Source organism: Abrus precatorius, unplaced genomic scaffold, assembly GCF_003935025.1.
Source record: "Abrus precatorius isolate BTA unplaced genomic scaffold, Abrus_2018 Scaffold9, whole genome shotgun sequence".
In the NCBI taxonomy this organism is placed as follows: Eukaryota; Viridiplantae; Streptophyta; class Magnoliopsida; order Fabales; family Fabaceae; genus Abrus; species Abrus precatorius.
Window position 1 is genome coordinate 24,871,150 of NW_020874439.1, and position 122,406 is coordinate 24,993,555.

The 122,406-nt window shown below is 30.5% G+C and overlaps 18 protein-coding genes across 33 annotated transcripts; 7 read left to right on the forward strand and 11 right to left on the reverse strand.

The window, feature by feature from the left end:
- Positions 1-9,155: 9,155 nt before the first annotated feature.
- LOC113849718 (mediator of RNA polymerase II transcription subunit 19a-like) lies at positions 9,156-18,445 on the reverse strand. 5 transcript variants are annotated; one of them, XM_027479822.1, is made up of 9 exons: positions 18,189-18,317; positions 17,860-17,989; positions 17,384-17,498; positions 15,479-15,545; positions 14,348-14,637; positions 13,958-14,191; positions 13,344-13,403; positions 13,050-13,200; positions 11,964-12,350 (listed from the first exon to the last, which is right to left on the reverse strand). In XM_027479822.1, exons 4-8 carry the CDS (start codon positions 15,507-15,509, stop codon positions 13,150-13,152), a joined length of 666 nt encoding a protein of 221 aa, XP_027335623.1. In that variant the 5' UTR covers positions 15,510-15,545; positions 17,384-17,498; positions 17,860-17,989; positions 18,189-18,317; the 3' UTR covers positions 11,964-12,350; positions 13,050-13,149. The 5 variants fall into 5 exon arrangements, with proteins under 5 accessions (XP_027335622.1, XP_027335623.1, XP_027335624.1 ...); XM_027479821.1 differs by lacking the exon at positions 17,384-17,498 and having other exon boundaries at positions 9,156-12,351; XM_027479820.1 differs by lacking the exon at positions 17,384-17,498 and having other exon boundaries at positions 11,966-12,186; positions 12,285-12,350; positions 17,860-18,445.
- Positions 18,446-23,405: 4,960 nt separating this feature from the next.
- On the forward strand, positions 23,406-33,297 carry LOC113850109 (proline-, glutamic acid- and leucine-rich protein 1). 2 transcript variants are annotated; one of them, XM_027480477.1, is made up of 13 exons: positions 23,406-23,769; positions 24,078-24,194; positions 24,905-24,969; positions 25,459-25,564; positions 26,141-26,212; positions 27,052-27,111; positions 28,149-28,278; positions 28,356-28,549; positions 28,656-28,840; positions 29,176-29,303; positions 30,849-31,135; positions 31,336-31,579; positions 32,274-33,297. In XM_027480477.1, the coding sequence occupies exons 1-13, from the start codon at positions 23,503-23,505 to the stop codon at positions 33,077-33,079; spliced, it is 2,661 nt and encodes an 886-aa protein (XP_027336278.1). In that variant the 5' UTR covers positions 23,406-23,502; the 3' UTR covers positions 33,080-33,297. The 2 variants fall into 2 exon arrangements, with proteins under 2 accessions (XP_027336278.1, XP_027336279.1); XM_027480478.1 differs by lacking the exons at positions 23,406-23,769; positions 24,905-24,969 and having other exon boundaries at positions 24,108-24,194; positions 32,274-33,079.
- A 3,269-nt stretch (positions 33,298-36,566) lies between these two features.
- LOC113849619 (serine acetyltransferase 5) lies at positions 36,567-38,561 on the forward strand. Its single transcript, XM_027479644.1, has 2 exons — positions 36,567-37,008; positions 37,308-38,561. Exons 1-2 carry the CDS (start codon positions 36,616-36,618, stop codon positions 37,797-37,799), a joined length of 885 nt encoding a protein of 294 aa, XP_027335445.1. The 5' UTR covers positions 36,567-36,615; the 3' UTR covers positions 37,800-38,561.
- A 1,629-nt stretch (positions 38,562-40,190) lies between these two features.
- LOC113851089 (metal transporter Nramp2-like) lies at positions 40,191-43,468 on the forward strand. Its single transcript, XM_027481574.1, has 4 exons — positions 40,191-40,831; positions 41,705-41,841; positions 42,055-42,707; positions 43,244-43,468. The coding sequence occupies exons 1-4, from the start codon at positions 40,191-40,193 to the stop codon at positions 43,466-43,468; spliced, it is 1,656 nt and encodes a 551-aa protein (XP_027337375.1).
- A 5,297-nt stretch (positions 43,469-48,765) lies between these two features.
- LOC113851345 (tyrosine decarboxylase 1-like) lies at positions 48,766-50,420 on the forward strand. The gene has a single exon (XM_027481808.1). It carries the CDS (start codon positions 48,779-48,781, stop codon positions 50,336-50,338), a length of 1,560 nt encoding a protein of 519 aa, XP_027337609.1. The 5' UTR covers positions 48,766-48,778; the 3' UTR covers positions 50,339-50,420.
- A 3,444-nt stretch (positions 50,421-53,864) lies between these two features.
- LOC113851090 (cytochrome b561 and DOMON domain-containing protein At3g07570) lies at positions 53,865-56,511 on the reverse strand. Its single transcript, XM_027481575.1, has 4 exons — positions 56,332-56,511; positions 55,302-55,704; positions 54,250-54,530; positions 53,865-54,158 (listed from the first exon to the last, which is right to left on the reverse strand). Exons 1-4 carry the CDS (start codon positions 56,509-56,511, stop codon positions 53,865-53,867), a joined length of 1,158 nt encoding a protein of 385 aa, XP_027337376.1.
- A 1,987-nt stretch (positions 56,512-58,498) lies between these two features.
- On the reverse strand, positions 58,499-65,887 carry LOC113849756 (cytochrome b561 and DOMON domain-containing protein At3g07570-like). Its single transcript, XM_027479896.1, has 6 exons — positions 65,642-65,887; positions 65,143-65,548; positions 63,006-63,172; positions 62,245-62,650; positions 59,807-60,090; positions 58,499-58,786 (listed from the first exon to the last, which is right to left on the reverse strand). The coding sequence occupies exons 1-6, from the start codon at positions 65,813-65,815 to the stop codon at positions 58,556-58,558; spliced, it is 1,668 nt and encodes a 555-aa protein (XP_027335697.1). The 5' UTR covers positions 65,816-65,887; the 3' UTR covers positions 58,499-58,555.
- A 299-nt stretch (positions 65,888-66,186) lies between these two features.
- LOC113849757 (ribonuclease 2) lies at positions 66,187-73,090 on the reverse strand. Of its 2 annotated transcripts, XR_003502138.1 has the most exons (10): positions 72,661-73,020; positions 72,344-72,372; positions 71,734-71,807; positions 71,260-71,361; positions 71,144-71,147; positions 70,765-70,856; positions 70,062-70,223; positions 69,189-69,288; positions 67,997-68,805; positions 66,187-66,540 (listed from the first exon to the last, which is right to left on the reverse strand). XR_003502138.1 is itself a non-coding variant. In XM_027479897.1 (9 exons), the coding sequence occupies exons 1-9, from the start codon at positions 72,885-72,887 to the stop codon at positions 66,494-66,496; spliced, it is 837 nt and encodes a 278-aa protein (XP_027335698.1). In that variant the 5' UTR covers positions 72,888-73,090; the 3' UTR covers positions 66,187-66,493. The 2 variants fall into 2 exon arrangements, 1 of the variants encoding a protein (XP_027335698.1); XM_027479897.1 differs by lacking the exon at positions 67,997-68,805 and having other exon boundaries at positions 72,661-73,090.
- Positions 73,091-74,031: 941 nt separating this feature from the next.
- LOC113849420 lies at positions 74,032-76,633 on the forward strand. 2 transcript variants are annotated; one of them, XM_027479324.1, is made up of 2 exons: positions 74,032-74,285; positions 76,506-76,633. In XM_027479324.1, exons 1-2 carry the CDS (start codon positions 74,076-74,078, stop codon positions 76,509-76,511), a joined length of 216 nt encoding a protein of 71 aa, XP_027335125.1. In that variant the 5' UTR covers positions 74,032-74,075; the 3' UTR covers positions 76,512-76,633. The 2 variants fall into 2 exon arrangements, with proteins under 2 accessions (XP_027335125.1, XP_027335124.1); XM_027479323.1 differs by lacking the exon at positions 76,506-76,633 and adding an exon at positions 75,341-75,541.
- On the reverse strand, positions 76,265-78,388 carry LOC113849419. Of its 2 annotated transcripts, none has more exons than XM_027479321.1 (5): positions 78,037-78,388; positions 77,745-77,823; positions 77,271-77,461; positions 76,748-76,820; positions 76,265-76,643 (listed from the first exon to the last, which is right to left on the reverse strand). In XM_027479321.1, the coding sequence occupies exons 1-5, from the start codon at positions 78,202-78,204 to the stop codon at positions 76,489-76,491; spliced, it is 666 nt and encodes a 221-aa protein (XP_027335122.1). In that variant the 5' UTR covers positions 78,205-78,388; the 3' UTR covers positions 76,265-76,488. The 2 variants fall into 2 exon arrangements, with proteins under 2 accessions (XP_027335122.1, XP_027335123.1); XM_027479322.1 differs by having other exon boundaries at positions 76,552-76,672; positions 78,037-78,369.
- A 1,350-nt stretch (positions 78,389-79,738) lies between these two features.
- Positions 79,739-83,601, reverse strand: LOC113850507 (adenine DNA glycosylase). The gene is made up of 7 exons (XM_027481069.1): positions 83,183-83,601; positions 82,439-82,498; positions 81,796-81,915; positions 81,628-81,725; positions 80,569-81,110; positions 80,363-80,469; positions 79,739-79,852 (listed from the first exon to the last, which is right to left on the reverse strand). The coding sequence occupies exons 1-7, from the start codon at positions 83,585-83,587 to the stop codon at positions 79,760-79,762; spliced, it is 1,425 nt and encodes a 474-aa protein (XP_027336870.1). The 5' UTR covers positions 83,588-83,601; the 3' UTR covers positions 79,739-79,759.
- Positions 83,602-84,945: 1,344 nt separating this feature from the next.
- On the forward strand, positions 84,946-89,073 carry LOC113849657 (glyoxylate/succinic semialdehyde reductase 1-like). Of its 2 annotated transcripts, none has more exons than XM_027479712.1 (8): positions 84,946-85,150; positions 85,699-85,809; positions 85,888-85,986; positions 86,491-86,592; positions 87,334-87,449; positions 87,673-87,751; positions 87,837-88,007; positions 88,665-89,073. In XM_027479712.1, exons 1-8 carry the CDS (start codon positions 85,046-85,048, stop codon positions 88,752-88,754), a joined length of 873 nt encoding a protein of 290 aa, XP_027335513.1. In that variant the 5' UTR covers positions 84,946-85,045; the 3' UTR covers positions 88,755-89,073. The 2 variants fall into 2 exon arrangements, with proteins under 2 accessions (XP_027335513.1, XP_027335515.1); XM_027479714.1 differs by having other exon boundaries at positions 85,046-85,150; positions 85,918-85,986; positions 88,665-88,798.
- LOC113849655 (60S ribosomal protein L5-like) lies at positions 89,073-92,877 on the reverse strand. Of its 3 annotated transcripts, none has more exons than XM_027479709.1 (9): positions 92,829-92,850; positions 92,387-92,456; positions 92,228-92,310; positions 91,943-92,069; positions 91,751-91,830; positions 91,552-91,668; positions 91,335-91,469; positions 91,063-91,232; positions 89,073-90,801 (listed from the first exon to the last, which is right to left on the reverse strand). In XM_027479709.1, the coding sequence occupies exons 1-9, from the start codon at positions 92,829-92,831 to the stop codon at positions 90,687-90,689; spliced, it is 900 nt and encodes a 299-aa protein (XP_027335510.1). In that variant the 5' UTR covers positions 92,832-92,850; the 3' UTR covers positions 89,073-90,686. The 3 variants fall into 3 exon arrangements, with proteins under 3 accessions (XP_027335510.1, XP_027335508.1, XP_027335509.1); XM_027479708.1 differs by having other exon boundaries at positions 90,358-90,801; positions 92,219-92,310; positions 92,829-92,877; XM_027479707.1 differs by having other exon boundaries at positions 91,063-91,469; positions 92,219-92,310; positions 92,829-92,871.
- LOC113849656 (60S ribosomal protein L5) lies at positions 90,403-105,931 on the reverse strand. Of its 3 annotated transcripts, XR_003502130.1 has the most exons (10): positions 105,852-105,931; positions 105,367-105,436; positions 105,178-105,269; positions 104,846-104,972; positions 104,658-104,737; positions 104,462-104,578; positions 104,239-104,373; positions 103,955-104,124; positions 103,536-103,759; positions 90,403-90,581 (listed from the first exon to the last, which is right to left on the reverse strand). XR_003502130.1 is itself a non-coding variant. In XM_027479710.1 (9 exons), the coding sequence occupies exons 1-9, from the start codon at positions 105,852-105,854 to the stop codon at positions 103,645-103,647; spliced, it is 909 nt and encodes a 302-aa protein (XP_027335511.1). In that variant the 5' UTR covers positions 105,855-105,931; the 3' UTR covers positions 103,173-103,644. The 3 variants fall into 3 exon arrangements, 2 of the variants coding, with proteins under 2 accessions (XP_027335511.1, XP_027335512.1); XM_027479710.1 differs by lacking the exon at positions 90,403-90,581 and having other exon boundaries at positions 103,173-103,759; XM_027479711.1 differs by lacking the exon at positions 90,403-90,581 and having other exon boundaries at positions 103,300-103,759; positions 105,187-105,269.
- LOC113849653 (F-box/LRR-repeat protein 12) lies at positions 93,765-96,354 on the reverse strand. 2 transcript variants are annotated; one of them, XM_027479703.1, is made up of 2 exons: positions 96,107-96,354; positions 93,765-95,454 (listed from the first exon to the last, which is right to left on the reverse strand). In XM_027479703.1, the coding sequence occupies exon 2, from the start codon at positions 95,099-95,101 to the stop codon at positions 93,941-93,943; it is 1,161 nt and encodes a 386-aa protein (XP_027335504.1). In that variant the 5' UTR covers positions 95,102-95,454; positions 96,107-96,354; the 3' UTR covers positions 93,765-93,940. The 2 variants fall into 2 exon arrangements, with proteins under 2 accessions (XP_027335504.1, XP_027335505.1); XM_027479704.1 differs by lacking the exon at positions 96,107-96,354 and having other exon boundaries at positions 93,928-94,859; positions 94,932-95,101.
- LOC113851091 (uncharacterized protein At4g08330, chloroplastic-like) lies at positions 95,112-96,132 on the reverse strand. The gene is made up of 2 exons (XM_027481576.1): positions 96,107-96,132; positions 95,112-95,454 (listed from the first exon to the last, which is right to left on the reverse strand). Exons 1-2 carry the CDS (start codon positions 96,130-96,132, stop codon positions 95,112-95,114), a joined length of 369 nt encoding a protein of 122 aa, XP_027337377.1.
- LOC113849654 (4-hydroxy-tetrahydrodipicolinate reductase 2, chloroplastic-like) lies at positions 97,878-101,675 on the forward strand. The gene is made up of 8 exons (XM_027479706.1): positions 97,878-98,205; positions 99,128-99,365; positions 99,804-99,937; positions 100,034-100,108; positions 100,469-100,570; positions 100,988-101,097; positions 101,176-101,263; positions 101,397-101,675. The coding sequence occupies exons 1-8, from the start codon at positions 97,984-97,986 to the stop codon at positions 101,463-101,465; spliced, it is 1,038 nt and encodes a 345-aa protein (XP_027335507.1). The 5' UTR covers positions 97,878-97,983; the 3' UTR covers positions 101,466-101,675.
- A 1,328-nt stretch (positions 105,932-107,259) lies between the features above and the next one.
- Positions 107,260-112,490, reverse strand: LOC113849652 (common plant regulatory factor 1-like). Of its 2 annotated transcripts, none has more exons than XM_027479702.1 (13): positions 112,213-112,490; positions 110,957-111,075; positions 110,801-110,863; positions 110,206-110,301; positions 109,998-110,078; positions 109,710-109,751; positions 109,460-109,620; positions 109,268-109,316; positions 109,097-109,145; positions 108,452-108,687; positions 108,221-108,298; positions 107,927-108,052; positions 107,260-107,842 (listed from the first exon to the last, which is right to left on the reverse strand). In XM_027479702.1, the coding sequence occupies exons 2-13, from the start codon at positions 111,017-111,019 to the stop codon at positions 107,603-107,605; spliced, it is 1,284 nt and encodes a 427-aa protein (XP_027335503.1). In that variant the 5' UTR covers positions 111,020-111,075; positions 112,213-112,490; the 3' UTR covers positions 107,260-107,602. The 2 variants fall into 2 exon arrangements, with proteins under 2 accessions (XP_027335503.1, XP_027335502.1); XM_027479701.1 differs by having other exon boundaries at positions 107,300-107,842; positions 108,452-108,690; positions 112,213-112,396.
- Between the last annotated feature and the right edge of the window lie 9,916 nt (positions 112,491-122,406).

The window sequence follows — 122,406 nt, forward strand, 5'->3', positions numbered from 1 at the left end:
ATGGGAAAAGGGAAACAAACTAATTAGCTAGTCTTTGAAGTTTGAAAATGCATTTACCGGTGTTTATTTATTCCAAAATGTAGAGAAAGATTTAGAAAATGGAAAATATAGAAGTTGAAAGGGGTTGAAGAGTGGAAATAGCAAAAGAATCGAGTTTTGATTTGAAGAGACAGAGAGAAGTGATTGGATAATAGAGGGTACAGGGGACCCTATATGCGGATGTCGGTCACCGAAATCCACGTCACTGCACTTGTTCCCATACATTACACCGTCTTCTATGCTTTTACCACCACCCTATACATCGTGCTCCTGCTACTATTCCTTTTCCATGTGTTGCACTTGTATTAATATCTATGCCTTTTATTACTAGTTCAATCTTTTTCTGTTACTTTTATTATTATTATTATTATAATATGTATAGAGTCTATAAATAATTATTTTAATTAAATGTTTGGATCTTTTGTATTTATTTTTTTAGTAAAAATCAAGCGAGGATTCTATTTTTTTTTATAATGTTGGAGTCGATCCTCATAAAAAGAAAAGATTGCCTTTGTAACTTTCCGATGGTTTGAATCTTTAACTCTTGTTCTCTTTATTTATCACCCCTTTTAGTTATGTTTTATGATATCTTTAAAGGGAAGAGAGTTTCCAATTTAAACTTATGTAAATTGATTTATGCAATCTCAGTTCATGAGCTCTGTGTTTATTTCTAATTGATTACTTGCCTGGATTTTTAATGCCCCTGGCTATGATTTAATCACTTGTGGAGCAAATTTAAAATTATTATATTGAAAAGTTTGTGAATAGTTCAAATTTTAAATAAAGGAACATGATTATTGATTTTTTAGGGGTAAGATTTGGATTGATTCATTTAAGGAATTAAAACCCAAATTAAGAATGATATTATGCACTATCACTTACTCGACGAGCCAAAGTAGTAATTGAAATTATAATTTTTAGAAGATGATAAATTAGTTGCTTTGTATTATTTATCGTGTTTCAGTGCATCTCTCAGATACATACAAATCAAATCCATACGTATGTTTAAAGTTAATACAAGTATGAATTTTTTTCATGGTCATTATTATTATTATTATTGAACAAGACAGCTATTTAGTTTGAAAATTATTTCACATGTTCTATACGAAAATATACATTGCACTAAAAAAAATGAAAATGAAGTCACACAGAACACTCAAAAGAAGAAGAAAAAAATGAAAGACAATTTATTTTTATACATTGACTTGAGATTGAAATGCGAATAGTCCAAATAAAAAAAGAAAAGAAAAACTTTATAACAATGAATTAACTCCCTGAACTTTATCAACGTTAAGCTAACGGTTAAAATTACCGTTTTAGTTCACAGTGTCTATCTTTTAAAAAAGAAATAATACCCTTTTTGGAGCATAAAAAAGAAAGAAAAAGTACGGTGATATGAACGCATGTGCCTGAAATAATACCCTTTTTTTTTATTTTTTTTTAAATATTACGTACACTACTTCTTCTCTAAGTGTATGGTCAACAATTCTTCAGCATAAGAATTTCATCTTTTTGTATTTTTCTTAGGGTACAAAATATTTTCATCTCAAAACCCAAAAATAACACACGTGAAGACAATGCTATGTTGAACGAGATTTTCAAAGGCTAGAGCCTCGGATTCAGATTTTTTTGCAGAGTGAGGTACAACTGTACAAGTTAGGCATACGCGCTATTGTATCACATGAGAAACAAGTTATAAAAATAGTAACGATAAAATAAAAATTTTGTAAATATTTTTTAATATCTTAATATAATTTTAAAAAAATTAATATCTTGGAATGCTGTAACAGTATTTAAAATAAATATAAATTCAAATGTGTCTTAACATAAAACTAAACATGTTATTACTATGAAAATTTAACTTAAAATTTGCTATGTTACTTTTAACTTCACCATATTAGTTAAGCTATTGCTCTCATAAAAGATTATAAAACAAAAAATATTATTGGTTACAGAAAGCTCAATTTATAAGATTATGAAATGGGGTCCATAAATTTAACCAAAAATCCAAACCAAAAGCATACACACACAAGACTCTCACAGCTTAAGTCGCCAGACATATTCCAAAGTTCAAAAGTTGTGAAACACATTTCCATTCCATATCATCCCCAAATTCAGCTTCGTTGCCACTTTAATTGAATGGGCTATGTGCTGAACACGAATGGGAAAAGTATTTTTTAAAATATATTTTTATTTATTACTTAAAATTTATTAGAAGTTGTAAAGATACAAATATAATTTATTAAATTATAAATATTTTTTAATAAATTTGAATTAATGTTAAAAAAATATGCATAACATAATCAAAATGTGTGTCACTGATATTTTTTGTTTTAAGTTGGAAGATGCATATTGGCTTGAAGGGTGATATTTACGATAAAGACAAGCATACATTTAAAAGAATTTATGGGACTTATAAAAATAGCGTATCATTTTTACAATTTTTGTAATTTATTTTAATAAAATTTTAATATAAATTGTTACAATATTTCAAAAGAATACATCTTAATAATTTTTATAATTAAATTTATCACTCAAATTTATCTTCCATACAACAAACAAAATGTATTTTAATTTAGTATACTTTGATCCGACTTTTTCGTTTGAAAAAGTAGCTTCTCAATTATAAAAATTGTGATAAAAATGTGACTTTGAATTAAAACGGAACATATTATCTATGAAAATTGAATTGTTATTTACCTTTTATTCTTTGCGACACAAGGTTTCCACATGTATGAAAAAATGTTAGTAATATATTATTTTAATATATTTGTTGTGATTGATTTAAATTTAAAAAATGTAAATCATTTTAAAAAATCAAGATATAAATATATATATTTAATTTTTAAAAAATAAATCAATTAAAAATATTTTAAAAAGTGTATTACTAGAGGGTCATATTCCACCATAAGAGGCAAAGACAGGTAGTGTTCACTGTTTTGTTTGGTGAGGGAGGGTCACAAGTACTATCAGGTGACCTACACAGATGCAAAATCAATTATGAATGTCAAAATGATTAAAATATAATATTGTAAGCTCTCTCTTTAGTTTACAATACATTATCTGAGTTTATAAATATATATGTAGCAACCTTATATAAACTCACGTAATTAATATAGTGTTTGGAGTTTCCCTATGATTATAATGGTATGAACTATAATGGAAATATGATTATATAAAGAAGCAAAGGTAAAAAAATAGTAGAACGAGTATCGACGAAGGAAAATGATAACATCCATTATTGAGAAATTGTGGAAAATATAGGCTAATTATTGAAAATGATTACAAGAACAACGGTCTTCTCTTGTCATTATGATGCCATATTGAAAGTTACTAAGCTGTAATCTAAGATTTCATTGTGGCGGTTGGAACATCATATCTTTGTTACGTGAAATCATTACTACTAAATTAATTATAGATTTTAGAAAACTTGCTTTTGCAGGCATGCTCTTCTGTGCCCTAATGATTTTATCGTTTTATTTATTGCTGACGTTTTAACGTACACTTCATGCACTTTAATATTATTTACGTTGATTTTATGATTATTTTTTTAATTTAAATAATTGCTTTTTCCTTGCTCATTTTAATTTATAAGTTCTTATTCTATATTTGCAAAAATTATTGTATGAACGCTATTAAAAGTTTCTTTTTCACATGGGGAGAAGATCAACTAGCTAGGCCTCGTTATGCAAAAAGAAAAAGGAAAAAAAAAAAAACACCTGTTTTCAATAAATGTTGTGCTGATTTTGTCATTCTTTGAATAGTAAGAGTTGGAGTACATGGCATGCTTCCTATAATGGAGACAATTCTCCGTTAAAAAACATTAATATATTGCAAGGTTGATGAAGGATCAATATATTTTGTTTTGTAATTTAATTTAGATATATGTTGCTTCTGGTAAATCATATGAGAAATGGACAAGTTGCATACTTAGGGGTTAGAAGTAGATGAAGAGATTAACATGAATACAATGAACGAAAAATTTATAGAGAATTAATATTTGTTAGTCAATAATGTATTCAAAATCAGGTCATCTACAAGTTATTATTTTGATAATCCACTTTATTCTCAGATTGAGAGATTTATTTGAGAAAAAATGCATATATTATAGCGCGATACATATAATTAAAAAGCTAGAATTAAAACAGTGATTGTTCCTATTCAAACATAGATGTTCATCCACCACCAAACTCTTATACATTAATTTGTTGTTTAAACTAAACCTTTCTTCTTGGAGTTTCTAGATTTTGACTCAGAATATTTCTTTACCTTAGAATGTTAGAGTCAAGGGGGTACGTTGAATCCCTCCCAAATATAATTATATATAATGTTTGAGTTTATGGTGTATTATTGTTAGTTATTGTCACTAAACTGATGTCACTATCGAACACATCTTTTTTCAGACATGGCGTAATTAATGGGATGTGCTAAATTCTCAATTGAGATATCACTATATTTTCAAGTGATGTTAAAATACCTCATGCTGAGCCTTGTCAAATATCGCAAGTCTATGTTACACTACAACCTCCTCCTGATTCGCACCAACACACTATATCTATCATACGTAATATATATATATAGCTTAGTCGTTTATGATCATCGATATGAATCTAATACCCGTACTAATCATCACTCACACTAATCATCACTCATAAGTCAATTGATTATCTACCCTTTTTAGTTTATGGCATATTTTTGTGATATTTTAGTTTTTAAAATTTAATGTTGTTTGTTTTTAATATTAATATGATTAACTAGGAAGTTATTATACGTCAATTTTTATGCCATATAATGATAATTTGTCAAGTTACGTCATTAATAAAAATTTAAAAATGAAATATTGTAGAGATATAACTGAATCGATGATAAAATAAACAAGAATGAAACATTTCTTATTGATAGCATGGACGACCAAATTCTAAAATTGCAGATGCTTTGGCACTTTGAGTTATGGAAATAGGGAATCTATATTTAGCTTTCACTTTGCTCCTGAAAGAAGAAACTTTCTTGAGAAAACTACAAGTTGGTCCAATGTGTCTCGTCCAAAAGTGAACTTAAAATTCCAATAAATTTAATGATTCAGCAGTTCATAATTAGGATTACATGATTATATTTTTACGTAGTTTTATTTTATTTCTCGAGAAAATAATGTTTCTTGCACAACAAAGTATTACACCAATATGCTACTCTGTTTTGCCTTAAGGAGCAATAGAATCGATTTTGGTTGTGACATGGAAGAACTGTGTTTCATTTTGGACTCGTTCCTCAAATAACTTGACACACCACCTAGCAAGTATATGAGTATTTCTAACAAGCTAGTAACTTCAACCTTTTGGTCCACTACTCATTATTTAGTAAAGACACAAGGATATACATAAAGTTTTGTGAGATAGGTGAATTAAACTATGTAGGACAAAAAGAATATTAACTAACTTATCATTATCTAACAAATAAATCTACAATCAAAATTATATATAAAAAAAAAAGTAATTTAAGGAGCTACTTAGTAACTTATAGCTTATTTATGAGTTTATAATTTTTTTTAATAAATTAGTAAAACTGTTTGATAAGCAAAATATAAAGGGTTCATATTTTTAAAAAACTAACTTATAAAATGTATTTTAAGACCCAATTTTAATAAATTTTGGACGATACATACTTATAAAAATAAAAAAAATAGGTAATAAAATGAATCAAATTTTTTATGTTAAAATTATTTTGTATATTTCTCTATTTTTAGAAAATTTTCTTCTTTAAAACTTAAATAATATAAATTATTTTTAACTTGTCAAGTGAATTTTTATTTATTTTTATATTATTTTTATATATGTAAATTATCCAGAAACAAATTAAAATTTAGCTTTAAGTAACATTTAACTTATTGGAAGTCAGTCTTCTTAACATGAATGTTCTTGCACATTATACAATAAGTAAGTAGTAACTAATAAATTACTTGCCTGTTTTGCCGTCAGGAGCAAAAGAGTCGATTTTAGGTTGCCAAGTCAACGGTCAAAACTAAAAAAAAATGATTTATAGAATATGTTAAGTGGTACATTTTTTTATTATGGACCTTAACTAATCAAACAATTTCATAACTTATTTAAAAACTTATAGTTTTTTTTCAATAAACTAATAAACCTGTTTCATAAAAAAAAAATAGAGTTTGTACTTTAAAAAACTAACTTATAAAAATATATTTTAAGTAGCATTTAATTTAATAAAAGTTAGTTTTTAATAATTCTTTACTTTTATTTTTAAAATATTTTATACTCACGCAAAATAATTGTATAATTACTTTTATCAAATGACTCTAATATAACCAATTACTTATATATTATAAGATCTCAACTAAAATATAAATTATAAACTTTTACAAAGTCTTGCTCATTAATTTGAACACTCAATGTCCACCATTATCAACCAACAAAAACAGTTGATCATTTTTTCCTGTGGTACCACTGGCTTTGAGGAGATAATGGTCTCTTCCCTTCTAAAATTTCATTATTTTATTATTTTGTATGATGATATATACTTGACCTTTGCCCTAAAAGAAAATACACCTTTCTTAACAGCTGGCCATTATATCTTTATAATATGTCCAATTGTCCTATATATACTTCTATACCCTTCTTTGAAGAAAATATCACATGCAAAGAGATGACCAACAATGCCTAATTATTTTGCATATGCTGCAAAAGACAATTATTTCCCAGGATTTAATACACATTGTTTTGTCATTACTGGTCTACTTCCTATGAACGAAGTAAAGTATACGTCGCAATAATATAGTTAAAACGTTTTTAAAAATATTAAAAGAGTAGTTATCAAAATTTATTTTAAGAAAATCTTAAAAAAAACTTTAAAATAATATAATTTTTGAAACTAAAAATAAGTTCAGGAGTTATTTGGTATTAATACTCTCTAACGTCTGTTTAAAAAAAATAGTTACTTTAAATTAATTGTACAAATTTATTTTAATTTTTAAAAATATTTATTTAACTCCTAAATAATAATAATAATAATTTTTTATTTTCAAAAAATAAATTATTTATTAAAATGTTGGTGGATAACTTAAAAAAATATTTAAAAATTATTTTGATTTGACGAATCTGGTTCCTGCTCTTACATGTCCTTAGGTGCAATAGAACTCAAAACTAGGTAGTTCTATTTAAAAATTACAAAGTTGGTTGATTAAAATTGAATTTAGTAAGAGAAAATTTATTTTGAAATTAAAATTATTTTTGTATAGTTATAGTATTTTGGATACAAGATAATACGGTTATACATGTACCTTACGAGAAATAATACAGAAAGTAAAGAAAGATCACACAATTATATTGCAAATCATTAAAATAAATAAATAAACAAATAAAAAAATTATTCATAAATAAAGTATTTAAATTTAAATTTTGATTATGATTAATGTTGAAAGAAAATTTAAGATAGCGTAAGCTATACTTAATCTCTTATAACTTTTAAACGATTGAAGGTAATGTAAATCACACATCGATATTGCAAAAATTTATATAATATAATAAAAATGGAGAAATGATTGGTTATTTAATTTACTAAAATTTGAATTAAAATATAGAATTAATAAATTTAATAAAAAAAAAATATTTTAATAAAGAATTTATTATTGTTTAATAAAAAGATTAAATTTCTTTTGATAGATTTACATTACATAGAACCTAAGGTAATGTTGGTACACAAATGTTTTATTAATTTATAACACATAGCAATAGAGTAGCTACACGTTAATATTATAAATTGATACAATTATATTATCATTCATTCATTAATTATATAAAAATTATAATGTGAAAAACAAATTATAAATATTAAATCACTATCTATACTCTACAAATATACTACAATAACAACAACAATAATAATAATTCTAAGTGGTAAATGACTAACATAATAATTAGAGCGTAAACAATAAGATAATATAAAAAGTTAGAGAAAATTTGTTGCCAATGAAATAAATTTTATAAATAACAACACAATTTAAATATAATAAATAAATGAATAAAAATATTATGTTTGAATAATTTATTATTATTATTACTGTTGCTTAGAAAATAAATAAATATACAAAATTAAAAAGACCAAATTAAGAAATAAAAGATATTTTATTAAAAATAAATACAATATAAAAATAATAAAAATAGATAATGAATAAATAAATTATAAAGCTAAAATAATTTTAAAAAAGGGGAACAAACAAAAAAAAATAGTTAAATTTAATCGGTCAAAAACAGAAAAAAAAAAAGAGAAAAAAAATATGTTAATAGAAAAAGAAGAAAAAATAATAATATTAATATGAAAGAGTTTATGTGCAAGGACTGCAAAACTCTCGAGCCACAGATTTTGTAATGGTCAAATCAATTCACATCTAATAATTATATTAAAAAAAAAAACGAGAAATGATTTCAACGTAACCAATATCTTCCAACAATCCAACTTCACGGATCCTCAAATCAAATTGAATAAATTAATAAAATAACAGTGAATCACAATAACTCTATATATGACAAAACAGTAAAATAAAAGTGATTCAAAAACTCAGTCTTAACTTTCATTCATCAGTGGAAGTTTAGAAAGATAACAGAAGAAAAAAAATAACATAGCTTACCAACAGAGTAATTCCACCACTGATCGACGGTATAGTATTTTTTACTTTTTGCTTTCTTTTACACTTGTCTTTCTTTGATGTTGTGCACACTTCCCTTCTTTAGTCAAAGTCCTTCCTCCTATAAATTTTGCTCTTCTTTTTTGTTTGTTCTTTTCTAAAATTTTCTTTAAAAAAATTGTTTTTCTTTTTTCAGATCTCTCAAACTTTTTCTTTTAAAAAATTTTGTTGCTTCCTAATCTCTTTCCTCCAAAAAGCTTCCCTCTCAAATCCCTTACTTATGTATTTATATGGATTGTTTAGAATTTTCTTGCAAAGAGTAAAAAATTATGAATATTTTCATTTCCATGCTTAAAACTCAATTTTTGATGTTGAAGTATAAGTCCACATAATGCAGGATTTTTGTTTCCGGAACCAAACTCTTTTCTAAAAATTTTTCTATTTTTTGTAAATTTTTTTTTTTTTTTAAATTTAGAGACAATTGGGGAGGAGGCAAAAATTAATATTCACAGTATAAAGCTAATTTTTAAAAAAAATGACAAAAGCAGCTAAAAGTTCAAACTAATTTATATTCTGCTTTATATCTAACTAATGCTTATGCATGATTATCATGTGAAGAACTTATAAGGTTTGAGAAATAGGTTTGGAAGGTTGTAACTATATTCAATTTAGCATAAACGTTTAAATATAATATATATTATTTGTGTACAATTTGTTTTACCATTGTCATTAAATTAGAAAATTCCATATCAATGTAGTAAGAAAGAGTAAAATTAAAATCTACACAACTGATCAAATTATCTTATTTTAAAACCGAAATACATTAAACCAGTGGAAATGACCCTTACAACAGGTAAAATGACATGGGGCAGAAAATTTATTCAATGTTATCAAAACTTTTTGGTAAAGGAGAAGAAAAGCGAAGGTTGTAGTGTAGAGGCCTCAAACATCCAAAAGCACATAATCAACCGAATATTCTATAACCCAAAATACTCTAGTGGCCACATGCAAAGGCAAGTGCCAATACCACTCAAAAGGGTAGCTTTAACAATATGAGTGTGGGCAATCTCAATTAAGAAAGGTTGGATTTGGAGTGAATTTACAAGAATGTAAGTTGGTGACAAAAGGATCTCAATATAATTTGTATTAAAATTAATAATACACTATTAAATGCACAAAAAAGCATGTACTTTTTAAAAAAGAGTGCCCTCTAGATTTGTATAAAATCGCAAGCACTTTTGATACTTATTTGAATTATTCAAACTCATCATAAGTTCACAACAACCAATTCTTTTACATATGGTGCAAAATCTTCACCACGTTACTTGCTAAGCAATTCACTATTAAAGTCGTTTGGATTATGATGAACGTTGCTAACCTGTGAAATTATTATGCCTAATGTAAGACCCCTACCCCAACCCCACCCCTATAAAATTATGATGCCTAGTGCTAATATCACGAGCAATGTTTTTGTAGCTTTGGGAATTCCCCAACCAAGCCTTTTGGACTTGGCAAACCGAATGTAATTACATTTCAAAGCCAATTCTCCCGTTGTGACCTTCACATTTCTAAAACCAATAAAGTATGTTTGGTAAACCTATAAGTCAAATATTTTGACAAAATACAGCATGAAGCTTTGGGTCTCGTATTTTGAATTTCAAGTTGGTTTATTAAGTGCATGTTTAGATTCATGTCAGAATATCCATGGACCCTTATTCAATATCCACGGATTTTTAATGTGCTTTTAAACATACACTAAGTAGCATGATAGAAGTTACAAAAAGAGTACAACAGTAACAACGTATAAGCTTTTGATTAATACATTTATAATCATAGGTTTAAAAGCAACCAAGTTTTAAGAACAATCCATAATCATTAGTTAGTCTTTGACATTATGGAAAAAAAATAATCTTTAAAATTAGACAACTATACTCTAATTCTTGATATTATGAAAATTTTATTTACTTCTTTAATTTCAGTCAATTAATGTATTCTCTATCAACCAATTTATTTTCTGATGTTAAAGATTAAATTAACTGATTCGACGGGGTTAAAGACTAAGTAGACATACTGTGTCAATTTTAAAGATTAAATTGATTGATAATAATTAAAATTAAGAACTAAATGAGCTTTTTTTGTAATATCAGAAAATAAATTAACCAAAGATGCGAATTTCGTGGACTATGCCTTGTGAAGAGTGCCAGGAATACGCGAGAGGAATTCTCAGTTATTTGGGTTAGTTTGCGGGCCACTGAGGTTGAATTCAATAGGTAATCCAATTGATGTTCCCAAAGGCTCAAGAAAGATGGTTTTGTAGGACCTTTTAACGTGTGCTTTAAAATAATCAATAAATAATAATTTAGTAAAAAATTATTATATATAAATTCTTATTACGTATCGTTGAGCAAATAATAGAAAAATGGTAATATACACTGACTCGGGCCTGTACTCCCTGTGTAGGCTTCGATATAGTTGGGCTTCCCTCGCTAGCCTCTTGATCTTTGGGTTCTTAGCACCAACGAAACTTTGTTTTGAAATAACGCTATGGTGCAGTTCTATTTATACTTTAGAAATTAACTAAATGTAGATACGCCATCACGAGACTGATATATGCACCGCTCTCAATCCTAATACTCAATATTCGTTTGTTTATATATATATATACACCCCTTTGTTTTTCAAGCTCACTTTGGCATTAACCTTGGCAAAACTGGTTCCTAATTGAAAAATAGTTTGGAAATAAGCTCATAAGAGTACATTTTAACATGGAAAATGTTTGGACCACTAACATGGGAGGGCTTCGTAGGTATTTGGAGTGTATTTTTAGAATGCGTGTATGTAGAATAGATGAAAATAATGATATGCAATATCCATAACAGAACCATTTAAAGAAAAAAAATTAATTTTGATACGTTATCAGTGTAAACAAATTTACACTACTAATATAACAATCTATGATTGGATGACAGTATAAAAGTATATTTAAATCAATTTCTTAAAAAATACCCGAGAGGTTATAAAAAATGATCAACGATCAGCTAAAAACATCACTGAATTCACAACCTGTGATGAGTACATAATCTCTTGTAGTACTAAAATGTTACTTTGGCACAAGACACTAACATGAATCTAGAGACACACTCTAAGAAACCATAGATAATAAGAAGTTAACACTAGCAACTTGTTAGAGGCAACTTCCAATATATTCAAAAAGGTAATTCATGACCCTTGTACAGTGATTATCAAGTATAACTGTACTGATCAACATAAACAATATTGGATTTGCTCGAGGTTAAGACATACATTCAATACGCGGGCCTTCAACTGTTAGATACATGACATAGGGGAATGCAATCAATATTCATAACCCCCTATAGTTAATTCAGTTATCCTAAACAAGAAGCCATTAGCTCTAGTTTAAACTATTCATTAATTTATAACACTACAAAATATTTTTTTTTTTTTAAATCAAAGAAATGCATACATGTTGAGATATCCAGAGCGCCAAAAAACTGGGAAAAGGAAGATCAAAGTTTTGCAAATTACTGTCTACTATATAAGATAATTGTTATTATACAAAAGGAAAAAGTTTGTCTCCAGCAAATTTTACCTGCATACTTTTCCTTCATCAGGTGAATTCACCGTCATGATAATATCTAGTCAGACCACTAGCTACCCTGCAAGAAAACGGAAGACATTATGCATATTATGCCATAAAAATGCTTAGTTTTCCTACCATGAAACAGAGATAGATGAGCCTTTCTAACTATGAAAAAAAAAAAAATTGTACAGATAGGCATGAAAGGGTCATGAAATTAACAGAAATGAGAAGCTTCCCAGTCATTCCGTAATGCAGTTACTAAAATTTTATGGAAAAAAACATATAAATCATATAAGACTTAAGTTTTTAGCGCAGCACATTACTACACAAATTATGGTACATCTGAGGTGTCGAAAATAGTCGTAAATTTAGTAACTAAAAGACAATGAAAGGCATTGTGGTCCTGGCTATCCAAGAACACCACTACATATCATGTCTGATGATCAAACTATAAAATCACACTAGCCAAGGTTAGATTTGTTTTAGAATTCTTTACAAACAATAGAAAAAGACTCCCTGTCATCCCAACTACATTTGAATTGACAATAGAGATTTGCTGCTCAATTAGGGAATTATTTTTTTTTAACTAGTGGATGATGGCTAGCTGACACAACTAGGAATCAAATGGATAACTGAAGAATTCAGCAAATAAAAGGAATTAAAGGCGCATCATTGATTATTTATCATATAAAAGAAACTCCAGAACAGAATGAAGCATGTATACAGCAGAAGATAATTAAAGATTGTGGAAAGTATAATGAAGTAATGAAGTACCTCAAGAACTCTGATAATGTCAAGTGAAAAACTCCTCCAAACTTTGACAAATGACAATAACCAATTGAGGAAAAGAAGTGAACTAAACTATGAAATCATTTTAGCCTGCAACCTTAATTGCTCCCAATTCATCAATTTTTGAGCTCTTATGCTGCAATTAAATTAAGATATTGAACAAAGAAGTTCGTTAAAAAATGGGCATACCACAGAAAATGTAGACAATAGAATGTATAGCAGAGAGAGAGAGAGATATGGTAGAAAATTATTTCAAGACAAAGCTTCTTCCTTTATTACCTTACTCTTTTTGTGTTTGTGCATATCATTAACATCGTCATCTCCGTCATGCTTCCTTTTCTGAAATATATTTAGTAAAACAGAAGATTAAGAAACATAACTATATGTCTGTAAAATGTTTAAATGATATATAGAAGCAAAGCCCCTATAAAATGATAGCATCAAATGAACAGATGTCTGTCGTTGGATCATAAATTGCAACCATCAACACAACTGCTATGAACCCATGAAGAGAAACGGGAATGAAAAGAATGATCCTATTGAAATGAATGGAAAGAACAGAAAATAAGAGAGGGACCTCTCCTCCATGGGTCTCCCCTTCACAAAAAATTTCTCCTTTCACAAAGAGCTAAAGCTAAATTTACAAATGATAACAAATCTGAATGTCTTTCCCTTACATCTACATCCTATTATTTACATCACAAACCCTCTCTAACTAACTAATCCCTTCCACTAACTAACCACAATAACTACCTCAACCATCTTTCTCTTCCCTCTCTCCTAACTCCAAACACCACAAATGAAAATTTCATAAAGCCATGATATTGAATTAACACTTTTTTACCCTCCATGTGAATAATGAATGTAGATGCAGTAATCTAAAACTCCTCAACCTTTTCATGATGTTTCTTTGAGTGATCAGCACTGGAATCTCGATGCCCGCTTTTATCTTTCTTTTTGTCCTTGTCCTTGTCTTTGTCTTTGCTTCGGTCTTTATGACGATGCTTGTGCTTCTTGTGCTCCTTGTCCTTGTCCTTATCCCTATCTTTGTGCTTTTTATGCTTCTTTTCCTTGTCTTTATACTCACCTTTTGATTTCCCCGCAATAGTTGGAATCCCTTTCTCTGCCTGTTAAGGGAAAAAAAAGGAGTAATCACATATATAAGGGGTGAAAAAGCATGGGAAACTATATTTTTAAGGAGAAAAAAATTAAGATAGCATGTCAATTAATTTCAGCAAGAACAGCAAATTAAGATAGATGAAAATCATTGTAAGTTTTCTTACAGCTGGTAAATCAATGGGAGCTGTTTCTCTTAATTGAAAAGCCTCCTTAAGAACATCTAGGTCAAAAGGCTGTATACGGGCACTTGTATCTCTGGAGAAAGATGTATTCTGAATAAGTTGATCCAATTGCATTCCGTCTCCTTTTCTTATTTCTGTGTCTCCAACAACATTGTGAAGATAGTGTGTGTCTGCAATTGAAACGGGAAGAGGCCTCTTGCAGAAAAACTCATAGTGGGGTAGTAATTTGAAATGACTTATAAGATCCACAGCACCTGTCAACTCCCTTGGTCCTAAGGGTTCAAATAACACAGTATGAATATTAACTGAAAATAAAATAAAACAAAAACTTTTTGTAAAATTTTGATAGGGGTGGTTGAACAGTAATTTTTCATGTACCAAGAAAGAATTATATTTTAAGAACTTTATAAAAAAATAAATACAAAACTATGAGATCCTGGAAACATAAGTTACATAACAAGTTTTGCCATGTCGGTTCACATACCAAGCTTAAAAATGTTGAGTAAAATACATGGTTTGAGATCATCCTTGTATAAAAATATATAATCAACATATGTTGATATCAATATTCAGGTCAGAAGAGCCAGGCTTATAGCATATCTAAATTCATGCCAATAGTATAAAACCAAAAAGCAAAAGGAAACACCAATGTCACAAATTAAAGCTGAAAAAAAAAAATCATCTTTGTGCTTTCAGATGACCAACAAGTCTGTCATCTCAGCAACCTAGTCCTAAAGATTAGTATTGCAACTATAAGGTTAGTATGTTATAACTTATAACATAATAATTCAGAGTCTCATGACTCTCATCACTTAAATATTCTGTTTTTTCTTTTCCATTCAATTCCAAAAATTTCACCAGGAACTAATCGACATAGTTTAAATTCATCGATATAGTTTAAATTCTGCCAAAGGGACAAATAAAGATATCATTCAGGTCAAAATACTAACTGATTGAAAATTTAATGAAGTATTGTTAATTGATAACAGGTGCAGCCAGTGCCATGCAGATAGGAAATCAAGACCAGCATATATGATAATACAATAATTAGACAATAAACAGATTTGTAGAAAATACTGTACAGTGTACACAATGTAGAGCATTAACTTTTACCTCCTCCAAACTTTTTGCCTTCAGGATCCATGAATCAATCTTTCATGAGTGGTTGAACCATTACCAACTGCAATATATAATATAATGATGTATCAAATCCATGAATGTCAAATCTGGCTTCAATTGCAAGATTTCAATATGAATGGAGGTTCAGCATGCACGAGCTAAGATTTTTTTTGAAAATAAAAAAGAAACTATATTAAAGCAAAAATAAATTACAATGACAGTGAGCTAAGGTATCCACAAAAGCATTTTAAGAACACACTAAAAGAAATGAAGAACACAACAAAGCTACCCCATCTCTCTGCAGTCAAGGTAAACACTGCAGTTTTACATTTGTAACAGGAAGTGGTCAAGCGGCCTCTTGCAGAAAAAATCTTAGTTAGGTTATAATTTGAAATGACTTGTAATATTCACAGCACCTATTAAAAATTCAGTTATTGGACTTGCTCTTTTTTCTAATATCATGTTCAAAGTTATTTTTCATAGCCAAAAAATAATCTATTAACACTCCATCTATCCCTTCAGGCAGTCCCAAAACAAATTACATCTCCTCTAGAGCCTATTTCTGTTGCTTTTGTGTATAGCCTATGGAGGCGAACACAACCATGAACCTAGCTAGTTTCCACTTACTATCACAACACTCTAAAGCAGAGATCAGCATTATAAGTATTACAACTTGTCATGAAGTAAAACTAAAATATCCGTCAAAAACTCATTAGGGCACAGAATGAAGCAGGCAATGCCACGTCTCATCAGTCACCATTCATTACATGCAAACCTATTAGATTTATATAAATCAACTTTTTTCAAAATATCCTCTGTGAAATTACCGTGAAGGATGCTTCAAAGACATTTAAGAAACCTTAGTATTCAAACAACATTTACTTGTGTCACAAACTCTAAAACTTAAATAAGGCTAGCTGACCAGAAACATTTCCAGCAAATGTTTAACAGGAAAGATTAGTCTCTATGCCCACAACCATTAATGTGTGACCAAAAAACTTTGAAAGAGGCTAGTGAGATATTTAGGAAGCCCTAGCATTCTGACAAAACATCATTTAGCCTGAGTCACAAACCCTAAACAAGAGCATAAGACCAATTGACAAAGCATCCATAGTCCAACAGGAAATGTTAATCTATTCCAACGTCCAATAATCTGCAACTAGAAAATGCACCCACAGAATTCGTTCTCTTCATTTTATTTTTCCCATGAGAGCGAGCCCAAGCACAGCGGTAAGGTTGCTACTTAGCAAACTGAATGTCATGTGTTCAAATCCTGGCAACAGTCTCTCCACTTCCTAGAGTAAGACTGCATACATCTACCCTCCCCACCAAAGTTCCAAAAATGATTCTAGAAAATCACATACCATGCATGAAATCATTGTCCAAATGATACGGTTGATATATTAAACTTAAACAGGGTGATAGACAAAGAATGCAAATGCATGGAAACACACAAGCATAACTATAAAAGATATGGCTTGTGTGATCATAGGTAGACTAAAAAACAAAATTTACATGACCCAAATTAACTAATATTAAGAGAAGCATTGATTTGGATAATATGGCTTATTTAGTTGATTTTATATAATTCAATTCTGAAAGGGAGGAAAAATAAAGTATTAACAACTAAAGCTTAGGAGTTATCCAGAAGGCCATACTTAAGTTGCCAAATGAGGAGCCGATATTTTCAAAGATGATTTGTAGATATCCTTTCACTCATTTCATGGAAATAAATAAAAAGTTATACAATTTGATTTGTTACAAGTTACAACTTTCGTTTTGCTTATACAAAGTATCTCAATTTCATTTTTCCCCTCTTAAATTCGACAGGAAACAGGAACGGACATGGTTGCGAATTTTAACCCTAGCCACCTCTGACCTCAGATTAACTTCACCTACAATTTCAAGAATTCAAATCATGCAGTTTCCACTCTGGTGAAGGCTTTACCTAACCACCACCCCGAGCTCGAAGGCTAGGTTCATAAGTTCATAATTATAGCAGCAAGATACCAAACTACAATTCAACAAAAGAAAAATAGGGGGAAAATAAAGAAAGAAAGCAACTTACACAAACCCATATAAATCTTGAAACACTATTTTCACACAGTTTTCCGACAATTTGCATGGTTTCAGCTAAAATTTGTTCCTTGATTCCCATTAGTCTAAGTTTTCAGCTTCAAGATCATTAAATATTCAAACTTAACGTTAAAAAAAAAAAAAAAAAAAAAAAACTCAATAGCTTCTCAAAAAGTGCCGTAGAGCATAATACTCAAACTCTACACCAAACACACCCCAAAAGACAGAAAAATCTTCTTTAAATTGGATTTTAAATTAATACAACATCTTCAAGAATCGAAACAGTGAAGAAAACCCACCTGAAGTGTGACAAATTCTGTGTTTCCAAGCAAACAACAACAAACCCTTTCAGAATTTACATGAACCAAAGTCCGGTCAATCTAGAAACTTCTCAACCTTTAACCACCCAACAATTTTTTTCCACAAAAGCTTAACAAAATTGAAATTGTTTCACCAAAGAAAGCCAAAATCCACGTAAGGGTACTCGAGATTGTGAAGAAAAGAGGAAGCTTTATCGTGCAGGAAAGGCTGCTAGAAAATCGTTTTTGACTGACAGAGCTTCTGTGCACGATAATGAAAAGTGCAGATCCAAACACTGGGGTAAGAATAACAAGAATTGGGTCCTCACAGAAGCATATAAAGAGAAGATCTCTGCAGCGAGGGGTTCAGTTCTCGAACAAAGTATTTTCTTTCCTTAGCAGCTGGTGTTGTGTCTGTGTTCCTCTGTTCTTCTCTTCTCTCTCTCTCTCTCTCTGAGTGTTAAACAAAACAGCATAACCCAAAATTCTCTTTCTTATTGCCGAGTTTTCCCGATGCTAGTTGCCTCCTCTAATTTTATATTGAGCCCTAATTTCCAGTTAATTATCTGTTTTACCCCTTTCTAATGGTATTGCTATTGGATCAGGTGTCAATTTAGGGCAATACCCAAGCGTGGACTATTTCAGACAGAAGTAGAATTCATAAGAGGTTTTTTTTTTTTTCCTTTTTTTAAGAGGAGACAGGTGAAAATTGGGGCATTCTCACATCCAATTTTGAATGAAGTTTAAAGTACAATATACAACCCATCTTGTTAAGGCAGAGATCATTTCACACAAAAGTACATGACCAAACAAGATAGAATTATGACATGTCAAAAATATAAGAATGAGACAATCTTGCTACTAACCCAAAAGAAATAGTCCATCTGTGTTTTGATCTTTTTTATATTACAATAGAATTATGAAAATTTGAATGGTTTAATATGGATAGGGAATAAATAAACCAATAATAATAAATAATTTTTATTTTTGTTAAAAATTAAATTAAACTAATCAATCCATATATGTTGATTCTATTTAGATCATTAGCTTTGTCATTTGTTTATATCCTGCTCACACAAATTAAATTAAACTAAACAAGTGCTGTCATTACCATTTAGTGGTGCTAAATATCAATGTTCAAGTAATGAAAAAATAACATCATAGTGTATTATTGTTGCTTTTGAAAGACTCATTATTATTGATATAATTATCATTAATATTAAATATTGTATTATTGTATAAATTATGGGTATATGTAGAATTAAATATATGTTTTTGGATTAAAAGTTATAGTTACTAGTAAGATGTAATTTTATTTCTTTTAAAATCTTAAAACCACGTATAACTCAAGAGTTGCACCACTACTAACATATCCTAGATTAAAAATTTGAAACGTTAACTCTGTCAATTTGTCAAATCATAAAAGTTACGTTAATTAAATAAAACCGAAAAATTGGGATGAGGACAAAAAAAATTATGAGCAAACAAAGCAAATTAAAATTCTAAAGTATTTAATGTGAGATAATATGAGAGTATAATAAAGAGTCCAGTTACAAAATGAATCAAACATTCACTTCTAGCATAAAATATAATAAGACAAAAAAAAAATGACATTTAAAATAAAAGACTGAACTTGCGACTCTCAAATCAAAATAGAAAATAATATAAAGACTTGCTTTATTCTTTTAACCATCAAAACATTGATGTCTAAAACTGATAATTAAAAAAAAAGATTTAGGTCAACAAAAAAATATTTAATCAGATTAAAATTAATCATAATTAGGTTGAACTGTTTAGTTTAATTCATCATTTTTAAAGTCATATAAAATTTTCAACCTAATAAATATCATAACTTTAAACATATTTTAAAAGTATTTTTTATTAAATTTTTTAACATGTATACAAGATAATATATTATACATCATAAATTTTTATTAAAAATTATAATGTTTAATATTTTTAATGTATTAAATTATATTAATTTATGTAGTTTTTAATGAAATTTTACTAAATATAATTTATTGTCTTGTGCAAATCATATATGTTAGAAAAATTTGTTATTTAATTTAATTTTAGAAAAATAGCTTATTTTATTAATATTTTAAATATGTAAATTATAATATATATTTCTATAATTTTTAAATAATAACAAGTTTAAGAGAATGTGTATTTGTATGATAGAGTTATATGTATAATAAAAATATATAAAAAGAAAAAATACATGACAAGATTATTTATGTAAAATAAAGTGTTATAAAAGATATTATAAAAAAAATGATGCAGATAATTTGATTGCTAGACTAAAATATTTTTTCTAAAATTAAACTCTAGTTGTAATAATAATTATAAAGTGTAGATTTATTTGAATTAAGGATGTTGATATGATTATAATTTCAAATAAATTTTTTCGATAATAATAAATATGAAAAAAATGAAATAAAAGATATTACATAATTTTAGAATTGACATAGAAAGCAAAAAATATAAAACAATAAAAAAAAGTGAAGAAAATATTGAAATTTTGAAAAAGAATTTTGTCTAAACTCTAGTCAAGTGTTTTGTTTTCATAATTCTTAAAAATTATATAAAATAAATATATAATTTGTATACATTAAAATTTTATGCCAAAAATTATGTTTCTTCAAAATTTATTATTATAAAAATAAAAAATTACATAACTTTTTACGTTAGTCTAAATAACTGTAAAAAGTATTTTTTATATCAATTAATTTTTAAATCAATATTAAAAATACAATTATAAAGATACAAAATTACATAACTTTGTTATTAGTTATTTTTTGAATTGATGTAAAAAATATTTCATACGTTAATTATTTTTAAAATTAATATAAAATCAATTTAAAATTTTTATATTTTAGAGACATACACCAATAAAATAACATAAATTATAAATGATGAATACAATTTTTTACTTACATATTGCAATTGAAGTAACAACGACGACTGCATAAATGAAAAAAAAATATAGCAAATGGTTGCAATTAGCTTAAGAAAAAGCTAATAACATATCATTTTAATTTAGAATTCCAAAATATTTTTTTATGTATATTTTCAAAATTTAAAAATATTTTTTTTTCTCTTTATACCTAATAAAACATGTAAGAAAAATTACATAACAATGATACAAAAGATACAATATTTTATTTTTATTATTTAACACTGATAAAGAACTGAAAAAAATAAAGAGTAAATAAAAAAATGATTCTCTAAATTTTTGTATGGTTTATCTCAATATTAATTTTTTTTTTGTATAAAGAAATATGAAAAAAAAATCATGAAGAGTAACTGAATTATTATTTTTTTACTTTTTAAGGATTATCACAATGATATATTATTAATTAGTAAAAAACGATGAACAAAAAAAGAATTTGATTTTTTTAGGATTTAAAAAGATTAGATCTTGAAGATTTAGCAAGGTTAGAATTTTATTTAGTAAAAAACAATAAATAAAAGGAACTTCGATTTTTAAGGTCTAACGTATTATATTTGTAAGGTTTATAAATATTAAATTTTTATTTAGTAAAAAGAAATTTAATTTTTTAGGATTTATTATTTCATTTAAAAAAATATATAAATAAAATAAAATAAATAAAATAAAATAATATTAACTATATGATCAAAAGTATAAAAAGCATAAAAAGACAAAGAAAACTTACTTGATGTGCTTTTGTTAGGATTTTTTATTCACTTTTAAACTTTTATAAAGAATATGTACTTCATTAATGATGAATTTTCTCAAGAGTATTTTTAAAACTTTCTTCCTCTTTTCTAAAGATATTTGCCTCCTATTCATAGCGCGTGTTCTTGCTCTTTAAACCTATTTAATATATATATATATATAAAGGCTCTATTATTTTTATTGTTCTTTATTTATTTTTTCAACTTTTTTAAAAATTTACATACTACTTTGACCATTTTAAATTATTTTTTAAATTATATTTTATTCACTAATTCACTATCTATTAAAAAAAATTAAAAATTTAATTTTTAAAATTTTAAATTATTTTTATATATTATCTTAACCTACTACAAAATTTAATAATAATTTTTTAAAAATTTGATTTTTTTTTATTTTAAAAAGAGACCTAAATAAAATTGGTTATTCACATTATATTTTCAAATTTTTGTTAGAATTTTTACCTTAAACATAAATTTTTATTTATATTATTAAACTTTTATTAACCTCGTTACATACGTTATTATTGAGCACAAACTCTAATTTAATATAGAAATAATTTTATATTACTTTATTTTGTGTTTTCTTTTGTATTAATCAATTGATATATAACATTGATAAATATTACGTATTTTCTTTTTACAGACTTAAAAAATATTAAATCTCAAGTCAATGTTAATAAATATTACATATTTTTTATTTAAGACCTAACGAATATTAAATCTAAAAATATTAATAAATATTGATAACAAATATTAATGCAATTGACAATAATGAATATTGATATAATTAAAAATTATTTATTAAATAATAAAAATATTAACATAATTAACGATTATTAAAAAAATAACACTTTTAATATTGGTTAAAGAATTAATATAAAATAAATATATTTTTTTATATCAATTGATTAATTGATATAAAATAATTTTTAGTTACTACATTACTTAAATCTACGTCAATTTCACTAACTAATGTAAACAAAATTATTTTTAACTCATATAAATGTTTTTTTTACTAAGAAAGCAACAATAATAATCAAAGAGATAACTTGATTTTTTTAAGTATATAAATCGTGAAAATTTAAATTCTCACTACAAATTAACTCTCTATTTTAATTTTGTTGGTAACATCCTTTAAGCCTTGCCCTACCTCAAGAATCAAATTGTTTTATAAGTTTGTTTTTCCTTTTTTTTTTAAAATATTTGCTACCATCTTAAAAAAATAATATTGAACAAACATCATAGTAAATTTCTAATAAAACAATAGCTTTTCAATCCACTTATTGTCATTTGTTTAATCATCGCTATTACAATCATTAAATATCTATTTTTCTTATTATTGTTTTCCATAGCAGAGAAATAAGTTGAATTTGAAAAATTAACAAGTAAGAAAATTCATTACCCAAATAATACAAAACATTTATCCATAACTATATGTTTTTAGATGTTGATTAAATTGGCGTATCCTTTACTCTTCTTAATTAAAAATTTGAATTTAAATTTTATAAATAAAATATCATTAAAAAAATTCGTCCTATCATGTTTAAATGTTTCTGACTTAAACAAAATTATTTCATATAATTTTTTTTTATATTTTAATACTTTTTTTCACACAAAATAAATTATAATTAATCTTAAACCATTCACGTAAATTTCCTTGTCACGACATTATTTTTACCTTATGAAACATAATTATTAGTCCTTTGAATTTGGTCAAGGCATAACATAACTTCTTTTTTCATTAAAATAACAAACATTGGGTTTAATTTTGAGAAAAAAACAAAGATGATGTATAAAAAATATTTTAAATTCAATTTCAATTTACATCCTTTACTTCCCCCAAACCCACCACGGCACAAACAGAACATTGTCCCTCTTCGCCGCACCCTCCTCCTCTTCTACTTCTTCTCTCTGCAAGTGTGTGGCATTGATAGGTTCGCTTCAATGGCAGCCTTTGATCACTTCAGGAACATGTACGATGTTGCACTCAAACCTCGCTTGCTTCATTCCCTTATCAGAGACCACCTTCCCAATGAAAAGCACCCCTTTTCAAACCCTTCGGAACTGTCCAAGGTTGTCTCTTTGGTCAAAACGCACTCTCTTCTCTCTGAGTCTTTTACAGAATCCATGGACCCCAAGCTTATTCAAGCATGGAAATCTGAAGTTACTTCCTGGGTCAACCACATTCTGTCCCTCCTTTCTACTACTATGGTAAATTTCATTACTTTGCACTTGCATTTTTCTGGGTTTTCAACAGAACTCAAACAAAAAAAAAAAAACATTTTCGTACTAATTTTGATTTTAATGATTTTTACATTTATTTTAAATTTTTTTTCCCATGTGGGTTAAAACCAGTTTTGTGCCCAATTTATTTGTCACAAACAATTTTTTTTACGTACCAGTTGCTGCTGCTTGATACTGATTGCTTTCGCTTGAATATTGGAGCCTGAAGATTGTTTTGTTTTGTTTATTTTACTCTATTTTTCACAGAGTTAATTTAGTGCATTTTTCTTTTCTAGCCAGATAAATGCTGGGCGGGTATCTCTCTGTTGGGTGTTACTTGTGAAGAGTGTAGCTCTGATCGTTTCCTAGAATCTTACTCTCTGTGGTTCCAGAAATTGCTGTCTTTTCTACAGGTACCTAGTTGTTTTGCCATTCATGCAGATAATTCTTTTGTTAGCTTTTTAGAATTTTCCCATTTGGAGTATAAAATACTGTTCAATGCAGATTTGATTGTTGTTTCGGGTTGTAGATGAACTTAGGCCCGAGTAATATCACCTTTGTGCTCTAAAATTGATACTTTCTTGCCTATTATATTGCATATGTATTTCTGTGTGCCTTTAACAAACAACCAAGCTGGTACGCTAAAGAGAACTTTATGTAACAAACAGTGCTTGAAGAAACTTAATAATACCACTCAGTTTGTTGTTTATGAAAATCTATATATTCACCTTTACAGGTTTAAGGCATCCCTCCTGTAATTTGTAAATCAGCAATCTGTCTCTGGCTGATGCCTTTTAGAATTACTCATTGTGCTTGTTCTTCCTGTAAGTCATTCTAGAGTACACGAAGCTTCATTTCCTGTATAGGAGATGGACCCTATATTTTCTACATGTTATGTTATTGAATTGAATGATGTTAAACATTATTTATCTGATACAATGTCTTTGTCTCTCTTCTTGGACTCTGTGTTTGAATCTTCTAAAATACACATGCACTCATGTCTCAAAGTTAGATACCTAGGTTTTCATGCATCTTTGACGAATAATGTTCAAATCTCTGAAATGAATTTTTCACTTTTGTTATGCACTGTTGTGATGTGTTCTTTGATCTTTATTTAAAACAGTCACCATCAGATTCTCATTTAGTGAGGGTAGCTTCTTGCGCTTCCATATCTGATTTATTTGCAAGGTTAGATATTTCTTTTCCTACTAAAGAAATCCCTATCAATTTGTACAATTATTAATGTGTGATGTCAATTTACACACGTTTGATTTTTATGCTGCTTAATTGAATCCTTGCTAGATTTCTCTCTCTGCTTATCTGCAAGCTCGTGTGGTTGCCACATACATTGCTAGTAATTATACTCAATAGGATATGAGCATCTGTAAAAAAATATTAGATAAACTAGAAATGTGGATTTGTACTATTCTATTAAATATTACAAAAATGTTCCTTTCAAATTGATTAAATTTGACATTCCATCTGCTAATGCATTTAGTTTTAATGTTTAAATGAATCCAACATATATTTTGAGGAATATTTTTTGTCACTTGTTGGTGTTATTCTGAATCAAATTAGTATCTTTGAGCCATTGTCTTAGTCACGTTGCTGGCAATATCTGTCTTCATTAAAATAGCTGACAGCTATACCTTTCCTAACTCTCTGTTGTAAAAATAGGTTAAGTGGATTTCCTAAGATCAAGAGAGATTCGTCTTCCTGTGCTGTGAAAGTTGTTCAGCCTGTTTTGAAGATGTTACAAGATGACAACTCAGAGGCAATATGGGTGGGTGCTGAATAATAATTGAGGGACAAATTCTTGTATTGAAGTTGGTTTGTGAAGTTTTTCTTAGAATTGCATTTGATATGAACATATGTAAAGCATTATATATTTAAAGTATATGTTGAAATTTTTTTTTAATATCTACTCATTCGTTATTATTATCAGTTACTAATCCTAGTGATGGGATTTATATATATATATTGATAGTAATTGACAGAATCATTTAATTTATAACATATTGCATAAATGATGTAATAAGGAAGAATATACAAACTATTGTAAGTATGGAACAGTTCCCTCAGGACCTCTCTCGCATACCTGTGCATAGGGTATATGCTAAGAGATGATAATATCTTGTGTTAAACTTAGCAAATGTTGAAGTCACAAGTTTCATTATTTGGTCCATACTTGCAGTGAAATGCAGACACATCGCTAAAAATAAGATAGTTCACATTCTTTGCATGCTCTTGACAGTCTTTTATTTGTCGGTTCTCATATACATGCTATTTCTTTGGTCAGGAATTATTTGCTTTCTTTGCTTACACCTTTTTTTTATTGTTCAAATTGTGGTGAATGCAGGAATCCGCAGTTCATTTGTTATGCACCATAATTACTTCATTTCCATTTTCTATTCGTAATCATTATGATAGTGTAAGCTTCTCCTTCCCTTGTTGGAACATTTGTTACATTCTTAATTTCTGTGTGTGTGTATAATTGGAACTTTGTTTCTCAGATAAAGTCCACTACTTCCCTTAATACTTGTTTTACCTGAACAAGAACTTCAAACTTGAATAGTAATTTTGATAACAATGTCTATTTAGAAGCTAGATAAAACAAGAGATTGAACATTCCTATCCGGTTAGCTGGAAAATATCTATATAATTCATTTGACAGCTTGTGTATGTAAGGCATGTGTTCATAATTACTAAGGTAGCATTTGGTAGACATGATAGAATTGGGACAAAACAATGGTTTCTATTTTATGTTCGATGCATTTTAAATGAATAGAATAGAACAAAACATGGTAAAAAGTGATAAATTTTGGTTCACTACTAAAAAGGTGGAAACAAAGAGAAGAGAACAAAATGTTTTATTCTGTTTTGTCCATGTGCCAAATGCTACCTAAAAGCCACCTGGACATTCACCTAGATGCAAAGGTCCTCAATAGCCGCTTAATCAGGTTTTATTTCCCTAATTTATTTATTTATATTTACTTTAATAACCTAATAATTAATCACAAAAAATACAAAGGATGCACGTGGTTAGATTTGTATCATTGGTATATTGATGCTTTCGCAGTTTGTATCTGCATATGCACTTGTATCAACACTTACTTTCTTATTCTACTATTCTAGTCAATACTCTCTGGTGTGTCTCTATCTCTGCATGATTGGGTACTTGCTACTTTTATGAGGGAAATTTTAAAGGCAAATATTTGAGTTCCCTTGCTGCTGTATTCACATTTTGATGATTGTTTTGAATTTATACAGGTTGAATCTGTTATTGCCATAAAGCTTTTCTCTGGAGGGTGCAGTCTTAATATGTTGAAGGTAACATGTTTCATCAAATTTCAAATAGCTTCTTACTAGGGTATGTTTGGATTGTTGCTACATGAAGGGATGGAAGGGGACTGTTTGGGAGGGAATGGATTCCTACATTTGGAAATGAAATCAGCAAGCAAAGGCAGGGACTGAGCATTATTTGTTCTGCCTCTGCATACCTGCAGCAGCCACATTTTGCTGAAAATATAATTTCATTATTGTACTTTTATTTTGTCGTACAGATTTATTTGAAATCTTATAAATTTATAATTCTATCCTTTCCTTTCCATTTTTTATACAACTTCCAAACAAGGAAAGAAAAATTCATATCTCTTTCATTTGATTTCTTGTATTAAACCATTCCATTTCATTTTGCACTAAAATTCCAAACTTAGCCTTACACATTCTACTTGACAGTGTGAAAATAAATAGCTGTCACTGTCCAACTTACTGAAACACGTAATGCACATGTAATGTTATGAAGGTTGTTTATTGCCATTTCTACATTTTCAGTAAATGATTAGTTTTCATCCGGTTATTAATCAATAATCACTGGCCAAATTTGTCTACTTTTAGAGTGCCTTAGTTTTCAAAAGATGAACAAAAGGGTATTTCTCAGACTCAGAATCCAAAGAAAGATATATTAGTATAAAGATTTGAAAATGATTCATGCATTCATTTGGTTTGTAATTTGTTCTTTGCTAAATTTTTATTCCTAATTTTCATTCTTTTCTGTGATGTTTTCATATCAAAGACAGAAATAATCTACGGTTACTGAAAATTTCAAGAAAGATTAATGATAAAATCTACTAGGTCTAATATAGGGATAAAACCTACTGAAAATTGGAGAAAGGGGTACTCCTGACCTGCGGTTGCAGACCATCCCTAACCTTGTTTGTGAACCATGAGGGCATTATCATGTATTGATGATTTCTTTTATTCTTATCCTTAACTTTGAATTCTCAATTTTATATGGAATTTTTTTTCCACTCCCACTTGGTCTTAATCTGATGTTTTCTGTTGGCTGCTTGATATTGTACATCCAGAAACTTGCACATTGCCTTGCACTGCTACCAAAATCAAAAGGAGATGAAGAAAGCTGGTCTGTGATGATGCAGAAAATTTTGGTCTTAATAAACGATCAATTAAATTTGGCCTTTCAAGGTCTAGAAGAAGGTAGGTATTGGTTTTTTGTATTTCATAACAGCAACTATTAAAAGCTGTATGTGACCATCTTTTTCCACATATTGCAGAAACTATCCGTAACGAGGTTAATAGGTTGTTGGTTCTGTCTGGAAAACACCCTCCACCTACATTAAGAGGCTATATGTTGTCAGAAGAAGCTAGTAACAAAGCATCAAAGAGGTCTGAGCAATCATTAATGTCTAATGTCTCCACACTTATGTTTGGCTGTTGCTTGATGCTTACAAACTCATATCCTGTTAAGGTATTGTTTAGTGAATCCAATTTATGTTCCTACAATTGATTGTCAGTTCTGTATTTTCTTAGTTTGGGAGAACAATGACGTAAAGCAACATGACATTAATTGTTAGGTAAATGTGCCTGTTCGCCTGCTATTGGCCCTTGTTGAGAGAATTCTGATGGTTAATGGATCTTTGCCACAAATATCACTGCCATTCATGACTGCTAAGCAGCAAGAGAACATTTGTTCAGAGCTTCCGGTTTTGCACTTGAGCAGCCTGGAATTGCTTACAGCAATCATAAAGGCCATGGGCAGGTATGACTGCATATATCCTTACTCTCTCCCTCCAAAAGAAAAATAGGCTAAACAGGAAAAAAGGAAATGAGGAAGTGGGCTTTGTAAATTTAATGTTAAATTCTTGGAACCTTGACATTTTAGAAATAGAATAGTGTGTTTGCTCTTTTATTTTAATTCGGTTATGATTTATTGCTGTTATGTCTTCAATCATCTAAGAGCTTAGCTTGCATTGTTATGGTATTCTGATTCCTGTTTCAATGCATAACTTCCATGTATTTTCCTCTGATATATCTTGTGTATTTATTTCATGCATGGATGCTGATTTCTAGTTATTGCCAAAATTTGTATTGCAGTCAACTATTACCACATGCTGCATATATCGTACGTATCATTACAAAGTACTTCAAGACATGTCAGCTGCCAGAATTAAGGATTAAGGTCTATTCAGTCACAAGGACTTTGCTCATATCCATGGGTGTCGGTACATGATTTCTGATTTTAGTTGCTTTTCTGCTTACAGTTGTTATTATCTTGTCGCAAAGAAGTTTGAGAATCTGAATGTGTTTATATTATTTTTTTCATATTTGTAATTTTTTTTGTAAATATTCGGGGGAAGATTCTGCTCTTCTTGAGCCTTGGCACAATGGTAAAGGAATAGCCTTGTGGCTTAGGCTTTGTTTAGATTTTATGTGAGGTGAGGAAAGGGGAAGGAGGGAGTTATTGATCACTAATCCTTATTTAGAAGTTAATTAAATATGAGGGGAAGAGTCAGAGATTTTTTTTAACTCCCAAAACCCTTATAATTTTGTGTTTCTCCATTTTGGGAGTTTTAATGACTCATGTAGTGAAATTTATTATTTATATTTTGATTTGTTATATTAAATATTTAGTATTGTCTAGAGTTAAAATAACAAGAAAATAAAATATAAAAAAATATTTTTTAAAAAAAAAATTAGTTTTTAGAGTGAGAATTTTTTAAAAAATTATAAAAAATAAAAATAGAAATAGACAAATTTTTAGAGAGAGAAAAATATTTAATTTGTATTTTTTGAAAAAATAAAATAGACAAAAAAATATAAAAGGATAACAATATCATTTACATGTTAAACTTTTTATTACCCTTTCTTCTCAATATTAAGCATTCAAATGAAAGAGAGGTTTATTCTTCCTTCTCCTCTTTTGAGCCCTTAAAACCTTTTCTTTTCCTCTTCCTCCAAACTCTCAAACAAAGTTTTAAAAGTCACTCATTCAAACCCTGGAAACAGTCTCTTTACTTGTGTGGGCAAGTGTCAAGACTGTGTACATCTATCCTTTTCATACCCTACTAAGTGGGAGCCTCATGCATATATATGAGGCATTGCTTGGGCCAGTTTTTTTGGCCCTCTTCTTAAAAGGAGAAACTCCTCCAATTAGCTTTTGTAAAAAATATTTTTTTGCACCTTTTTCTTCATTAAAAGAAATCTACTTTTAAGATTTAGAGCTTTTTGGAAATTTGTTTGGTCTAACTCCTTTTAAGAAGTGAAGCCCAAAAAGAGTTGAGCCAAACACTACCTAACTTCTATTACAATCTTTCTTTTCAGATAAATTTTTTCAATCATAAATCATTGCACTTCAAACATAATTTTAAACAAAAGCAAGATATCAAAAATCAAGTTTGCAACACACATTAACTAGTTGAGTGGTTAATTTGTCCTCAAGTGGAAATGTTTTTTCCTAGAATTCCTTTGTGCAATTTTCCCATTTATTTTTATCAAATCCAAAACAAAAATGCAGATAGAGAAAAAGAGGTAAAGAGGGAAAAGGAAAGGAAGGAAATAGAAATGCACAAGGTTAATTGTATTTAATTTTAGTTCTGCATATTGTTTCTGCTGTCATCATCATCTGATTTCATTTAATAACTGCCTATTTTTTTTTTTTTCGTTAGATTATTTCAACAACTTTATATATATAGATTGCATGGGTGTTTCTTTCCTTTGCAAGCTTCTCTATGCCTGAATGGTTCTTACTAATTAGTCATCTTGAACAGGAATGGCTTTATGCCTTGCACAGGAAGTTATCAACAACGTGTTTGCTGATTTAAGTACTGTTGAGAATAAGAATGGTGGCACGTTGAATGGTTCAAATTCAAATGCCTCTGCTGGAGCACTCCTACCCCCAAGTCATAGAAAAAGGAAGCACAGCAGTACAACTGGTTCTCTCCAAGATCTTGAAAAAAGTGGTGATTTGAGAGTGGAAGTTCCAAAGAATCATTCATTGACTCCAATTTCTCTGAGGATAGCTGCACTTGAGGCGTTAGAAGCTCTTGTTACTGTGGTACGTATGTATCGTTAATGGTAAACGATATGTTTGTGACTTCGTTAAGCTCTTGTTACCTTCAATGGCTATTCTTATACATGTTGTAATTGAAATTGAAAGGGTTGAATGAAAAGGGAAAAAAATAATATATTTTAAGTGAGACGACTGAATAATTGTGATACAAAGATTGTGCCTGAAAATTTTATTATTTTTCCCAGGCTGGTGCTTTAAAATCTGAGCAATGGAGATCAAAAGTTGATAGCCTTTTGATAGTCATAGCAACGGAGTCTTTCAAGGAAGGATCAGTAAATGAAGAAACAAGTGCATTTCAGCAAAAAGAACCTACAGAAAATGGCACACATTTGCAGCTTGCTGCATTGCGTGCTCTATTGGCATCTTTTCTTTCATTTGCTCGGGTACGGCCACCATATTTAGTCCAGGGTCTCGAACTTTTCCGTAGAGGTACTTCTATTTATCAATTTGAACTTCTTTTGTTCTTTTACTTTTTTTGGTATCCCCGATGGTATTTTAGCGGTGGTAAAATACTGTGTTTTATGTGTCGAAGTAAGAGATTTTAACGATGCTTTTTGCAGGGAGTATTGATGGTTCTCTATTATATGAAATATGGTGATTATGGTTACAAAATGCTCAAGTATTTTCTAACTTGCACAGTTTGGTGCGGATTTTGCTGGAAAGCATCTCCTATGTGGGGGCTGTATATTTGCTGTTTTGGATTTGATTTGTATATATCAATGTATTTCCTGTTTTTCTAGACTTACAGAGGGAGAAAATTTTTCTGAATTGCTTTAGGAAATCCTTGGCACGGTTGAGTGTGTGTATACAAATTTTAATTTAAATAAAGTAGAAAAACAGGAAAATAGTTATATGCAAATCACATCCTAACTATTAACAGCAAGTAGACAGCCCTACAGTAGGAGACATGTTTTGTTTATAGTGTTTTGCAATGCATGTTTCAAATAGAACAATTTCCTGTCAATATAATTTTCACTTTCATTTCTTTTAATTTTATTATCCAATAGATAATTATCAAATATAAAACAGCATTTTAGGTTACTGTTTTGTTTCCACAGTTACATAAAATTTTATTTTATTCTTACTTCCTGTTTGTTGAACAACATGGAATCTTTATCTGTAGGGAAGCAACAAACAGGAACAAAACTTGCTGACTTCTGTGCCCATGCTCTGTTAACCTTGGAAGTGCTTATACATCCTAGGGCACTTCCATTAGCTGATTTCGCCTATGCAAATAACAATTCTTTTGAGGAAGCTCAGTGTAACTTCCGAGATGAATATGTCGGCCGGAACAACAGTACCGCATCATATGGTTTACCAAAAGCAGTTCCTCCTGACTATGATGACGATTTGTGCGCTAGATGGTTTGAAAATGGCAATGAAGCCGATGCGTCATTGGCTAAAACCACAAAATACACCCAAGAGCCTTCTGAAGCTTGTAGAGCTAATGACCCCAAAGTGCTTTCCATGCCTCTATCTCCTATCACCAATATACAAGAGAGGACTCAGAAGGTATCTGTGACTACCACTTGTGCAGATGTTGAAATGAGAACTGTTGTGGATGAAGTCATGATCAAGACAGATCAATCTGGAGAATCGGTGGCACAATTTCAGGAACCTGTCAGTTGCACCACGAACATCCCCGTGGCTGAAGCTCACGGCGATGTAGCAACTGATGTAGTGTCTGAGGGGATAGTTTCTGAAAGCACTATGCCTCATAATGAAGCCAGTGTTATGGAATCAGGACAAGGAAGCTTGGTTAATATCGACTTTGAATTAGCTTCCCAGAGCAACAGTTCAATGCAGAGAACATCAGATTCTAAAATGAGTCAAGAATTTGATTTTAAATTGGATTATGGCAATTCACTGGCTGATGAAGAAGCTTTTCCTGATATTGTGGATGCAGACCCAGATTCTGATTCTGATTAATGGGAAGATTTTGTAGCTTATTTATTCAATGAAACATACATATTCAATGTCATTCTCTTTTTCTATCAGTTTTCCAAAGGTAATGCCGCATGTAACTTTTGAATCACCAACAAGTATTTTATAGGTTTTTTTTTAAACTGTGTTGTGAAACAAGTATATGTAGTCTCTGGTACAATTAGATTATATTTTATAGTTTTTTTTTAATCAAAATGATTTTTGAAATATTTTTTAGTATTAATTAGATTATATCAGGTGAATTACAATTACGAAGAGAAACATTGTAAAATATTACTTTAAATGTAAAAGTTATGTTATCATAATTTTTTATAAGATCATAATTCACGAAGAAATATATAAATTATTATCTATATTCATGCATGTGCGTGTACATTCAATTCCAAGTAAATTAGATATTTAAATCTTAAGTTTATATAGCTTAAGTTTGACTTATTCAAATTGAGCTTATTTAGTTAAATAACATAATTTTTATATCTATATACATAATTTTTTTTATTGTATTATGACAGGATATTTTGTATGATAATAACTATTGAGTCTTAAAGGAAAAAATATGAAAAAATAGAAATAATAAAACGGTAATGCTATGATAGATATACAGTGACTAATAAGTTAAGAAATAATTGTATATGTAATAATATTATAGTATCACGTATATTAAAAAGATGATTAAAAATTATTTAGAATAATTTGATTATGTACAAAGAAAATTACTTGATTAAATTTAATAATATTATAAAATTTACTTAGTATTTCAACAAATGAGATAAAACTTGGTTGTTTAATATTATTATTATTGTTGATTTTTTTAAAAATGAGAATAAGTTACCGAGTGGATCAATGGATCCAGATTGTATCATGCTTAAAAAAATTGAACACTCTCAAATGTGTAAATCTTAACATTTATGCATTTAATTTTTTATTTAAAATAAATATATTATATTAATATAGCATATATTAAAGAGTTAGAATCTGGTAGAGTGGAGAGTGGAAGTCATCGTAGAGAATCGATTCCCTTCACACAATTCATTCCTTTATTATCTATTTTTAGTGACATCTATTTATGATCCCCTTTCACAGTTTCACTTCTCACCTTTCTCATCAAACCACATCTCTTTCACCACAGCCAACTGAAAAATTATTCCACCGGTTTCCCTGGTTAGAGCATAAAACAACATTAAAAAGTGGCTTTTTCATATTTTTATATGATGTTTAAAAATAATGTATATCAAAATATGAGATTTAGAAAAAAACTTACATAAAAATGAAATATAAAATAATTTTTTATGCAGGCGCATAAATTTAAAGATGAAACATTTTAAGATATCAGATGATTTTTCAAAAAAATTATTATCAATTTTTAAACTATAAAAAATTGTCAATAATATTTTTTAAAAATTATAAAAATTTTGAAGTACTAAACTTAGAAATTTTTTATATTCTTGTAATTTTTTTTCTAAAATCTCATTTTAGTATTTTTTCCATATAAAAAAAAAGCTTTAAAAAGTACAGAATAGTAGATGCGGTTGCGGTTTTCAAATTATAGCCCAAAAACGTTGGTCAATATGAATGAAAAATCCACCGGTAAATATAAAATAAGTTATCATTACAGTACCGCCCACAGTCTTTGTTAAATAATTACATATATCATTAATTTTAAATTATCTTAATCAATTAAATAAAATGAAAAAAGGACATTTTAATTAAAATATAATAAATTTGTATAATATTTTTAGAAAAGTTTTTATTAGTCTAAATATAAAATTATTTTTGTTAATGAGAATGTTTAAAGAGTATAATAAGAGCAGATTTTATAGTCTATTAAAAATAAAGATGAAAATTAATTTAAGAAAATTTTTGAGTTTATTAATATTTATAATAATATTCAAAGTATGATGATATTTTAGGTTTAAGTTTAGAATTTAAATATCAAATATTTCTTGTATTATTCTAATACTATAACGTAAGTCATAAATTTTATAATAAAAATTATTCTACCTTTTCACAAATATGTCAATTTCATTTGAAATAGAAAAAAAATATTTAAAAAAAATATTTACAAATCAATATCAGACACATAATAATAAATGTGCTTATTTTTATTTAAGTTGAGAGCTTTTTTAAACTGTGAGTTTAAAGATTAAGTTTTACATTTTATCATATTTAAACTTATGTTTTTAAAAATTTAATATTTAAAATTATAATTTTTTTTATTTTTTTTATTTCTTTGCTCTCTTTTATAAAAAAAAAATATTTACAAAATTATAAAAATATTTATTATTTTTTACATATTTATCTTTCATATTAATTTTTTAAAAACTTTAATGATAAAAAATGTTAGCTTAAGACTTGATTAAATTCATAAAAAATATGTATTTAATAAATTCATAAATATTAATTTAAATTTAAAAGATTTTAATTTAGACAACAAATTTTAAGTTTAAATATTTATATATTTTAATAACTTTTTTTTTAAAAGTAAGATTAATTGATATGCGTTTTGAATTATTTTATATTATTTTCATGATATTTATTAATTTTTATATAATTTAGATATTTATTTATATGTTATTAATATATTTAAAAATATAATATCTGTTAAAATAAAGTATGTAATAATGTTTTTATTAATTTTATAATATTAATATATTTAAATTAATAAGTAAATTAATTAATTTTACATTTTATAAAAATTATTAAGTTGTATAAGTGTTTACAATAATCTTGACTCTATTTATAAATGTCTAAATTATATAAAATTTAATATATATAATTATAAAAATAATATAAAATTATCTAATTATTATATTAATTAATTTTTATTTATAAATAATTATTAAATTTCACACATATATAAGTTAAAATGTATTGATTAATAAATCTTTTTAATATTTTTAACTCTTTAATCATCTTATATTATATTTATATAATATATATTATTATTTTATATTATTTTTACAATCAAATATGATATTAAATATTAAAAAAATTTATGTTTACATAACTTAACTTTTCTTATGAAATGCAAAATCAATTAATTTAATTATTTATTTAAAGATTTTTAAAATATAAATTAACTTTATAAATTTTTTATAAAAAAATTAATAAATACTTCATTATATTAATTTATTTTAACTTATATTTTTAAAATATAAATAAATATTTAATTTTAAACAACATACTTGTAAATATATAAATTATATAAAATCTAATATAGATAATCATAAAATTAATATAAAAAATACAAAAATAAATTAATCAATCCAAACGTTATATAAAAAATTATTAATCGTATAAATATATAAATATAATACACATTTTAATGAATCTCTATTGATTGTGTGGTCTTGAAAAAACCATTAGAATGGAGAGAGTATGAAGTAGTGAACCAGACAATTCACGTAAAATTAGCCATATATTAAAGAATATATTCAAATTGCTATAAAATAACTGAATTGAGTTGATTGTTCTTTGTGCATGAGTTTCTAATACACTCACTATCAACGATTGAGCCAACAATGCCGACGGGGGAACTCCGCTACGCGCCGCCGCAGCCACCGCCGGCGAACTCGACGGTCGGGTACGAAGACGAGGCGTGGGTGTGGGCGCAGATAAAGGCCGAGGCACGGCGCGACGCGGAGTCGGAACCGGCACTTGCCAGTTACCTGTACTCGACGATTCTCTCACACTCCTCTCTGGAACGTTCCCTGTCCTTTCACCTCGGCAACAAGCTCTGTTCCTCCACTCTCCTTTCCACCCTCCTCTACGACCTCTTCCTCAACGCCTTCTCCTCCGACTCCTCACTCCGCTCCGCTGCCGTCGCCGACCTCCGCGCCGCCCGTGAACGTGATCCTGCCTGTGTCTCCTACTCTCACTGCCTCCTCAATTACAAGGGATTCCTTGCCTGCCAGGTCATCTATCAAATTAATTCCCCAAATCCTAGGTTTTTTTCATTAATTAATTAATTAATCCTTCAATTCTTCAATTTCTAGGGGTTTTGGTCAATTAATCCCTCATTTTTTTAATTTCTAAGGGTTTTTTATTCATTAATTAACTAATCCTTCAATCGCTCACTTTCTAAGGGTGAATCTCTCAATTTCTCTTGTTTTTCTTTCATCAATTAACTAATCCTTCAATTTGCTCAATTCCTAGGGGTTTTAATCGTTTTTGGGTTTGAGGTTGATTTTGTGTGAGTGATTGCAATTTGCAGGCGCACCGTGTGGCGCACCTGTTGTGGCAGCAATCGCGGCGACCGTTGGCATTGGCACTGCACTCGCGCATCGCCGATGTCTTCGCGGTGGACATTCACCCGGCAGCGAGGATCGGAAAGGGGATTCTGTTCGACCATGCCACCGGGGTGGTGGTGGGGGAGACGGCAGTGATAGGAAACAACGTGTCAATCTTGCACCATGTCACACTTGGTGGAACCGGCAAAGTTGGTGGGGACCGCCACCCCAAGATTGGGGATGGGGTGCTCATTGGTGCTGGTGCTACCATTCTGGGGAATGTTAAGATTGGGGAAGGTGCAAAGATCGGTGCTGGATCGGTGGTTTTGATCGATGTGCCGCCACGGACTACTGCAGTTGGGAACCCGGCGAGATTGGTGGGTGGGAAGGAGAAGCCTTCTAAACATGAGGATGTGCCTGGGGAGTCTATGGATCATACCTCCTTCATATCTGAGTGGTCAGATTATATCATCTGAATTTTAAAGATGACTGAGTGGATATTTCAAATCAATCGCTTGCTGTTGGAGTTGCATGGATTTAGAAGCTAATTTGATTTGATATTTCACTCCTATGTTATTTGCTGTCAAAAGTTTTGTAATTATATGTTTGTATTCCCATTTTGCAGTGACTAGTCTCTGTTTAAAGCCACAGGGAAAGTTCTAGTTACTACTCACTACTATACTGTATTATGAGTGGAAATTGCGGCAGCATGCAGTGTAATAAGATATGGTGCAGATTACATAAGAAGATAAACTGGTTTCCAAATATTGCGTTGGCATGTCCATGTTGGATTTTGTTGTCGTCTTGGTATCCATAGCACTTTACCATCAGGAGTAAAATTAGAAGAGAAAAAGAAAGTGAAAATAAATAAAAAGAAAAGGAAAGGCTGATATCACAAATGAAAAGAAGACCTACTATCTTGATGTGATTCGGAAAGAGTCTGCAGAATTGTTTGCTTTTAACGTTCCAATCCAAGATTAGGAAGGATTGATGCAATCTACGGGGAAGTTGATGAAGTGATTTGATTTGAAATTTTATGGTGGTATTTGTGCAATATAGTTATTATTACTTGCTATTACTGTAGTTTCACCGCAGAGGATACTGTCACGAATTTCTCTAGACAAATGTCTTCACGGTTAACTTACACATGCTCTCTCTCTTTGCCTTTCTCTAGCTTGGACGTAAAGGCTGTTTTGGTTTGGTAATCAATAGAACAAGGTTGGTCTCTCAGTAATTTCACAAATCAATTCCATGTTCTTTGAAGGATTTAGATTTGACGCTGGTCTTACATGTATCTAGCTGTTGAGGGCAATTTGATGATCCAATTGCCTATCACCGTGAGTTTGGCATTAAAATTGATCTAAGGCTGTAATTATTAATAATTACCGGTTAAATAAGTTAAACTGTAAGAAATAAGAATTTGAAATTGAATAGATTTTTTCACACTAATTTAAAATGAAAAATAAGCACCACACACATAATTATTTAAAATTGAATTGGTTTTTTAAATTCATTTAAGTCCATTGGAATGCTTTCTCCTAGCTTCTATTCTCCTCAGTGTCTGCAACTGCTTCCTCTTCCTCCACTCCTCTGTCTCCGTTGGGACAGAGCAACTCCTCTTGAGCTGCATTACACATACCATGTTATCTTCACCATCTCTCGCCTCACAAACTCTACTATTGAAGATGTAGGCTTGTTCTTCTTTGCTCCACCCTAAATTTTTATTTTTATATTTATGAATGTTTTTCTTTTATTATACCGTGCCTCGAATTGATCTTTCTTCAATCAATTTTATTTTGGAAGCAAAAATGATTTTTGAAATATGTTTGCAAAACACATCATAGAATCAATAATTTGAAAGCAAACGTGATTTTTGTTAATAAACCAAACAAGCACTTGGTTTCATTTAAGTAGCAAGTCATGGTAATATTATGCGGTGAAATACTGGTTTATATTTAGTCTCCATATCTAGCGATCTGTTTTGTTTATTTTTATTAAAGATTTAATTATAACTTTGGTCCTGAAAATGTTATTCATTTAAGTCCTATACGAAAATAATTTATATTTTAATCTTTATATGAAAGTTATTCACAAATTAATTTCTGCTATTTATCAAAATTAGAGTAATGTCTCTATACTTAATAATATTATTTTTTATTTTAATCTCTATACTTGCATTTCATTTTAGTTTCTATACATAAAATCTTTACATTTTAGTTCTTACACATCACATATCGCATGAACATATTCATATGCAAACGAGGAAAGTCTTTAGTCAAGGTTTGGATTTTACTCTTTACAGGGGTTGAGAGGGAAGGTGGCAACATGATTCTCATTCATTACCGATAAAATTAACACGGAGCATCGCAAGCTACTGGTCAGCGTAGGTATGTTTAAAAACGTAATATTTTTACCAAAAATAAAGAGCAAGAATATATATACCCTAAACCCTAAACCCTAAACGTAATATTTAAAAACGTAATATTATATACTCAATGGGATGAGAAGTTATTGCTTAATTGTGCTAACTCAACTTGTAACAATATCTCATCATTTTTTGCCTTCATTCACCGATACGAGAATCCAAAACGGCCTCAAAATATCGAATCAAATTAGCTGAATTTACTATATCCAAAATATAGCATTTTTTGGCATAAAAATAGGTCCCCCCAAAAGAACACACTACAAATATAGCATGCGGTGTGCATGCACAAACACACACCCCTCAATTCTAGATATCATTGCACTAAATTTTCTCCATCTTCTTCTCCTACGTAACCCAAACAAGATCAAAGATAATAATATATCAACCCCAACAACAACATCACCATGACCAAGGCTATTATCATCCCATAACTGCATGCAACATGAGCACTCAGTCACAACAACAACAACCACCACAACAACAACATAACAAAAGAGAATTCAAAGAAGAAGAAAACCGGTTGCTACCATCAGAATGCGAGACAATACCATTGTCCTCAGCCTCTTCATCACCCTCAAAGTGGGAACTTGGAAACCAAGAAGAAGAAGAAGAAAATACGGTGTATGCAGCCAAGGACAAGGTGCAGATATTTGACTTAGAGTCCACAGGCGCGGCGGGATCCACGGCGGTGCCACCGTTTTCATGGAAGAAGCTGTGGTTGTTCACAGGGCCAGGGTTGTTGATGAGTGTGGCTTTTTTGGACCCAGGAAACCTTGAAGGTGATCTTCAAGCTGGTGCAATTGCTGGGTATTCTTTGCTTTGGTTGTTGATGTGGTCAACGATAATGGGTTTGGTGATTCAACTTCTGTCCGCAAGGCTTGGGGTGGCCACAGGGCGCCACCTGGCAGAGCTGTGTAGGGAGGAGTATTCCAATTGGGCCAGGTTGACTCTTTGGTTCTTGGCTGAGTTGGCTCTCATTGCTGCTGATATTCAAGAAGTTATTGGTAGTGCTATTGCTTTTAAGATTCTTAGCCATGGGCTTCTCCCCATTTGGGCAGGTGTGGTTATCACTGCCATGGATTGGTAAGTAAGTTTAACAAATTTAATTTATATATTATAAAACTTATTTGGTATCTCATCTCCGTTTAATCTCAACTTGATTCAGATTACACACTTAAATTACATACTTGAATGTGATAAATAAACTTATTATTAAATTTTTTTTATATATATAAGAATTTAAATATAAGATCTTGCTTAACCGATATTAAATTGCTTGTCACTCAAACTAATTTTTGGTAATAACTTAAAATAGTATTTATTTGATAAGTTTTTATTGTTAAAAATATTTATATAAGAAATTAGATCAAGAAATTTAATGACTTTGAAAAAGACCTAATTTGATAAGTTATATAAAGAAGTTTGTTAAAATAAGTTGGAAAAAAATTGTAAGCTTTTCTAAATGCATCTTAGTGCTAACTTCTCCGATCGTAAAATAATATAGGAATTTCTTTTTAAAGTTCCACGACAAATTTTGTATTGGAGGCTATTTTAAAGGGTGACGTAATACATGAGGCTTCCATTTAATAAGATATGGATAGGATAATTATATGCACTCTCACTTTCACATATGAAAAATTTGTTTTTGAGAGTTGAACTTGTAATCGTCATGTCACATGGCATAACATTACCATTGGGTTAAGGCTAGCTTTTCTTAATGGAGGTTATTTAATGTTGGAAAAAATTAACATATTATATTGTTTAGTTTGAGAATTTGATGATGAGAGTGTAAATAATTTAATCCGAATTTTGTCCTTATTTCTACATCAATTTGAGTTGGATATAAAAAAAAAAACAATTTACCATGTATTATTTTGATGATAAGTATGGTAAAATAAATAAATAGGTCTTCTGGTTCACCATTTTTAATCCTACTTTTTGTCTCTTGTTGAACAGTTTCTTCTTTCTATTTCTTGAGAATTATGGAGTGAGGAAGTTAGAAGGAGTTTTCGCAGTTTTCATTGGAACTATGGCCTTTTCCTTTGCGTGGATGTTCTTTGACACAAAGCCCAGTAAAGAAGAATTAATGATGGGTATAAATTTATCTAATTATCTACTTTGAAATATAAAAATATATTACTGTTTATTATTATTGTTATTATTATGATTATTTATCAGCAACAAAAATATACTAGTGTTTATTATTATCCATTCCCATATGTTCAGAGATAGTATATGTTATTAATATTATCACATTCCCTTCAATGTTGGTGCTTATAGTTAACAGAAGTTGATGCTTCTTCCAGGTCTTTTGATCCCAAGAGTTAGTTCAAAAACACTTCGGCAGGCAGTGGAAATTGTGGGTTGTGTTATAACGCCACATAATGTGTTCCTCCATTCTGCATTGGTGCAATCAAGGGACATTGATATCCGTAACAAAGGGCAGGTTCAAGAGGCTCTCAACTACTACTCAATTGAGTCCTCAGTTGCACTTTTAATCACCTTGGTGATCAATCTATCTGTGATAACTGTTTTTGCTAGGGTGTTCTATGGAACAGAACAAGCCAACGGCATAGGATTGGTAAATGCAGGACAATATCTTGAGGAGAGGTATGGGGGAGGGTTGTTTCCAATTCTTTATATATGGGGTATCGGTTTGTTAGCAGCTGGACAAAGTAGCACTATCACTGGCACATATGCTGGACAGTTTATCACTGAGGGTTTTCTTAAACTCAATATAAAGAAGTGGTTGAGAGCATTGATCACTAGAAGTTGTGCAATTGTTCCAACTATGGTTGTTGCAATTGTCTTTAATACATCAGAAGGTTCATTGGATACCTTGAATGAATGGCTTAATGTGCTCCAAGCTATACAGATTCCCTTTGCACTTATCCCCCTTCTTACTTTGGTGTCCAAAGAGGAGGTCATGGGGACCTTTAGAATAGGGCCTATAGTTCAGGTAAGCTTTCTATCTAACCTTTTAGCTAATTTTTTTCAATCCAAAAAAGTAAATTACACTCCACGAGGTTTGTCAAAATACTTAATAAGCAGATTATTACAATGATATGAAGTTAAACTTGAATTATAATTTATTTGAAAGAAATTATAGATTATTTATGGAAATAACTTATAATTTTTATAAATTTATTTTAATAGTTTTTTTATAACTTATCAAAATAAGTAGATTATCTTATTTTAATAAATTTCATGATTAAATTTATGCTATAAGTTATCTGTTAAAAAAGAATTTATTAAATAATTACTTAATTAAGTTGTGTATTCAAATATGTGTTTAAAAAATATTTTAATTTTACTTCAATGACGTGAAATTTAACATGAAGTATAGCTGTTTTTTTCCCCCTAATTTAATTAGGTTTTGAAATGCACATAGGTAAAACTAAAAGCTAACTTTCGTTACTATTGAAAAGTTATTAACATTTAAAGCAGACTAACACATCAATGTTTATCTATAACTTTGTCCATTTTATGATGTAGAGAGTGGCTTGGACTGTGGCTGTGCTGGTAATAATGGTTTATGGATATATGTTGTTAGATTTCTTCCTAGAGGAAGTGCATGGACTATTGTTTGGTTTTCTAGTCTTCCTTGGCGCTTCAGCATGGATTTCATTTATTATATATCTACTTCAGCATAGTGGTGCAATTCCTTTCTTGATGAGGTCCCCTAATTCTAGAGGATTTTTTTCTCTTGCTGGGAACTAAACTTGGAAATTCATGCATATCATTTTGGGGGGCCAAAATGAAAACACTGAATTATGTTGCTGCAATTTCCAAGTTGCCAATTTTGCAAGAGGGTCTTTGATACCGTTCCAAAAGGTAGCATTGTTTGAATAGAACCTCACTGAACTTGGAAAAGGAATGCAAACCCACATAGTTGAAACTTGAAAGCATACTTTAGCATTGTCTTCTTTTGCAACTGAAAACTTATTCTTCATGCACAAGATCATGAACGTCGTGGTGAAAAGATCGCTAGAGGAGCATCATTATGTCTAAATCATCTAAGAAACTTTTTTACTAATTAGCTGTTAGCTTTACGTTGAAACAGAAATAAACTACTTTTATACGTTGAAACAGCTTAGGATGTAATGTATAGTCCAATAGAATTATTTTGAGGTATCATTAATGGTCACTCTCGAGTTGTAACCTAAGAAATACTGTTCTGCTGTGCCATATACACTGCAAAATGGTTTTAATTTTGCAACTAAACTATTATCCCCTTATTGATTATTGTTGTTGGTTATTATTTATAAATATTTTTAATGTATATTTATCAAATGTTAAGAAGATAAAAATAAAATAAAAAATTAAATATTAAAACATTTATTCTCTCAAAATTATAAATAAAACATTCAATACTTACTCTAAATATATTTTAAACGTTCAATAAAATATATTGAATAATTCTTAACATGTATTTTTAATACACAATAAAAAAATTGATTAATTATTTATATCAAAGATTTAATACCATATATCTTTCTTTTTATATATTTTCATATATACTTTTGCGTTAATCGATAATAAAGTCATTTTGGATTATTTAAGGGCAGAAGTGCCTGAGTAGCATTACTTAATACAAGGAAGAAAATGCATAAACACTCCATTTGAGATTCAAGTAAAGGTCCAAAAACTTTCACAAACTTAAAAAAAGGCCTCTTGTTGACTTGTCTATGTGGATTAAAACACATGATAGTTCTATTTTTATATTGTTAGCATGATACTTTGATTTATTTTTATTTTCATAAAATTTGAAATCAATAATAATATAAAAGAAATCAAATGAAAAGAGATTTTTTTTAAAATTAATTGGAAATATTACGTGGGTGTGAACTATGCTAATTATTATACATATACTATCTAAAAATATTTGAGACCAAATTATATATACTATCGATCGTTAATTTATCCGAAATATATATATATATATATATATATATATATATATATATATTAAAACAATGCATAAAAAATAGCACATGGCACTAGTAGCATCAATACTTTTCAAAACCACTGGCGACATCTCTAACTGAAGAAATGCACAAATTAATGAAAAAAACACTAAAATAAATAAAATGCACAAATTATGATTACGCCTAAAAGAATGAATGTGCTTGTTTAATGTTGTTTATATAAATGATGATTTCTCTTTATTCAAGGATCTTTATAGTGTTTTTTTTTATATATATTTTTTAAGAAATAGGATAGATTATTCAAACCACATACTATTTTTCTTTGGTCCTTGAGTTTTGTTATATCTTTTTATATATTTTTAATAATTCTCTAATTATTTTTTAAAGTTAGTATTATTTAATAAAAATTATATATTTATTATTTTAAAAATCTAAAAAATATGTAATATTTTTATTCAATAATTAAGAAATTATAAACATAACTAATAGAAAAATTACAATTATTTCTTGATCTAACATAGAATTAAACATCATACATGTACATTGTTGAAAGTTGAAATCTTGTGTCCCCTATTCACACATATGCAAGCATGTTGTTCCCTTTTGCTTCAATGTCTCATCCCCAACTTGTAGAAGAACAAAGCAACTGCTATGAAAGTTAGTGCGGTCATCATGGAACCCTAATTTACAACACTCCAAAGGCCTATGGAGCATCCACATTTCATATAAAATAGGGGAATTAAGATAATGTAAAAGGGCTTAAAATTGTTGTCATTATTTTAGAAAGTAATTACCTAAAAATTTCTGAGTTTATTTTTGGAATATTATAAAAAATATCTAAAATTTATTTCCAATTCCATCTTCTATTATTTCAAATTTCTTTTTAACGAATCCTGATCATCAAAGTCTTGACCTACTATAACACCTTATTAATCTGTTTGCTTATTCGTTGATAAAATAAAATAAGTATTTACCGATTTAACATTAAATTAGCTTTCATTAATATATATTTTTTAAAATAAAAATTAAACTATCAATATAAACATTATAGGTTTATATTAATAGTAAGATATATTATATTAATAAAAAATTTATTTATCTAAATAATATTAATATATTTATCAATACATTAAATATTAGTATAAACATTATATGTTAGTCATAAACCTTTGACATTTGTAATAATAACATCGCAAGATTTAGCTTCAGACAAATTTTTGGTGTAGTGTAGCTTTTTAAATGTTTTCTTGTACTGTTTATTAACAAAAATTGAAATTTTACCTGTATAAAAATTTTGTATTTAATATTATTATAAATTATTAAAATATAATTTTAATTTTAAATAATAAAAAATAGTTAAAAAGTGCATCTAAATATTTTCTAACAGTCTTCCGACACAAATGTAGGTAGAATTAAATTCTTATTCACTAATAGTCTTCGGAAAGCAACAGTCGGCAACTGCCCAACTGCAAAATTAAAATTTATTATTTGCCAACAACTTCATGTTCATGTGTTAAGGTTACTTGTACCAATTTTTAATGGATTTCGTTGAATTTAAGTAATTATAAATATATATATATATTAAAGTTATAAAAATAAAATAAATATTTTAAATAAATTATTATTTATTTATTTTCTGTTTAAAATACATATTAAAAATTTTAAAAATTATTATTTCAAAATTATAAAAGTATTTTATACATTTTTTTGTGATAATTCAAATTACTTAATAAAATATATTTAATATATATCTTCAAGGACATATTAAAAAATCAGTATTTGTATCATTTAATAAGAGTTTTAATTTAATAAGTAACTTGGCTATGAGTTCATGAAAAATTTATGAAAATAACAGGTGTGCAAATACTATTTTCTTTAAACATTTAATTTTAGTAATGTAGATAGACTTTGCAAATGAGACAAATTTGGGTGTACACGTGACACCTTCTTTCACGTTTTAGCTGGCAATCATTAATTGGTGGGGAAAAAGATGTTTGAACAAACAATATATGATGTATATGTATAATTTTGAAAATGCTTTTATAGAAAATTATTATGGAGTTAAGAGTGCTATTTAATAATTCATTTGTATTTGTCTAGTTAATTCCTAATTTATAGTTTTCTTAATTAGAAGGAATTGTCTACATAAAATAAAACTATTATTCTTTAATTATGTTAACCATAATTGATTTCACATTTTGTTCATCATAATATGTAAATAGATAAGTGTGTATATATGTCATAAATTAAGCCTTAATTTTTGTAAATATCTAAGAAATTATTGAACGCCAGTTACACTTTTTAAAATTTTTGTGATACTAAAAATAATATATTTTTTAAAACTTTAAAAATACCAATTTGATATTGCGGTTTTTTTTATATAAAAATAATTTCAAGTTTCTGTTTATTATTTTTAAAAGGTTGAATTTACCTAACTTGTGGAATTAATATATAATAATAAAAACTATCAACCTAACTAATTTTACTGTTAAGAAATTTTAAATAATTAATATCATAAAAATAGAAAAAATAATTTCAAAAACATAAAAAATACTACAGGAGTAAAATATGAGCGCAAAATTGAATATAGATACAATCTTCATATTTAAAATATAATGTAAAAAAAATAAAAAGAAATAAAATAGATTAACTAAGAATGCTTAATTTGCCTATGAAAGAGGAATTTAGAGAACTTGGGAGTTATGAAATAAATTGACTCAAAGAGGAGAATTTATCGCACCACGTTTTGAGTATAAAACACAATTTAAGAATTTATCTGTGTTTAGAAAGAAGGAAGAGTGATGTCACCCTTTGTTCCTTTTATATTCATTCATGAATATATAATTAGTAAGTGTTTTGTATGTTATAAGGTATTTATAAATAGAGTTTGGTTAATTTTAACTCTTATATTATATTATGACGAGTAATTAATAATAATAAAATTTTATTAATTTTTTAGAGTTAAATTTTATTAACTCTTATTTTTTTTATTTTTCTAAACTTTCAAATAAAATTTAAGAAAATAAGTATTTATTATATTTTTTATAATTTTATTAAAATAAAATATGTATTATATAATATAATATAAATTTTACTCTCTTTAGTTTTTTTATAAATAAAATAAAATATTTTTTGTCTTATTATAAAAAAATAAATAATAAATTTAAGATGCATTAATTATTAAATTTTTTATATTTTTTTATTAGTATCATTAAATATACAAATTATTAATTATACTATTTAATATTATAAATATTTTTAAAATAAAATTTATATTTATAAAAAATATAACTGACTTAATTACTTTTTCTAATTTTAATGATTTAGTCTTTTGTTTTTTTATAAAAAAACTCGAGAAAGTATGTTTTAATGATGATAAAAATATAAATTAACAAGAATAAAGTTATTTTTAAAAAAAGTCTACCGTAGTGACAATTTCAAATCTTTTTTCAGTTTTGAAGTACTCTCTCATTTAAAGTTAACATCCGTGCTGATTTTAAAGTAAATTTTTTAAAAGGTAATTAAATTCAACATTCATCCTTAAAGGTTTAAAATAAAAAAAATTTAAAAAAATTTGCTGTCTTCTAGTCGCTCTCAGTCATCTCTAAAAACTCATCAGCCATATGTAATCCTTACATCTTTATGAAAGCCTTTTAGATATTTTATTTTATAAAATCTCATTATCAAATATATGAAACTATCAAGAATGAGCCATAATAACTTGTATTCATTTCATGATTATCAAACGATACTACTCTTTTACATTAGAGAAGAGCCAGTTTCCTTAATTCTAATTAATGTCTTTTTTTTAGGTTACTAACGAAGTGGGGTGGATTGTAGCGAATTGTTCCACTTTATCATTTTAAAACTAGTTATGAACAATTCTAAAAGTTTAGAAAATATATTTATATGAAAATATGTTAAGACAAATTACACTGGTGTTTAATAAAATTTTACTTAATATTTTTTTCAACAAAAAGTCTCTTTAAATTATGTAATAATATGACAATTTAACTTAAGCATGTCTTAAAAATTTATAACAGATGGCGGCTATAAATACCCTCCAAGTGATACTCCTTTTCCATGTTTCCAAAAAAGGGAAATGATGAATACAATGAATCAGAACCCTCAAAGTGACTCACCAAGTATCATAAACACTCTAGACCCCGAAGAATTCAAGAGGCAAGGCTACATGATGATTGATTTTCTAGCTGATTATATCAGAAATGTTAACAATTATCCAGTTTTAAGTAGAGTAGAACCTGGTTATCTTAGAAAAAAATTACCAGCTTCTGCTCCATCTAGTGCTGAACCAATTGAATCCATACTTAAAGATGTGCAAGAGCATATCATCCCTGGCATCACACATTGGCTAAGTCCTAATTATTATGGCTACTTCCCTAGTAGTGGTAGCATAGCAGGGTTCATAGGTGAGATGCTAAGCACTGGATTCAATGTGGTTGGATTCAATTGGTTGTCATCACCAGCTGCAACTGAGCTTGAAACTATTGTCATGGATTGGCTTGGACAAGTCTTAATGCTCCCCAAAACGTTTCTTTTCTCTAGTAGTGGTGGAGGGGTTATATTAGGGACTACTTGTGAGGCCATTTTGTGCACTTTAGTGGCTGCAAGAGAGAAAAAGCTTTGTCAAGTTGGGAGGGAAAACATTGGAAAACTTGTTGTGTATGGCTCTGATCAAACACACAGTGCACTTCAAAAAGCGGCTCAAATTGCTGGCATCCATCCAAGAAATTTCAGAGCCATCAAAACCAAGAGGTCAAATTGTTTTGCTCTGTCTCCTGATTCTCTTCTCTCCACCGTTCTTTTGGATGTGGAAAAAGGGTTGATTCCTTGTTTCCTATGTGCCACTGTTGGCACAACTGCAATAGCAGCCATTGATCCTATAGGGTCATTGTGTAATGTGGCAAAGGACTATGGAATTTGGGTCCATGTTGATGCTGCTTATGCTGGTTCAGTTTGTATTTGCCCTGAGTTTAGATATTGCATTAATGGGGTTGAAGAGGCAAACTCTTTTAGCCTCAATGCTCATAAATGGTTTTTGACTAATTTAGCATGTTGTTGCCTTTGGGTGAAAGATCACACTGCCCTTACAAAATCCTTGTCAGCAAATCCTCAATTTTTGAGGAACAAAGCTTCTGAATCAAAGCAAGTTATTGATTACAAGGATTGGCAGATACCCTTGAGTAGGAAATTTAATTCCCTTAAATTATGGCTTGTTCTTAGAAGCTATGGTGTTAACAACCTTAGGAACTTTTTGAGAAATCATGTGCAGATGGCCAAAACCTTTGAAAGGCTTGTGAGGTTGGATAAGAGGTTTGAGATTTTTGTGCCAAGAAAATTCTCTTTGGTTTGCTTTAGGATTTCACCATCAGCAATTGCTAATGGAGTGTCCAATGCTACTGAAGCTTGCTATAATGGGAAACTAATGAATGATCAACATTGGGTTAATGCTGTTAATCTTAAATTGCTTGATTCAATTAATAGTTCTGGCAAAGCATACATGACCCATGGTGAAGTTGAGGGGGCTTTTGTGATTAGATGTGCTATTGGTGCAACCTTAACAGAGGAACACCATGTGATTATGGCATGGAAGTTGGTGCAGGAGCATGCAAATTCCCTGTTTGGTAGCTTCTATAATTAATTGTACTTCCACATAGTTTATCTTATCTCCTATTACAAATTTAATTTAATTTAATAACACAGTGCTACTTGGCATGAAAGCACTTGGTAAACATTTTTGTTTCTTCTAGCATTGTTCCATGTAATTCTTTGATCTTTGATGACTTAACGAGCTTGACACATCCTATGCCACCAATTCACCTAATATCTTTGGCTTATGTGTTCTATGAGAACTCCACTAATATCATATGAATTTCATTTAGATAAAATTTAGGTATATATATATATATGGATCGGATCTTTTTATACCTAAGTCTAAAACTTTTATACATAATTTTAACTATTCATCTAACTTATATCTAACGGCTACATTTTATAACACCATTTGACTTATACTCAATTTTTCTCTCCTACTAACCTTATTCTGCTTCAAACAACACAAGTTAACACTTTTATAATAAATTTACACAAATAGTATAACTTATTAATTTATTGGTATTTTATTTTATAAAAAATATATAAATAATTTAATAATCAAAAAATAAAATTTTATATTCTATAAATAATTATATATAATAAAATTATTTAAATAATAATTTAAAAATAATTTAATATAGTTTTGTAATTACAAATAGTATATTTAAAATTTAAAACTTTTTCGTTTAAAATCATTCTTTGATATATAAATTTTTAATTGTTCTCTTAGATTAAAAACATACTATTTGTAATTACAAAACTATATTAAATTATTTTTAAATTATTATTTAAAATAATTTAATTATATATAATTATTTATAGAATATAAAATTTTATTTTTTGATTATTAAATGATTTGTGTATTTTTATAAAATAAAATACCAATAAATTAATAAGTCATTACTATTTGTGTAGGTTTATTACAAAGGTATTAGCTTGTGTTATTTAAAGCAAAATACTAGTAATAGAAAGAAATAAAGTGTCAGAAGAGAGAAATAAGAAGTGAGAGTAGTAAATTAATAAATTATAGCACATTAAATAAGGTTAGTGAGAGAGAGAAGTTGAGTATAAGTCAAATAGTGTTATAAAATGTAGTCATTAGATGTAAGTTAGATGAATGATTAAGATTAAATGTAAGAGTTTTGAATTTACACTACTAGTGTAAAAAGATCCTGTCTTATATACATATTTTAATTAATTAACAATATAAAAACTCTTACACTTAATTTGAGCATTTTATTTTACTTAAATCTAACAGCTAGTGAAGTAATAAATTATAACTAACTATTAGATTTAATTTAAATAAAAGACTTAAATTAAGTGTAAGAATTTTTAGACTTACACTTATGTAAAAAGATCATGCCCATATATATATTTTAATTAATTAACAGTATAAAAACTTTTATATTAAGAGTGCGTCAAAATTAAAGGCTTAAAAAAATTATAAACTTTTGTTGGATATATTTTTTCTGCTTAAATAAAGGTATAGCTAGATAACAACCTCTATTGGAATTGGTGACTGAATTACTTATTGAAAGAGATTTAGCACATTCGAAGCCAAAACATTTTCTAACCAAATAAATGAAGTATTTCCCATAAATTTGTCATTACAGATGTGGATGAACAAAAGTGAGAATAGGACAGCTTTCTAATCAGTGCAACAACTACAAGTAATATCCGATCTATAATGATACGCCCTGCTATTTTTCTTTTTTCATTTATTGCATCTACACCATGAAACATGTCTGTCATCAAGTCCAAAAATGCATCTGTTCAAGTCAGATTTTCACATTGCAAGTTTATATTAAATATTTATATTTCTTTCTTTTATAATAGACATTAAATAAGCATGATTTTACCTAAATGTCTAACATATAAGGATTAATTTACACGTTAAAATTATGTAAAAATCTAACGCAGAAGGATTAATTTCCCAATATTAATAATTCCACTGTCAAATACATATATCTATGGGTACATTTGAATAAGTTTTGAAAAAAGAAATCTATCTATATATGGACTGTGTCCATATCTGTATCTATGTCTAGATATATAGATTGTAGGACAAATTGTTGGCTTAGTTTATCCTTATGCTATTTATCCATTCCTGAAATGCAGTTCGTATGAAATATTGTTGCCTTAACCCACTTTATGTGGGCTGCAAGATATTCCTATTATAGTCCATGTATTTGAAATTTCATTTACATATTTCTATAATTAAATGTTGAAATATTAATTTTAAATAATTTAATTTACTTACATTAAGCAACTTAAATTGTTTTCATTAGAATATTCAAAATTATTTGCTGCTTAAAATAATGTTTAAATAGATTATAGTAGTTGATTATGATAATTTTATATGTGTGGGTTAATTTGACATGTATAAGCTGGGTTAAATCGAGTCAAATCAAGTGATCATTTTTTAAACCTTCTTTTGTTGGCCTAACCTATATGCTACATTGAGTTATTTAAATTGACCTAAAAAGAATGGACCTTTTTAATCTCCTCTTTTCAAAAGTTCTAATCTGTCTTTGCGTTCCATATTTTGTTGAATGAAAAATATTTATTAATGAGAACTTTTATGTCTCTCTATTTTTAATGAATATATACAATCCTTTTAAGTGTCAAACAATCCCCAAAGATACATTGAATATATACTCATTGTATCGTAATTAAAGCATAAGAACTTCCTCCCTACATTGAATTTAGAAAATAAGAAAATGTATAAGGAAAACATAGAGAGGTACTTTATTTTTATTTGAAGCATGTGAATTTAATTTATATTAAGGATGCATATACTTTTATTTTCTTACAATATCAAACATTTTCATTTGAATAATTGTCTATAAATTGGAAATGCAAGTGGTCCCCCCAAAGTATAAAATTTTCTTTGTCGGGTTTAATTCCGTGCGTGATAAATATCAATTATAAACTTATTGTAGTTAGTGTTTATATATGACTGTGTTATTTTTCAAACATAATGTGTTAGTATCCAACTTATCTAATATAATGTAACCTCTAAATACTTGTCTTTGTTTGGCAAAAAAGGGGGGAGGGGGGGACCACAATAGAAAAACGAAATAAAGAATATTGTTCCATAAACAAATTTAAAATTTACAAATAACTTTTATCCAAACAAGAAAAAAAATTATTAAAAAAGTGATTTTTTATTGTATGTATATATGTGCTTCTTTTTTTCTTCTTTTTCTTCACAAAGCTCAAGTTAAAAAGACTTTTCAGTTGTTGAATGGTTTAATCAAAATAAAAATAAAAATACATCTATTTTGGGTCTCACCCATATAGTCAAACTCATAAATTAGATGTTATTATTATTATTTTTTATCTTCTATTCATCTATTGGGACCATTCAGCAACCATAGATGATTTCTTTATTCTACAAACTTCACAATAAGTTTATCCTATTGCAAATATATATGGAGCTGCATTATTCAAGATTGAAAACTTGTAAACTTGTATTAGATGCATGTGGTAAGTGTTGCAAATACTTCATAGCTGGAACTGATTATATTAGAAATTACAAATGATTTTGGGTTAAAACTAAAATTAATATGTTAATAAGCCAACTCCATGGATTGAGGAAATGATGAAGTCTTTCTGGACTGATGAGTATCTTTTCTTGCAATAATCCGCATTCTTATCTCCATAATGACAGCAATAGTAACTAAGATTGATAGAGTAACCCCATATGCAAGAAACCACTTTGATCCTTCCCCTCCTAAATGGAGTCCATAAAAGCTATTAATCACTGCAAATATAATCAAAATCCTCCCCACATTATGATGATACCAATTCCAGTACTTCCGTATCTTCGATTCCGGTCCTGGACGTAATATTATGGCTAATACCTATGAAATCAAATCATAAGCATTAGTGAAAATTAATATACTGTTATCAAATTACAAGCTGTAAAAATAGTCGTTCTAAAGACAAATTAACCTGGAGGAATCCAAGGACGATGATGAAGATTGCTATATTTTTGTGAAGAGTCACTTTGGCATTGAGTTTCTTAGATAAGGCCAAGCCACAAAAAATTCCAATTACGCCGGCAACAAAGCCGAATGCTTGAATGGAAGCATGTAAATAAAACCAAATGGGGTCCCATTGCTTGAAGTAGCGAGCAATTATGGATCCTATCATCATTAGAATGCTCAATCCCGCAATGTTCAGAACACCATGGCTTCTTCGAAGTTTTAGGTTAGAAATTTCACTAATTGTTCCTGTTGCAAAATTACTCGGTTCAGATTCAATCACGTTACACATGATGTCACAGGATAAATTAATGAAATAAACTTATTAAATAAATAACTTGTGATTTTATTTTATTTTGTTTAATTCAGCAACAAAGTTTTAATGGAAATTATTTGTTTTAATTTGATTCGATAGCCTCATGAAAAGAATATAAAATTTTTATGCAAGTTTTATCCTAAACAGATATAGAGAGATAATTAATCATATATGGCCGGTCGTTCAATTTGTAATTAACAATTCCAACTTCCCAATTGCACCAAGTCCATAAGTGCTCTCCCTGTATAATATAGGATCTCCCCCTTTGAACATAATCAAATTAATTAATTAATTAATTAGTCTTTATTTATTATAAATTTTCAAACAGGTTCTTGAAGTTCAAAAACTATAAATGAGGTCCCTCACTGAATATTCTTACAATGACACAATTGAAAAAGTTTAAAAAATAATAAGTCCTACGTTAGTGAATTAATAATAAGTTAAAAAATATATATAAATAAGAGGATTACATAGTTAAATTATATATTCAGGTCTGATAAAAAAAAAGTGAGCTTCAAACTTTAGGGTGTGTTTGGAATTAATAACTGATTATTTAAGCAACCATTTATAATTTTTAAACTGTAAATAACTATTTAAACCTTTTGTAAATATGCTAAAACCTGCAGATTTAAACATTTCTGCATATATGGTGTAACGCTTAACTATATATTATGAACAAACTAATTAAAACTTGCTCCACTAACCTTTTGAATAATCTATAGTGATGGATATCTCATCTCTATGTTTGTCCAAGGCATAGTGTGGATCATCAGGATATTGACCGTTGGGTCCAATGGCAAATAAGAGATGAGTAGAAGGTTGGGTGGTTTTCAATTGGAAGATCATGTACACTAGTGAAGTAGCAGCTGGAACAAGTGATGCATTCATGACATAAAGGTCACCTTCATCTGGAATCACTTGGTCTTGTGATGTTCCCTTCAGATCATACATTTTCATGCCCCCAGCACCTGGTGAAGGCATCCACCCCACAATTGCAGAAGAACCCTTCATGCCTCCATCTTTGGAGAACCCAATAGCCGCATAAGCATTTATGTTGGAAGGGAATGACAATATAAAGCTCCACACATCTGATGAAGCCTTAGCATACTGTTCGCCATTCACATAATGATAATAATATTATTAATAATCAATAGTCAGAAACAATCAGTTAATTAGTTCTTCATTAACACATTATAATTCAGCTTATAAATCAAATGATCAAATTAGTGTGAAGTGTACGTACTTCACAAAATACATGCTATGGATTTTGGAAATTTTTATTCTGTCTTTTAGAGGAGTTAATTGCATTTTTTTTTTCATCAAGACAGTGAAATACAGTTTTTGTGGGCAATCCTTAACCATGTGCAACAGTTAAGTTGCTACTTTCATAATTTTATTTTTTTTAAAGTTATTTCAATAAATTATTCGTTGCAGCATATTAGACAGCTTTTTTCAAGTTATTCGTCCAAGAAGTCAAATATGTGGTATATTTCATTTTTTTAATAAAAAAAACTATTTGTATATACTTGAACTCAGTTTTAAAAGATGGAATTAACCACAATATTGAGCGTAAAAATAATCTCTACTTAAGATTACTTAAATTTATCCTCTTTAACTAGACAAGAACCACATGCATTGGATTGCCCATTTGATGAAATACAGAGTTTTTTCAAAGTGCACTTAAGCTATCATACACAAAAAAAAAAAAAAAAAAAACCACACACACACGCATACTCTAAGGATGAAATTGTGAGTGCCCCAAACAGAACTGCACAGAAGTGAAGTGGTATCAAAAGGAATAGGTTGTTGAAGTTGCACCAAATTAGAGGCACACGAATCTTGAGAAGTTGCAAGTGTTGAAGAACTATAGAGGATAATGAGCAACACTATTCGGCAAAGGTGCGTTAGCTTCATTTTTTGTGTGGAAAGCGATGAAATCTAAAGATAGTGCAAGTAGCTAGATAAGAAGTACAATTAATTATCTTCAGTTTTATAGAGAAAAATAATTAATGTTTAATTATCCTTGGAATTAACGTGCTGGTTTTGGCAATTGGCATTGCCGGATAGAAAAGAACATGGCCAACCCAACAAACTGCGTACGATGTTTCCTTCTAGAAAATTAATAAAAAAATATTAGCACTTATGAGTTAAAAGAAAGTTACTCTGTTGTAACTAATGTCTGCTAGCAAACTACTTCACTGTATGTTAATTAAGTAAAAATATTAAGGAAACATAAGCCAGAGAGACCTGAATCAATGTGACTTGAATTTCTGCCGTTGAATTGATATAAAATAATAGTTTTGACTTTTGTATATCACTTTTTTAATAATATTTTTACATAATTTTAATTATCTTTATGTATAATAGTGTGACTCATTCATAATTTTTGCATGGAAGATCCATAGCTATGTGAATTTTGCATACGAACTAATTGTATTGTGCAGAAAATATGATGTAAAAAGAATATAGGAACAATGTTTGAAACTGATATGTTCTAAAATATAAGTTGATTATAATTTATCTAACATGTTACATTTAACTACTTCAACAAAAATGTTTGGATTTTAATTTTTACTGACAATTCTTTATTGGTAAGTTATTTACAAAGCAGTGAAAATTTTAACTTAATCTTATGACGTTAATTAAAATGCCACAATTTTCTGCCAAAAAGACAATCCTGAAACAAAAGCTTTGGTTTCACAGTGACAGGATCAGCCTGGAATGTTTTGCCATGTAATTGTAAAAAATGGCAATTTTTTTCTTGTTTGTACCACAGGTTTTCGTTACCAAAAAAAATTCTTCTTTCGAATATCTAATGAGAAAAATCCCTCTTGCTTGTATTCAAAACTATCGTTTAAGTTAGAACAATCCTGCATCAGATAATTCAAGCACTTGATGGTCAGCAAAAATTTCAAATACGTAGACAGGGCTTGTTACTTATTAACTGAATTGCTTATGCTCTCTCCACTTCTTTCTTTGGCTACTTCTCTCAATATGTCATTTACCTGTCTTTCTATTTTTGTATGCAAACATGCATCAAATATATCTCTAAACTGTTAGTAAGAGTAATCTTTTTCAATATAACAAGATTACTGAGTTGGATACAATTCTTTCCAATATTTCGATAAAACTTTTTCTATGCACATTTGATCCAATATAACGTGTCTTACTAAGTTTCATTTTCTCAGGATCAGCTCTTCAGTGTTTGATTCTCTTTTGTTCTCCAGACATTCCCTGCTTCATGTGAATCTTGATCATAAAGATTAGGGAAACTATAATGGGTTAGATGTAATTACCAAAATCATGAATGGCAGTGTGTGCCCAAATCACAAGTGGGCTAGATATGGTACTTTAAAATATAGATTCATGCAGTTTTCTTGACCAAAGTGCTGCTTACTGAATACCATGGTCGAATTGACAAGAAAATTACTATCCACTATTTGCTTCACACTTCTTTGCACTTATTTTATGATAGGCATGATCTCATTCTCTTCATCGTCAAAACTATTGTCCCATAAGTGAGTTCATGTTCATTTAGCATAGAACATGAGTTTGATGTGAAAGAATATGTAACCAGAGTATTAATTCGCATTTTTATTACATTTCCATGAGGATTCCCATTAACTTGATAATGGTTGTTTCATTCTTTTCATTTTTAGTACTTGTATATGGCTAGAAATATCTTATTTTTCTCTTTTGCGTTTATTGTTTCACATCAATTTCAACATGTATCAGGACACATGCTTAATGATTGTGAAGTGGCATAAAGGAGACAAAAACAAAACAATTTGTTGAAGCCTTGTCTTCAAAGGAAAGAGGCATAATTAAGATATATGTTTAATATAAAATTAATTCATTTCCAATCCTTTGTGGCACAATAAGTTTACAAATAAAATTGAAGAGCTTCCAAAAATAAAAAGCAGAGATGAAACAAAACAATTTCTATAAGGGAAAGAATTTAGTCTGTACTGCACAGTCTAGTCTCAAAAATAACAGCGATGGAGAGTAATATGGCAAGAACAATTCCATAACCTATATTCCAACCCCTTCCTTCCTTTCCTAATTGGATTCCGTAGAAAATGTTAGCTATGGCTAATATAATCAAAATTCTCCCCATGCTATGATGGTATAAATTCCAATACTTTCTCTCTTTTGATTCCTTCTTTGGTCGACCAAGTAAAGCCATTATCTACAATACCAAATACACCAAATTAAAGACATTAACAAACTAGGTTGCTCTCGATAAACAGTACCTAAAAGTTATTATATAGGAGTTCGATTATTTTTACCAATTCATCGGTCAATTTAAGTTCTAAAATTGTGAGAAATAAATTTAGCCTCTAATTTTAAGAAACATAAGTTACTTTAGTCCATCTATTTAATTATATTTAAGATTAAAAATGAGTATATGGGTCAGGTCTTTAAATGGACTGGACAAGATTGGCACGCAAAATTAACGGTTCAAGAAATTGGCAGTCTTCGACTGCCTCATTTTGGGTTTCAGGTTACTGGCCCGACTTGTTTAGCTAAAAATAATATAAAAAAGAAAAAGAGAAACTTAAAAAAATAAATAAATATATATATATATATATATAGTTAAATATTTATATCATTTAATAATTTTTTATAAAATATGATGTTAAATAATTAAACTGTTAATTTAAATGTAAATCAACTTTGTAAAATTTTATAGGAAAATTATATTAAAAAATATTTTTTTTTAAATAAAATTGATGAGGGAATTAAACGAAATGAGACAAAAAAATTAAGACTTGCGTTCAAACAAACATTTTTTTTATTAGTGTTAGCCCACTCGATCCGCAAGTTAAACGGACTCACCCACAAATTTGAGCCCAAATACACAGATCTACTCAACATTACAATATATATCAATTGATTTGACTCATGACGCATATCAAACTAGACAAACACTATAAAGTCAAGGAAATATTTTTTTGTGGTGTTGAAAGATTAAATTGATCAATGATGTCAATTTTAATGCTCAATTTTTTTTTTGGTACAAATTTTCAATAATTAATTTGATACTACTTTTAGTATCAAGAACCAATTCAGCCGATCATATACTAATTTTAGGTATACATTATCGATGTTATTTTACTACGTATCATATATACATCAAAAGATAGGGTATATGAAAACGTGTTTTGGATAAAGCGCAAAATGATCAAATTAAAGGTTAGAAAAATACCTGGAGGCAACCAAGAACGAGAATGATGATTCCTAGAGCCTTGTGAAGACTAACATCAATATGAAGTTGATTATTCAAGACAAACCCAGTAATTACACCAATTACTCCGAGAACAAAACCCAAGGATTGAACTGAAGCATGAAAATAAAACCAAAATGGATCCCATTCCTTGAAGTAGCGAGCAACTATTGCTCCCATTATGATTAAGATGCCCCATCCCAAAATATTCAACACTCCATGGATTTTTTTCAGGTTCATGCTTGGGTTTTCTAATGCACCTGAACCTGTTTAAAAAAAAAATCATAAACAAACCTTATGAATGCCCTCCAAAATTATAATTAGAATTATAAATACGACTACTATATATATTCATGATGAATATCCACATGTAGAACAAAATGTCATGCCTTAGGCCAAGTTCAATATTACACTGGGAATGACTAAGCGTGTGTTAGAAATTGCGTTTCATTAATAAAATACGTATGTATGACATGTTACATAGTGTAGTTTTTGCATCAACGTGAATATATATTCAAACACACAATAAAATTGTATCACACATCACAAGAACTATCATATTGGAAATTTTCTTATGCAGCAGTTCTTAATCATTAACCAACTTAGAAAATTACTATGATATGATTATTGTAGCTACCGTATTAGAGATTTTCTAATACTTACATAATTTTATAATCACTGTAAATTTTTATGACTTAATTCGTAAGTTGACTTAAACTGCCACATTATTTAATAAAGAACATTTACTTAAATAAAAGAGAGAGAGAAAAAAAACTATAACATGTGGGTTTGGTTTGGTAGAGGGTCGAGTCAGATTTTACATTTCAACTTAATTATTCTTACTAGCATAAAGATGAGAAAAGAATGTCCTCTCAACAACCACAAACCACTGCCCAGGTCTAGTTTTGATAGTGAGCATGGGCCATATGTTTGGTCATATGATCATGTGCCAAAATCAACAAAACCAAAAGGTCAACAATAGAATAATCCTCATTGGACAACTTGCTTTCGAAATCTCTTGTTTTTCATTGTCCCTTTGTCATGCAGATAGAATCGCAAAGCAATCACCTACTCCATAGGGCTTCAACTTTCTCTAGTCGAGTATACCTTTAAATAGATGTCTATTTTTCATATCTGATTAGTCGGATTTACTTATTTCATGTCTTTTTCTCTCTCACTAAAGAGTAGTAGGAGAGTTTTGAGAGTATATTCCACGCCCAACAAACCAGTCCTTCGTTGAAAATGAATATTTATATCTTTACACAAATTTAGGGCTAGGCGAACGCTTGTGTAAATTTAGCAAATTTTAAGATGAAGTTTTCAATAATAATAATATATTAAAAATTAGTGTAATCATTATTATCTTTCAAGTTTTCAGCATATATAATTATTATATTTTATTTAACAATTTTTCAATCGATAGTAAGGTTTGTCCATTTAATATTGTTTGAAACATTATTGTTGGTCTTAAAGGAATATTTTATCAATTTAGTGTTGAATAATTTAATCAATTAACGATATATAATATGATTAAGTTAATTATGATTTAAATTATGTTTCTTTAATATTCATTCATTTGAATATAAATATTTTTTTCAGTTCATCATAGATATTAAAGTTTTGCATTCAATACTTATTATTTTAAATACACAGTAAGATATATAGGTGAGTAATGATATATATTTTTTAACATTATTATGTATAGAATCAGTTTATGAATTATTAAAAAAAGTGTTATTAAATATTAAGAAAGGATAAGAAGTCATGAAATAAATTTTAATGAAAAGATTCACTTTTTTTTGTTTATTTTATAAAAAAATAAATTCATGTAGAACTAAAAAATTAATACAGACAATGGAAAAAAAAAACAAGACATTCACATAAACTAAACTCTCCAAAGTAAAAACAATGATGCTAACCTAGTAACTTTCTGTTATAACTTTATATAGAAGATTGTTGCTTTATTATCTTTTTCTTGTTTGAAAAAATTAAAGTGTAATACACCATCTTTTAAATTTAAGGTGAACAATTTACTTTATAGATTAAAATAAGAAGTTATAATTATTGATTGAAAAATTACCTACCAATATTTAAATGATTACATAATTTATTATATTAATTGTAAACAATTACAACTATTCATTTTAGATAAATTAAATCATAAGAGGAGAGACTTTTTTAATTAGAACATATTTAATTATTTATAATAAATTGTTCTTATTTATTAAAAAACAAATTTTTAAAATATTTCTAATTAATAAAATTATTTTTTAATAGTCTAAAAGCAAAGGTAAAAATTTAAATAAAATTTTTCCTCTCATTTATTTTTTTTTCCTAGATAATTATACCGAATTATTTAGCACAGATAAAAGGTGAAACACGCACACATGTACATATATGCATGGGTTCATTTGACAAACCTGTAGCGTAATTCAACGTAATGGAAACTTTGTCCTGATGCTGTGTTAATGAAAAACTCGGTGCGGAGGGGAAGATACCGTTAGGACCAAAGGCATAAATCAAGCGAGACAGAGGGTGGTTGGTTTGTAGCTGAAAGGCCATGTACAAACGTGAGGACTGTGATGTAATCAACGTTGACTTTGTGAGAACTTGTAAGTTTCCTCTATCTGGCACTACTTGGTTTGGTGTGGCTCCTGCTAGATAATACTGCTTCATGCCTCCACCAGCTCCACTGGATGAGATCCACCCCACTATGGCACTTGAACCCACCATGCCTCCATTGGGAGAGAACCCCATTGCTATGTAAGAATTTGGATTTGGTGCTGAGAGAATGAAGCTCCATATGTTTGGAGAAGTTTGAGAATACTGCATTGTTATTTTATGGATATATATACGGTTAGTTCGTTTGATGTTAATATATGATAAGGGGGTCATAATTAAACTCTGGTTTTAACTTAGGGAACATTTCGAAAGCTTATTTGAACTTATATAGTGACATATGATCATTTTTTAATGAGTTTCATATGATCAAATTTATAAATAAGTTACTTTGATTAGAAAAACAAGCGTTTAATTAAATTGTCATTTAAATGCGTCGTTAATCTTGAAATGGGATCCAAAGAATAACAAAGTTATAATTCATGCTATTGTGATCCTGCAAGGGTTGATGTTAGAAATGTTAATGAATAAAACTGGTTAAGTTCAAGGAGAGTGCACTTACTCTAAGGATGTATCCTTGTGCATTCCAAACAGGAAGACAAATGAGATTGGCTGTGTCGAAGAGGAGAGGAACACTGAGGTTTAAGTTGGAGCCACAGGAATCTGCTTGTGAACTAGTTCCACCTCCTTGAGAAGAACTTCCATCCCCTTGTGAACTTCCAATGTTGGCTGAAGCATGGAAAGAAATTGTGAAGATGAGGACTGCTACAGATGCCTTCATTTCTCTCTATTGTTTATGCTTGTGTGTTTGCAAACGTATTGTGAGATTTTTTAAATTAAGAAAGACGTATTGTTATTTGATTAATAAAGGAAAGGGAATGATTGTTACTAGCAATGGTATTGTTTGCAGTGTATCAATAATCTTGGCCATGTTCGATTAAGTAGATTAGGTGGAAGGCAGGCTAACTTAAACCATTAGTATATATCCTTTCATGCACAATAAAAGAATTTAATAGGTATCCTTTAATTTAGATAAACCACTAGTATCTGATATTAGAGCATTTAATTTGAGATTTCAAATTTAGAAACCCCCCCCCCCCCCTTCTTAAAGATGTCAACCCTAATTCACTAATTGTTCGACTTTTTTTTTCTTCTCTTGGGTCAGTAACCTAAGTGTACCCAAAAGTTTGAAGTTTATATCATAAATTATTTAAGTGTTTTAGTTTGAGAACAATCCTAATTAAATTGGTATACCCGCAGCGCCGTACATATGTACGTGTGTAAAGCTCTTGAACAAATAAATAAATCCTATTTCATTCCCCTGCATTAGAAGTGGCCGAAGATGATAACAATAATTAGTGTCCTTTTCTGATCAGTCATATAGAATGATGATATGATTTTTTTTAATTAAACTGCATGATAATTTATTAATGGATGCTATCATTGTTATAATCTAAATCTTCTTAGGGGAGCTAAATTACCTCGAAGCAAGTATCATGTACGCTATTTTTTGGTATTATGAAGATGGCCTTTAACTTGGTCTAACGAGAGCATTTTATGATATAAAGTCAGCTATTAACCTTATATAATTAAGTTTATAAATTAAATATATTTTGATTAATAGAATAGGATAATCATTTAATATTTCTGAAAATGTAATTAAATGTAAATTAAATTTTTGTTTTAATTTTGAAAATTTCTTTTATTGAAATTACTATAAAGAAATAGTTAATAATATTTTCAAAGTTACTTCTGTATTTGATAAAACATAATACTTTAAGTAGTGATTTGATTTCTATATTTATAATATTTTAAATTCTAAAAATAAATACTGAAACTAAAGGTTTCAGTATATATAGACCCCATAAAAGTGGGACCCTAAGCTAGAGCAGGCCCTGTTCCAGAATCAGGTTGCTTCAAACGAACTCGATCCGGTTGTTATTCAATAACTTCGAAGTCAGAACATTACAAAAAAGTATGCTCGGAATCTATCTTAGACTAAAGAGTAATGTTACCCAAACCGGTTGTCGGCTGTTTTTCCTCTCTCCGTGTCACAGTCCCGAAAAGACAACTCAGTTTAAAGAAGTGGAAGTGCGTTGGTTCTGTTTTAACTTTTAACTTGTTCTCTGTGTTTGTGCAGTTCAAATTATGCGTGCGCATTGGGATGTAAAATCTACAAGGATCCCTTGTGAACAGTAGGTCCATTCACTATTCATCCTTCTCTGCTTGTTCTTTTGGATTTTATTATTTTTGATAAAAACACCTCACCCTCTTTGTACATGCACAACCAAAAAATTATCTAGGTGAATGAATTCTTAATAGTAAGCCGTCAATATTCAACCACAGACATAATGACCTATAATGATGTGTACTTGACCATTAGCCACTAATCATTTTTATGTTTACCTTGCATTATAGAGAATTGAAAGCAAGAAAAGAAAAACAGATATTCTATCAGTGCTAGTTAACTTCGTTGCTCAAGCTACTCTTTTCTGTTTTTGGTTTACAAAAAAGCCAAACTATAGCTTAGTTATAATTCACCCAGTTGTAATGAAAATAGTCACAACTGTTTTCATCTTCATAGCCAATTAATTATCCAATTGTCTGTCCTTTAAATAGCGAATTACAATCATTTTTATGACTATTAAGAAGGAGGTGAATTCAAGAAACCGCAGCTAAAATAGTAAATTTGTGCTAACCTTTTGAGTAGTCTATTCTTGTGGAAACCTTGTCTAGGTGTTTTGTGAGTGTATAACTTGGGGGTGCGGGGAATAAACCAGTGGATCCAGTCGCAAATATCAGCCAGGACAAAGGTTCGGTAGTTTCTAACTGAAACACCATATACAGTCGAGAGGACTGTAAAGTGATGAAGGTTGAATTGGCTATAACCTGCAGGTTACCTTTATCAGGAACCACCTGATTTGGTGTAATCCCACCAAGATAATACTGCTTTATCCCTCCACTGGCTCCTCTAGATGCCACCCACCCTACCATGGCACTTGAACCCACCATGCCACCGCTAACTGAGAACCCCATAGCTATGTAAGAATTTGTGTCTGGGGTTGAGAGAATGAAGCTCCAAATGTTTGCGGAGGTCTGAACATACTGCAAATGCAAAATTCACGCATATAATTAGTATACAAGGTGCTGTTGGAATAAGAACATATATGTGATGAAATTGAAATATGGTGCGCTTACTCTGAGGATGAATCCTTGAGCATCCCATACAGAAAGACAGTGAAGATCTGTTGTATCAAAGGGGACAGGAACTTTGAGGTTTAGAGTGCTGGTACACGAGTCGGCTTCTGGGCTTGCCAGGAAGAAAGGACCAAGAAAAGCAATTATGAAGAGAAGTCTTAGAGATGCCTTCATTTGTCTCTATTATTAGTGGTGTGGATGTGTCAGTTTGAAAAATGTGATAAGCACGAGAAAGATTTATTGGATGTTTAGTAGTCTTACTGTTCTTAGTGAAACTGGACTTACTATTCTTATTGAAGCTGAAAAGGGCAAAAAGAAAACGATGCAATGATTGTCATATTGTAACTAACATGGTGCAGGGGGGGCATTCTCAATTATGATCACTGATTAAAAAAACGAAGATTGAAGTACATCAAAGATTGAAAAAAAAAAGGGTAAACTGTATAACACAAATGCCGATTTTTTGCTAATGACTGAAGTTGTACTCGTAGTGTTTCACGTACCTAATTAATTAAAGACAATACGTAAGGCAAATATATGTAACGAGCGGAGATGTAGGCATAGTATATAATGATGATATTAAGGAAAAATATATACTCGCAATTCCTTATGATACAACATATCCATTATACAGTTGTACATTCCTTCAATAATAAGGAAAATGATAAAACCCACAAATACATCACTTCAGTTTTCTGGATAAACTTTAGCAGGTCTAGATTTCAACCCAAATGTCTTCTTCACTTACATGTGTGTCTCCAATTGATAAATGGTACAGCATCCAAACAAATTTATTCATGTGGCTTTGTCCAATCGCAAGGTTAAATTTACAAAAGGTACAGTGCCATCACCTTAAAGAGCTGCGTCATCAAAGACCCGCCTTTGAAGTCCATCATGCCCTACAGATGCAGAGATGATTATTAAATTGATAAATTGCAATCGATTCTTCTAATCCAACGTAATGATTATTGTTTCACACAATGTTGGGCGAAATTCAAAAAAAATTTAAAAAATCATATTAAAAACTATGGTCAAACCAAAGAGTTGACAAAAAAAAAAAAAAAAAAACAGAAATTTCATCAACTAAGAAACTTAACAATAAGCAGTAAAATAGACAGCCATAAAATAGCAGCATACTACCAACTACGGACTACCTAGACTGAAGCCAAGTCACCAGCTGCTCCTCCTGCTAAAGGAAAGATCCCCTTACCAATCACCTATAATCGATCTATTTTCCACAATATGATTTTGAATTTAAGGTAAATTTATGTAGCAACTAAGTTAAACACCATCTCAGTATCCCAGACATCTATAAGATGCATCGATATAGGAATCTCCTGTTTGACATATCAATTGTTTGTCCCCTTACACTTCTGGGTTTTTTTTTGCCTGTGTAGGGTTAAATCAAAGACATTTTATTCGTATGGGGTTGTTTGACGAAAAATTTCCTGGCTAGGGTGATTTGTGAGTGTTGTAAAAAATGTTAGCGACACATGATCAAGTATCGGCTGAAAGAATGCCAACACAGGTGGCAGACCCGATTTCTGAAAGCGGTTCGAATTGAACTGCTCTCTTAAATGACTTTTGAGAGCGGTTCGAATTGAACTGCTCTCTTCAATGGACTTTTGAGAGCGGTTCAATTCGAACCGCTCTCTAAAATGGACTTTTGATTATTTTCCTATTTTTCTCTTTCCCTTTTTTTTGTTTTTTACATGCATAAAATTTTAATTTATTATTATTGATTAAAATCATTTAAATAACTACAAACTTTTTAAAATATTCAAATGTCTAAATTAATATTGATTTAATATTTTTATTTTCAGTCATTTATATTTTAAAATAATATTTTCAATTTTATTTAACTTACATTGCTTATATATTCATCTTTATTTCACTTAATTCCGTATATTTGACTCTAATTTTTTTTAATTAATCTAATTTATAATTATTTGATGCATAACTATATTTTAATCTTTCACAATTTTAATTTATTTACTATTTCTTATTTATGTGACATAACATTTGTTGAAATATTATTACAAATTTAACAACTGCAGATTCTTATAATATAAATTTATTAATTAATGTTTTTCATTCTTATTATTTCAATTTTATTTTGTTATTCATAATTTTATATTTTATTAACCTTATAATAATAATCACACATAATTTTTTCTCATATATTTATTCAATTTAATTCTTTTATATTTCTTATTTAATTATTTTTTACATAAGTAACAAGAAAATTATATATTTTAATTCAACTATTTTTTTATTTTCCTATTTTTCTATTTTTCTATATTCCTATTTTTTACATGCATAACAAAATCACTATAAATATAAATTTTTACTAACCTCATTTAAGAGAGCGGTTTGAAAGTAACCGCTCTCAGAAGTCGGGTCTGGCACTTGTCGGCATTCTTTCAGCTGATACTTGATCATGTGTCGCCAACATTTTTTACGACACTCACAAATCACCCTAGCCAGGGAATTTTTCGTCAAACAACCCCATACGGATAAAATGTCTTTGATTTAACCCTACACAGGCAAAAAACCCCACTTCTGGGCACCTGTTTACCATTTACCATAGGCATCCTCCTCAGCACTGAGATTCACACTCAAAGCCACTATGATTGAGCTAGTGGTGAGGGATTAGAGTAGTTTGCGGATGTCATACGTTCAAACCTCCATAATGATATTACACCAACAAAAAAAAATTCCCCATTCTGCTAGTTATTTTCAGCCAGGTGATCTACTAGAGAGGGTAAGGATCCTGGCACAGTTGGAGAGAGACAAACTTGTTTTAAAGTAATATTTTTATCCCCACACAGTTTTTTGGCAACTTAGTGGTTTTATACCCAGGACTGCTTCAAGGTTGTCAATATCCCGGATTTGCAAAGATTGGGAAGCCTTGTTTTATATTTAGTTCACTACATGGTGAATTGAGCCTTATTTGCAGGATTTCTTATCAGTATCGCATTCACAACCCTAGTTGTATTTTTTTTTTATCCCTTTAATGAAATTTCTTCTGTCATACAAAGGCAAAAAATGTTTTCTTTCTCATTATAACACACAGTAGAATGTTGGTGGAAAAGTGATATCAAGCTTCTTGCTTAGATGATCCAAAATAACAAAGGAGCCATATGTATAAATCAGTTCACAATCTGCATGTTGAAGCGTACATGCTACTAGCAATTAAATAAATAAATAATAAGACACAGCCATATGAATAAATCAATCTGCAACCACCTATTGTTTATCAAATGTCAATACTCAGTAGTTAATCAATATTAAATTAATCTAAACAAACCCCATGCCTACGGTCAACCAGTTTCAGATTTACCCACAAAGTTCAAGACTATTTTAACGTTTCTAAAATATCCTTCATTATATGCTAACTAGAATGGACTACAGACCAGTTTCTTACTTCTTCCTTAATCCATCGTTCACTAATATGTAACTTTTAGCAAGTTAGTTTGGTGGTCAAGAGCAACTGAAACAGCAATACAGCTATACTGGCATAAAGATGAAACAGTAGTGAACTTACGTGCTGATACGAGTTCAGGCAAGCGAACATATTTGGGACAAGATCCTTTTGAAGTAACCATGTCAATTTTAATGTTAGGTCCAACAGCGCAATCTCGTGGCTGCAAACAACAGACAATATTCAAGAGTAATAATGGCCAAATAAATAGGATGCCGTGAAATCATAGAACTAATATAGCATTCTAAAGCACAAGGCTGTGGGGATTCACTCACGATGCCCTTGAAAACATATGGATATTCCATCTTATTGCTTATAATTCTATTTTCATATCAACAACATTTCTTCTCTTTTATATATGTTTAAAATTTGTAATTTTTCTTCTTTCATTATCAAAATATGAGAGACGCAAACATGTGTGAATCAATGATTGGGATGTCTCTGCAGATTTTCGTTTGTTTTGTCTTTTTTCTACTTCTGTCTTTTATTTTTTATTCTTTTAATAGGGAATGGTACCACATCAAGGTTGAAGCAATTGGCAATGCAATTTAAACCAAATTTGCTATACCAGTTAGGATTCTCTCATAATGTCCATGAAAAACCAGTGGGGTATTCCTTCATTTTCCAAAAATAAACCAAATTCCCAAACTATTTATAGATTTCAAGTCAAATGCCACAGTCATACAGGTCTAGAACATCTCAGTTATCTCAAATTCTCGATTATTACATAATACGTATAGGTCTTACGCAGTATTATTTCAACTCTGATCTGACCAGAAAGTACAATAGTTGAAAATACCAGCTACAGCAGGCTGAACTAATTAGGTCAATTGATATCTAAATAAAGTCAATCATCTACAGAGAATAAAGACAAATATCTGCAAATATTTTAGTTTCCTATGTGCTGAATATATTAGAGTAGAGAAGATTTCAAACCTTGAAGTCCTTATAAAAGCATAGGCGAAGTTCCTCAATAGAATCTTTTGAGCAAACTATTAAAGGAGATGCATGAAAAGCATTCTCAATGGCAGAGATAATGCCTCCAAGGGGATACTTCTCTGTATTAGACGGAACATATCCAGCATCATTTAGAACACTCTGTAAAAATGTTGAAAAACACAATAATGAGAGTATGTCCCAATGTATGTGCGGGCAAGCATCAGGTCTTTACAAAGGTTTTGCAAATACAATTGGGAGTCAGTAAGAAAATAGAATTATCTCCAAACCAATTTAGCACTTTACAAAGATTGAGAACCCGTCAGCAAGATTTTTAAGCCCTCAATAGATAAGATGGTGTGCCAAGTTAACAACAAAATTTTAGTATAAACTCTCTTAAATGCAGACCTGCTATCACAGGCCAACCTAGAATCCCTATAAAGTTTCACTATCAAGAATATTCGCAAAGCCAAATGAATTACAAGTTGACTAAATCATTAATCAACAGGAGGAAAAATAAAGGTTAACTAATTCCTCAATCAACATACAAATCTTGTCAATTGGAGGGGGAATCACAGGTTGACTAATCAGTTTTATTAGTTTCTTTGGGTGGTGGGAGAGGGCAAGATAATGGTAAAAAAAATAAAGTATCATGGTACAAAAAATTTCTGGTACAAAAAAATTTACGCTCCTACAAACTTACCGTAACATTATATTTGAAGTAGACATTCAGCGTTGTCAGGAAATAATCATATTCATTCCGAATCACAGGATAAGAGCATGTGCCATGTTTCTCTGCAAGTGAAATTGCAATAGTAGAAATTTGGAATATTAGTACAAGAAAACCATAAGATTTGGCCTCAAACAAAATATAAAAATAAAATAAACAATAAGAAATTCTGCAACTAATAAAAATATATTTGAAATTTTGAACACTTCGTTCTTTTCCAATTGCTGAATAGAACCAACTCTATCCACCACATGTACCGGATTTTAGGAAAACATCACTATTACTCTCAAGCAAAGTAATGAACAAACTCATTAAATCATGTAAGCAAGCAAAAGCTAAAAAAGATTATTACCCCACTGCCAATGCGTGCCGGATGATATAGTTCCAGAAGAACAATTGAAAAAAAGAAAGTTAGATTCCATAAAAATTTAAGGTTGAATAAGAAATTAATTAATTTCCAATGACCACCTCGTGAGCCCAAAATGAACCTTTCCCACCATGGCACGTTGATGGCGAGCTACAGCTCAATGACGGCCAATATTGCTCTAAAGCATTAGTCAAAGTCGATATCTACACAGAAGATGAAACAATAGTAGAAATGGATAGCTAATGCAAGTAAGTTAATAGAAGACACAAATTTCGTATAAAAAAAGTAGCAGTAATACAACCAAATTACAAACAAAAACCATTGAAAAAATTAAATATATTGCCATTTTCAACAGCAAAAAGAAAAGTGTTCTGGCTTTCTTCAATTAATTGTTAATATTTTTTCATTAATTATCTAGTAATACAAAAAGGAATTAGTAGAAATTTCCAGTATAACTGTGGAAGGTAATTCACTTTCATTCTTTGCAAAATTTCTCAGTCACAGCATGAAAACCAGTAAATGTGATTTGTCATCGAATGGCTTGCAAATTAATGGTGTGGATTGTGGAATTGTACCTCTTTGGGATTAAAACTAGGCCCAGAGCAACAGGCTGGCCAGGTTCCATCATTATAGTCAGCCCAGAGTCCATCTATTATACAGCAGATAGAACATGTTAAGCCACTTGTTCCAAGAATCTCCATACTCAGAAAAGACAGCAAGGAGATCAATACACCCTTTAACGCCAAAACAGATTTTATTTTCTACAAACAAAACAGTCTAAAAACAAAAATTGAGATGGGAAGAAATGAGAGTTAAAAGGATTGATGAAAGGAAATAAAAACTGAAAAGTCAAGCTTTTAAGCTAACTTCTCAATGAGCTCAAAACAATCAGGCAGAATTTTAAAATACTTTTTTCCTGAACCCGACAATGGCTTCACAACTCAGGAGGAGAGATTAACTCACGGAACAGCCGAGGCATGTTTTAAAATTAATGATAAACATGGAGGAATCTCTTAAGCCTTATACACATAAGGAGTGCCCAACCTAAAAGACCAGTGCATTAAGCAGGAGAACCTCAAGGATTAAGTACCATATTGAACATTTTATTTTACTTAATGTGGGTATTATAACCATTCGACAACCGTAACAACAATAACTCATGCAAAACCGAAACCTCATACTCACGTATAGTGAAAATTGTTGGAGAATTGGAGCTGAAATCAGAAACGCAAATATGTCAGTCTCATAGTCATATATATAAAATATCCATTTCACATTACAAGGATAAAAGATCAGGAAAAAGTTACGGAATCCTTCATTCACATAATCAACGACAACCAACAAAAATGAGATTCCACTTAGGTATGAATAAAATAACTAAACCTAAGAATCAAGTAGGTTCACCGACTAGCACGATCAAATTAACTTGGTAAAAATGAGCTCCAAAATATAAAAATAAAAACAATAATTGAAAAAAATGAAGCATAATGCTATATCATTACCCTCTGCAGCAAGCATTAGAGGAACAGCAATGGCTGGTGCGATGACAGTAAGTGCCAGGCCATTGCAACGCCAACACGAAATAATCAAACTCTCGCTGAGACCTCAATCCTTCTCCTTCCAACTCCACCACCGAGGCACGTGCCGGAGATGGTGTGGCCGTGAACACAATCACGGCCAGCACCAGCCATAGGCATAGCCACGGAGGAAGAGAAGTGAAAGAAGGCATGGTTGGGTTCAATCCAGATTTCAATTGCGTGTGGCGTTTTTGCCTTTGCAGAGTGCAAAATCAATAAATAATAAGGGAATGGAGAAAATTAAGATAGAAGTTAGTTGCAAAAGTACATTTCGAAATTAATTGCATCGATCTCGAGCTAAGCACGTACTAAATTAAACTGCAATCATTATCCGCATAATCAAAAATCTTAGCATATTCTTTAGACCCGTTGTCAAAGTTTATTCGCTTAAATATATTTTTGGATAAATATGCAATTTTTTTGCTATAAATACTAGCATATTCCGATATTCGTTAGACATTTAGACAAGTTGTTATAAATATAGTAGTTAGGTTTGATTTTAGTGTTTTTCAAAGACTAAACCCTCATTTTTTTCAATAATTTCAACCTTTGCTTACGTTATGTTATATCTATTGTTTTAATAATTTGAAAATTGCCAGTAGTTATTTTTTATGTGAAAAAAAATTGGAGAGAGTAATAAAAGAATTAGGAGGATATATATAGAATACAGCAAAATTCTACTTTAAAGAATTATTAGAAAGATAAGTAAAATTATGTAACAAAACTTTGTTCCATAATTGTTGGATGACATTTTTTAAATAATTATTAACTTGACATAGGTAAATATACATGTAATCTTACCATTAAATAGGGACAACGATCAATTTTTACAATTTTTTTTTTAACCAAAACCAAGTGAAAAAGAATAACTAAGAGCAAATTAATTTTATTTATGGAGATATAAAAAAGTATTCAAGCTAAAATAAATTATAAAACCTAAATTATAACCTTTTAAATGAATGATCCAGAGAAAATATATATATTATTTAAAGGGATTAATAATATACTTAAACTCTTATATATATGCTATCAATACACATAAATTAATAAATGTAATTACTCTCCTTGTTTTCATTTAAAATTTAAAGCATCATGTTACACCATTTTATTTATTTTATTTCTCCTTAACGGAGCAGTAATTCATTATTACTTGAGATTTTAGAATATTTAATGTCTAATGTCTTCAGTAAAAGTTATTTTTGTAAGGAAAGTGCTTGGAATAGAACGACGTCGTTAGTTATCTCCGTGTTTGTATGTGTCCATCGCCATGGGCATAGTTCAGTACAGGCACACACCTTTCCTATTCCTTTGTGGTGACTCTGATTTGAGAAGAAAATAGAATGATACGAACTCGATTGTTATGGTTCAGCTTAGGGTTCACGTCTTCTGCTGCTGTCGCTTCCCATTTCGTTTGGAAGGATCTGTGGGTTGATCGTCACGCTCTTAACTCTGAGATGAACCAAAAGTTTAACTCTCTCGAAGCTCGACTCTCCAATGTCGAATCCTCTTTACCCCATCAATCTTCTATTTCCGTTCCCCATCACGATCAGGTGTTTCTCATTATTTTCCCTTCCAATTCTCACAATTTGTCCTAGGGTTGTTTCATTATAATAATAATAATTATTATTATTTTTCAGTTAGGACTAAGAAATTTTTGTGGTTGATTTGTGGATATCGATTGATGTTCTGATACTTACGTATTAAGGGGGTGGTGCAAACAATTTGCATCTTAAACGTAAACAATCATCCTTCAACCATAATGCCTCTAAAGTCTCGTACTGCTTCGCTACCGCCATTGGTTCTTGGTCTTGCTTCTTGGGTATTCTTGGTTCTGGTTCTTTTTTCTTGGTTGTTTGATCTTGGCCTTGGTCTTGCTTCTTGGTTCTGGTTCTTATTTCTTGGCTCCTTCTTCTTGGTTCTTATTTCTTGATTCTTGGTTCTCTTTTTCTTTGTCATCATTCGATATTCAATAGCAAAAGCACTATACTGTCATTTTGTGTATTTTGGTTCTGGTTCTTTGGTCTTGGGTCTTGGCCTTGGCTCTTGCTTCTTGGTTCTGATTCCCATTTCTTGATCTTGCTTCTGGTTCTTTTTCCTTGATTCTTGTTCCTGTTTGTGGTTCTTGGGTATTCTTGCTTCTCTTTTTCTTTGTCATCATTCGATATGCAATAGCAAAAGCACTACATTGTCATTTTGGGTATTTTGGTTCTGGTTTTTTGGTCTTGGGTCTTGGCCTTGGCTCTCTTGCTTCTTGGTTCTGATTCCTATTTCTTGGTCTTGCTTCTGGTTCTTTTTCCTTGATTCTTGTTCCTGTTCGTGGTTCTTGGGTATTCTTGCTTCTCTTTTTCTTTGTTATCATTCGATATTCAATAGCAAAAGCTCTATATTAATCACTGTGTGTATCATAGAGGGAGGTGCATAGTAAGTTGACATTTGCTCTTTCCATCTTTGACTCAACCATATTTTCTGCCGGTTAGAGAGAAATTGAGAGAGAAAGAGATTTCATTTACAGTTATTTTAATTCTTATTCTTATGTTCGTTTGTTCTTTATTGCTCCTATTTATTTGTAAGTGTTTTATTGATAAAATTTTGTTCTCTTTGGCAGGTTGAACAATAGGTGTCTTTTTCAGCTCCATGGAAATGGTTTCTACAAGGTTTTAATTATGCTTGATTCAAAATGTTTGTAGAGGAAATGACTGTAATAAAACAGACGCCAAGGCAACCCTAAACTTCTTACATACTAATGGAAAGAACGAAGCAAAATTTTCTTTGCGATGTTATTGTTAAAATATTATGCCTTAGTTATAAAGCTGTGTAATATTTTTTTTTTGTTGCTATTTTTGTGTGTGTAATATTAAGAACTAACAGTCCAATCCGTTTTATAGTTCTTTTTCTTGTTTCTCGGTTCTTGGGTCTTGGTTTTAGAGTTTTGATGGTCTTGATTCTTGGTATTTGTTCTTTCTTGGTTTTTAGTTTCTGGATCTTATTCTTGGTTCTTGGATACTTTCCGCTCATAGTTTCTTTCTTGGTTCTGGTTCTTTATTCATAGGTCTGGGTTCATCGGCCTTGACCTTGCTTCTCATTCTTGGTTCTTTGGTCTTGTTCTTTCTTGCGTCTTGGTCCTAGTTCTCCTTTTCTTTGTTCTTTTTCTTGTTTCTTGGGTCTCGAGTCTTGAGCTTTTTCTTAGTCTTGGGTCTTGGTTCTCGAATACTCTTGGTTTTGAGTTTTGGTTCTCTTATCTTGGGTCTTTGTTCTTTCTCGTTTTTGTTCTATTTCATGGTTATGTGGTCTTGTTCTCTCTTGGGTCTTGATTTTTGGGTCTTGCCCTTGGACTCCTGGTTCTTGGTTATCCATTTTTATCGTCATTCGATATTCAATAACAAGAGTACTATATTCTCATATTGTTTCTGGGTTCCTAACATACATATTAATATTTTCAACGAAAATTCTATGCCAATGGGTTCTTTATAGATAGCCTAAAGAGAACATATTCAATTTGGCGATATGTTTCATAGCACACACTCGGTTAGCCAATGGAAAATCTGAAATGACGGTGAAAAAAAACAATGTCTTGATACCAAATGATAAAAAAAAACTATGCTCGACAAAATGTTGTATCATAAAGAGATGTACAATGGCATATTGATCAACATAATTACTGTGTATACCATTGTCATTAATCCAAATGAGAAGAGAATATTGAATTGTATGCTACATCATTTGCGTCCAAAATGAAATTTCATTTTTAAAAGATTAATCTTTCCATACAGGTATGATCCCCTGTGCTGCCAAACGTTTTTCAACCCAGAAGACAATGTGTTTTGCAGTAATTTTCTTTTCATCAATCAGAAATGGTTCAACAGTGCTTGCCCCCGAGTTATACGATGACAGAGAAAACCCCTTTGGACCTGTTCAAGACAAGAACAGAATGATGCCGCTGAAACATGTTCTTTGTTTAGTAGTGCATTTAACTCTGATACTACTTTCTCAATGACTCAAAAACGGTACATACCAATGACGTTTCCTGTGGGAAAGAAGGCCCAAAATGAATAGGGATTGCCCTCTTTCAAGAAAGAACCTTCCAACTGTCAATCACAACACAGAAAAATGTTGTTCACCAAAAAATAAAAAAACACAAAAAATATGTTATGAATTGTTCAATAATGTAAAGCTTTATAAGATGAATAATTTATAAATTCTTTTAGAACAGTTTCTTACTATTCTTTCTACTTACTAAATGAATATTTTATAAGATGAATATTTTTTCTTGTTTTAAGGTATTAAATATATTTACTGTTTCATTTTGTACTTTATCATTTAAAAGGATTAATGCAAAGACACTATAAGAGGATATTCCAGTATTTTTATAAAATATGAGCAAACTTAAGAAGAGACACATTATTGCGTTCGCCAGTTTGGGTTTTGCTGCCAAAACTGGCTGAAATTACAGAATGATTGGTAAGTCTACATCGTTATATAACCTAAATTGCAACAATCATCTGAACTGGCATAGGTAGCATAGCTACCTTACTAACCTTATTGTCCTTAAAGACTAGCTCAATATTCGAGAAATCTTCTTGGGCTTCAAATATTGCTTTCAATGAAGGGATAACCTCCTCTTCCATCAACTGTGGCAGAGGCTTAGCTGGAGCTTTAGCAGGAGGCTTCTTTGCTGGTGCAGCTTTTGGAGCTTCCTTTACCTCCTCTTCCTTTGTTTCAGCAGTAGCTAAGAGCAGAAATTGCAATTACACTTTCAATTAGGAGTTTTAATTTTCATATACTATCAATAAAATGAAAAATATCGTAAATATAACTTTACAGTAGATATCATAAGAAATTAATAATTTTCAATAATATGACAATCTTTGAGCGGATGCTAGCATAAAAAATATTACACGATCAATGCATTTAAATTAATTACTTCAATTAGACTCAGTGCAGTGCAAAATTTATCGACAAATAAAATAAAATGAAACCATAGTTGTTATTTTGTTAATGCAAAAACACACCTGCTGTACTAGTAGATGATTCTTGAACAGCAGAGCAGATTATCCGGTTTCGGCTGGCCATTTTAAATTTACTTGCAATCTACAACACAAGAAAAAAAGATATTGAATAGAAACTTAGCAAACCAAGTGAACTTTAAAAGCTGTAACTACTAACTACAGGTAAGCTATTGAATGAAAAGAATAATAAATCATATCATATTATATACATATAACATTAAAATTTCTTTATTGATTAATTAACATTCATAAATAAATTATTTGAGTTGGAGCTGCATAATCAAAGGAGATATACCAAAGGTAGTATTGGTGATGATGATGATGATGATGATGATGATGATGGTGAGGTGGGTAAGACTACATTTTGGGAGACATGCAAAGAAACAGAAGTTGATGTTAATGAACACAAACGAAAGCAAGAATCTCCTAGTACTCCCCCTCTTAACAAAATTGCCATTTGCATGCTTCCTCTCTTAGTGCTTCGTATGTGTTATTTTCTTTTTTTCTATTTAGTCTCCAACCATTTTTTCTGTCACTGGTTTGTTGATGCTTTTAGTGAGAAGTATGCGTGGGAGGAACAAAATGAAAGAACCCTCTGATCCACATGGTGCTTGAGATAATATGTACCACTGGTTTTTCTCCCTTTTATTCTATCTATCTATTGAAGAAAATAAATAAATAAATACACACACTTGGAACACTGGAGTACAAAACTAGTGGCAATGAACGTGTCAATGAGTTTCAACCGTATATAATATATTACATTAGTGTAGACAAATAAAAAACAACTTCAATTTGTTTTCTTACTACTTTTTTCTTACTTGCTTCCCCAATAAATTTCTCAACCTTTTATATATGCGAGTTGCGTAACCATGTTATACATGTCACGAGGAAAATCCTATAAAGAGCTTCTTTGTCTGGGGCACACAAGTTGTGGAGAATCCTTCACGTAATTTTTAATCATACAGTAAAATTTAAAAAACATGTTCAATATAGTGTTGAATAATAACTGATAATAAAAAAAAAATTAAAATTAACATTAAAAAGCTTCTTTCTTTCAGTTTAAGTCAAATTTTATTTTAATGAATTGATTTACGTATACCCATTTCGATGATAATTATTTGTGAAATGTTTCGAATTAAATCATTTTTTAATTAATAAAATTATAAATGAAAAATAATTACAAAAAGAACAGAGGGAAATGAGAAAATAAAAAACATGTTTGTTTTTTTTTTGTTAGTCAAAATATTTTGATTAAGACTCCTGTAAGTGATTGGTTTTTAAAAGCCTTTACATTACACTAGGACAAGAAAAGGGTTAAATAAAATTAATAGGCTATACGAAATAATATTACTTGACTAAGTTGTTCTTAAGTGCTACTGGTATTAGTAAACAATTATTATTGGAACTGTTACTGTCAAAATGTTTGTCATAATTGATAAAGTATAATTGTTTCTTTGACATCTTAAAACCACTGTCAAATTGGAATAAAATAATTCTCAAAGCCACAGCCATTTAAGAATAAGGGGAGTATAATGAAATTATAGTTTATGATGACAAAATAAATTAAATATTAAAATTATGCCATTTAGGTTTGTCCTCTTAATTTCTTGCTAATAGCTCTATCCAATACAAATTTGAGATATATCAGTATGGATTAAATCCTCTCATTTTAGTAACTTAACACTGCTGTGTCATGAGAAAAAGACAAAAACAAAAATTGGTAGGACCTAAACAAATAATGGCGGGTCATACTATAATTATTTTGTATCTTTCCCACATAACATTGTCATGTTCATCTCTAACTAACATGAGAGAATCCAAATGGTACCAATACCTTCCAATGACACAGAAACATAACAGTATAGCAAAGATATTCAAGACCATACATATCACAGATGCTATACATATCATAAGGTAAAAGTACCTTCAACTTCAACAATTAAGAAAAGTATTACACCGTTTTTTAGTTGTACAGAAAACTAATCAGCACAATGCAGCGAATCTGATCCACTAGGCTAGTTTCTCTTGGTTGTTCTCGTTCTCTTCTTGGTTGGCACACAGTTAGAAGGAACACTTTTCTGCTTAAATTTTTGAACCATGTTATACACCTGCAGCAGTGTAACAATTTTAAGACAATAAATCATGGTGCCAAGATATAAGGCAAGAAGAATAAGAAACTTCAAATTTTATCCTTAACTCCATAGAAGCTAAATCTTTAGCATAATGAATTCTCTTACATACAGGTTAAAAAAAAAAGAATGATCAGTTGCTTTCTAGCTTATAATGTTAAATTGTTAAGATTGCAGCATACTATTTTAATGGATTTAACTTCAATGTGGATACACAACAGTACTCATGCATAATAATTTGTGTTTTACATGGCCATTTCAAAGCTGTTCAAGAGTGTAGGAACTTTGTTATGAGGGTATGCCGCATGCCAGTCAAGTTGAACTCCTATTTACGCATTTTCCTGAAAATTCTACAGAAAGAGCCATGCAATATAATTTGCCATATTTTCATGTATTGTAATATTCCAAATTGAGGGAAGTGATTAAGGTCACTGTGTCCTTGAAAATGATATGTTAAGTGCAGGGGTTGCTAAGAGCAGCATACTATACCTTTCTTACACTGGTTGTCAGTCCCATACTAGAAAGCACATTGCCATCAACACATTTCCAAGTTGTAGTTTCTTTGTCCTGGCTTTTGAACAAATCATCAACTCCCCCTTCCAGTAGAAAAAAATTAACATTAATACAAAAAAGTAGCCTTAATGTGCACAATGTGCTCTTGTAAGTTGTAATGCCACATAGAAGGAAGCTCACACCTTTCAATTGTAAAACTTGCAATTCAACATACAACTTGAGACGAATATGACTGAAAATGTGAACAAATTCCCCAATATCTTCCCTCAAAACTATATTGCAAGTTTTCTTGATGTCAATTTTGAGATCCTTTTTCAAGAAGCTATCCATTGCTTTTCTTCTAGCCAATGCAACAGTTTCTCCATCCAGTGAGACTGATGGAAACTCCCAGAGACCAGCAAGCAATCCTTCATCAGGCCGTTTTACAAGAATAAATTTGCTGCTAGACTGGTTTTCATCTAACAATGTTTCAGCTCCAAGTAATTCAACAACACATACAGCAGAAAAATCACTTCTTTGTTTAACCTTCACACCCTTAACAGGGTAATCTGTTACTGCAATTGTACTATCATGTTTAGTAATCGATAGCGCACGACAAAATTCTGATGCTGGACATGAGGAACAACTTGGGTTCAAAGGGGTGCATACAGTTGCCCCAAGTTCCATGAGAGCCTGATTGAAGTCCCCAGGACGAAGAGGATCAACCAACTGAGCTGCTAATTTCCTTAATCTCCATTCCAATCCACATAAGAAAAAAAGTAAATAAAAAAGAAATACAAGATTGATTATAAAATAATTAGATTGTCCTAATAAGAAAGCAGTAAAATAATGGTGTGCTCAAATCCTAGCATATGTACCTTAGACACAACCAATAAAAAGAAGAATTCGTATTTAGAGTACATCATGTCAGATAAGAAACTCAAAGCTCCCACTTGTTACAATTATTCATGTCATGCATGTGTCTCCTCATTAGCTGTGCCTAAGGAATGCAAGAACGAATCAGAAATACTTTTCTAACCAAAACGATAGGCTTATAATGGTATCTTCTGTTACTCTCTTTGCTAGATGTGTTAATTTGATGCATAAAAAGGCTTCCTTTTTCCCAGATTCTTAATCAGGTAAAGCATTTGATGAGAACTGAGATACCAAAATCATTTTAAAAAAAAAAAAACAAGTTTCTGCACTCCAAGTTTATCCATTTGATTATGAATAATTTGTTCTAGAAGTTCACTTAAACTCACCAAAATCTCTTAATGGTTACTGAGTCTTTTGGATTTGCAGAAACGGCCCTTAGTCTAGCAATCACCCTTATCACATTTCCATCAACAACAGGTACCACCTGACAATTTAATGCATGAGCAATAGCCTAGAGTTACTTTTATAAAACCAAAATCAATGAAACTACCAACCTCTTTAAATGCAATAGAAGCAATTGCTCCAGATGTGTAGTCTCCAATTCCTGGAATCTTTCGTAGCATAGAAGCAACTTTAGGAATTCTGCCTCCTTCTGCAACTATTTTCTTAGCCCCCTAAAGAAAATGGAATGAATCTTGTCAAACCATGCAGCATGTATAGCTACAAGCCTACAACTAAAGCCTAATTCTCTCTTATTGATCTATGTCTTTACTTTCTTTAAGTAGGATTTACCTTCTCATTATTCATTACATAACATGAAATTGAGGATCTTTGAACATAGATCAAAAGCAGAAGCAAAATTGTTCAAAAAGACATAGAAGATCATGACATGAAGAAGCTTCTAATACTATATGTTAGTTTGGCAATATCCAGTAACCATTACATGAGATTTTGAAGCATGCATTATTTGGGCTGTTTTTAGCTGCTTTTACTAAGAAGGCAGAAAACGTAAATGAATGTTTAAGTTTAACATAACACCATTATTAGCCGCCAGAAATTCAAACAGTCTCCAATTAGTCACTACTCACTAGGGAGAATTGTAGGGTGTAGTAAACAATATGCATTAGATACATCTGACAGAGGAAACAAGATAAACAGCAGAGGGAGACAAAAAACTGTGTTGAAATGAGAGAGCACCTCTAAAAGAAAACGAGCTCTTCGATAGTAGCCCAAACCTGCCCACATCTCATTTACTTCCTGCACAAAGATGGCAACAATTGCATGGTGAGGATACAATTAGTCTACAAATTACAACAAATGCTTTTAATTTTTAAATACAGGGCACGCAATGAATCCACACTAATCCAATGCACATATTAGAGGCTCTTATGTGTCCTGGAAAATTCTGCAAGCTCAATCCTTAAGTTTAGGCCCCATTTTGCCTTCAGAAATCTTCAACACAGCCTTTCTTGCATAACTAAAATCCATAAATTCCTTTATTTTCTAGTGCAAAGCCCTAAAACCTTGGCTCCAATAACAGTGCAACAATAATTGGAACAAAGACCAATAATCTCGAAGCAGTAGAATGATATCTCCATCATTACCTGCTTATTTGGTGTATTGTCAGATTTTGTAAAACAAGCATTAATCAAACCTCACAAATTATCAATTGGAGCACGAAACCATCGCATCAAATTATCATCAGAAAAGTTCACAGCTTGAGCATGTTATTAACATCACAGCATCAAAGTATAATTAGAACCTCGTCAATTATCATGCTTCATGACCCCCAAAAAAGGAAGGAACTTGAAAACAGATTAAAAAAGCACTTGCACTGAAGTTCACAACTTTATAAACTACCCATCAAAATTGCATAAAATATACATTACAAAAAACAGCTTTTATAAAAATAAAAAAAAGGAAAAAGAGAGAGCAGAAAACCTCAAGAGAAGCTTGTGCAAGATGGTGAATGGTGGGCCATCTTTGCATCCAACGGTTGTAATAGGCAATAACAGTCTGAACCCTCGTTTGCTGCAACATAACCTCAGAGACCCACACGCCATAAGCTCTTCTTTCCACTTTTTCTTCATCATCTTCATGGCCATGTTTGAAGGTGGTCCTCCAAGGAAGGTCCCTTTGGTTGAGATCATACCAATCCAAAAGAGCCACTCTGAGTTCGAGGGTCTCATCTTTGGAGAAGGAGAGTGTGTCTTCTATGTCTTCCACTTCCACCAAAGACTCTTCCTTTTTCCTCACCCCAATAACCTCCTTCATCTGTTTCTTCTTCATCGTCATCTCTGACATGTTGGAAAACAGTGATGATGGTGATGGAAAACACAATAACATAAAACTCTGTACAACGTTGGTTCAAGTCATGTTAACGTTGCTATCACACTCGTTTTGTCAAGAACTAGGAATGGGAATGCAGAGCGGCAGTGTGGCCTGTTCAGCTCAAAATTTGAAAATGTGGAGCAGGTGCAAAAGTTTAGACACTGCTTATTTTTATGTTGAGAAAAAGGGGATAATGAAATTTGTAATTTCAAATTAATACTGAGTTTAGATTTTATTTTATTTTACTTTTTCGGAATTTAAATGGTGATTTTAATTTAGTCTAAGTGGAGTTTAGATTGCTTTCTTTTGATATATGATTTCTACAAATTTATCATTGAATTATAATTATTAACATTTCTATAAAAAAATTATTATTTGAACATTTAAAAAAAAATATTATATGTGACAATATATAATAATCTTTATCTTTTACATTTTATTTTTTATATACAATAATATATAATTATATATAATATTGTAATTAAACTAATTTGGGAAAAGGTCAGAAGAAAAATATTATTAATAAATGTAAAAAAGCAAATTAGCTTAGAAATTTTAAAAAAAAAAAAAACAAGCTGAAATTTAACCATTTATACGTTATACATGAAATTTATGAAAAAAATACACGTACTTATTCAGGTTCACTTTGATAAATAAAATTTAAAAACGAACTCAACAAATATATATATATATATATATATATATATATAGAGAGAGAGAGAGAGAGAGAGAGAGAGAGAGACATTTCTAATAAACACTGCTGCACAGAAGGAATCCCCACATCACCGGAAGGGCAGAAGCAAATGGTGGAGAGATACGTGGAAACCCTCCTTTGATCCTCACCAATCACTTTTGTTTTTGGCCAAAACAAAACAACACAAACAAAAACCCTAACATACCACAAACATAAAATAAATAAAATAATAACGCGACAACATAAAAAACTGAAAAAATGGATGACTATGCTAGTGTCAGTCTCACTGCATTGTTAGCTGAATTTTTTTAATACAAATTTTATTTTATTTTCAAAATAATTATAAATATTCTTAAAAATTATTTTAATAATACTGTTTTATACTTTTAATATATTAAATACATTTTTAATTTAATACTCTCTAAGATTGTTAGAAACACATGATTGAAAGATACAACATTTTTCTTATTTATAAGATTGTTATCATTGACATTAATTAATTCATAATGATAATTTTAATATTTTATAAATTATTATAAAATATTGTTCGGCTTTGGTTTTCAAATTTGCGAGGATTTATAAATTACCGGCATTTTAATATTTGTAAAAAGGTAACACATTGTTTTTGTCATTTTTCTAACCAAATAATCAATAAAAAGGTGAAAAAAATGTTATTATTGACGCTGATATTTATTATGTTAAAGTAAGCGGTTTTCTTTTGGAGCTGAGAGGAAGAAGGGAGTACTGAGAGTGAGAGTTCAGAAGAGAGAGAGAGAGAGATGGAGATTGGGTTCTTGGGTTTGGGGATAATGGGGAAGGCCATGTCAATCAACCTGCTACGCCACGGTTTCAAGGTCACTGTTTGGAACAGAACTCTCTCCAAGGTAATTTCCCTTCCCTTGCTTTTATTATTGTAGTAGTTGTTGTTGTTATTATTATTACACAAAACTTTCTGGATTTTCAGTTGTTGTTTTTACTATTATTGTGCGTGTGTATCCTATCCTTGTGATGATTTCTTTCCATAATATTGATTCTTATTACGATTAAGAAAGTTTCTGTTATTTTTATTTGGGTTCTATAAGATAATTTTTTTCTCCTGTGCCATTATCATAATAAAGGAAGATATCCAGAAAGTCCAGTATTACAAGCATTTTGTAAAGCAGCTTAGAAACAAATGTAGATATGTGTGTTATTTAGATAATATCAGATCAGATGAGTGGGATGACAAAAAATTTTATTATGTTGAACACCTTACGTAAAGAAAATACTGCTTGTAGTCTGAATATTATGATTTTCTATTTTTTCTATACTATGAATCTCTGAATATAAGCATTCCCTTACCAACTTTTAATTGGAATACTCTGTCATTGGCCTAGTGTCATGAAAGTTGTTACTAATACTAACTCATATCTGTTGCAACCTCTAATTGTAGTGTGATGAACTTGTGGAACATGGTGCTTCTGTTGGAGAAACTCCAGCAGCCGTAGTCAAGAAATGCAAGTATACAATTGCAATGTTATCCGATCCTTCAGCTGCTTTATCGGTCAGTGGCTTTGAATATTATTTTTTACGCGCAGCTTTTTTATTTTCTCTTGAGTTCCATTTTGTGGTGATTTTCTAGGTCGTATTTGATAAAGATGGTGTTCTTGAGCATATTAAGGGAAAAGGTTATGTTGACATGTCCACAGTTGATGCTGATACATCTTCCAAGATATCTGAGGTTGGTATACCCTGCTGATGTTAAAATGTATTTCCCTTTCATTCAAAATTCATTAAATTTTATTTTGTGTTTGAGAATTTTTTTGCTTGTGAAAGAGAAACTTATTTCATCCTCTTGACTCCTATATTTAAGATTTCATAGCTGAGAATTGTTGCCAGAACCCTCCCTCTTCTCTCTTTTCCCTAGATTAAAATAAGAATAATGTATTGTTTATAGTTTACATGTTGGGGTCTTTTTATTTTTAGCATTAAGCATCATGAATTTTTATCTAATTATAAGTGTGATTATAATCGTTATTTGGATTTTAGTCAAAAGAAAATTCTGTTCTAAATGAAGTTTAGTTACCTGAGAAGTCTATCGTACCGGGAATTCCTATTTGGATAAGGATTTCTCAGCTATATGCCCAAGCTGGTGGTTTGCATTTTACGCAACCAACTTTTTTAATGGAAATGAGAATGGAGATGTCCGTAAATAAGTTTCCATTGACAGACCTGATTTCTGCAGGCCATCAAAGCAAAAGGCGGTTACTTCCTTGAAGCTCCTGTTTCAGGTAGCAAGAAGCCTGCAGAAGATGGCCAACTAGTTATACTTGCTGCAGGAGATAAGGTATTTTTAGATGTTCCATAATAAATGTAGATAAAATTATAGTCATCTTGATTGCATGCTGCTCTTCTGTGCTTTTAACAATTTGAGGGTTCAGACCTCTCTTCTCCATTTTATGTCATGTTTTCATGGCTGGAAAACTTCATAGTATAACATGTATAAGATACATTGGCAGCCCATCATTATTCCCAAACCTTTCAATGAATTGATGTTTATGATTGCCTTCTAAACCATCATGTTGACTTCTCAAAACAAAATATACTGTAGACCAGTCAAGATATTTGAGCAATGTTTAGATTTGTAAAATGCGATAGAAATGACAAAAAATATGTGAAGATGATATCTTTAAACTTTGAAAGCACGTCAATTGCTTATTAGTATCCAGATTAGCTATTTACACAAATCAGAACTTTCTATTAGAAAACTCAAAAAATAGTGTGACAGATGGGCGTGTAAGGAGCTGAGTTAGTCTTCTATTTGAGCTTAACTTATTAAATACTCAATCAAACTCATTATTTAGTTAAATGAACAAGCTTAAGCTTAAAGTTGAGCTTTTAAGTGACTTATCTCAAGCTTTGTAGGCTCAATATTAATAGCTTAGAAATAGCGTGCTTATGTATGTATTACATAGAAAATGCTCTCATGCAATTTCCTTGTCATAAACTAGTGCATTTTGAGGATAATATAAGTGTGCATTGTATCTGTGAATACTAAATTCCAGCGGTTGATTCGTTTGATATGTAGCCATTGTATGAGGAAGCACATCCAGCATTTGATGTACTGGGGAAAAAATCTTTCTTTCTGGGTGCAGTTGGAAATGGTGCAAAAATGAAACTTGTTGTTAACATGATAATGGGCAGGTAATTGTTTCCTCTTCTCTTTTTTTTTTCTTCTATTCTTTTTTATTTGGGAGTGAGGAGGGGGATTGCCCACAGCTTCAGTTAGAGCATTTTAGAATCGGCAAGTAACAAAAGTTGACCCAGATACTAGTCTTCCTTATTTGGTTTCAAAATAAAAGGATTCCAAGTCCATATATTCCATCATGTTTTGTATATTAATTATTCTCGGTTATCTCTGTTACAGTATGATGAATGCTTTCTCTGAGGGACTCACACTAGCTGAAAGAAGTGGTTTGAACCCTGGAACTCTTCTTGATGTGCTGGTAAGTGACTTTGAGTGACCAGGAAGATTCTTGTTGCTACCTTTAATCATCATTCCAAGCTTAATTAGGGTATATTTGTGTGCAGGATCTTGCTGCCATAAGTAATGCCATGTTTAGATTGAAAGGACCCTCGATGCTCGGAAACAATTACTCCCCAGCTTTTCCACTGAAACACCAGCAGAAGGACATGAGATTGGCTCTTGCCCTTGGAGATGAAAATGCTGTACCAATGCCTGTAGCAGCTGCAGCAAATGAGGTAATACTATTTTTATCATATTTTCTTTCGGTGACAAAAAATTAGACAATCAGAAAATGCTTCTTTGCTTCCCAAGACTGCTATCCAGTGAACAATCATAAGTGGTTCGCAAACTACTGAAGTGACAGCAGCTAAACAAGTATCCCACTTAAACACCCCTGTTTTCCTGTAAATTTTAGATGCAGCTATACGAGCAATGGATCCCAACTAGGAAATATATGTAACCATTCCACCAAGTGAGCCTTTGATCGATCTATACTGGAACATCAGGGTTGCTTCCATCGTCTAAATGTTAATGAATCAAAATTATTCCATAATGGAAAATTAATTCTGTTTAACTTAATATCAGTTCCTTGAGCTGCACATGCTATATGGCAATTTGATATTCTGATAAATTATACATATTGTGGTTTAATGATTCAGGTTATCAGAAGACATCCAGATATAATTAAAACTCTTTTTTTTCTCTTCATCGGTTGCATGTTGCGTCGATGCTTCGCAGGCCCATGATGTTATACCATTCATTTGTTTCTTTATTTGAAAAAGAAAAGATAATAAAATAAGATGGAGCCCATTTTATCTTCTATATTAAGCTTTTATGTTTAATGGCTTTTGTAGAGGTTTCATAAGGTACTAAAGTTTGAACTTTGTTTGTAGGCTTTCAAGAAAGCGAGAAGCATGGGATTGGGAGACCTTGATTTTTCAGCAGTACATGAGACTTTGAAAGCTCTTGACCATTCTTCTTGACAAAATAACTTCCGGAATTCAAACTATTGGATGGGCAACAGTGTAATGTGAACCATCTATTTATGAAATTGCTGTTTAAACACAGGTCTGTAGTTTGAATGTACAAGGACATGGGTTTAGTTCAACTCGTTGTAGTGATGATGGTTTTGGCCATCTGTTCATTTACATCAATGTTTTAGTTTATCTGAGTGGTTTGAATAGTTTGCCATGTGCATTTTATGAAGCTTCTTCTGGTATTCATCTTTGTTTCTGGTGTATCAGCCAATACTGCTGGCATCAAACGTTTGCTTTGATTAGGTTTAATTTATACTAATAATTGATGTAGTACTAAATCCATAACTTACTTCACAGCAAAATGTTAACTAAAACTCCCTCAAGCTAAAGCATATTTAATCATGTCTAATTTGCTACAAATATTATCTACCCTTTCTTATCCAAAATACCCTGATAAAAATATTTGCCAACTGCTTCCGAGGTCATGCCTGACTAGTAAAATTAGATAACTATTGAAATTTCTACTCTATAGTTTCACAATCTTCTTCAATAGGCCATTTCCATTCAAAGAAATTAAGATTAGATGTCACGTGAATGCTGAATAGTGGTTTGGTTATCAATAGTCTGAGACATGGCATGATATTGTGGTTTTGAAATTGACCGTGCCACTGTATTATGATTCTTGATCTTGCAAGGAACTAGGTTGTCAACATAAACGCAATATTGTTAAGTATATCTCTAATTTATAGGAGAAACATCCTAATTTGTATCAGGAAATCATCTATTTTAAGGCATTTCACAATAAGGGGAACGAAATCCTAGTAATCCCTTAAACCTAGTTATAAGGGGACGTTGAAGAAGGTATGGATGAGATTGCATTCCATTCAGTGATCCTTGGAGAAGAAATCAATTGACTAACCACATTGAAGGATAATTAGGGGTCAAGTTTTGGAGAGGCCGCTATCTTAATTTTAATTTTTGTAGAGCTAAAAGATCATCAATGAGTGTCTTGGAGTTGGAAACTGGAATAGTATAATTTAAGGATTATTTACATTATGGCATATACGTAGAGGCAGAGTTAATTAGTTCAAAGGGCGCACAAGTGCAACCACTCTGAAAATCGGCATCCCTATATTCCAGTTCTCTATTAGTGTTCCCTCTTTCATTGATTGTATCATTTTCACCTCCTCACCTCTCTTTAGTTTTATTTATTAATGTGCCTTCTCTCAACTTCTGTGCCAATGAGAAAAATTCAACCCGTTACGGAGTGCGTGTCTGATATTATCCCAGGTAAAAGAGGTTGTCTACTTGTAGAACATTGTAATACATCTTCATGATGGAAAAACTACAAAATAAAGCGTAGCTAACCCCATCAGGTTCAGTGGAACCTAGGATTAATAATGGTTCGGCCTTTGTTGATTGCAAGGGAGCCATGGAAAACAATTAATTTTATTTTGGCTAACATTTCTCTGAAGGGGAGAAATTGAGGAATTATGGCTGTTATTACTCGTAATCATAACAGCGTTGTTGTAGGACATTCGATGAAAATGGTTGCAATAGTTGTTTAAGCTCATTTGATCACCAAGTAATTAAGACAATCAAAGCTTGCACAAAGGAAATGAACATCACTTGATCATTGGAGCAATAGAGGATGGTGGGCAACGGATGCATGTTTATATTATTTACCAGACAATCACAACTTTCACAGCTAAATTTAAGGTGATGACATCTGTCGCAAACCATTCAAAAAGGTAAAACACATAAATCCGGGCTAACACGAAATTGACCAAAAAAGGTTTACTCAACTCCAAAGCATCCAACAAAATTTGTGACCTAGAAAATAAATAGTACAGGGAAATAAATTTTTAAGAAAATGCTTGTCTAAGAAAAAAACAGTTTCTACTTGTGCCGCAGTTACACTGAATCTATGATAAACTTTCACTCATCATCATCATCGTCATCTTCAGCACCATCAGCAGCAGAGTTGAGAGCCTGCAAGCGAGCAATCAACTTGGCCTTCCTCTCCTCATATGTAAGTTTCTTCAAGTTGTACCTGCAGAAATATACAGATACACTCAGGAATATACTTCAATCAGTAAACACTAAGGCTAAGTTACCAAACCAAATGATCCAAGAGTAAAGCAAAATTATATGAGCACATCCAAGATAAATAGAACATGAATAGCTGAAAATACAACCAAAGACAAACCAGTAACAGGATCAAATCAGTTAGCAAGAAAGCAAATGAAAAAATAGATATGAACATTACACTATCACTAGAATCTAATATACTTATGTCACAAATTAATTTTACCTCTTGTGTTCCTTTGGTGGCTGCTTCTCAGATTTCTTGATAGTAGGATCTGCACGAATCGCTGCATGAACCTTCTTGTACAGCCCCTCAATACCATCAGCATCTATTCCTTGCTTGATATATTCACTGAAGTGTGACTGATATTTCTCTGGTTCATCTTCCATCAACATCTGCAGAAAATATAACATATGCTGTCTAACAAATATTTGAAAACTCCTAATATTGCATTCAAAATAAAGAATGATACTGAAAAACATCAATTTTTCCCATGCCTTCATATAGGCAGCAACATGTCCACCAAAGATATATTTGTGATGAACCTCAGCATCAAGCTCTTTCTTCTCTTTGTCAAAGCCAGCAAACCTTTTCTCACTGTGAGGAATATCCAAACCACCATCCAAAGCTCCCTGTAAACCAATACAACTATTAAATTCCATCAACAGTAAAACAAAATCAAACCAGTTAGCAATGCAGAGTAATATTGAGTACCTTAAGGGCACCAAAGACACGATTGCCAGTTGTGGTTTTAATAAGACCAACATCAAGGAGAGCACGGAATGGTCTCCTGGTCTCAGCAGGTTCAACAGAAAAATCCTCTCCAGTAGCCTGAAAAAAAGGATACACGTAATTAACTTGAACAATAATTGAAAGATAAGAGAGAAAGCGAGCATGACCAATTAAGAGATACCTCAACATTGCCCTCATACTCCTCATCCATTTCAAGCATTTTAAGGACTCTCCGGGCCAATAGGAGTCCAGTGCAATAAGCTGGTCACATTTTAAGACATGCAAAGAACAACAGAGTCAACAGGTGGAAACACAAAAACCTCAAGTGAGGAAAGGGTAGGAGTAGGAGAGAAAACTCTCCTAAACAAAGTACCTGCGGCATAGTTTGTAAGGCCTACTTTCAAGCCATAGCACGGCAGCTCATGCGAGTATGCCGCAGCAAGAACAATATCGCCAGTAATGCTGGCAGATATTATTTGTGCAGTGATGTCCTTGTTGGTCTAATAACAAGGTTAAGGTTTGTACTCACAGAAAAACATCAACAGACAAATAACTTCAATTAATATTATCATATGCTCATTGCTCAAGTTTTATTGACCATCAATAAATAAAAAACATACACCTACAAACTAACATAATAGTAGGATACAAATCGAACCACAAAGCGGTATTTCGGGGTGTTGTACTTGTTCTTGTCCTGATTAATTAACCGAATCCTGGCTCGGTAATCAGTCTTTCCCGCTGCAGATTATGCAGTATATTAAGTCACCAATATAAACAATTAAACACCATAAAGCAAGTTAATCAAAAAAATTACCTCTTCTTCTCTTGAACTTCACTTGATATCTCTTGAAGTAGGCCTTTGTTTTCTGAGCCTTAACATAAGCCTTCAATATGCACCCCAAAAAAAGTTGATAATGATATTGTCAGAAATTGCATAGACATAGCCACATACCATGCAAAGTTTTGTTTAAAACTGATCCATTGGAAACTACCGAACACAACAGAGAATGAGTAACAAAAATGAGCAAACATAAAAGTGACAGCAAGCAACTAAACCGCACCAAATCAGAACTTTACCTTCCCCAAAATCCTTAATGCTCAAAAACAACATCTAAGAAAGACTACACGGGTAAAACAAGCACCGCAAATGGGAACACCACTAAATCGAAACAAGGACAATTAAAATTCAAATTCTGCTCTAGCTTAGGAGAACAAAGAAGCATGGAAAGTAAAAGAGTGCTATCAGACATACGCACCATTGCTGTGAAGCTCGATCTCTTCTCCTCCTACGAAAAGAGTGAGAACGAATTAGGGTTAGCCAATATTTGCTTATAAGTGTTTACTTTAAATGGGTCGGGTCGGGTTACAATGGGTCTTAAGGTTTCATGGGTCACGTGGATTTTTAGTTTGGGGTTGCGACAACAATGTTGGGCTCGCTCTCTGGTTTTGTTTTACTGATTCCTAGCATGATTTCGCTGCTACGTAAATTCTCGTAAAATTGTATGCTTATTCTAATTTCTAAAATTTTAAAAAATTATAGTTTTTAATTTTATAAAATTATATTTATTTTATATTTTATTATAAAATAATGATAAAAACATTAAATTTAAAAGTATAAAATAAAAAACTAATTAAAGAATTTTAAAATCTTCGTAATGAAAGTATCTATAATTTTAAAGACTGATTTAAGAAATTAATATAACTGTATTTACGGTAAATGAGTATTTAATATAGTAATATTTATTATTATTTAAACTTGATATCACATTAAATTGAAATAAAAATTTTGTAATATATTAGAGATATTATTAATATTATTAGTGAAACGAAAGAAAAAATAGTGTTACCAGAAACAAGATATCTTACTTAAATTACTTCTACCAAATCTAAGTTAAAAAGATAATACTTTTCTCGTTAATAGTTTAGAGTACAGTTTTGTATCTATTGAAATATAGAGTCATGTAATTTAGTTGCAACCCAAGTTACAAGATAGCTAGCCATAACTCATCTTTTTCTTTATTTTATAATAACTTTTGGCAATAAATAAGAAACTTGAAAGAAATGTAGAATGCACCATCCAAAGGATAAATCATGCTCATGCTATAGTGGATGCTGGAATCATGCCAGTGCAAATAAAAAATTGAAGAGATATAAAATACTTAGCATAATCAACAAAGAGTGCAAATGATCTCCATCGAATTCAATAATCGTAAATATATAATTAATGTTTATGACATAAATATATCATTAGCAATATAAACAAAGCAACTAGAGGTTCTGAAATATGTATACAAACAAATATATTGGCAAAAAATGTATTAAAACTTTGTCTGGATATTAATAAATTTGTATCAGCCAGCATCATTCATCAGAATTCCAAGTATGGCTTTATACACATTATCTCTGTTTCATTTATGCAAACATCAGCTCTGTGACTCTTGAATAACTCTAATGCAACAGATGACAAGCGAAAACAGCCATTCAAATATAAAATGGAGAGATTTCTGCACCCTTCCCTCAAAGCCTGTAAGCCATTGTCACATAGATTGCGGCAGCGATTAACATGCAACCTCTTCAAGTTCTTGCAGTGTAATCCCACTGCCTGCCATCCAGATATTCCCACTTCATGACACAAGGCTAAGTTCCATTCTTCCAGTAGTGGACATCCCTTGGCAATTATCCCAATAGTAGTATTAGTAACAGTTCTGCAGAGCCGAAAGTTAAGGATTTTGAGGCATGAAGAAAAACCTATTCCATGCAAGGGATCGCCCAAAGGAGACCAAATTAAACAGGAAACATCTAGATATTCTAGTCCTCCACCACTAACAATTCCCATGACCCCTTCTAGATTAAGCTTACATGACTCAGCCTCTATACATGCCAGAGTTTTTGAACACCCTTCAAAGCCAACACCGCTTACACCCGCACAGTGTGATATGTTAACTTCCTGAAGCTGGCGACAACCTTGTGTGAGAGCTTCTAACCCTTTGTCAGATATTTGTATGCAGTAGGAAAGGTTTACACATTTCATATAAAAGCAAGCATTGGCTAATGATTCTAATCCTTTATCTGTAACACGAACACACCGATAAAGACTAATTGATATCAATGAGGGACAACCAGTAGCAACCAGGGATAGCCCATAATCAGTTACTTTCAAACAACAATCCAGATTAAGTTTTCGCAAACTTGAGCCAAAACTTAGCAAGCGGGTCAATCCTGAATCATGCAGCCCTGTGCAATTGGACAGGGATAAAGATTCTAAGTGTTGAAATCTCCTCAGCAACCTATGGAGACGGAATGTGTGAATGTCAGAATCCTGTGAATAAAATGAAGGATTGAATATAGCGAGTGAACACTCAAATTGTAGTGATCGACTGTTGAAATTTTGAACATGGAGCCATCGGCGACAAGTAAGACCAAATGATTCACGATCAGTGCGACAATCTAAACCGTGTAAAATAATAGCAAGGCAATCATCTGGAAGGTGCATGATGGAGGTACCATCATTTGTAGAAAGATCTCCCATGTCAACCTTTTCAAGACTCTTCTAAAGAAGGCTGTAATGACCGAATCTTTATGGTGAATTTTCTCTGAGAGTTAGATGAAGTAGGAGACTCAAATCCACAGATAGCAGCTGATTCTCCACTATAGCCATAACCAACATGAACTCCACATTTACGACAAAGCAGTTTAGTCTTGGAACGATAAAACCAGAAGTCAGGGAAACAAGTTATATCATCAACCTGTGTAAATCGGCTGAGATCAACTGAAGCAAAAGAGATTGATCCTTTTTTAACAGATTTTGTATATTCAGATGCAATGTTAGATGTGATTCTATTTGATGATGTCAAATTCAGAGGGTATCCACATGAGCCACAACTGCAGTGGGCACCAAAATTCCAAAATAAAGTAACACATTATATAATAGAACATCAAAAAATGCCAATGCTTTTACAAAAACAAACTTGAAGAAACACCATCCCATTTCAAGTGAGAAAAATTCAGCATGCAGAGAGTTATGCTCTATGTGGAATATAATGTAAAGATCAAACTATCAGCATGTCCGGGAAATCATTCAGTCATTGACTCTTTTTTTTTCTTACATTTTGACGAGGTACCGCATATCAAATACCCAAACCCAAATAAAACGTGCAAGAATATGCACCACTTGACAAGCCAAAATCAAACAATTCACATATGCACCATATATCAAACATGAAATTCAGATTGAAAAATTTTCGTATTTGTTGACAACGGATCAAAAATCCAACACTGAAATTACGCTGATCAAGTGAAAAAGTTCGAAACTTGAACGTCGATCAACGCACGTAGCATATGCACAAACAAAACATTCAGTCATTCACATACCCAATAACACAGAATTACGCAATCAGGCATCAAAGAACAATGAAATAGCCAGCGACAATCAAAACCCAGAAAAAATTTCACAAATTTCGGACACCACGATACTCATCAAAAGCATATGAGAACAAATAATGAAGTGGGTATGAATTGGTGAAGAGAGAATTACCAGTAAGAGACATCAGCTTGTGACATAGTGATGGTCAGGAATGAGAATTGTCATGGTGCCTTCATTCTCTGATTTGCGAAATGAACGAATAGTTGCACAATTCGAACGTTCGATCAATTCAACGCCTTGCACTCGTGAATTTTGATGTCTACCCTCTGATTATCTACTTTCTCGTTCTCTCTCTATCCCCTAAGTCCACTTTCTGTACCCAGAACATTAATGTGCAAATTGTTTTTGGATTTTGTCCTAGAAAAAAAAAACAAAAGGAGGTGGCGTTTTTAAGGCATTCACTTTAATTTTGATTAAAAAAATTAGTAACAAAGAATTAATAAATAATATTACGTATTAAAAATTTATAATATTTCATGTTATTAATGTGTTAAACTTTATAATGTTTTATCATATATTTTTTTTAGTTATTATGTATTTTTAAAAGTTATAAAATATTATAAAATTCAATGATATATTAATATTAGATGTTATATTTTAGTTTAAAACATGAATTTATTCATCACTTTTTAATATGTATAAAAAAGCATATCTTAAAAATAAAAATTGTAACCAAAATTATTACATTGATAAGATTAAATATATATTTTTAATTAAAAATTACTAATTTTAATTTTTTAACATCTACTTTTAAATATACATTAAAAAATTATTTATTAATTTTTAAAATGTGCGGCGCTAATATGTAGCATAGTGGATACGGTAACACGATAACAGTAATTAGAAACAAAATATAAAAAGAAAATGTATCTTTTATTTTTTATAACGAATTTGAGAACTCTTCATTAAAATTAAAATGGAATCACAATAGATACTGAGCTTATTTGATAAGTTCTCTAAATAAAAACATTCGATATTACGATATTATTTAATTTTACAATATTTTAAAAAATTTACATTAATATTTTAATAATTTTCATTTACTATTTGATTTAATAGTATTTTATTATTCTTTAATTTTGTATTATTTATAATATAATCAATGGTTGAATAATTGATTTAGGGTAATTGAAATATTAAAAGTTTTTAAAATGTGAAAGTATCGTAGAGAACTAAATTTTAAGTTTTGAACATCTGAAAAATTGACAAAACAAAATGCGAATGATTACAATTAAAAAAATAAAATTACACATAAAATAATATCTAGACAAATGTGGAATTAATTTTTTAAATTATATAAAGACATGGACAAAGTTTGAAGAAGGAATTATACTAAAATCAGTAGAGTTTGATTTTGAAAAATGTTATTTGTTTGATAATTTTATTTTATTTTTATAAATTAAATAGAGATACCAAAAGTGATTAAATAAATGGTATGTTGAAAAAAAGTATTATTATAAAAAATCATTGTAACAATAAATAACTAAAAATAAATGACCAACTCCCGTTCTATCTCCCAAAGGACATGAAATTGCAATAAAATATTTTCAACTCCTGTTAATATATATTTCTTTTTAACTAATTTTCCTAATTTATTTTTAAAAAAAATATAATCTATATTAGGAAAATACTAATTATAGATAACTAGGTATTATTATTTTAAGAGAAGGAATAGACACAATTTTTTTTTTGTCAGAAAAGGAATACGTACTACGAGGAGTGAATGTTTTTCCTCAAATCACAGTTGGCCCAAGTCATTTGGACCGGCCAGAAAGGTTGCTTCAATATTGAGCCCATCTAGATAAAAAAGCATTGGGCCATCGGGGCCTGAGGCCCAAAGGTTCTATCCTCAATCCTCATTCATTTCCCTCAACAATGGCGGACTGAAAAGAAAGGCTCTGTAAAACCTAACCTGAAACGGTTCGCAAAGCGCAGCAAAATCCTAAAACCCCCCCAAATTGAGCTTAATCTCTCACTCCCCCTCTTTGATGGCAACGTCCCTTCTGAAAGCCCCAACCAATGCACTCCACAGACACCACAATTACACCACACTCTTCTCCAGAGGCCCAAGTGCAAGGAACACTGTTCCCATTACGCAGAAGAAGACATCTCGTTTTTTCCCTATAGTGTCAATGGTAGCAACCACGCCGGTTCAGACTTTCCTTGAAAAGTCTTCGCTTTCGCTCCAGAACACTGGTCTTCCAATAATGGTAATTTTCCAGCTTTTGGGTTCTTGTTTAAATGCCTACTTTTTTTTTTTCTCTTCTGGTAATCCAACTTGTTAAATTACTGATATTTCACTTTGCATTACTTTATGTACCGTGTTAAAGTGCAACTTGCGAGGGAGAAGCTTTTTTTTTATTTTTTTTTTTAATGTTAAGTGAGGTTAATTATTTCTAATGAACTCTTAATTGGACTCAGTGGTTAAAGGTCATATAAGATGTGATATAGTTCACCAAGTTGTTGTGTCGTGTTTTTGTATCAACCACTTTTAACTCACAGTCATGAAACATCTGCTTACAGATCATGTTTGATGATAGCTATGCACCTCAAATTGTATGGTTTTATGTATTTAATCAAAAGGATGGATGTTAATTTTAAAATATTGGGGTTTCCGTTTTAATCTTATTTGATTATATTGTTTGTTTTATAACATCCTATGCTCTGTCTCTGTTTTAACTTACTCCTATTCACTTATAGCGTCATTCTTTCCTTTAGTTTTTCTCCACTTCATAATATTTTCTTCTTGTGTCAGCTTGGACATTTCCATCCTCAGTTGACAGTTTTTTTTTTTACTTGAATATTCTTTTTGCTTCACTATTTTTTGGGGGTTACAGGGGTTAAGACCGTGAGGTGTTCGGCTGTTCCCACACCCCTATTGCTGTGAAACTAATTCTCGCTTGGGCATTGAGTTGGCCCTAGCCACAAAGTACTTATAGTGACTCCTATACGGAATATAAAGTCCACCTATGTGGAACTCAGTTTGCCAACATAACCATTCCTTGTGGTTTGAATTTTTTTTATTTTTTTAATATGCATGCTTTTATGAATCCGAACCATAACTATTGGTATTTCTGTCGCACTTTCTTGATGCCTTATTTTAAAAGCTTGTGCACATTTTTTTTTATTTAGGTTAATGCATGTACTGGAAAAATGGGAAAGGCTGTGATTAATGCAGCAGAATCAGCTGGCCTGCATGTTGTTCCTGTGTCATTTGGGTGTGAAGAGGAGTCTGGACAGACTTTTCAGATCTCTGGAAAGGAGTTTCTTGTGCACGGTCCTTCTGACAGAGAGAGTGTTCTTGCATCTGTCCTTGAGAAATATCCAAATTTGATTGTTGTGGACTACACAGTACCAAGTGCAGTCAATGGTATATATTTTGACGGATATTTCTTATCATTGGAATGAAGCCTAAACTCAATCTTCTCTTCTTTTTTTTTTCATCTTTTATAAAGTGAATTATGAAATCTTGCACCTGGTAAAGGAAAGGCAAAATCATATGTTACAAATTCATACATTTTAAAGTTTTTGTCATGATTTATGTAAAAATGAAACATTTTGTATTTTTTAGGCACACAGTTCTGTAAATCGTAAACATAGGAATTGACGATAACGTATTTGACAGCATAGAATATGTGGACACTACTTGGCCTTCTCACTGACCAGTTTATATTATGAACCTGCAATTCAAGACACGTGTCCTGACAGAAACACTGTTGGACTTTCGATTTTATGATGTAGGATTAGGATTATTTTACGAAGATTCTAATAGTGTTGGAGCTATTTATGATTTCATTCTTATATGCAGGCAATGCAGAATTATACAGCAAGGTTGGGGTGCCGTTTGTGATGGGGACCACTGGTGGAGATAGGGACTTGTTGTATAAGACTGTTGAAGACTCAAAGATTTATGCTGTGATATCCCCACAGATGGGAAAGCAGGTATATCATAATATCAGAGAACCTTGATCAAATTTAATCTCTTTTTTACAGTCCTGTATTTTGTCATCCTTATGTTGCTATACTTTTTTCCTTTAGGTTGTTGCTTTTCTTGCAGCTATGGAAATTATGGCAGAGCAATTTCCTGGAGCATTCTCTGGGTATTCCTTACAGGTAACTCTTTTGCTGCATTGACATTTTGGGTCTCGGGGAGGGTTTTGTTTTTGTTAAGGATGCTTAATTATGCTAGTACAACCTTTGAATTGTCTCTGCTTAGCCGATGTTAAAGTGGGAAAAAAAAAACTTTTTAAGGGGGGAAAGGGGGCACCGAGTCATCCTTTTCCCCCATGTGTATCGTTCAATTTCTATTCCTACTGTCACTAAAATGACCAGCAGAGGTTGTACTACAATCAAAAAGTAAAAATATCATTGTTTCTTAAACCCTTAACTTCAAATCTTTAATGGTTCTTTTCTTTTAATTAAGCTTCTGGCTGATGTTTTATTAAAATCTGATGCATTCGTCCAAGATTGTAGGTATTGGAGTCCCATCAAGCAAGCAAAGTTGATGCATCTGGAACTGCAAAGGCTGTGATTTCTTGCTTCAACAAACTGGGTGTGTCTTTTGACATGGATCAGGTGTGTTACCATCTCATTGAATGAGTTATTGTGGTAGTATCAAGTATGCTCTTGACTTTTGCTAAGCTTCTTGCTTGCTGATCCTCGGTTCTGTGTGTGGTCTGAATTTATTAGAAAAACATATATCTTAGTTTCAGCTATAGGTCACATTGGAGGTTTTTATGGTTTCTAATCACATGCCAGTTGTCAGAGAATTTTCATTTGTAGGACATTCAGTGATCTCTCACTTAATTTTAATATGATTTATTGGTTCTTAAGTTTTGTTGATATTAAGGTTGATGTAATGTGCTTAACTTCATGTTACCACTAAGTTGCCACTTCGTTCTTTGTACATGGCACCGTTGTGGTCTTTACATTAGAACTACATATTCTTACTAGATTTTCTTTTTCTTTTCTTCTTTCCAACGATTTCTTTAGATAAAATTTATCAGAGATCCCAAGCAACAAATTGAAATGGTGGGAGTCCCAGAGGAGCATTTGTCGGGTCATGCATTTCATATGTATCATTTGACATCCCCCGATGGAACGTAAGAATTTAACATCTTCATTTCATTATCATTTTCTTTTACATGTTTTGACATATTTCTTTTGAATAATCGTTGCAGAGTTACATTTGAATTTCAACATAATGTTTGTGGTAGATCAATATATGCAGAGGGCACTGTTGATGCTGTAATTTTTCTTGCTAAGAAGGTGCTTATACCATTTAATTTACTTATCACATCATCTAATTAACCATCTTAATGTATGATTAGTAGTGGTCTTCGCTTTTAAAAAATATAACTATGATTGATGTATTGCTGACAAACATGCTTGATTCATACAGATTGAAGCAAAGGATGACAAGAGAGTGTATAATATGATAGATGTTTTGCGAGCGGGTAATATGCGATGAATTTTTCTATGGAATCTGGATGCAAGATGTCAACTGTAGAACTTGCTTTTTGACATTCTGGTTTTTGAGAACCAACCATTTTCCATCTTCTTGCCGTTCTCTGTCGGGAAAGCTTTGTGAGCGTAATGTACCATCATGTATTATTTGGAATCAATCATAACTACATAAAATAAACAAGGAGCTTTCTGGAATCAATTTCAACCTTTTCGTTTAGTTTCTCATAAACTTAATAATCATATCACCTCACAATCCCGTTTCTTTTAATTTTTTCAACTTTTATCGTTATGAATATTCGTGAACTGAAATTGGAAACCTGATAGGTTGGTATCAAGAATTAAAAAAATTTCATCTTGGTAAAACTAACTTCTAAATCGAATTTTTATCTTGGAAAATATATAAGCTTTTTTACACATTTAGTGTCTGTTGTTCCAATTACTCCATTTCTTGTAATGTAACATTTTTTCTTTCACAAAAATGCTTCGTAAAACTGTATAATTCATTTTTGGTTAAGCGAATCTACCACATTTACGCCCTTGTGGATTATCCTATTCAGGAAGAAGGTCGTTCCTCCTTGAAGACAGAAATGGTTCTCCAACTTGAACATCCTTATCGTTAGGAACCTTCTTCAAATCCTTAAAGAACACTTCAACCTTCTTAAGATTCTTTCGTGAACCCTCCTCTTTCTCCTAAAAAAACACCAACTTGTCATCACCACCCTCAACCTCATCCTTCTTCCTCTTACTACCAACTCTCTTTCTACCCTTTCCCTTCTTCCCATCTTCATTTTCATTTGAATTTGACCGTCCGGTTGAAGAAGAGCGAGTTTCTGATCGACTCAGCTATATCCAAGCCTAGTTCGGCTTATTCGGATGTGGGGTCGTCGGGTTCGGGAGAGGGTTGAGAAGGGGCTTGAATGGATCGAATAGGTAAAGGGCAAGTGTGGGAGTTGGATGGACGATTGATTATCATTTCGTATTGAAGAGGGTATCGGGTGGGGATGGTTGAGAAAGGTTTTGATGTTATGGGATATGGAGAGAAGGGTCTTGAAATTGAAGTTGAGGAGGGAGCATTAGCCAGCAAACCCAATTGTGAAGAATGGGAGAAGAAAAAGGAGGAGAACGTTGATTTCAGCATTTCCAATCTAGTGCCAGTGCCCGGTGCAGTGTATGTATTTTGTGCTTCCCTGTGTTGCGGAGTGAATGGGTTAAGGAAATGAAACTGGAAAGGGGACGATATCATAATTGGAGGAGATTCCGATCACAGCCCAGGCCACGACGCTACGGAAAATATGTATAATCGAATATAGGGAGTCAGATACTCTGGGTACCTGCACCGTAATTTTTTGAATGTTCTAAAAATAATGACATTTTATTTATATGTAACAGCATTTTCAAAGATATTCAATATTTTACATGATATATTTAGCATTTTAACTAAAATCCTAAGATAATTAGGAAAAAAATGATTTTATAACTATGAGAATATAGCGTTTTCAGTTTCATAGCATTATTTAACTTGCCAAGGTACCAGTTAAAAAACTAAGAAATATAATGACGTGGGAGGGCAGTCTGTAATTTATATTTAAAAAACCGTATTGGCTAGTAAGTACCATTTAGGGTTTAGGGTTGTGTTAAAATACAATAAAATACTTGAAGGTGAGTACATTTTAATGTTCTCTACATTTAAACTCGTTAGTAATTTGTTTGCATGAGAAAGTAACCTTAGCCTTGTGTATATAATATTAGTCAGAAGCGAGAAATTGACCAGAAGATTCAATTCAAGCATGAGATTACACGCTCTACACCTGATACCAGAAATGGGTACATGTTGGTTTGAAATATTAAGCATAAATGATTTAATCATTCGTAACAAGTTGTGAAGGGCAACGGTTGCATGTTATACCAGTTACCAACAATCAAAACTTTAGGATAACACATCAACACAGGCGGATTTCATGGTTAACATAATCTTTTGGGGAACCATACCGAAAGGTATAACATAAATCCAGGCTAACACCAAATTGACCAAAAAAAGGCTTACTCAACTACTAAAGTATCCAAAATTTGTGACCTAGAAAATAAATAGTGCAGGCAAATAGATTTCCCAGACAATGATTCTATAAATGCAAAATATGATAGTTCTACTACTGAAGCAATGACACCGCATCAGCAAAGAACATTCACTCGTCATCCTCATCGTCATCCTCAGGACCATCAGCAGCAGAGTTGAGAGCCTGCAAGCGAGCTATCAACTTAGCCTTCCTCTCTTCATAAGTAAGCCTCTTCAAGTTGTACCTGCCGGAAAATACAGATACTCTCAGAAATTTGCACCAATAAGTAAATGCTGAAGCTAATCTTATGAATAACTGCAAATACAGTAATCCAACAGTCGGTCCAAATCAACTTGCCAGAAATCAAATGACAAACAATTTGCATTCATTACATTATTTCTATAATCTAATCTACTAGTTCAATCACAATCAGTTTTACCTCTTGTGTTCCTTTGGTGGCTCCTTCTCAGATTTCTTGATAGTAGGATCTGCACGAATTGCTGCATGGACCTTCTTGTACAGCCCCTCAAGACCATCAGCATCTATTCCTTGCTTGATATATTCACTGAAGTGTGACTGGTATTTCTCTGGTTCATCCTCCATCAATGTCTACAGAAAATATAAAATAGGCTGTCTTAACAAATATTTGAAAAACCCTAATATTGCATTCAAATTAAAGAATTACAACAGAATAGTACTAAAATATATCATTTTTGCCCATGCCTTCATATAAGCGGCAACATGTCCCCCAAAGATATATTTGCGATGAACCTCAGCATCAAGCTCCTTCTTCTCCTTATCAAAGCCAGCAAACCTTTTCTCACTGTGAGGAATATCCAAACCACCATCCAAAGCTCCCTGTAAACCAATACAACTATTCAATTCCATCACCATTAAAACAAAATCAAACTAGCTAGCATTAGCATTGCAGAGTAATATTGAGTACCTTAAGGGCACCAAAGACACGATTGCCAGTTGTGGTTTTAATAAGACCAACGTCAAGGAGAGCACGGAATGGCCTCCTGGTCTCAGCAGGTTCCACAGAAAAATCCTCTCCAGTAGCCTGATAAATAGGATACAACTAATTAGCTTGAAACTAAAATAGAAAGATAAGAGAGAGAGCACGGCAAATTCATAGATACCTCAACATTTCCCTCATACTCCTCATCCATTTCAAGCATTTTCAGGACTCTTCGGGCCAATAAGAGTCCAGTGCAGTAAGCTAAGACATGCAAGGAAAGAATGTGTAAACAGAAGGACAACTGAACACACAAAAGCCTTGAATGAGGAAATGGTAGGGGAGAAAGAACTTTCTCTTAAACAAAAGTACCTGCGGCATAGTTTGTAAGGCCTACTTTCAAGCCATAGCGTGGCAGCTCATGTGAGTATGCTGCAGCAAGAACAATATCACCAGCAATGCTAGCAGATACTATTTGTGCAGTGATGTCCTTGTTGGTCTAATAACATGGTTAAGGTTTGTACTCACAGAAAAACATCAACAGACAAATAACTCCAATTAATATTATGATATGCTCATTGCTCAAGTTTTATTGACCATCAATAAATAAAAAACAATAATAACGTTTCAAGGACTTAAAACCATCTCTTCATGAAAGAAAATTACATAAACCTACAATACAGGCTAAGATAATAGTAGGATACAAAGCGAACCACATAGCGGTATTTAGGGGTGTTGTACTTGTTCTTGTCCTGATTAATTAACCGAATCCGAGCTCGGTAATCAGTTTTTCCCTCTGCAGATTATGCAGTAAACAAAGTCACCAACAAAAACGAATTAAGCACGATATATAACAATAAAACACCACGAAGCAACATAATCGAATAATATACCTCTTCTTCTCTTGAACTTCACTTGATATCTCTTGAAGTAGGCCTTTGTTTTCTGAGCCTTAACATAAGCCTTCAATATGCACCCAAAAAATGTCGATACAGATAGTCAGAAATTACATAGGAATATTCAGCCGCATAACAACCCGAGTATTGATTAAAACTGATCCATTGGAAGCTACCAAACACAAAAGCTTAGAACACAAAATAGTATGGGTAATTGAAATGGGCAATCATGAAAATGACAGCAAGAACAAAAACCACAACAAAACTTTACCTTCCCCCAAAATTACCCAAAACCCGTAACCCACAAACAGCAATCTAAGGAACGGAACAAAGAGAGGAAAACTGTAAATGCAAAATAAGCACCACAAATGGGAACACTACTGAAACGAAACAAGGATAACTGAAATTCAAATTCAGCGAAAATACGAAACATGCTACGGAGAAGGAGAAGGAAAGTGAAGCGAAAAGTGGAAGACACGCACCATTGCTGTGAAGCTCGATCTTTTCCCAGGGGGTGATTGAAAAGAGTGAGAGCAAGTTAGGGTTTGCAAATATTTTGCTTATAAGGGGTTACTTTGAGTGGGTCGGGTCGGGCCATTTTGGGGTTTTAGGGTTTCATGGGTACAAATTGGTTTTGGGTATTCGTTCGAGAGGCTCAAATTGGGCTCAGCCGCTTGATTTTACTATTAATCCCTGACATGTTTAAATTATGATTCAACTATGATGTTCAAACCCAAAAAAAACTCTCATGTTAGTTTTTAAAATTAAATAAATTGCATACTTTTATGTAATAAAATTGTAAATGGTTTGAAATTGAAAAAAATAATTTATTTATTTATTTGCAGAGTTAAGAACTAACGGAAAAAAATTATAAAAATATTCAAAAACTAAAATATACATTTAAGGATTTAATCTTTACCTATTACATAACTTTAATAATCATTTATTTAATTGATCTAACAAGTAAAAACTTTTAACTGAATTTATGCATCTCGATGTTAGCGTCAAACATAATAATATGATGAGATATTATTTTTCACTGTAAGTTGTAATCTTGATAGTGGAAGAAGCTTTTACTTGTTAGTAGTTTTTATAATGCTCAAAACATCTTGCGTTGCATGAATTACTTTTACCAAGCGTGTCAAAAATATAATCACTAATATATATAATAAAAAATTAATAATAATACTTTTAATTAAAATTAGAACATTTAATATTATTAAAGTTTACGATACCAAGTTACAAAGTTTTATCGTATTAAAACTCAGAATATATTAAAACAAAGAAAAATGTTATCGATTGAATTGCTTATGCTTGATGATTTCGATTGACATAAGCTAATATTCCAAACGGCTTCTTTATTAATGAGCTAGGCCGTAATCACAGTAAACACTTAGATAATAACCTTTTGTTCGTAAATAACTAGATGTGTAAGCTTCATTTAAACATCTGGCGCTTTGATAATGCTGTTTATTTTCCAGTTGGTTAAACGAATTATATTTTAAAACTTGGACTGTTAACGAGTTTCCAAATGGAGATTTGTATTGTTACAATAACTTATCTTCCGTCAATGAACTTTTTTGGTTTTCAAAGGTTAAGGTAAATTTTGATCAAAACTTCATTTGCATAATGGGCGTGTACAGTTGAATCATTTATAAAATTAAACAAAAAAAATACAATTTTCTTTATAGGGAACTTTTTAAAAAGAGAAAATTGATTGCTATGTACCCAAAGCACATAAACAAAGCCCTTCCAATCAGAAGGCCCCAAAAACAAAAAATATTAGAAATGTCGTACGTTACACCAACGCTTTTCCCAATCATTTAACGACATTAATAGTCATACGTAATATGCAACCATTGTCAAAGTAGTGTGAGAGACACATGTTAGAAGGTAACCATAGCTCAGATAGCATCAGAAAGTTCACACCAATAGTTAATACCCAACCAATTATACAGCGGTTGACAACCCTCTATTAAAAAGTCTAAACTAAATCTCTAACTCCCTTCAATTTACAAACTTTAAAGTTGTCATCCATTTCTGTGAAATCTAATAGAATACAGAGTTTTTGTCCTAAGAAAGAAACTGACAGGCAAAGAATTAGTTCGGGTCTTGATGGATTTAGATTTTAAAATTTAGCTGATCCATCCCTTTGAAAACTGTTAGCACTTAGCTGTAATTTTGGACTTGTAATATGCCAAAACTACATAATGAGCCAGTGCAATGACTGGTTTCAACCAGCTGCCACAGCATCAGCTCGAGGATTTGTATCCAGTAGTTGATGCAGCTTTGCACCAGAGTTCGTTTTATTCTCACAGAAATCAGTCTCACTCTCTGCAGTTCTATCATTAGAACTGGAATTATTAACTCTTGATAGTAAGTTTTCTGTACTCACAGGTGTAGCCCTCTTGCTGTCAATGCTGCTCAAAATTATTTCTTCTGTTCGTCCCGGATCAGATTTTCCCAGTTTTTCCTGAGACAAAATTAACTAAGTATTCAATATCACAGAATGTTTATGAAATGCCACAGTTTAAAGGAATATTTTTCCAAATTGTACCCTCAATGCAGAATTTTCCATCCTCAGCTGCTCAGAACTTTCAGTCAATTGATTTATTTCTGATTTCAGTGACACATTCTCAGTCGATAACAGTTCAACTTTTCTTGCCAATTCTTCGGTCTCAGCCTAAACAAAGGAAATATGAATGTTAGTGGTGAACTTTCCTCGTGTCAGAACAACCGTTTTCCTTTTTAGTTATTTTATTCTATTTTTTGACTAACAAATTTATGCCTTTCATCAGACAACTAAAGAAATGATGGAAGATTTGCAAGTCAACAAAAGAATAATTTATACCTGCTTCCTCAGCCTAGATCTTCTAGCAGATTCACGGTTGGACTGTTTCCTCCTCTCCCGTTTCAGCTCACGCTCATTCTGAGGAATTCAAACATACATACATGAATTACTTTACCATCAGCAAAAGATGGAGGGTACCGAATAATTGCTCTAATGTGTTTCACAAGCATCTCCAAAGTACTAGAGTAAATATGATCTGAACCATTACGATGAACTATAATCTGACCATACCTGTAACCAAGCTTCAGAAGGCAAAACTCCACAAGGTTGTGGAGCACTTGCAGAATTTGCCTTAGAATGAACAGCGGAAGGGTTCCTAAGCTCCAGTGCTGAGGTCATACCTGAAGAAACTGCAGGTCCAACTAATTTTTCTGCAACACTCGTTGGGGTAACTGGCATAATCTTTTTAGAAGCTGAAGTCTCTTTGGAAACTGGACCATCTTGTATCTCAGTCTTCCCTTCTCCATCTGCTTGTACAGTTTGATAATATATAACCATCAACACACAGCTAACAACCTAACTCCTAAAATTACTAGCTTAAGAAACTTGGAAGATAAATATCACATTCTGGATGCAAGTATATCAATTTATTGATAATTGCATACGTAGTACACCAAAAGCATGACTGTATTAAGTCAGAAAAACAGGTAAAAGCCCATCCTAGTGTCAAATTTGTCAAACTAATCACAGAGTTCAAGCTTGGGTAATTTCATAATATTGTGCATAAATAATAGGATAGTATCAACTCATCAAGACCATAATACCATCCTCATGATCTGGTTGACATCATTGTACAATGATGACACTAGGTAGTATAATTGTGATTCAGGACAACTCTATTGTTCATCCGGATGTAACAGTAAATAAGAGTCATACCAGTAGTTGGTGTTCCCGTTCGGCTTCTTTTCCTTCTTGTTTGATTAGCCTGAGCATAAAATTAGAAAATAACATTGTCTAATGCTTCAATTTGTCAGATCATTTAGAATAAAATAGAATGTTGGAGCACATGGACAAGAAAAAATATGTTAATAGTGAGAAAGTTCTCACCCCTGCAGTGTTACCATCACTTCCATCACTTGAACCCTCAGCATCCACACTGTCGATATCATCATAAAATCATTCATTTATTCATATCAGCCTAATAGAATAATTGACTCATGGACCAATCTTCTATATGGAGACGGGGGAAGTAGAGTTCATTTTGGTAATGCTCAAATAGAAAGAAACCTATTAACAAACCTCTGTGACAGCCTGTTTTCAGCCCCACGCTCAGCACTCTCAGCATTGCAATTGCCTATTGACATTGCAAGCCCATCAAACCCTTTCAATTTCTTCATTAAACCCTGATCAGTATTTCCAGATAATTTGGTTGGTGTTTCCACACTCGAAGGGGTCCCAGCCTGCATCATTGCACCAATTTATAGTATTCAGAGAATTAATCCGAAGATTGGGAGCTAGGAAGGCATCTAAAGAGAACATCAAAACTTACAGCAGGAGAAGAAGGAACTCCTTGACCATGTGAATGTGGCCCCTATATTTTACCAATACAATTCATGAGTACAACAGAAAATATTCAATAACAAAGGTTTGTTACAGTAAGAAGATCAAGGAATGGACAGGTTGATAACAGCTGAAATGCACCCATGTATAAAATAAGTTTGAAAATACCGAGGGGGAAAAAGGTAATCACATCTCAATCTATTCCTAATCTTTCAATTTGTGGTTGAATACGTATAAATTATTACAAACAAAACACACAAACAAAGAGCAGACTTACAATAGCAACTGCAGGGTGAGTATAAACCCCTCCATGTGAATAAAATGCTGCATAAGGAGGCCCATAAGGTGGCATCATAGGCTGTAAGAAACAATTAGTTGGCAAATTATTCACCCCTGCCATCTAGGATGTATACAAGGAAGGAACATCCAACAAAGCACAAAAATGGTAATGGTAAAACAAGATAAATGTTTCTTTAGGGCGCTACCTGTGGGGGTCCCCACATGTATGGGTGTGGAGCATGACCAGAAGAAGCCACGGCTGAGTTGAAGTATGGTGGAATGTTGACTCTCGGCCCATAATACTTACATATGGCAAAATGGTTGACAATTCACAAGAGAGAAAACAGTTTTTATCAGATCATTGGTTTAAGAATAAGGAAAATTGGAAATGCATGGACAATACTTTTCAAATGAAAGTAGCTGATGTTTTCATAGGACTGTGTAGAAGCAGAATACAGATTTTGAGGCATGGAATAAATAGAGATGATGAGCATAATGATGATCTGATAAGTACATATCGATGTAGATTATAAAAGCATTCAAAAGAGTTAAAATATTCAGTAGAGAATCCAAATTTGGTGATTCAGACAGATTAAACCTGGCCGTTAGTGCAAAATTGACTAAATGTGAGTAACACTGTTTAAAATACTACAAATTTTCGCTTTTGTATAAAACTTAAAACTACTACAATTTTTAGAGCAGTTATTTACATTAAAGTGATTTTAGCTTAGCAGATAATTACAATGAAAACTTCAGTCATTGATGAATGTACAAAAGAAATGAAGGCAAAAGGTAGGTAACCTGCATGGCAGCCCAATCAGGGTAGACATGAATGTTAGGCTGGTTGGCCTGATTGGTTTGATCCTGTTATGAAACAAGGTAAGAACAATACTATTTAGGTACAATCTTCACGAATTGTTTCCACACACATGAATTCATAAACTGTTCTCAGCTTACAGTTGTTACGGGTGAAGAAGGATTTCCATTCTTAACGGGTTTCCCTTCCTCACTGTTTCCCATGAGGTAAGCTCCAAAAGAAATGCACCAAGTCAAATACTCCCCGACAAATTATTCAGCTGCATCAAAAGGAACTATGTCAGCTGCTATCAGCAAGAAATATGTGGAAAAGAAGACTAGGAAAATTCATAAACCAGGATTTGTGCACTTCAAAACCTACTCATTATCCTAGATAGATTCAAAACAGGTATAAATAAATAAATAAAGCAGAAAGGAAGATCAATTCCATGGTTTCAAAATTATTGCTTCATAAACCAAACATTAAAGGAGTGAGAGGTCTAGGCTAATAGGCTTCTAGCAAGAATACAATAACAGCGTTTAAATTGGTTTGCTATGTTAATGACTAGTTAGCATTCAGACAACATATTATTAGAAAATAATTTCAGCTGTTTGACATTATGATGGTGTAAGCTACTACTATAGAGATGGCATCATACAAATTTTACAATTTTCTTCCAAAAGGACCACAAACATAACGGAATCAAAGACTTAATAGTGTGTCAAAGCAGAATGGTAGAGGGTCAACTATGTCTTTTTGGTACCCCACAAGCCTGGTAGAAAGCGATGAACACAAACTAACAAAGCATAATTACAAATCGAACCCCAACAGAACAATCCGGGAACATAATGACAAAAAAGCCCTTCAAATAAAAAAAATCACTTTCACATGGGGTGAGACGACTATTGAAACTCCTAAATTTGCTACCTGAACCCCCATAGTTTTTAATTTACAGGTTTGAACCCTGATCCAAAACACTCTCTTCTCTTCCCTTGTTCCCTTGCTGCTATTTCATGCGGAAAAAATAAATTTACAATAATAATTAGAAAATAAAAATCCAAAAAAGGGAATCAAAACACAGAAAGCACGCAAATTCAAAGATGTTAACACATACAAAACAAGATCCAGGACACTCCCAACTCCAACCCTCTTGTTCCAGTAGCTACAAATAAAAAACCACCCAAATTCAAAAAAAGAAAACACCACGTTATGATTTTCGCTGTTTCCACAAACCAAAAAATAAAAATAAAAATTCAAACTGAACTAGATAATTTGTTCTGCCGTGCGTGCGTAGGTTTCTACCACGGTTTTCCCTTAATAATAAAACTTCAATTTTCCATCACCCCAAAAAACAAAATCAAATCTTTCTGAAGTTAACTTCAAATTTGAACCAACAAAGCACTGGAATTCCACGTACCTGAAAAACACCCAACTCTATCGTCAAGGGGGGTAAAAAAACGAAAGCGAAAATCCCCAATTAAAAAACAAAAAGGAGGAACAACAACAATTGGTCCTGGTAGCTTCGAACTATCCTCAAATTAAGGTTTGGAAAAGCAATTATGCAACTTCTCTCTCTACTTTCTCTCTCTTAAAAAACGAGGGAAAGAGCATGGCATTGAGAGAGAGAATGAAGGGGTGGTGAAAAAGGAAGAGGAGAGAGAGAAGGCAGTTTCCACGTCACCATACACGTGTCGTATGAAGAGGTGGCGTATGCGTACGCCGTATATACGGTGGGTTTGGCGAGTGTGGTGGTTGTTGAGCTGGCCATTTATTTATTCCAGCGTCATCACCACCGTACACGTGGTGATCTGTCAGGGGTCCAACCTAGTTGCTGTTTACCCTTCATGTGGGCTTACGTGGTCTTTAACATTTTAAATTATTTTATTTTATCGGTTAATTAATTGGAAGATATTAACTACCGTTCAATAAATAAAAGGTAATATTTTAAAAAAATAATTATCCTAATTTAAAAATATGAAAAAAATTAGAACGGAATCAGATAATTATATTGTAAAAAAATTATAAATATAAAGTGACGTGTGTTTTGATATCAAAACAAGTGACGTGTGTTTAAACCTGTGCGGTTTCTAATTAAACTAAATTTAACAAGTCCTTTGGGATCCACGAATAGCTGTTTTGATTTTTCACTCTTCTGACGCGCCACGTTGAGAAATTCTGATATCCTCTCTCTTCCCTATTTTGGTGCACAGAAAAGAAAATGAAAAAATACAAAATTTAATTTTAAAAATCACTGTAATTTTATTAAATTATATATATATATATATATCATTTTTTACATGATTTTATTTTTTATCAAAATATATTATAATGATAAGTATTTATATTTTTTAAACATGTTTTTAAGTTTAACATTGTAGTTACGGTTAAGGGTAAAATAAGTCAGATTCTCCTTAGGCCGAGTTTTTCATGTTAATTTACGTTAGACTTAGATCAAATTTGACCTATATATTAAATAAAATAATGAAGATATTTTAAAATGTTTATAATTATATACTTAAAAAATAAAAATTGTTAGATTTTAGATCAATAAAAAAATATTTATATCATATGGGATTAAAAAGTAAAACAAAACAAGTTAACCAATCAGAAATTTGTTTAAACTAGAAACAGTTTATTTACATGAATATAAATTATATGAAATAATAATAATAATAATAATAATATAGGTTTTTAAATTATAATTATTATCTTTTTTCTATAATACTTTTAAATTATATAATTTTCTAGTCTATATTTAAAAGTTTAAGCCCGATAACATACGTGTATACTTACTTATACTCGTATTAATCTATTCAGAAACAATTTTTAACTTATTTAAAATGTATACAATAAAAAAATTACATTAAGTTAAGCTTGAAATACAAACAAAACTCAAATCTTATAAAATAGTTTTTTTATCAAATAAATATGTTAAATTAATACCTTGAAAACTTCTTCGAGGAACTGTTTGTGAGTTTTTCGTTTTAATCTTTTTGGACGCATGATAGCAAAGACCATAATGTTTATGCATGATCATTTATTTTCTTTTCTCTTTATCTTTTTTAAAGCCTTAACCTATGATTATGCTATGGAGTACTTTCTAAACATTATTTAGAATCTATAATTTATTGGTTTTATTTCAAAATATATATACTTTTATAATGTTTTAATTTTTTATATTTCTCTTAACCATATCACTTATCCTTTTTTTTTAATTTATGTCTCTAAGTTATAAAAAAAAATATAAAAATGATGAGAGAGAATAAAATTTCTATTTTAATATAACGTGGAAAGTTGAGAAACTGAAGCTGGTAAAGTTCACTCATTATATGCAAAATGTTGTATATCTAAAGAACTATGTTTAAATTAGTTAAATTTAACATATTATATTTATATATATATATATATATATATATATATATATATATATATATATATATGTGTGTGTGTGTGTGTGTGTAATGACAAAAAGGTCTAAAGATATTCATTTTTAATAGCACGTGAAATATTTTTCAGATATTTAGATATTTATGATTCATTAAAACAGAAGAAAAATAGACTCATGCATGCTTATTTAAATGCTTATGGTTATCGTAGGAACTTGCAAAATGATATGCATAGGCCTTAAACATCTTGCATCTCATGACTATGATATTTGATATACATACAAGCATCTAAACCCTCTTAGCTTTCTTTATTCAAATAGCAAAAAAAATAAAGAAACTAGAAGATTGTTTATGCCTCGTAGACACTTAGGATGTTAGGCACTTGGGCCATAAGATGCTTAAATATAAAAGAAATAATCAATATTCTCTTTTCTCTTATTGCACCATCAATATTTGGTCATAAGATGCTTTTGTTTCGTTGCATTTAGACATCGTAGTTGAATTTGATCTCATGGGTGTTTATTTGACTTTGATTTTATTTTCACGAAATTTTTTGTTCTGCTTACGTTTGATTTGGGCTTTTATTTTAATGGAGACATGAAATTAGGAGTAAACATGGATATCTAATTATTTTTATTATCATTTTGTAGTAAACAATTTATGTCTTAAAATAAAAAGAAAGAGTCTTTGAATATTGAGTGATGGATACTTTTAATATTTAACAAAAATTTCTAGAAGAATGTATTGGTTAAATTTGATTTTAGTCCATATAAATTTCTAAGGTATTAAAATCGAGTTAAAAAATATTAAATTTAATTTAAACTCAAATTTAAAAAAATTAAATTCTTCATTTTATCAAACTAATTCTAATGATCACTTAATAACAAAAGAATATATATTTCATTGTATTATATTAATAAATATTTTAAGGTAGTACACAACGTAACATAGTCAAATATATATTATGTCATCATTAAACAGTATAAGACATTATTTTAAGAGCTTTGAAATTTATAGGAACTATAACTAGTTAAAAAAAAAAGTTTGACAAATAAAGTCAAATTTAATCATACTTATAAAGATTGAAAACATATTACACCTATACAAAAATAATAGTTCAAATAATTATAAAATAATATTAATAAAATAAAATTATTTATTGATTGAAGATAATTATTGTTATCTTTATATTACATTCGTCATTTTTTAAAATTACTCCAACTCCATATTATTATTATTATTATTATTGCTACACTAATTATCATGTTGGTTGACACAGAATAATATTTTGTGCAAATTTCATAACTTAAGAATAAAATTCACCACAGGCAGGCCTTTTAAGTTTATTATGTTTTAAGTTATTTTGTTGTCTAACCATATTTTACATGATTTTTAATTTAGAATTTAATTAATACATACATTATTTAAAAAATATATAATTTAACCAAATATCTTTAAGGATAAGGTGAGATTTATATACATGGATTTTTCCGACTCCAACAATTATCAAGTTAAGCTTAATCTTTCCATGTCAACTCCTCCCAAACCTAACTCGTTATCACGTTTAATCATGTACACATATATACACTAATACATGATATAAAGCACACATTTTTTTAATATATATATATATATATATATTCTTTACAAAATGAATGATAAAATTATGCCACACACATGACACATGTAAAAGTTTCGTTGAATCGAATTAATTTGTAAAACGACATTTTATACTCAATCCAATTTACTCGAAAAATATATTCTGTCATTATTTATTTATTTAATATTTTTTTTATAGCATGAATTAAATTAGATTAATTCGTGAATGTTTCATACACAGACTAACTCTTTCACATCTAATAATTGAATTAAAATTTAAAAAAGCTCAAAACCAGGCTCAAGCAAACACGGTAAAAGGACTCTTACTTTCCGACGCGGAGAGCACTCCATGTCTCACTCAGCTTTCAATCTTCACCGTCCATTTTCTCTTTGTGTGTCCTTCAACACCACTACTAAACTTGTAGAATAATGATAATACTCGTTTTATTTTAAAAATTTGCATTTAAAAAAAATTAAAGCATTAGTAACTGTTTCATGTTTTAAAAATATAGACTTGTTCAATTATTTACTTTATTTAACCAAAATCTCGAATAGTTTACTAATTTCACGAGGATAATAAAATTAACACAAAATCAAACTAAAAAATAATAATTTCAATTGATAATAACTTAAGAAAAATAAAAAGTTAACATTGAAAAGGTCTATTGAATATTTATTTTAGTTATGGAACAAGCACTTTAGAATTTTATTATCAACATAATGATATGAAAGGAGGTGGGTCGTGCTCTGCTACCACTGGCAGAGTGACACGTCATTTTCGGGTCTGTATTCTTCTCGTAAAAAATGTTTCACAATAAAATAATAATAAGCCACGCCGCACCGTATCCCTGCCAGCGAGGAATTTCTGGCGCAAAAAGAGCACGGCAAGTGCCGACGGCCAGGACAAGACATATTATGTTATTATTATCATGTTCAAAGATTTTTTTTTTATATCATATTATTAAATATATTTTATTATTTTATACTTAAAAAAATTAATTTTTAATATATACTTTTTTTTTCCTAAGAAAAATTTGGGCGTAGACCTATAAAAGAAAAGAAATTAATATATATTCTTATTAATGTATACGTACAGTTCATATGGAAGATCGGTAGAAAATTTGTTCATTGGATAAAAGTATTTATAATATTAAATTTAATATATTCATTTTTAATTGTTGATTGATTAGTATGAAAGTTGCAGTATAAAAAAATACATTTAATAAAAATTTTACAAATATTAATTATTATCAATTAAAATGCTTGACTAAACTCTTCATTAAATAATGTAAATATTTAAAATTTTATATAAATTTTGAAAATTAATCATTGTTTTGTATATCATTTTATAATGTACAATATATTGTTTAAAAAAAATATTTCCAATCGTATCATATGGTTCAAGGATGTTTTAATGAAATTTAATACTTAAATAAAGTTATTAAAATATTAGCTAACTAAGTATGATAAATGACGTCATTTGATTTTGTTTATTACCAATTAAGCAATTAAGTGGTAATAAACAATACATTTTGAGAAAATAAAAGAGAGAAATAGAAGTGAAAATTGAATAATTTTTTGTATTATTTAGTATAAAAAAGGGAAAAATGTTATTTTTATCAGTTACTTGAGTAGAAAGGAAAATAAGAATTTTTTTAAAAGAAAATATAGCTACTCCTAGAAAATTGTACATAAGAAAGTAAAAAAATGGAATAAATTTGATAATTTATTTTAATAAATTGTTTTTTAAGCTGATTAATTATCATGACATACATTTTTCTTTACTAAAGTGAAGATATTTTTTATTCGATTTTCTTAACTTTAATCTTTATAGTTAAATTTAAATATTTAAAATAATTATTTTGTATTAAAATGTATTTATTATACTTTTTTTTTATCTCTAATGTGATAAAAAATTATTTTTTTGTTTTAAATACTTAAAATTAACTCTGCAAAATCAATTTTTTAACAATATTTTCTCAATTCATACCATTCTGAAGAAATGGGTACATACAAAAATATCCATCTAATCACACAATTTGAGTTTTAAGTTTGTTTTTTGTTTTAAGCTTTTCACCCCTAATGAATGAAAGTATCATTCCAATCAAAGCTCCTTTTCTTCCTTTAACCAAAAAAGAGCTCTCTTTCCTCCACATTGCGCAAAACTTCTCTCAAAGTGACTTCACCTTTTTTGCCTTTCCAATATGACCAAGAACCAAGTACTCCGAGTGTACAAGATTTGACTTGTTCTATTAACCTGTCTTGATTTATAGTTTGGATTTTCTAGTCTTAGTGTTTTTCTTTTACCTTTTAAAAATAATTATATATTTGTAATAACAGCGTTTTACATATTATGATATTATGTTTATATCAATATTATTTATTTTATAATAGATATTATAAAATATACTTTAATTTCATATTTATCAATTCTATGATGTAGTTATACATTATATGTTAAAATTGATATATTTTATTTATAATGTAAGTTGATAAAGTTTTTTCTCAACATCATTATCACTCTAAATTTTTTTTTTTAGTCCGAAAATTTCTGTAACTTTTTTAAAGAATAATTCTTTTAAAATTTTAATAATATAAATATCTCTTCTTATCTCGTAACGAGCACATTTGACTCAAGTCATATTTTTATGTTACATTCCTTTGTGATGTTAATAGGGTTTTCATGAAATCAAAACACACTTATGCGTATAGCAATAAGTGTGATTTGGTTTATACAGATTTACAAGAAATTTGAGTAAAAATAATCTTACAATAAATTTATTATAAATGTGATTTGGTTTGATTTTAACAATAATTTTAAAAAGGAAGAAAACAATAATATAAAACATAAATTTTTCAGTTTTTTTTATTTTATCAATTTTCAGTTTAATTATTTTTTAATTATTCGGATTGATTTAGCAGTTTTATTCAAATTTAAACACCCCTGTCGATAATAAATGAAAATTCTGGAATAAAAATAAAAACAAGTCATTTGCATAAAATTATCAAGTGGCCCTAAGTTAGTCCCAAACCATTTTCCTTATTTGCATGAATTTTTTTTTCCTCATTCATTAAAATTACTTTCTCCTGCATTTGCAACAAATTTTATCTTGTTTTCTTACTTATGTTTATAGTTTTTCTACTTATTTTTAAAATAGTTTTCTACTATTTTTCCACATATTTGTGTGCTTTTCTCCTTGTTTATTTTAATAATTTTTTACTAGTTTTGCTCTCATCACTTGCATTTTATTTTTTTACTCATTTTCTTGTTGCTTAATTGTATATATTTTTCTTGTTCACTTTCATGATATGTTGCGATATATTTATGTGATTTTTTTACTTATTGAAATAATTGTTTCTCTCTAAACCTTTTTATTTAATCACTTTTTTTTTCCTATTTTCTCGCTCATGTATAATTATTCACATTAAAAATATATTTAAGTAATAAATTTTTATTGGCATAATTAATTATGTGATTATATTAAAAATTGTACTTTTTAAATCTAGTCTTTAAAATTTTTTTATGATATATTTCCTAACCTTTTGAACCTGTATCATCAATTAGATTCTAAGTAATGAGTTATACAACGAAAGTCACCTAATTCTTGTAACATAATTTGTACTTTATAATTTTTTTAATATTTTATTATTATAAAATTAATTTTGTAAAAAATAAAATCTTAAAAAAAATTATGTTATTTTTTGGCTTTTTTCTTGTATCCCTTCTTTTTCGGCTGCCACTGGCACCAATGTCGCCATCTTTTTGACAAAATTTTCAACCAAAAATTAGTAGATTTGGTTCATCTCGTCATGCACCACCCAACCACGACTGTTACGTCTCCATTGACGCTGCAACCTTTGCTCATGCACGACCCACAGTTGTTTTCATTAGATGTGATTCTCTATCTGATTGTCATCTATGTCGTGCATGGTGACACGTCCAATGACTGTTCACTGTCGTTCAACTCACTGCACTTGCTTTATCAAGACAATTTTAGATTTGTGGTCTTTTTTAATTTTGGGTTTCGTGCGACTCTGTTTGGTCTCTTTTCCTCCTTTGTATAAACCTCCTTTCTTCTATTGGATGCTCATGCATGGTATCTTCAACCTCTCCCAAGGTTGATATGAGGCGAGAGCAGGGAGAAGACAACTAATGTGCACTAAAATTTAGGAGGAATCAAACATGGAGAGGATCAAAGTACCTTTAACCAGAATTTTTATTTCTTCTACTCCCTTCACTGTCATGAATACCCAACATCGAACCTATCATGTTGGAACGTTTCCTAAAACCACCAGGAACCCATTGCATTTGAAACACTGCAGGCTGACCTTTCAAACCAATCACCAAAATCATCATAACCCATGCTAGCCACCAATAACAAAAATTCATCGCTTAACATTACCAAAAAACCATGTCTTACCCCATCATAAAAAATGCTAATTACTGTAATTGCACTTTTGCAAATCCAAAATTATATCTTAACAAATATTTTTTAGCGACTAAACATAAATGGTGAAACATTAAAAGATAATAAATACACAATTAAGCCAATTTTTATGCAAAAAAATAATAATTTAAGTTATTAAATTAATATTATATATTGCTATAATTATGGTAAACTTTTAAATATATAAATTTATCTTCTCTTAAAAGATAAAATTATAATTATATCATTATTTTATTATCTTTCTAAATTTAAAGATAATTTTTCTTAAATATTTAAAAAATTACCTTTCTATCACTCAAATTTAACTCTCCAAAGAAACACAACATTATAAAGAAAATTATCTCATTTTATTTCACCTTCTTTCTTACATAAATTTTTATTAAAATTAATATTAAAATATCTTTTATTACTTTCTATCCATATTGTTTATATTTTACATTATAAATTTAATAAAATAAAGCAATTATAAAATTATAATAGAATTGATAAAATAATTATAAAATTAAAATAGAATTGATAAAATAATTTTATTTAACTAAAATGAATTGAACTCACTCTATAAAACATAAGTTTAAAATTTAAGCTTTTAAACTTAATATAATTAAATTCAAAGAAAACTTAATTAAATTTTAATTAAAAATTAAAAAAAGTGTATTAATAAATATTTTTATAGTAATATATATATATATATACTAATATAAATTTAAAAAATTTGACATTGAATTAAAAAAAAAATTAATTGATGTCTAACGATTAATAAAATAATAAATTATAATATATTAAATATAAATTAAATAAAAGATTTAAATTAAATATAAAATTTTAAAAATTTTGTCCTTGTTATATATATATATATATATATATATATATAATTTAGAGCACACGCAGATACTTGGGTTAGGGCCCAGGCAGGGTCACAACTCATAAGCGGCTTTCGTCGCTGATGTCGGCGAGTGTGGTCCATGGCGCTGACGTGTCCCACGCAACTGCGTAAGTGCACTATGAATGATTGAGACCCTCCAGCAGAGACGTTGCGTACCCAAGTCATCTCTATACAACCACGATGAAAAGACCTCCACACCTTTCACATGCATTCCATCCATTAACATAACACTTCTAAATTCAATATTTTGTCTAATGTATTATTTCATTAATTGATCAATTATTCTAAGCTACACCGTATTCATAACTCCCACCTCCCTTTTTAATCCATGCCACATTGCCACCATACCATATCAAAACAGTTTTGCTCTTTTTCCTGAGGTGTAGGGTAAATATGGCAAGTTAAACGATAATTTTTCATTCTCAAAAAAGCTGCACATACCCATATATGTTGACGTGATGTAAAAGCTAATTTTTTAGATTTTAAAATTCAAAAAGAGACAATGAGGTCGTCGAATTGAATTTGGAAAATAATTGAGAATCTAAAACTAAAAAAGAAATAAGGCACACAAATATGAGTAAATTTAGTATAAAAGAACCTCATACTTTTATCAACAGTGTGGTTTTTTTAGGTTATATTTAGAGCGTTAGGTTTAGAAAAAGAAGGAAAGAAAAAAATTAGAATAAGTTTAATTTTGTTTGAAAGTCATTTAATTAAAAGAAAAATATTTTAGAGATATTTTTTTTAAAAGACTTTTTAAAAGTTTATTTTTTAAGTTATTCTATTTTAGAAGTTTTCTCTCTCTTATTCTTTTATACTATACTATTTTATAAATAAAATTTTAAATTTTTTTAAAAAATATTAATTTTTTAAGTAATAATTTTTTAAAAAAATTTAAAAAATAAAAATATTAATTTTTAAATTATTTATATAATAAAATTCTCCTGTCATTATTCTTTTTCAATATTAAACATTCAAATAAAAAAAAATTTTAAATTATTTTTTTATTTCTCTTACTAAACTTTCAAATAAAATTTTTAAAAAACATAATTTTTTTAAATTTTTATTGTATTTTTAAACATAATATACAATTTTTTTAAAAATTATGATATATTATTATTTTTATTAATTTTAATAAATAGAAAGTAGTGTAATTTTTACTGAATTTTTTTAGTTTTCATAAAAAAAATCTTAAAATAAGATTAATAGCGAGGGTGGCATGTGAGTGGGCCTAATGGGGTGTGACGCCAGCATTAAAGGGGACACGTCAGAGACAAACTGTGACCGTTGATTAG

Excerpts from the sequence above, each read along its gene's own strand:
- LOC113850507 (XM_027481069.1), bottom strand. The coding sequence starts at position 83,587 with ATGTTATTGTGTTTTCCATCACCATCATCACTGTTTTCCAACATGTCA. Across the intron at positions 81,726-81,795 it reads CTTCTATTGCATTTAAAGAG|GTGGTACCTGTTGTTGATGG; the intron begins GTTGGTAGTTTC and ends TTAAATTGTCAG. Across the intron at positions 81,111-81,627 it reads GTAACCATTAAGAGATTTTG|GAAATTAGCAGCTCAGTTGG; the intron begins GTGAGTTTAAGT and ends ATGGAGATTAAG.
- LOC113849619 (XM_027479644.1), top strand. The coding sequence starts at position 36,616 with ATGCCGACGGGGGAACTCCGCTACGCGCCGCCGCAGCCACCGCCGGCG. Across the intron at positions 37,009-37,307 it reads AGGGATTCCTTGCCTGCCAG|GCGCACCGTGTGGCGCACCT; the intron begins GTCATCTATCAA and ends TGCAATTTGCAG.
- LOC113849419 (XM_027479321.1), bottom strand. The coding sequence starts at position 78,204 with ATGCAAATGGCAATTTTGTTAAGAGGGGGAGTACTAGGAGATTCTTGC. Across the intron at positions 77,824-78,036 it reads CATCACCAATACTACCTTTG|ATTGCAAGTAAATTTAAAAT; the intron begins GTATATCTCCTT and ends CTTGTGTTGTAG. Across the intron at positions 76,821-77,270 it reads TAGTCTTTAAGGACAATAAG|TTGGAAGGTTCTTTCTTGAA; the intron begins GTTAGTAAGGTA and ends TGTGATTGACAG.
- LOC113849420 (XM_027479323.1), top strand. The coding sequence starts at position 74,076 with ATGATACGAACTCGATTGTTATGGTTCAGCTTAGGGTTCACGTCTTCT.
- LOC113849657 (XM_027479712.1), top strand. The coding sequence starts at position 85,046 with ATGGAGATTGGGTTCTTGGGTTTGGGGATAATGGGGAAGGCCATGTCA. Across the intron at positions 85,151-85,698 it reads GGAACAGAACTCTCTCCAAG|TGTGATGAACTTGTGGAACA; the intron begins GTAATTTCCCTT and ends CTCTAATTGTAG. Across the intron at positions 87,450-87,672 it reads GTTAACATGATAATGGGCAG|TATGATGAATGCTTTCTCTG; the intron begins GTAATTGTTTCC and ends TCTCTGTTACAG.
- LOC113851090 (XM_027481575.1), bottom strand. The coding sequence starts at position 56,511 with ATGAAGCTAACGCACCTTTGCCGAATAGTGTTGCTCATTATCCTCTAT. Across the intron at positions 54,531-55,301 it reads CACTATAGATTATTCAAAAG|GAACAATTAGTGAAATTTCT; the intron begins GTTAGTGGAGCA and ends ATTTTGCAACAG. Across the intron at positions 54,159-54,249 it reads TCGTCCTTGGATTCCTCCAG|GTATTAGCCATAATATTACG; the intron begins GTTAATTTGTCT and ends TTGATTTCATAG.
- LOC113849756 (XM_027479896.1), bottom strand. The coding sequence starts at position 65,815 with ATGAAGGCATCTCTAAGACTTCTCTTCATAATTGCTTTTCTTGGTCCT. Across the intron at positions 63,173-65,142 it reads AAGAATAGACTACTCAAAAG|CCAACATTGGAAGTTCACAA; the intron begins GTTAGCACAAAT and ends TCCATGCTTCAG. Across the intron at positions 58,787-59,806 it reads TCGTTCTTGGTTGCCTCCAG|ATAATGGCTTTACTTGGTCG; the intron begins GTATTTTTCTAA and ends TTGGTATTGTAG.
- LOC113849653 (XM_027479703.1), bottom strand. The coding sequence starts at position 95,101 with ATGGGAGATCTTTCTACAAATGATGGTACCTCCATCATGCACCTTCCA.
- LOC113850109 (XM_027480477.1), top strand. The coding sequence starts at position 23,503 with ATGGCAGCCTTTGATCACTTCAGGAACATGTACGATGTTGCACTCAAA. Across the intron at positions 26,213-27,051 it reads TTCGTAATCATTATGATAGT|GTTGAATCTGTTATTGCCAT; the intron begins GTAAGCTTCTCC and ends GAATTTATACAG. Across the intron at positions 27,112-28,148 it reads GCAGTCTTAATATGTTGAAG|AAACTTGCACATTGCCTTGC; the intron begins GTAACATGTTTC and ends TTGTACATCCAG.
- LOC113849652 (XM_027479701.1), bottom strand. The coding sequence starts at position 111,019 with ATGGGAAACAGTGAGGAAGGGAAACCCGTTAAGAATGGAAATCCTTCT. Across the intron at positions 110,302-110,800 it reads CTGATTGGGCTGCCATGCAG|TATTATGGGCCGAGAGTCAA; the intron begins GTTACCTACCTT and ends GCCATATGTAAG. Across the intron at positions 110,079-110,205 it reads ACATGTGGGGACCCCCACAG|CCTATGATGCCACCTTATGG; the intron begins GTAGCGCCCTAA and ends TGTTTCTTACAG.
- LOC113851091 (XM_027481576.1), bottom strand. The coding sequence starts at position 96,132 with ATGTCACAAGCTGATGTCTCTTACTG. Across the intron at positions 95,455-96,106 it reads CAAGCTGATGTCTCTTACTG|TTGTGGCTCATGTGGATACC; the intron begins GTAATTCTCTCT and ends TGCCCACTGCAG.
- LOC113849654 (XM_027479706.1), top strand. The coding sequence starts at position 97,984 with ATGGCAACGTCCCTTCTGAAAGCCCCAACCAATGCACTCCACAGACAC. Across the intron at positions 98,206-99,127 it reads ACACTGGTCTTCCAATAATG|GTTAATGCATGTACTGGAAA; the intron begins GTAATTTTCCAG and ends TTTTTTATTTAG. Across the intron at positions 100,109-100,468 it reads TCTCTGGGTATTCCTTACAG|GTATTGGAGTCCCATCAAGC; the intron begins GTAACTCTTTTG and ends CCAAGATTGTAG.
- LOC113849757 (XM_027479897.1), bottom strand. The coding sequence starts at position 72,887 with ATGCCTTCTTTCACTTCTCTTCCTCCGTGGCTATGCCTATGGCTGGTG. Across the intron at positions 72,373-72,660 it reads TCTAATGCTTGCTGCAGAGG|CTCCAATTCTCCAACAATTT; the intron begins GTAATGATATAG and ends TTCTGATTTCAG. Across the intron at positions 71,362-71,733 it reads CTAGTTTTAATCCCAAAGAG|ATATCGACTTTGACTAATGC; the intron begins GTACAATTCCAC and ends TCTTCTGTGTAG.
- LOC113849718 (XM_027479821.1), bottom strand. The coding sequence starts at position 15,509 with ATGGATCCTGAAGGCAAAAAGTTTGGAGGAG. Across the intron at positions 14,192-14,347 it reads CTCCCATTGATTTACCAGCT|GCAGAGAAAGGGATTCCAAC; the intron begins GTAAGAAAACTT and ends TTCCCTTAACAG. Across the intron at positions 13,404-13,957 it reads CAAAGAAACATCATGAAAAG|AAAAGGAAGCATGACGGAGA; the intron begins GTTGAGGAGTTT and ends AATATATTTCAG.
- LOC113849656 (XM_027479710.1), bottom strand. Across the intron at positions 104,738-104,845 it reads CCTTACAAACTATGCCGCAG|CTTACTGCACTGGACTCTTA; the intron begins GTACTTTTGTTT and ends TGCATGTCTTAG. Across the intron at positions 103,760-103,954 it reads CCACCAAAGGAACACAAGAG|GTACAACTTGAAGAGGCTTA; the intron begins GTAAAACTGATT and ends ATTTTCCGGCAG.
- LOC113851345 (XM_027481808.1), top strand. The coding sequence starts at position 48,779 with ATGATGAATACAATGAATCAGAACCCTCAAAGTGACTCACCAAGTATC.
- LOC113849655 (XM_027479707.1), bottom strand. Across the intron at positions 91,831-91,942 it reads CCTTACAAACTATGCCGCAG|CTTATTGCACTGGACTCCTA; the intron begins GTACTTTGTTTA and ends AAATGTGACCAG. Across the intron at positions 91,669-91,750 it reads AGTATGAGGGCAATGTTGAG|GCTACTGGAGAGGATTTTTC; the intron begins GTATCTCTTAAT and ends CCTTTTTTTCAG.
- LOC113851089 (XM_027481574.1), top strand. The coding sequence starts at position 40,191 with ATGAGCACTCAGTCACAACAACAACAACCACCACAACAACAACATAAC. Across the intron at positions 40,832-41,704 it reads GTTATCACTGCCATGGATTG|TTTCTTCTTTCTATTTCTTG; the intron begins GTAAGTAAGTTT and ends CTTGTTGAACAG. Across the intron at positions 42,708-43,243 it reads GAATAGGGCCTATAGTTCAG|AGAGTGGCTTGGACTGTGGC; the intron begins GTAAGCTTTCTA and ends TTTATGATGTAG.